Source organism: Python bivittatus, unplaced genomic scaffold, assembly GCF_059951505.1.
Source record: "Python bivittatus isolate LINGU-HERP-01145 unplaced genomic scaffold, Pbiv_v1 ctg000700_np1212, whole genome shotgun sequence".
Taxonomy (NCBI): Eukaryota; Metazoa; Chordata; class Lepidosauria; order Squamata; family Pythonidae; genus Python; species Python bivittatus.
Window position 1 is genome coordinate 37,100,550 of NW_028277098.1, and position 135,706 is coordinate 37,236,255.

The following is a 135,706-nucleotide window of genomic DNA, read 5'->3' on the forward strand; positions in this document are numbered from 1 at the left end:
TAAGAATGAGTTCCATTCCCAAGTAACCTTATATAATAGTATAATGGTAACTATATTTTTCTTTCTGATTTTAACAAGCAAACAAATACAGCAAGTCCCCAGGTTAAATAAGCCCGGGTTACAGATGACCCATAGTTAAGAACAGAGCCTATTGCAGCAAAAATCAAGTTAAATATACAATGATTTGGTTAATACACAATGGTTCGAGTTCATTACACAGTAATACAGTATTATAAAATAATACTGTTCCGGCTTACATATAAATTTGATTTAAGGACAGACCTTGGGAATGGAACTCATTCTTAAACTGGGGACTACCTATATGCAAATAATGACAAACTAGGTTAGGATTCCTTCCCATAATTTCCAACATATTGGCCTGCAATTCTTCCCTTGTATAGTAATTTTTGCATGTCAGGCAGCTGTTAAAGCATAGGAGGTGGGCCAATTAGAAAGGCAAGCAGTCCCAACCTGCAGCAATGGTTTACTACTAAGTTTTTTAAAAAATGGATGCGCCCTACAAAGAAAATTGCTAATCTCTGCCTTTAAATGAAGTGCCTAAGTCTGGATGTATGTTTTGCAATACATAAATGGAAGCAGAGCCAGAAATTTTACATTGTCTTTCTCTAGCCTGGGGATAGTAAGGGAGGAAATAATATGGATATAGCATATCTACACTTTAGGGAAATACAACTAAACATGTTGCTTTTAGTAGCTGAAGAAGTGCAGCTGCCCTGAATAATAAATAATAGAAAACTATGGAAAATCAAGCCAAGATACAGATCTGTAATTAATCTGTCTGCTTTTTAAATGCAAATAAATAATCCATGAGTAAGAATTAAAGGGAAATATGCTGTTTAGCAATAGCACTCCACTCCTACCAGCTCAGGTTAATTTGGAGGGAGTATTGTTTATGATATATAGGATCACCTGCAACATGACAAGCAGAAAATCTACAGATGTTGCTCTTCTGGTCGATACATGTGTTTTTGTGGTGGAAAAGCTGTGCCTCAAATGTTTGCCCACTTTTACAGATATTGATCATCTGTACCTTTCATTTTAATCTTTTTTGCTATATTATTTGTGGACATATCCTCACTGAGAAAGCAGACCGGCTCCTATTTCAACTGGTTCTATCTATCAATCAATCAATGAGGTTGAACTCATTTCTTCATGCTGATTGTCTTCTGGCCAGCCTTTGATTTATCTCCTTCTAAATATACTCAAACTTTCTATATGCATGCCTGTATTTGCCCACATTTATCATTCTCTGCTGTGGTTTTCCCTTCCTTCTGCTCCGTAGCCATGTTAGACCTCAAAATCTAATTTTTCTCTGTGCACCTGAGAAATGCTACATATGTTACTGATATAGAAATAATAAGTGAAGAACAAAGGGAGAGGGAAAAAAGGTCCAAAGTTCACCCTTCTCCAGCCTGGGGCCTTCCCAATGTGTCATCCCTACAACTTTCAGAATTCCCAGCCTATGTAGATAGGAAGAGGGGGTGGTTCCTAAACTTGATTGATAGTCACCCACTGTAGACATTGCAGAAGGAGAGCCATGTTAGTCTGTGGTAGCCAAAAATCAGAAGTACATCAGTTCAGCTACTCTGACAAAGTGAGCTATGGGTCACAACAGCTTATGCCTTTTAATAAAATGTCTTTATCTGGAAAGACGCTACCAGACTCCTTCTGATTTCTGATAGTCACCCAGTGAACCTTGTAGTGGATGAGTTTGGTGTTGAAGATGTTCCTAATGTGGTCACAGCAGATGGCAGCACTTAACTGACTTTGACTGAGCTCAAGCTAAGCAGGTTTAGAACTGGGATGGGAGACCTCTAGGAAATCCCATGTTTTTGAGTTAACTGGGAAGTTGAAAAATACCCTGGAAGAAGGCACTGCTGCCTTGCTGCTGAGAAAACAACACATGTTGCTTCATGAACCCTGGGAACTCAAGATAAACTCCTTAATGCAGTTTGTTACACCACACCAGCTGTGTTTGCATGACACACTGAACCACAAACTAGTCAAACACATTTTAGTCTAGTAGGTTGTGCAAGCCCTGCCCATGTTGTGAATACATTGTTCAGTGTGCTGTGAACCTAGTAAAATGGTTTCACTAAATCCTGGTTAAATTAACCATGGGTATGTCATGGGAACACAGCCCCTGTCTTTTTTCAAGCGCAGCGGTGCTTAAATGTTGTTCTAGGATCTGCCAGATTTGTTAACATTTCGTTTTAAAACGTGCATCTGGGATGGCTGCAAGAATTCAGAAGAGGAAGTATTTTAGATACCTTTTTATTATTTAAAAAGAACACTTAAAAAAAATAAGGCGGCTGCAGTTTCATTCCTGTGATTGTACTTCCGCTTTTAACAGTGAATGACCAAGCAGATAATTCAACTGGTGCAGCACTTACCAAAGTATGGCGCTGGCGCACCAGAGAAATTGCCCGCTGCACAGGGAAGGGGGGCGTCGCCTGCTGGAAGACCCCGCGTTAATTGCTTCTTTCCATCCGACCTTAGGTTTAAAAGCTCAGCCGCCGCTTCGTCCCTCCGCCACCCGAAGAACTTCAACCGAAGCAGGAATGGAATCTTCCCCGCCCGCAGACACTCTGAACGGAGAAAAGGTTCCCCACGAAGCTCTTTCTTTTTAATCTGGGTTTTGCTTTGTTTTTCATTCTCTTCTCCCCAGGTTTGGATCCTTTTAATGGTTAATTATATTGTTGCTGCTGCTGCTAATGATAATCGTTATACTCTAGCTGCATGCGAATGGGATGTTCCACTCCATGGAAAAAATGAATGAACGGGAAGGTGACACAGGGCTGATCTCTTCCCTGGCCGCCCGCTCCGCTTTCCGTACGGAGCTGGAGAAGAGGGGGCTGGCCAGCGGAGAAAAGCGAGGCTGTTGCAGCCGCCGCCGGGGTAAATAAATACCGATATTTACCTGATACCGCGCAGGGAGGGGCTGCTCCGCGAAGTTACCCTCTCCTGGGGCGTGATGGTGCTTCCCTGCCCGAGCTCCCCGGAGGAGCACATTTTCAGGGAGTGTCTCTCCTGCCAACGCCCGGTCGTGGGGAGAGCGCTTGGCCTCCCCAGCCTCTGGCAGGCGCGGAGGCGAAAACAAGCCGGACCCTGATTTCCTAGGCGCGAGACATCGCTCACCTCCTTTCTGGCTGGCCGCGAGGTTGGTGTGGGTGCGTGTGTAGGTTTTGCTGGGCTACCCGCTCCGAAGCTGCCTCGCTCTTTGGTCTACCGAGCTGTCGGCAGGCCTTCTTGACTCCCCAGGTGCTGGGATGGAAGAACACGTGTTGTTTACTCTCGGCTGGAGGATGGTGGGACAGATCTCTGCCTCCGTTGTGCGTTGCCCCCACTGGAGTCCAAGCTGACCCGGGTTAGATGTTGGGCGTTCTTCCCGCTCTCCCTTTTTGATGGCGCTAACTCCGGGTGTGAGCGAAAAACGGGGCGGGGGTGGAGGGGAGAGACACAAACACACACTATGCGGGTGTCTATAAACTCTTTGTATTTCAGCCCAGTTGCTTGGGAGGAAATTCCTCTTCGTTTCTGAGAAACTTAATTTTATGAACATTTAATATTGTGCTTGAGGATGAGGTGTTAGTATCAGAGGTTGTGGTGTCTCCTCCACCCACTTCTTTTCTGGAAGAATTGACCTGCAGTGCATTTTTATTTTTTTTAAATGTGGTTTACCAGCAAGTCATATAGCTAAACAGGGCTGGGCCTGGTTTGTAGTTGGATGGGTGGCCACCAGGGAGTGAATCCTACAGCTATAGTCTCCCAAAGGTGGGAGCCACAAATCACTTCCATCCTGTTGCTAACATGACTGCAGGGTTGTATCTATGTAGTCATCAGGAGTCAGGCTTAGCTCTAGGCCTAGGTACTGTTTACCTTTTATAAACCTAGTTTTCATGTAACCCTAAGCTGTAATGGGTAGGTTTGTATATCGAGGATTAAAATAACAAACCACATTATAGGACAGAAAACTAAGTCTTTGCTACCCCTCAGTTATATCAGTCTCTGTAGCCCAAATATGGCAGCCTTAAGAACATGTAGTAGTTCCCAGCTTTAATCTCTGGTTTGTCCAATTACAAAAAGCTGGTTATGGGAAGGAATTGTGTTTGAAACTTTGGAAACCCTTGGATAAATTGGGCTAGATTAACATATAGTCTGAACAACTATAAGGCAGTTTCCTGTGAATTTAGAGCAAACTTCCCCTACTTGATTGCCCTAAAAATGTGTGGACTTTGGCTACCAGAATCCTCTACTGTAGTTATGCTACCTGGAAATTACATTCAGCACATCAAGAAAAGGCTCGGGATAGTGAAGACTGGCTAAACTATAGACCTTTCCAGTGTGTGGAATTGCAGTCCCAGAATTCTCTCACACCAAGTCCAAATTGTGGGAGCTGCAATTCCAATATCTCTGGAGAGCATTAAGTTGGGAAAAAGTGTCTTAAAAAGCATGGTTTCCTCAATATTAATCAACATGTTCTTGGATTCAGCTAAAACTGTGTCTTCACTTGGGTGACAACCATTTTTGGTTTTTTGTTTTTGCTGTGTCTCCATAATGTTGTCTTCATGAATGAGAAAAGCTTAAGTCACCCTTAGCTATCAGCATTAAAGTAATATTTTCCCCAATTTTTCTGGCACTTTACAAGGAGAGCCTCCAGGTAGGTAAAATCTTTTAGCCTTGTCACCTATTATCTGGTGGGTGACATTGCCTAGGAATAGAAGCAGGTAGGCATTGGCAGTGGAGACACCAGATTTCATGCTGGTATTTTTTTCTGCTGATGCAGGGATGGTGGACAATGCTGTACTTCAATAGTGGGGGAAGGCCCTGAGTTAGGATTCAAATTCTGGACTTTCACATCCTACATTTTTCACTGCATTGTTCAGTTCAGCTCAATTGTCATGACAGAGTACAGTGATTTGTAAGTACAGAATTGCCAAAACTTAGCCGGGGTGGGATCATCCTGTAGAAAATATTGTATAGGAAATACAGACTAGAACTGACAAGTTTAGGAAGCAGGGTTTTTAGGCCATTGAGAGCAATGGCATTTCTCCAAATGATCATTGGATGATTATAAATGCAATCTACTGAATTTTGTCTTGGTATGAAGATGTTCAGAGCACAAGACCCCTATGAGAGGCTTCCACCCCTATACTGTACATAGCTGGCAAATCTATACTGTTGGATAAAATCCCCAACAGTTCTTTTCCTTAAGCATTAGTAGTTTCTAAGTCTAAAGCATCTCCTATTCTTTGAGCAGTATTTAAGTTTTAACTATGGGTCTCTTTTCCAAAAGATTTAACTCTTGCTAAAGCTTTAAAGCTCATCCATATAGAGTAGATGATAGCTGGGAAAAGGAAAGCTATATCAAGGGGACATTGTAGCATTAAACTTTTGCACCAGCTCATGTGTATGAGTTACTTGGAGAGAGAAGAACAATACTGTAGTGAGGAGAGCTGGCTGATCTCCATTCTGATTGGCAATTATCCTTTTTCTCCTGAAGGAGGAACGTCTAGCTGCAAGTGAGTTAGATATCCCAGTGTTTACAAAACAGTGCACCTACAAAGTGAAACTTGTGGTTTTCTAACATTCAAGAATGGTTTGAGATTTCTGTTGCCTGAACAGATGGCATAATTTCATCTAGAAAAGCTAGCTGGACTTGCAATTAAAACTGTCTCCCACAGTGATAATGGGATGGCATCTACTTTAGAAGATGTGGACTAGTAGTAGGGGGTATAGAGTGGGCTACGTGTCTCTCAGGTTTTTTTCTCTCATATTTTGGTGATTCTTCCCAGTATCTATCTGCCATTTCATTTTGCCTAATGGCAGGGTCATCCCTATACACCATATCCCTTGCTCATAATATAGAAGATGTTTAAGGTTTTAGAAGGAAGGGTGTTGTTGAATTTAATTGCAAGTTGGAACCTTAGTTGCTCATACCTAACTTGTTGTTTTCCCTTGACAGGCCTGTTCACCGAGGGGCATGTAAATTCAGGATTCTTCTTTGTTTCCCAGCTGAACAAGCAGGATGCCAGAGCAAAGTAATGATTACAGAGTTGTTGTGTTTGGAGCTGCTGGTGTTGGTAAGAGTTCTTTGGTACTTCGTTTCATAAGGGGGACCTTCCGGGAGACATACATCCCCACTGTTGAAGATACTTATCGCCAAGTGATCAGCTGTGACAAAAACATCTGTACTCTTCAGATCACAGACACCACTGGAAGCCACCAGTTTCCTGCCATGCAGAGACTCTCCATCTCTAAAGGCCATGCATTCATGTTGGTGTATTCGGTTACCAGCAGGCAGTCAGTAGAAGAGCTTCAACCAATCTATGAACAGATCTGTCAGATCAAAGGAGACATTCAGAAAGTCCCAATTATGCTGGTAGGAAACAAGAGTGATGACACCCAGAGAGAAGTGGGCACCAGTGAAGGAGAAGTCCTTGCCACTAAATGGAAATGCTCCTTCATGGAGACATCAGCTAAAATGAACTACAATGTGCAGGAGCTTTTTGAAGAGCTCCTTAATTTGGAAAAGAGAAGAAATGTAAGTCTGCAGGTAGATGGCAAGAAATCAAAGCAGCAGCGAAAGAAGGATAAACTGAGAAGCAAGTGTTCTGTGATGTGATACACAACACGTGGCACCTGTGTGGCTAAAATAAGTGTAGTCTTGATCTTGCAGAACATACTGATCTATTCAGAGAAAATCCTGAATATAGAGATTTTCAGAGGCTAAGGGTACCTTTTAAAGTGTTAGTATTAAATATGGGTTGGGTCTTATTTAATGGCAGTTGAATTTTGCATGTTTCATTTTGCACAAGCATCATCTGTGCCCCCTGCAAACCAGTGTTAGCACTGGATAATGTTCTGTGGTCAGGTGCATGATAAGAAGTGAAATAAAGCCTGCATTGTACCGCTGCATTCTTATCTTTTCTTCAACTTGCAACATATTCCCTCTTACACAAATACTAATGCAAATGAGCAAATCACAACAAGATTCTACTGAGTAAGCCAGTACAGTTAGACAGTAGTTTGTCTAATGCTTGCATATACTTTGAGCAAAAAATAAATGCTTGCAGATAGCAACTTAACCGGAGTTCTCTAGCTATTATAGATTATTTGTATTATTTATGGTGGTCCTTCAAATATGTATATTTACAGGAAAGAAACTTTGTTCTCAAATAACTATTCCACATTATATGTAAAACTTTGTATGTGGTAATTCTATACTGGCAAGGTTTTATGTGAATGATTAAAATTAAATGAGTTCTTAGTGTGTATCTGTTGACTCCCTAACTATTAATTGCCTGAGCTTGATTTTCCAGAAAGGCAGATTTAGTGGGTTTAGTTGCTGGGGGAAGAACTTGGTATTCCAGTGTCTCTTACCCTTTTCTATCTATCTCATAATGCTGCTGGCATTGAACATATGTTGTAATACAATCTGTTTTAGCTTACTGAGTAGATCCATGAGGATAGATCTAAACACGTGTTGCACTAAGCTGTAGACCACAGTTTATGGACCATGGCTCAGTTCACACAACATCCTACCAAAAACCCAACTAATTACATTATGGCTTAATATATTCTGTAGCCCCAGACATTATATGGTGTGGTCCTTGTATTGCTCCGTTTTAGGTTAGTGATAAGATTGGATTTCCATACAATGAATGAGCACTTACTCTCAATTTTGCTAGCCAAAAATCTGGAGTAACAATCTTTTTTTTTTTTTAAACATGTTCTCTAGAAAGTTGTTATATACCAATAGAATCTGAACCACAGCCACTTAAAATACTGCACAAATGCAGGGTAGCAAATTCATTTTATGCAGGCATACGAATTCATTTTACATTTTATTACCAAATGGATGCCTAATCTCTGCCAATTGGTACATATAATTTATTTATAGCTGAAAAATAAAAAGGAATCCATATTCCAAAAATCACCTGTATTATAATGAATATATAATGTACTTTTTGCATTTAACACATTACCATGGAGAACATAGTAAGCAGTAATTATAACTGCTGTCATGGATGCCTCGGTAGTGTTACCACCTCAGTTGCTTAAAGTGCTGATCCTGAAGTAATAAAACTGCTAAATATTTACAAAGCTACAGATAGCCAAATGGGATTTAAATTGGCTTTAAACCAGTTTAACTTTCTGGACTTTGCAAATGAAAGGTATGATATTAAAATAGAGAAGAAGGAATTATGACAGACTTGACTTATCAAATAAGGGTAAAAAAATCCTTTCCTTTCTGCACAGCTATTAAAGACAGTATAATTTACCTCAAATACATTTCTCTCTGTTTAGACACAGTTGTTTTTGTATTGTCGAAGGCTTTCACGGCCGGCATACGATGGCTGGTGTGGGTCTTCCGGGCTGCGTGGCCGTGTTCTGGAAGTTTTGTTTCCTAACGTTTCGCCAGCACCTGTGACCGGCATCTTCAGAGTGCAGGAGCACAGACAGGAGCAGTTCTCTCTGTGCTCAGGAGAGAGCTGGGCTTCCTGGGCACAGAGAGAACGGCCACACAGCCCGGAAGGCCCACACCAGCCATCACAGTTGTTTTTACCCATTGTGCTAAATTATGCTTTGTTTTAACCATGTTTTGTAGCACAAATAGTGGCCCACTTCATATATGCTGCATTGTAAACCAGACTTTACAAACCATTATGTAATTCTATGTTGCACTGTAATTTATTCTTTTCTTTGTTTTGGCTTAGCACAGTATTTAAACCCAGTAGCAAACTGGGTCAAATCATGGTTTACTGGTCTGAGAATAAGCTAAATATTCATATGTTCTTTTTCTTACATGTGCCTTGACTGCACATTTCTTAAGCTAAAGTTTACTGGTTCATCTGAATTCCTATGATTTAAATTTGGTTTGTAAACTAAGCTACAAAAGCAGGATCTGCTCTTGGGCATTTCACATGCAGCAGTGTTAGCTAGATGGATATGGAAGAAGGGGAGCAAGGTGCTGATATTGATGACTGTCAACTAGGAAGTGGGAAAAATCCATCCAACATGATTAATGTTTTTATAGATCTAGTATCCAGCAACTGGAAAGAAAGGATATTTCTACCGACTAGTTTTCTGCAGTCCTCACTGGTAAACTGGATGTTCTTGTTTCTTGCCTTTAGAGAATATGAATTTGTGGCTTGTAAACCACAATTTGTGCTTTAACTTGGTAAGTGACTCCAATGACTTTTTGATGCAGTATTCTGTTTCATAGCTGACCTCATGAGAATTGTACGTGGAGAGTAGGCTGTAAAGTAGGAGGAAAAGCTTTAAGAAGGATGATGTAAGTTTCAGTCTGCAGCACATCTGTGGATGTGAAAGTAGAGTTAATTATGATGCTCCCTCCATTTGTGAATTGTGAAGCAGGGTATTAAAACGTATCTTAGGTTTCTACAATCATGGCATTTCAGTGCTACAGCCTTCAGACAAAGGAGGAAATCTAAGAGGAAGAATTGGCAAGCTTCAGCCATTTCAGTTCTCGTTAAGTGATGCACAGCCCTCAGAACCATAAACTAACCAGCCCCATTTTAGCCTAGCATGTACTTTGCTATGGTTCAATGTGTTGAGCAAACTTGGACAATTGGGCTAAATAAACCATATTTAAGATAATCATAGGTAAACCTGTACTGCAAGCACCATCATAAGCTACAAAGCAGGAGTATTTGCTAATTAATCATGCTTTGTGCTTCAGCAGACTCATAGTCATTTGTTTTTATTTATTTAAAGAATCTATATAACTCACCCATCTCAATTTAGTGACTCTGTGGCTAACAAAACATAAAACAATACAATATAAAAAGCACCAGGAAACGTACAGCCAACTGAAATAGCCTTGCCCTGTATAATACCCTCCAGCATTGGCTTGCAACTCCATTTTGCAGCCACCATAAAATTTGTGGTCTAACACATTAGATTGGAAGACATCAAATTGGGGAAGATTGGTTTGAAGGTTTGTCATATTGACACTTCGTTTTGTAGTTGTAAAATGAATCCCAGAAAGCCCAGTCCATTCTTCTGTTTTATAGCAGCTTTGAGAAGTTAAAAAACAATGCTGAAGTAATGTTTCCTGTGTCTGAAGTTCAAAGCTTTCCATATCACTAGACGTTGGAGACATAATTCCTCTGGCACGTGATGGGAAGCAATGCTAACATTGCCACATGAGCACTATGATACAGAAATTCCCAGTCAACATCCACATTTCTCAAATAAATTAAGGTATAATTCTCCCAGGCCTTGCAGTGGGGTGGTTGTGGAGCCCCTTTTATTATGGCTGGCTTATAGTTGGTGCTCTCTTCTTCCTGCCAGTTATGTTCTTTCTTATATGTATTGTTTTTATTTGTAAAAATGGATAAAATAAGTAAATGGAATGAACCAATGTATATAATTCCTCAAAAAATGTTTGTTGTTAATATGTGAGTAATACTTGGAACTGTTACAGTCCTTGGATACTGGCCACAGCGTCACCCCATGTCAGTTGACCCTAGTTCCCTCTCTCTGCATTTCCCATTAGGTCTTTCAGCAGAGAAGAACTGTAACTTGGTATGCATTGCTCAGAAAAACCTTCCTGTAATTATTGTAAAAAAGATTTCAGTTTAACTATAGTTTCTGGCCATCTGCTGGTAATATTACTAATTATTTAATATTAGAACAGTTATGTGTCATTTGCAAAAAGGTAGATTATGTCCCTCTCTTTGAAAAAAAGTTTAACTGTTAATCATCATATTAATATGTTTTCCCACTTGTTTTAGCTTTACGTAACCTTAACAAATTTCCTTACCCATGTTGCAAACAGTTTGCCTCCATCTGGGCTGTTACATTTTCAAGACTTAAGGTAGTTCAATTCATTTGTAGCTTTACTGAGGAAAGTCTGTGCTTTGCATAAGGAATTTCTCGACATGCGAGAAAAACAATTATACGGGGAAATAAACCAGAAAAGATAGACATTTCTTCAACTCTACGAGAGGCATATCTTTGCATATTCTACCAAAACCTTTATATCCCATTATGATGAAAAAGGACTGCTCACACTGGATTAACTGTCACAGACCTTTCGGGGTGAGGAGCTGCATCTGAACCCTAAACTAGGTCCCATAGTAGCCAAGGATGCATTGGATTCCCTTATTTCTGATGACAAAGTCCATTCCCAGTCCTATTGATCCCACTGATATCTCAAGAGCATGAAACCCATGGTTACTAAATAATTGTATTTAAACAGAGTTCTCTCTTTCATTTGTCTTATTCTTTCACTATTTCAAAAACATCCAAACTCAGGAACTATAGAAAAAGTGTAAAGTTTACTGTAAAGTTGTTGTTGCGTATAAAAACTGATGGAGTTGACACATATTAAATACGGCTCAATTATTTCAAATGCGGCATTTAAAAATTGCATTCCGCCTAATCAGGTTGGAAAACTTTCCACTTAGGCCTATTTGTTTATTGTTTTTAAATAAATGTGCTGAACAATAAATCCATATTTCTGATAGCTTGATTTAATGATGTGGTAGCAGCTGAGTCATATTTCAGCTTTATGCATACACTTTGCTATTATTTTCACGGCCTAGTCCCTTCGATCCACTGCAATTCGTAAACATGAGTCAGATAGATTTCTCCAAAGGACCTACTTATTTCTGAAGCCTGTCAAGTTACTTCTTTGTGTAGATTCTTTCTTACTCTAACATTATCTGCCGACCTCAGTCCTGGAAATTTGTTTGAATACAGATTTCTGGCTGCAAACCTCAGTGGTGGCAATCTTTTCAGGTCAAAAATCCAGATATAACATGGGTCCACAAGAAAGTCAGAAGATTAGACCCATGGTTTGTTTTTATTTCCTGTTTTTTATTTTTAATATCTAATGTTATTGCATTTAATTACAGTTGCAGTGATTCTTCTGTACCCATGTGGTTAAGTTATTTGATTCATGCTAGCTGATGCTATAATTTGATTTCAAGTTTCTCCTTTCCATTCCCTCATTATTATATATATTTTTACTGGTAAAACTATTAACAGGCACATTTTATACAGAAAAACAACCTTAAGTTGAACAAAGTGATGTGTTTGTTGCTTTATTTGATATAGCAGAAGAACATCCACCATTTTATCATCTCTCCATTTGTCCATCATTATCCTATGCTAATATTTGTACATTAACCCTTACTTTTACATTTCTCCAGTCAGATTTATATCAGCGCTGAAGAACCCTTGGTTTTCCTGATGTTGGATTCTAACTTCAACCATTTCTGATTATTGGTCATGGTAGCTGAGGTTGATAGGAGTTGGAGTCCAGCAATATCCAGGGGAGCACAGATTCTTAATCCTTGATTCAGATGTTTAGTAATAAACACCCTGATCATTTTGCTATGATGTGCAAACAAGAATTTTTTAAAAAAAATTCCCCATGGATTATAAAGTAGTTGAGGTGATACAAAGTAAAAACAAAATAAACCTAAACAAGAAAATGGGAAGAATAGAAGGATTTACACAAAAAGAGGCAGTTTTAAACAAAAAAATGGAAGAAGGAGGAAGAAACGTGACTGCAGAGGTTACTCAATGGCAGTGTTTCTCAACCTTGGCAACTTTAAGATGAGTGGACTTCAACTCCCAGAATGCTGGCTGGGGAATTCTGGGAATTGAAGTCCATTCATCTTAAAGTTGCTAAGGTTGAAAAACATTGCTCTGTAGGATACTCTGGGAACATGGGAGATGTAATCCTATATAACATGGTAATCCATACCATGTTGAACAAAGACAATACAGGATTTTATTTTCAGGTATGCTTGGTCATTGTGTTTCACATTGCAAGCTATGGTAGGATGAAGGCAATATTGTTTTAATGCAGAGCGGCTTCCATGTACATTCATTTGTAATCCAGTATTAGGGTGGTAAGGGGGTAGGTGGGTCAATTAGAATCATCAGACTAGTCATGGAACATCAAAGTCATCAAATGAGTCAAACTCAAGGAACAAAGTATAAAACAAGACATTTTGGTATTGAAAGCTCCAGGGAAGGATTAGCATCAGTGACCTTTTTTGTAAAAGGATAATTTTTTTTTTTGAAACCAGCTAAAAAATAACTCCCTTCAAAAACAAAAACCACTGTTTCTGTCCTATGAATCATGATCCATATCAATCTTGATGTAATTTAGATTGTAGTATCCTTCCTACTATACAAGAAGAATTTTAAGAAAGAGCAATGTATTTTCACGCCCTCTGTTTGCTTTCTATACATATAAAAGGGCCATCAGAAATGGATGGAATGGCCATCTTGCTCTTTCATAATTACCGTATTTTTCCGACTATAGGACGGTACTTTTTTCTAAAATCCTTACCCTAAAAACTGAAGGGCGTCTTATTCAAGTAAGTCAGCCGAGAATCGCGCGGTTGCAAAACTGCCCATACGTTGTTTCTGCAGAGAGGCTTCCTCCTATTGCTAGCCTCCAATCACGAGTGAAATAGCTTGTCTCCCAAACAGACTTCCTCCAATCACGAGCCTGATGTAACTGACGTCAGCTGATGCTGAACAAACCAATTAGAGGAAGGCTGTTTGCAGAGACGAATTATCTGCAGTTTCACTCGTGCTTGAATGTAATCAGTTATGCAAAGGAGCCTGGAAATAGAGCTGCAGAGAGACGGTTTGGACCTCCTCCCACCAAGTGTATCAGGTAAATGTTAACTAATTACTAAATAAAAATGTGTCCTGCGCTATCTTTAAAATATTGATTTTTTAATTTTGGGTTGGAAAAGTGGGGGTCGTCTTGTACATGGGGGCATCTTATTGTCGGAAAAATACGGTAAGTTCTGTTAGTAATGTCATTTTGATACATGGTATTCCTGCCAAAAGAGAAAACATATTATATTGTCCCTCATTATCTTCTTTTACATGGAGTAACACATAGAAGGAATGACCTTCCTATAAATTTATTAACATTTATAAATCAATGTGTTCATGTCACAGTAACAAGAATACTTCCATCCTGAATGCTTCGGTATTGTCAAAGGGATCACAGAGATATAGAAAGGCAGTCACATTAGAAAGGTATTTGTTCCCATTTGGCACCTGGTATCTGATAAGCATGTACCAGTGATTTGAGTGAACCTGGTTAAACAGTTTAGAACTAAAAGGAAATAGGATTTGATTCCAACTGAATAGCAAAATTAAGGGTATACATCTTTGTGTGTATGTGATGGGTTGATTTGAGAAGAATCCAAGTAGTTATAAAAGAAATTGTTCTTTGAGTGGAAAATACTAAGTTTGGCTTATTTTTATTCATTCATAACATATCTAATATGTTCATTTTCTTTTTCATAGCCCCAAAGCAAATCATTATACAGTGGTACCTCAGGTTATGAACGCCTCTACTAACGAACATTTCGGGTTACGACCAGCTTCGGCAGGAAAAATTTACCTCGGGTTACAAACTCGCCTCGACTTACAAACCGGATCCGCGGCCATTTTCCCTGCTGGCACGTGGTCGCGGCTTCCTGTGGGCGAGGTCACGGTAGCAAGGAGACATTCGGTGAGGCTTGTGGTGTGTTTTGTGGTGTTTTGCGAAGGTTTTGGTATGCGTGTTAGCATGGCTTCAAAGAAAATGCAGAGCAGGCTTGGCAGGAGTAAGGCTCTGAAGAGAAAATTGCCTCGGGTTGCGACCAAATTCGGGCGGGGGGTGGAACGGATTAACCGGACTTACATTGAACCCTATGGGGAAATTTGCCTCGGGTTGCGACCAAATTCGGAGGGCGGAACGGATTAACCGGATTTACATTGAACCTTATGGGAAACTTTACCTCGACTTGAGACCAACTCGAGTTGCAACCAGAGTCACGGAACGGATTAAGTTCGTATCCCGAGGTACCACTGTATGTGACTTGTGTGGAAAATAAGGACAGGTCCAGGATATCTTCATTCTCCTAACACCTGATTCTGAGGAATTACCCAGCATCCTCTGAAAAATTCTCATATTTAACTTGCTAGAAATGAATTTCTTTTTCAAAGCTCTGATTTGGTAACAATTATTTTTCTCTGCTGTTTCCTTAGTTCATTCACTGCTTGATCTTTCTTCCCATTACATTTGGCCTTCAGCCAAACCTATTATGTCTGCTTCTTTTTCTAGCTCATGTCTCAGACTGCCTTTTCATTACTCAACATCACAGAGCCCTTACTTTCTGGTTGTAGGAGTTCAAGATTTGTTTTTTTTAGATCCCTTGCAACAACATTGTGATTTGGTTTTTTCCTCCAGAAAGTACATGCTTTTTGAAAGTGTGTGTGATGTATAGAGGAAAACATTTCATGCTATCTGTACATGCAGTAAATAGAACTCATGACATCATAACAAGATGAATCCTTCTATTCCAATTAGGAGACTTTAATTTTTAAATTTAAAAAAAAAAACTTTAGATCAGCTTCCTTTAATCTGGAGCCCTCCAAATATGTTGGAGTACAACTACCAGAAAATAGCATTTCTGAAGGACACCAAGTTGAAGAAAGTGATATCTTTGGAAACAAGGCATCATTCTATTCCATTTTTATCTACAGGTAGGGCTTTTTGTAGCTTTTATGAGTTATGAGTCTTGGTGGAAGTTAGTTACTAGAAAGCTAAGGAAAGGTAACTGTGAAGCACTATACTGGCTGGGAGTAGTGGAATTTACACATCTGGAGTGGATCAAAGTGAAGAAAACTATCTTGGATGCTAAGTAGAACTTTTTATCATGCTGAAGTTACCCTTTAAATTTCAAAGCTGGAGCACATAAATAAAATGTAAGAGGCATCACCAGTAAAGCTATTTCCTTCTTTCCTAAAATACCATGACAGGCTGTCAACCTATAACTGTAGGTGTATGTTTTACAGTTTGGGGGGTACACATATTTCTCCTTTCTCTGGAATATTTTTAAAATTAAAACAGATGAGATGTTGTGTTGTCAACACTGGACCTCAGCAAATACTATAAATTCTATCCCACTGACATTCCAGCTGCTCAATGCAATTCATCCCACTTGTCAATGTTATTCTCACGACAATCCTGTAAGGTAGATTAGGCTAAAAGAAAATGACTGGAGTCATGCAGTACATTAGCCTTTATATCCTACAGTCTGGGTATTCCCATCTCTAGGTAAGCCTCAACTATGACATTTATCTGACTTTCCCTAGTTTTGAAAATGAGATATTGTCAAATAACAGTTGCTACTTGGAAGACTAATATCCAAGATTTCTCAAGTAGATTACAAAATCTGATTTAAATCCATAATCTTTAAAAATTAATTTGTTACTTCTCCATAAACTCACAAGACACTAGTGAGAGGCTTAAAATATGTTTTGTTTTGAAATATAACGTATTCTTAGAAAACTGCTTTAATATTTATTTTGGTAAATCAAAACTTGTCTTTACAAAAAATACATCTAGGACTACCATGTAAATCCAAACCAAAGTACAGCTGAAGCTAGTTGTATTATTTTTTAGGTTTGTTATGCCAGTATTTTCTTTGGCTGAACTCCAGATGTTGTTTCATATGAAATAATATGGGTTCTGGGAAGACAAGTAATTGTAGAAGAACATAGAAGAGGGTGATTCAGTTCTGGAAAGCACTGAAGGGTTATTGATTCATACTAAAAACAATTGTTAGCAAGTACAAACATGAGGATATTAGAGAGATACTGTATCTGGTAATAATGGAGAGGTTTTATAGTAACTCAAGCAGAGCTGTCAACCAAACATTTAGAAATGTAGATTAAATTTAGACGTTAATTTGCTTAATTAGAAACTATTTACATAGTTATAAAAATAAGTATGGTAGCCTAAAACAGCCTGTTTATGATTATCATTCTAACTAGTGTTTCTCAACCTTGGGAACCTTAAGATGTGTGGACTTCATCCCCGTGCTGGGTGGGGAATTCTGGGAATTGAAGTCCACACATCTTAAAGTTCCCAAGGTTGAGAAACGCTGCTCTAAACTATTGCTACAGTACAGCCTTCCACAATGAAAAAATATTTCTTTTTCTTTTTCCAGAAATCCAACATACCTGGAAGATGCTGTATATTCCACAACGTGGACGTGCTTAGCTCAGCGTTGTCCAAACGTGGCCACTTTAAGATGAGTGGACTTCAACTCCCAGAATTCCCCAGCCAGAATTCTGGGAGTTGAAGTCCACTCATCTTAAAGTGGCCATGTTTGGACAAGACTGGCTTAGCTCCTAGTACAGCTCCTGAGAAATTCTGCAGGACAACTTTCTCCTACCTTAGTGCCCTCCAGCTGGCCAAGGATGGGGGCACTGGCAGGTACATATATTTGAAAAAGCAGGTTGGCAAAAGTTAACAGCTGCCTTACAGAACACCAGCCTATGGAGGCTTTTCCAAGTAGCTTTTCTGTACTTTTAATTTAATTTTTTTTGCACTTTTTATTTTTTTGTAATCTTGCTGTAAAAACAGTGTTAAAAAAATAGGAAATAATGAGGATAATACTGTGTGCCTATAATCAGGTGAGCTGTAGTCTGTGAAGAAGTCATGCCTCCATAATTCTGAATAGAATTGTTCTGAAGGAATCAGGATCCAGGATCACTCAGAGAGATATATTTGCATTCAGGTGAACATGATTCCACCTTCTTCCCTCAGTTACAAGAACAGGACAGCATATGGCAAGGAGCAGGGGAGACTAAACTGAGTCACCATAAATGGGCCCATTTTTTCGCTCTCATATATTCAGGCAAATGCCTGAGCAAGGTTTGACTCATGTATTTTATAGTCATTGAGCCTCATTGTTTACATGGTGATACGGTTTGCCTTTTCTATGTTTTTATTAAATGTAGACATTCTCTGGCTGTATTTGTACAACTGCTGCAAGTAATTTTCCTTTATTAAATAAATAAAACCAGACAGCATGATTTCAGCCAGCACAAGTCAGAAAATATTATTTTTGATCTATAACAGGAAATGATGAGTGGAGAGTGGTGGTGAGTAGAAGAGAACCTCTTACGTTCCTACCATTGAGAAAGAGTTAGTGGACCATATTTATGCTGGGCGTCTTGGTTGTGCAGATCAGCCCTCAGTCTCACTTCTCATCTGCAGATTTTAGGATTATGAGTTAGCCCCAAGGTTATCAGATGGGAGAATCACACACTGCAGTGAAAATGCTGAGAAGTGATCAGAGCTTGAGTGAGCCAGAGCAGATACAGTAGCCCTCTTCTTTCTGTTCTGGTGTATATAGGCACAAGGGGGATGAATATTGCTTCCAGGGTGTTTGATACTTTTAGACAGAGATACAAATGGGAGGAAGTTGAGGAAAAGGAAGTCCAATTTGGGGTACTGCCTGGCTGGGGTGGCTTATAGTGCAAAATAGTAGAGCCAGTTTGGGTTTGGCAACATGAATTTCAAAAACAAGGCTGCTTCAAAGGAGCTGGAAGCACATGCAGAAGTAGGGCTCGTGGTATAAACAGCACTCATGTCCATGGTCACAGATGCATCTGGGATTCAAGGACTTGGGATCTGGAACCAGGATCTTCTAGCATGCCCATAGTGAATGATGACATCCATTCTTCTGAAGTAACTATATTCCTGGATTGTCTGACCTGGCATTGAAAGTACAGATCGTGGAGAAAGGTCAATGCCTTACTATGATTTTCACAAGCTAAAGACTACTTGGTTTGCAATCTGTCTCTTTTGTCACTTATATGGGTTTCCTTTCCCTTTCCCTTCCTCCCAGCAATGCAGAAATTTGCCCAGGATGCTCTTCTCCTTTATGGCCCTGTTCAAAGCCTAGACTGTGAACCTGTCAAGAAGGCTGTCACTATGTTTCACTAGTTGCCCTTCCTTGGTCTGCTTGTTAAAGTCAACATTTGACTTGAGTCCTGAACTCATGTGCCTAGAAGGCTGTGTGGGCTCTCTGCAGCTCTGTCAGTGCTGTGCTGGATGGCATTTCCTGCTTCTCATTCGTGTGCATTATACACAGTATAAGACGGGGTACGGAAATTATATGGGTGATGATAGAGGGGTTTATGCTTGGAAGCACATTCCACCATTATAAGTTCTCTTGGTCCTTCTCAGTGGCAACAACAGAATCTAGATTTCCAGAATCTGGAAAAGATGCTCTCGGCCAGTATTTCTAGAGGTGCCTTGGGCATGCTTATTGTTTTTTACATGTTTATATTTTCTGGCTGTATGTCTTCCTTTTATTTTCTTTTATTTTAGCAGCCTGAGTGTGAACTGGATATGGTAGCTATCCTGTGTCACAGGAACAGATCTCTCATCCAGTCATAATATAAATTTAGAATAGCTCTGCCAAGAGTTGTTCAGAAATGTTTGTGCAGATCTGTTTATGCCATAATGGCAATAATCTAAGCAATGTTTTATACAGTTGTAGCCTGAAAAGAGACTCTCTCTGACATTACTGGATCTTGTTATTTGACTTCAGTTTGTCAAGTACTGGACTCAGCACTGAAATTCCATCAGGTCAAACAGATTGTTTGGAATTCTGGTCTACAGCTGTATTCCAAATATCACATGAGACCCCTTTCAAAGGCAAGCTCTACTAGTTGCACCCAAAGGAAGAAGATTCTCCAGAAATGCATTCCAAGAGACATGAGGGGCTGCCCCTCTAAGGAAAGGAGAAGGAGAAGGAGGAGGAGAAGGAGGAGGAGGAAGAGGAAGAGGAAGAAAAGAAGAGGAAGAGGGGACGGGGAGTAAGAGGAGGGAGAAGAAGAGGAAGAGGAAGAAGAAGAAGAGGGGGAGGGGGAGGAGGAAGAGGAAGAGGAAGAAGAGGGGGAGGGGGAGGAGGAAGAGGAAGAGGAAGAAGAGGGGGAGGGGGAGGAAGAGGAGGAGGAAGAGGAAGAAGTAGAAGTAGTAGTAGTAGTAGTACTGGTGGCGGCGGCTAGAAAGGCACCTAAAAACAGTGCATTATTGTTGTTTGGGGAGATTGCTCTTTTGAGATTCTTCTATTCACTGCCCAGAGTCATTGGATGGGGGCTATATATTAATACTGTTAATATATAAGAAAGAATGAATGGATTAAGATCAAGAAAGTAATGGGTGGACAAAGTTCCTGATGAGATCCTGAAAAATAGAATGGTGAGAAGTTTAAAGAACAAAAATCAATGTATGAGGTAGTATAGGTAGAGGCAAAGGTGGTTTGAAGTACAGTAGGTATGACAATTATAGTGAATGGTGGTGCTCTAAATTAGTTTTAACTAATTAAAGATAATAATTAGCACTTGAATAGGAAGTCTGCTGGTAAGTAATGCAGCAACTTCAAAGTAGGTGTTACTTGGCATTAGCATGGCTGTCCTACCAATAATCTAGCTACCACATGTTGACCTAGCTGCAGCTTCGGAATCATGATCAGAGTGTGAGTCACCATCACCAGGGCATCCTATTCCAAGTAGGGTCATAACTAAGTGAAGGACCACTCTGCTCGCAGCTTCTACATGACAAATCACCTCTTTTGGGAGGAACACAATCCTATCCAGTAGTGGGGCCAATATTGGATCACCCATTGGTAGGATTTAATCTGAGCTTGTTGTTCCCTATCTCCATCCTCAGAGTTTCCAAACACTGGTTCAGGACATCTATGACATCTCTGGCTTGGACCAGGGTGACAATGTGTAACATGATGTCATCTGTGGATGGTGGACATCCTCTTTCAGTGGTTTCATAAACAACATAGATGAGATGAATGAGCTCTGTGGAACCCCCATTAGAGTATACATGGGGTCAAGCTTCTCCTCCAAACACTGGCTGGAACTACTCGTTTAGGTAGGAACAATCTACCATTGAACAGCGTTCCCAATCCTTGTAGATATCCAGAAGTAGTTTATGTTATTAAACACCACTAAGAGGTCAAATAGGACCAACATGGGCACATTCCCCCCATATAGGTCCTGACAAAGGTCTTCTACAGAGCAACGGATGCTATTTATGTCCTATGAATGAAAAGGAATCCTGGTTGAAAATGATCCAGTTAACCCATTTCCTCTAGTATTCTCTGTAGTTGATTTCCCAACAAGAGAAGGTCAGAGTTCCTGACAAGGCAGGCTGGTGACCAGGCAAAAGTGATCAAACACAGATGAATCCAGAGACCGCCTTATCTCCTGGAGCCACCCCCTCCTGTCTTGACCAGCTGCCCTAAGAAGCCAGGTATGGATCAAGCCCACCCACTGTGGAGTCCTTGGGGTTCCCTGAGCTTGGTTGTTTTCTTGCAAACGTTTTGTTACCCGGCTAGGCAGCATCTTCAGTGCTAGGCCTACCAAATCCAGGATTTCCATTTCTCCTTCTAAAGAACAAGTGGCAGGCCTCAACCTTCCAGCGACTTGCCCAGAGAAAGAAATGAGCAGAAATTCTTCTGCTAAGCAGACTCTTAAGTCACAGCTATAAATTCTACTCTGTTTGGTTAGGGCTCATTTATTCTGTCTGAAATAAAGCGTGGCCTACATTTTTGTCCTTTTCAGGATAGTCAAAGTGGTCCTTCTACGGGCAACTTTTCATAAAGAGATGTTGCCATCTACTGGCTATATGTGATATTACAAATCAGGGGGAAAAGATCAACAGCAGTGGAGAGCATGAAACAGTTCACCTTTTGCACATATGTTCACACATCAGGCTAAACCATGGTTTGCTGTGTAAACAATATCGGCTGGCTTCACCCAAATGTAGTTTATTAACTCAAATGCCTCGATTCATACAGCACACCGACTCCAAGCATACCGTTTATCGGTAAGCATATACTTTTGATGATACATTGGCTATGGGATCAAACTTTCTTGGTTATGAGGGTGGTTGTGAGTTATTACAATGCGTTGGAAGTCACCTTGAAATTCGTCTGTACCCCAGGTGGACCTGTCTTCTAAAACCCAACAAAAATACAAGAATAACGACGTGCTTTTCGGTCAGGCTCTGGCCAATCTGAACTTTCCCCATAGAATCAAGAAAGCCCCCTTCAAGAATTGACGTTTCCTGGAAGAAACGTCCCGGGGATGCGCTATGAGGGGTAAATTCATACGTCTCTGAAGAGCAACTGGCGGGAGGACTTGCCCTCATTATGGGTCTCTATGGGGTTCCTATAGAGGTCTGTCTATGTGGTCGCTAGGAGTCGAAAACGACTTGATGGCACACGGTCTATAGGGCTCCTGGAGCCCCCGGCTCGGCTTAGCCGGACAACCGAGGATCACGATCCTTCCCGGCCTTCTTGAAACGCGAAGCGCTGCCTGGCTCCGCGGCCTCCCGTCGGGCGAATTCCCCACGCCGCGCCCGCCGGGCGCTCGGCACGGCGCTGCACGGCATCCAGCAGGGGCTGAGCCGAGCAACTGCACTCGCCCCGCCGGCCCAACCTGGGGCTCAGGCACGGGGCTTGGACGCCGCCGCCGCGGAGCCGGCCTGCCGGGCGCGGGGAAGCGAAGAGGCAGCCTCCCACGGCGCTGGCAGGGCGCCGCCGGGCGAGCGGGCGAAGGGAGCTCCGCTGCGGTCCAGGAAGCCTCGTCGCCTTCCCCGCCCGGGGCCAGGCGGAGCCAGCCGCGGGAGGAGGAGAGGAGGAGGAGCGGGTGAGAGGTCGGCCAGCTCCGGTCGCCCATAGAGACGGAGGAGTCCCGAGCTGCGAGGGCGGAGGCGCGCTGGCCGAGCGGGTTGGGGGCGCCGAGGGACGGACCCGCGGACGGTGAGCGAGGGCGCGCAGGAGCGGGGCGGCTTGGCGGAGCGGGAGGGTCTCCGCGAGAGGCAGCGCCGTCCTTCCTCCTTCCCTGTCCCGGGTTGTCTCCGCCTCTCGCCATTGCGGCGACGGCTGGCGGGTAAGGACTGCCCCTCGCTCTGCCCGCTGCTGCCCTTCCTCCCTCGCTGGCGGCGTGGTTCAGGCGGCGGCGCTGGGAACCGGGGGCCGCCGCGCACTTTCCCGCCGCTGCGGGGCGCTGGACAAGGCGTGGCCGCGGCGCGGGGACGGCGCTCGGGCCGCTAGGCCACTCTTCCCGGATCCCCCTGGCGCTGGCCCTCCTGGCTGCCCCTTGGTACCGGCCGCACTTGCGAGGGTGGGGAAGCCTGGTTCGGGTGCCCTGCTCTTTTTTTTCTCCCCGCCCCCCCGAAAGCTGTTCGTTGTCTGGATTAGCGAGGAGACGCCCGGAGGAAACATTAGAGACCCGGCGTCGTTGTGTGTCCAGGGGAGTGAGAGCTCTCTCCGCCTCGGGGCGGCCAGACAGACGCTGTTGCGAAGCCGAAGAGCAAGGCCTGGGCCTGAAAGCAGCTCCAGGTTCTGAGGCAATGAACCCTTGCCTGTCTTTCTCCTCCCTAACTGGTTTCACTGAGCGTCAGCCTGTCATTTAGTTGTCTCGGCTTACAGTTGTTTAGGAAACTACCCTTGCTTAATTTCTGTAGCCTCCTTCTCAAGCCCGGTGAGTTACTGGCTGTCCCCAGATCCATACTGGGAAGGTGGCGTCAGGTTGTCCCCGGTGTTTCCTAGGCTGCTGGACTGGCCCTTATTTCAGAAACACAGAAGATTAGTGTAGAGAAACTAGACATTGCTCTGGCCCAGGTGTTTAGTGGTCTGTATTCATGTACTGGGTTTGGTTTGCCTGTGAGAATGTATGGCAGTTTCAGCCCACTTTCATCAAAGACAATCACACAGTCCTTAGAACTTGGGCTTGAATTTTAAAAATTCTGTTGTCTTCCCTCAGTAAAAAAGAGGTGTGGTATGAATACCATAAGCAGACAAGCACAGCAAGAGAGAAAGCTTCCTTTATCTGTTCCTGATTACCTCCGACCAGGTACTATCCAGATTTCTTGGACGTTGACTATCATCAGCCTGAGCCAGCAGGGCACCAGATTGGGGAAATCAGTATATGGTAGATTGGTTTTTGGTTGATGAACAATCACTATTGTTTGGTTGGAAGACTCATCTTTGTCCTTTATGAATACCGTAAGCAGACAAGACATTATTCAAAATGTTTAGAACATCGGCTGCAGCATTTTGTAGATGGTGGCTGCTTATTTTGTACTGTGTGTCCAGTGCAGTGTGGATGCTATTTTCTCATCACCAAAATGTCATAGATAAATCATGCTAATGAGTCGATATTCACTCAGTTGCTGAACTTCATAGATCTTTGCATTTGTACCTGTACAAAAAGTCAACAGTCTGCATGGTAGCTGGAGATGGTTCTAGCTTGTAATGGTATACTCACTTTTTTTCTGGTGGCGGTATTTCAGTGATGTTCTGGGTGCCACACACATAATTTGTATTCTGTACTTTGGCAAAAATACACAAGTCTTCTATTTCTACTTTTGAAATCTTTTTCAAAAAGGCAGAATTTGTCAATGGAAAGAACAAATTCTTTTGTACAGAAGCATGAAGAGGAGAGGCAGGAGAAAATTGTTATCAAGAGGCCTTCCACTGTCTACTTTTCCTTAAGCTGCTTGTATTTTCTATAACAAAAAATCCATACAATTTGTGAAAGCGAGCCTAATAAGACTCCACCCAGTACTGAGGATGTTGTAAGAGGAGGAAAAAAGGAAGTAGTTGTTCCAATCTGAATGTTGTGTGACTATGGAGTATATGCTGCGGAACAGTAATAAGCGCTACACTTTCACCATTGCCAGTGAAATGTCTGCTGAATAATAATTGCATTTCCTCCCCAAGGTAACAGTATGATTGGCAGGAATCCACACTCTTGCTTTCTAGACTGCCATAAGTGATAGTTGTCACTGATCCTTCCCATAGTGCTCTGCATGTGCCAGAGAAATTGAGAAAGGAAGTGGGCCTCTCATATCTCACTTAGTATTAATCTGTCACCGATGGTGAGTTTCTATCTGTTCCAAAGTTTAAGACAGTTGAAATTTCGAGTTCTTAACATACTTCTCCACCTTTCTGGAGGGGATTTTTATATTCCCAGTCTACCACAAGTTCAGCACAATGTGAAGGACTCCTCCTCACATTTCCAAGTTCAGAATGGAAGAAGGATTTCTTTTTTGTCCTGATACTTGGCAAGTGGATTTGTGGAGGCCTGATGTTGGGAAGCTAGTTGCAAGAAAATGGGACAGCAGAACATTAGGGAGTTGTTGAACGTGTTCTGTCATGCTTAAAGTTGGTTTTGTTTGTTATGGAAATGAAACAAGACTTACTGCATAATGAAATCCAACAGCGTTGGATTAAGCAGCTTCTTCTATTTAATAGCTGTTTAAGACAAGCACTATTTAAATTTCTTTTAAGCTAGAATCCCTCCCTTATGTTTGCTTATATGATTATAACTGTCAGCATATTATAAGTGTTTTGGGTGACATGAAAATATTTGCTCTAAGAAAGCTTTAGCTTCAACTTCCATATTTTTTTTAAATTTTTTTAGTAGCTGCGCAAATAGAAAAAAATAATGTCATTATGATGAATTGAAGTTAGCACTGTTTTCTGTTACAGACTTTGCATTTGGCTTAGATTTTATGGAACTACTTTCATAGGTTCCATAGCATGTATGCCTAAAATATTTTACAGTATAAACTAGTTCCTTGGAGATTTAGAGTATGGCATATTTTAGGGACTACGCTACACGTATTTATTTAATTTTCATTTTAAAGACTATTGTAAATGTTAACATTTTGACAGTTTTCAGCATTTGCACATATCCATCATGCTTTTTTTAAATTTGATTTATTGCAGGGCTGGTTAGTTCTTGGATAGGAGACCTCTGGGCAAGGCTGGCTTTAAGCTAAGGCTGAGTAGACACTGGCCTAGGATGCCAGCATGGGGTCTTCCAGATCATTCTAAAATTGCAAATCTTTGTATCAGTGCGAGGTGGCACCATCAGTCAATGTGGCCTAGGGGTTCCATATACTCTTGACTTGGTACTACTTCCAGGGAATCCCAGAGTTATAGGATAAACTAAGAAGTTTTTTAAAAAATCATCCCAGTGGTAAATCACTTCCGCATTGTTGCAAAGAAAACTAAATGGATGGGTCCATGAAATTATCAGGAGTCAAGCTCAACTCCTTTGACACACACTCATGTAAATAAAATGATGTGAATGGCAATTTGAATACCAGAAATTGTTTTTCTCTTGGTTTTAGTCCTTGGTGGTGAGTTAAGATTAGAAGAATTTTGAGAGGTTGGTACTCAATTGTTCAGTTTTATCATAATTTGAAAGTGGGTTATTGTTATAATTCTGCAGTAGTCAGATAAGTCTTGTATTACAGCTTCAGGACTTGCAGAATTTTGATTATTTTGCATTATTGTGGAGATGGAATATATTTCACAGTTCATCTTTGGTTGGCTTCAGCGTTTATAGCAGTAAAAAAATAGTGTCTCACTTCACCAGCAGACAGAGTTTGTAATACAGTAGTCAGATGTTGAGCCCTACTGGCATAGACTAACTGGTTTCATGCCTTGCACTTCCCACAGTTTGTTCCATCATGATTTACTGAATTATACTAAATTATAAACTAAATTACATACTGACGTATAAACCATGATTTTTAAACCACAGTGACTGTATTCATATAGCATGCTAAGTGCCAAAGTCAAACAAGCAGTGTATGGCTATTATGTGAACCAGGCCAGTGTCTCAAAGGAACTGCATCAGTTTGCTATATTGTATAAAGATAAATTACCACATGCAAGAAGTGTTTTTCAGGCTTGGAAGGTTTCTACACAGCTGAATAAGAAATGAATGAATTATGCTATAAAACTAATACAAAATATAATGCTTCAGATACAAGTTATTGCTAAAGCATTTAGTGTTTGTATCCTTCCGTGTATTTTGTGGTCTCTGCACTATAGAAACTGCACATATCAATGAGTTTCTTAGGATCAAAGTCTATAATGGATGGTCCAAGTAAGGGTTTTATTTTTTCACTTCAGGTACATGAGATAAATGACCTTGGATTATAAGATTGGTATAACAGTCATTTGCAGACCTGAAAATGTTTGGGATCTGCAAGAGCCAGATTATATATTGGGCAAATGTTTTGCATTCTGTTTGCTTTCTCCTTCTTTAAAAAAAGGAGCAAAATTATGCTCAGTTGTCTCCTTCAGAATAAGCCAGTAATAACATTTGATCTCTCCTTTCTCCAGAGGAGGAAAACAAACTCAGACATATAGACAGGGTGAGTTCCCCAGAAAATGCCCCTAACTCCTAGTAATACTCTTTCTTATCTTTCCACTGAATGTTCTTTAGCAATCCTTGTGCATGTATCTATGTGGGAGACACTGCTGGGGACAAAGAGGTAGATGGTGTATGTATGTATGTATGTATGTATGTATGTATGTATGTATGTATGTATACATAGATGCTTATGGAGGCAAACAGGACTAAGAAAGGAACTCTGACTGACAACAGATAATGGGGAATATGAAAACAGCCCATAACTATCTGGGAGAGGGAAAATTCAGTTAAGAACTTCTTGGAGCAACAGAAGTTTGGGTGAGAAGTAATAACTATTAATTAGCTTTTTAAAAAAAACCCAACTGAAGAGATACTCAACACATTTCAGCCATTCATTTTTATTGGGTGTGTTCCCAGCCAGCTTAGAGTGAAACCTACATCTTGGGTGAATTGGAATAATTCAGGATAGATATTACTCACCTAATGCAGGCTGGACTAGTTTAATCTACCACATGCTTGAAAATGTACCAAAAAGGGCTTTGATTTATTAGAAATGATATTAGCATCTTCTTGTGTCAAACGCCTGGCTGATCAAGGAACAGAGGAAGCAGGGATCAATAGATCTGCCTTCAAATTAGAGTGACTTTTCAAATTCAATTACAGCTTTTTGAATATGGGGAGCGGGCAAGCTTATACAGGTAGTCCTTGAGTTATGACCATTCATTTAACAACTGTTCAAAGTTATGATGATGCTGAAAAAAATGACTTACTGTCGATCCTTGCACTTTTGATCATGTGACTGTCGCAGCATCCCTGCGGTCACATGATCAAAATGTGGGCACTTGGCAACCGGTATGTATTTATGACAGTTGCAGCATCCCAAGGTCATGTGATCGCCATTTGCAACCTTCCCAGGGGGCTTCCAACAGTTAAAGTCAATGGGGGAAGCTGGATTTGCTTAACAACTGTAGTGATTCACTCAACAAAAGTGAGCAAAAATGGTTGTAAAGTTAGGTGCAACTTGCTTAACGACCACATCGCTTAGCAACAGAAGTTCTGGTCTCAGTTGTGGTCGTAAGTCAAGGACTACCTGTAGTCTCTTGTACGCTAATTGTTGTATATGGGGCCTAGAAAGAGATTGTGGAAGGATAGCGTTGGGGCGAGGTCTCAGTGAAATTATGACTACAAAGGATTATTAGGAACTTGGAGAACACAGTGCAAGTATTTGAGCAAAAAATTGCTATAATAAAAAGCAATATGATGGGTCATGTTGGACTTTGAATAAGAATTGCACCCTAGTATGGGAAACATAAGGGATGCAGTCGTCTAAAGGTACTTAGTAGTTATGCAGTGGAGACAGCTTTTGTACCCATAAGCTAAATCTGTCTGTATAGTTGCTCTAGAGGGGTTCTGGGCTGTTGGCTGCATAGGAGGGGGCAGACAAAAAAGCCCCGATCATATTGTGGTGGCTGGACGCTAGTCAGTATTCATTTGTTTGTTTTTAACAGTGTTTATAATCAACCTCAATTCTGACACTCTGAGTGGGCACAATAAAGTCCAAAAAAGGATATTAAAAACAGATAAAAGTAATACACTTTTTAAAAAGCAAACAAGAAGGAAGCTGCTGTTTCAGGGATGCCATTCACTTAATCTAAATGCTAAATGTCTGCTGGAACAGTGCTTCTTGGGACTGTTTTTGAAATGTCTGTTGAGTAGGGGCCATCCATACCTCCGGGGACAGAATACAGGCCATCCAGATATAAAATGGGGGCCACTGCTGTCACCTGGCCCATGCTCCATGAACCTCACAAAGAGAGAGGACTTCCACAGGCCTACTCTAAATGGCTGGACTGGATGGGCAGATTTGATTTTAGCAAGGTACCTGATATATCTTGGTGCTGCACTATAAAAGCCTTTAAAGGTGATGGCAGTTTAATTGGTAAATTGATAATTGGTACTTTAATTTGGTCCAGAAGCCTATTGGCAATGAATGCAGATTTTTTTTCAAGAATAAAGAAGCACATACCACTAACGGGGATGGGTTTAATATCGTAGGGAAAATCCTACTAGCAAGATTGGAGGATTTGCCCTGTAGTGGTATGTTCTGGAACCAGAATTTTGCTTTGGATAGGCAGGCTATTTCGTAAGCATCTGATCTGTGATCTTTTGATCCTGCAAAAGGAGTCAGGCACTCTTTGCTCAGGCATAGATTTTATTCATCCTAGATGAGGAAAATATCTGATTGTGGAACATTTGGCCAATGTTTTTCTAGTGTCTGAAGAACAATTGGAAAAAGCATAATAAAAAGCACTTTGGTTTTTTATGGAGTTTAATTATTTTAAAATATATTTATTGTACCTTTCAGTTTAAAGATCAGCAAGGTGGCTAACAATAAGATGACACACTGACAAAGCAATAGCAACAACAACAAAAAGAGGAGTGGGTCATATGCAACTGCTTTGCATATAAACCGAAACTCAAGGATTATTGATAATTGAAAGAAGATATATGACAGTGAAATAAAACAGGATTCCACTTGGAGGGCTTTTAAGGTGCCATGTTTGAACAAGTCCCTGTTTTTTTAGCATTAGCTTTTTTTATGAGATGCATCACACTGTTGGCTTAGATTCAGCTTGTGATCAGATAAGACATTTGAACCTCTTTTATTTCATCCTAAATTCAGGATTTGACTTTTAACTTTGTTAAATGTTAGTTTTAGCTCAATGTTCTGGTTTAACAAAATTGTCTGAATGTTGATTTGACTTTTATGGTATTAGCTACCCTTTCAGTTTCACTTCATCTGAAAATATTTTTTTTAAACATTTTATTTTTTTAAATAAATCTCTGGTCAGAACTACTGGGAAGTAATGCTTCCTAGAACTACTTGGAAGAACTACTAGGAATTGTGGTGCACAAGACAGAGCTAGAAGGATCAGTGCTCTGACTCATACAAAACTGGAGAAAATAGGCTTTTTAGGAAACTGTATTTCAGACTGAGAATTTCAATAATAAGTTGTTTCCTATAGATGCAGTAGGTAAGGAACAGAAGAACAGCAGGATTTGTAAAGATATTCGACTCCAAATGATAAAACAACAGACTACGATTGCATTGTTATTCAGCAATGTTTCAATATTTACAGAATAATTTGAGAGTGGGTAATGGACCAGTTGCAGTAGCATATTCCTTGTCATGCCCATTGCCGCATTCTGGATTGCCTAAGAATCTCTATTTTTAGTGTTTATGCAGTAATCCCTATTTTTAGTGTTTATGCAGTAATTGCTTACTTGTGTTGGATACATACCTCTTCATTTATGTTAACAGTAGGAAAAGCTACCCCCTGCCCATCAAATATAATTAGGGTTATAATAAAGTGTTAGCTTTATTGCTAAGAATTAAATGCTCCTTCCTTCCTTAGGTCTGTGCCTACAACTGATACATTATCTTTCAAAGTGGATGGGAATGATCTTCATTTTTCTCTGTAGCAAAATACTGGATTTTTCCTTAATAGGCACATTGGCTTGAGAGCAAAAATTTGGATTTTACACAAGACATTAGTAACAACTGCAACTATAGTGCAGAGGAATAGTCTGTTGAGTTTTGATATTTTGAATCCCAAAACAGTTTTCTTGAATTTTTCCATACACACACATACACATATTCCATCCTCCTTGCAGAAGGCTGAAAGCCTAACTCATCATCAGCACATGCTCATCATTGTCTTTGAAATTTTTTTTATGTGCCTTCCTGATTTAGGCCCCTTCATGGATCACTGCCTTGTCGTGGCGAAGGGGCTTGCGTAACTCAGTGAAGCCATGAGCTATACCGTGCAGGGCCACCCAAGACGGACAGGTCATGACAGAGAGTTCTGACAAAATGTGGTCCACTGGAGAAGGAAATGGCAACCCACTCCAGTATCCTTGCCAAGAAAACCCCATGGACAATGTTAAAAGGCTAAAAGATATGACACCGGAAGATGAGCCCCTCAGGTCGGAAGGTGTCCAATATGCTACTGGGGAAGAGCGGAGGGCATTTCCAAGTAGCTCCAGAAAGAGTGAAGTGGCTGGGCCAAAGCCGAAAGGACGTTCAGCTGTGGATGTATCTGGAAGCGAAAAGAAGGTCCGATGCTGTAAAGAACAATATTGTATAGGTACCTGGAATGTAAGATCTATGAACCAAGGCAAGCTGGATGTGGTCAAACATGAGATGACAAGATTGAACGTCGACATCTTGGGAATCAGCGAATTGAAATGGATGGGAATGGGTGAATTTAATTCAGATGACCATTATATCTACTACTGTGGCCAAGAAACCCTTAGAAGAAATGGAGTTGCACTCATAGTCAATAAGAGAGTGGGAAAGGCAGTAATGGGGTACAACCTCAAAAACGACAGAATGATCTCAGTGCGTATCCAAGGCAAACCATTCAACATCACAGTAATCCAAGTCTATGCCCCAACCACTGATGCCGAAGAAGCTGAAGTTGACTGGTTCTGTGAAGACCTACAACACCTTCTAGAACTAGCACCAAAAAAAGATGTCCTTTTCATCATAGGGGATTGGAATGCTAAAGTAGGAAGTCAAGGAGTAATTGGAATAACAGGCAAGTTTGGCCTTGGAGCACAAAATGAAGCAGGGCAAAGGCTAATAGAATTCTGTCAAGAGAACAAGCTAGTCATAGCAAACACTCTTTTCCAACAACACAAGAGACGACTCTACACATGGACATCACCAGATGGTCAATACCGAAACCAGATTGATTACATACTTTGCAGCCAAAGATGGAGAAGCTCTATACAGATAACAAAAACAAGACCAGGAGCTGACTGTGGCTCAGATCATGAGCTTCTTACTGCAAAATTTAGGCTTAAATTGAAGAATGTAGAGAAAACCACTAGACCACTCAGGTATGACTTAGATCATATTCCTTGTGAGTACACAGTGAAGGTGATGAATAGATTTAGAGGATTAAATTTGGTAGACAGCGTGCCTGAAGAACTATGGACAGAGGTCCGTAACACGGTACAGGAGGCAGCAACTAAAACCATCCCAAAGAAAAAGAAATGCAAGAAAGCAAAATGGCTGTCTGATGAGGCTTTACAAATAGCTGTGGAAAGAAGGAATGCGAAAAGCAAGGGTGAAAGGGAAAGATATAAGCAACTGAATGCAGATTTCCAGAGAATAGCAAGGAGAGATAAGAAGGCCTTCTTAAATGAACAATGCAAAGAAATTGAGGAAAACAATAGAATGGGGAAGACTAGAGATCTCTTCAAGAAAATTGGAGATATCAAAGGAACATTTAGTGCAAAGATGGGCATGATAAAGGACAAAAAAGGCAGGGACCTAACAAGCAGAAGAGATTAAGAAGAGGTGGCAAGAATACACAGAAGAACTATACAAGAAAGATCTTAATGTCCCTGATGTCCACGCTGGTGTGGTCACTGACCTTTAGCCAGACATCCTAGAGAGTGAAGTCAAGTGGGCCTTAGGAAGCATTGCTAACAACAAAGCTAGTGGAGATGACAGTATTCCAGCTGAGTTATTTAAAATACTAAAAGATGATGGTGTTAAAGTGTTGCACTCAATATGCCAGCAAGTTTGGAAAACGCAACAGTGGCCATGGGATTGGAAAAGGTCAATTACGTTCCAATTCCAAAGAAGGGCAATGCCAAAGAATGCTCAAACTATCGCACAATTGCACTCATTTCACATGCTAGCAAGGTTATGCTCAAAATCCTACAAGCTAGGCTTCAGCAGTACATGAACCAAGAACTACCGGATGTATAAGCTGGGTTTTGAAGAGGCAGAGAAACGAGATCAAATTGCCAACATTTGCTGGATCATGGAGAAAGCACGAGAGTTCCAGAAAAACATCTACTTCTGCTTCATTGACTATGCAAAAGCCTTTGATTGTGTGGATCACAACAAACTGTGGGAAATTCTTAAAGAGATGGGGGTACCAGACCATCTTACCTGTCTCCTGAGAAATCTGTATGCGGGCCAAGAAGCAACAGTTAGAACCGGTCACGGAACAACCGATTGGTTCAATAGGGAAAGGCGTACGACAAGGCTGTATACTGTCACCCTGCTTATTTAACCTATATGCAGAGTACATCATGAGAAATGCCAGGCTGGAAGAATCACAAGCCGGAATTAAGATTGCAGGGAGAATCATCAATAACCTAAGATATGCAGACGATACCACCCTAATGGCAGAAAGTGAAGAAGAACTAAAGGGCCTCTTGATGAGGGTGAAAGAGGAGAGTGCGAAAGCTGGCTTGAAACTCAACATTAAAAAAACTAAGTTCATGGCATCTGGACCCATCAATTCCTGGCAAATAGAAGGAGTAGAAATGGAAGCAGTAACAGACTTCATTTATTTGGGCTCCAAGATCACCGCAGACGGAGATTGCAGCCATGAAATTAAAAGACACTTGCTCCTTGGGAGGAAAGCTATGGCAAATCTAGATAGCATATTAAAAAGCAAAGACGTCACCTTGCCACAAAGATCCGCATAGTCAAAGCTATGGTTTTTCCAGTAGTAATGTATGGCTGTGAGAGCTGGACCATAAAGAAGGCTGAGCGCCGAAGAATTGATGCCTTTGAACTGTGGTTCTGGAGAAGACTCTTAAGAGTCCCCTGGACTGCTAGGAGGTCAAACCAGTCAATCTTAAAGGAAATCAACCCTGATTGTTCATTGGAAGGACTGATAATGAAGCTCAAGCTCAGATACTTTGGTCACTTAATGCGAAGAGAGGACTCTTTGGAAAAGACCCTGGTGCTGGGAAAGATTGAAGGCAAAAGGAGAAGAGGATGGCAGAGGATGAGATGGTTAGATAGCATCACTGAAGCAATGAGCATGAAACTGAGCGAACTCAGGGAGGCAGTGAAGGACAGGAAGGCCTGGCACAATATGGTTCATGGGGTCACGAAGAGTCGGACACGACTTAACGACTGAACAACAACAAACCTGATTTAGGAGTGCTTATTCACACTATACTGTACATGATTGTTAAATGTAAGTCTGAATTCGTATTCAAACTTTTATACTTAATTTTGGTAAGTTTTCAAGTGTGGGGTGATAGCTGGAATTAGGCTGTTTGGCAGATTCTTGATGATTTGCCAGCCATACAGAGACAAAAATCCTTTTTACAAATAAATTTATATAGAGGGAAACTATAGAACTCCCATGAAGTGGTTAAAATTCAAGCTGGCCATTTGTTAGTGTAAAATCATGTATTTTAAAGTTAGCATTTATGAGATTTATATCCCATCTTTTGTTTGATGACCACTTAAGGCAATACATGTAGTGCTCCCTCCTCCTATTTTTTTCCATAACAATCACCTTGTGTGGAAAGTTGAACAGAGAAAGAGTGCCTGGCCTAAGGTCATCCAGTGAGTTTATCTAGCTGAGAATGGACTAGAACCTTGGTTTCCAGCTTCTAACCCAAGATTTTAACCACTACAGCACAAGGTGCAACTTCAGCACCTTTGGAGGATACCATATTGGAGAAGGCTAGATTGTTGTCTAGACATGTTAGTGGCAAACTAACTGCTGCATTTAGCATAGGAGCATTACCAACATTTTGATTTTATTGCTAGACCAATAACATTTCAGGTAATAAAATGCTTATTTATATTATATTGAAATCAACTACTTGAAGATAACTCCATTTAGAGCCTTTAATTTATTTGACTCATCTATATTTTTCACTTCATCCAGGAATGACACACTTGGGGTTATGCACATTAATTCCCAGCAGCCAGGTGTATGATGTTGGAGAGAGACAGAAATTTGAGTAGGATTGTTGTTGCCTTTTATGAATAATCAGGCTTTTAAATCTGTTCTAATATCCAATTCAGGTTTGCAGTGTACTATATTTAGATTTTAAGATATCAAGCTGTTTGCCTTTATTGTCCAATAAAATGGCTATACATAATTTTATCATCCAAGACTATGCTTGAAATATGGATTAAATTTTGGTGGTGCCTGCAGTTGCAATGTGAAGAAACACATTCCTCAGCTTTGGTGATTCAGGTTTTTTAAAAACACATCCTTACATTTCAGAATAAATATATTCACTCTCCACAATAAAAAAAAAAAACCAGCATGCTAACAGCAACACATTGCTGGAAAGGAATAGGGAATGAAGAGAAATACAGCTATAGCTGCTTTGCTTAGATTTTTTTAATGAGGTTTATAAATTGGAAAATCTTTTAACTTAGTAAAATCAGCTAAACTCCGCATAAAATACCTACCATCCTTTTAAAACTTCATATTTATCTCTACTCCTTTGTGGCAACACAAGAACATTTTACTTTTTGGAGCATATTTCACTTTTGGCTTTGGCTATGCTGATTTCAGTAGTTCCAGTTGCTATTTATCTGTGGGTTGGTGTATAGTTTCATTATATATTTTTATACGTTTAAATATGCTTAGTATGAAAACTTATGTTTTCAGTAGAGCATGAATTATCCTCTGTAAAGATTTGGAAGACATTAAGGAAAGCCTTACCTATGACTAGCAGTCAACAAAATACAGAAGTAGCTCATATAATGTTGCTTAATTTTTTTTGTCCATGATATGGAAGACATGTGGTGTCAGTTAGTGAGCTTAACCATCTTTCCATCTTTAGTTTTTTTTCTTGATAAACCAGACTTGCAGCATTAAAAAAAGACTTATGTCTGATATTGTATTTCTAATTGATTGATTGAATGGTTTTGCAGCCTAGTATATCAATCTTGTAGCTATAACTTTGTTTTTAGTTTACAAAACTTCCAAGTGCTTTTTGCTACATGAATGTCGTATGCTTCTACTGCTATCTAACCAGTTATTCTGCATTCATATCAGTGCAGCTTTATGCACATTAATGGATAAAGCCGCAATACTTTGAACTTGAACTGAATGAAGAAGCTGTTTCATGTTTGGGCTCCAAATTAGGTTAAAGATAAAGACCTAGTTCAGATTAACATTTTCAGTGTAATTTGAATTATGCAGTGTAATTTATGTTGAATCTATTACTTCTAATATTTCAGAAGTAAATACTCTGAAAAATATGTTTTAATGTTGCTGTTGCTGTATTTCTCCTTTGAAGTTTGTCTTAATAATTACATGGCTTGTATAGTTTTCATTTAGTTGTTTCAATCCTGGAAAATTTGAAACTGGAGGGTGGGATACAAAATATTTTCAATAAATAACTGGAGAGTAATAATTTGATCTATGCATCTGGAATAATAGGAATTTTAGATATTAGATATTTATTTAAATTTCAGAATCATTGCTCCAGGAACCTTCCAATGCTAATAGTATATGTTTAGGTTTCTGTATTCATTGCCAGTTTTAAGCTACAGAGAATCCTCGCTTAGTTACAGGAATAGGGATTTGAATTTCCATCATTAAGCGATGTGGTTGTAAAGTATGACATCATGTAACCGCATTGCTTAACGATGGCAATCCTGGCAGTCCCTGTTGCTGTTGTTAAGTGAGGATCGTGGGTTGTTAAATGAGGAATGTGACTGCGACTTGAAACTTCCTACCGGCTTCCAACAAGCAAAGTCAATGGGGAAGCCAGCAGAAAACTAAGCCTTTCCTTAGTTGGCTCAGAAGCAGGCCAGTGGGTGGGTGAGTACTACAGAGTGCCAGTGGGCAGGGGTGGATGCTGTGGCCCAGCACAAGCACAGCTGGGTGGGAGGATGCTGCAGCATGGTGTGAGCATGTGTGATGGAATGGAATTATGAAGACCAGGCTCAGGGAGATAAACATTTTCTTAGCTCGCTGGAGGAGCATGGGAGCAACAAGAGGATGAGACTGGCACCTCCCTGAAGAATTCACACTGTTGTGGCTGGCTGGCTTGGGAGCTGGGGTTTCAGTCTGGGAAGATTCTTGCTAGAGGTTGTAGCTAATAAACATAGCTGAACTGAATCTGCATTGTCTCTTGGAGTTCCTTGGGCTAGGCCTGACAGCATGGCCAGGTAGGGGTGTGCTGTGGCCCAATGCAAGGGCAGGTGGGGGTGTGAACACTGTGGCATGTAGGCAGGTGCACAGGTGGTGCTACTGCCTGGTGTGAGTGTGGCCGGGTGGGGGGTGCTACGGCCTGGTGCGGCCAGGTGAGTGTGTGCTACAAAGTGCAGGCAGGAGGGTGCTGTGAGTGGGTGCCTGCCATGGAGTACCAGATCCCCAGGATCTGGTACTCCATAGTGGGGCTCTTCAGAAGAAAAAGCAATGGGAGCAACTTTGCTTGTGGGAAGCTGGCAGGGAAGGTTGTAAATGGTGATCACATGACTGCGGGACACTGCAACCATCGTAAGTGCGAGCTGGTTTCCAAGCAGCTGAATCAATCATGTGACCATGGGGATGGTACAACAGCTGTAACTCATAAGTATCCCTCATTCAGCACTATCATAACTTCACAGAAAAAGCTAATTCAAACAGTTAAGAAAGGCCGTTGTAACAAAAGTTATAAATCTTTTCTCAGGAAAAAAGATGTACAACTCTGACTTACACTGCTCCATTTAGTCCAGATGTGAATACTAAATCTCTGATTGCTATGCTTAAAGAAAGAATAAGTGGCCAATGACTACAGTGGGTGGTAGTAGTGATTAATGTTATCACCAAAGAGAATTGGATTTTAATCCATTTTTTCACTGTTGGAGGGAGTACTGGGATTTTAAAAAATATTTCTAGATGTGTTGTGATTGTCTGAGGTTTAACATAGCAATTTTTCTTTTTTCTTTTTAATCTGTTTCCTGCCAGAAATTGGCAAAAAGATTGGGTTACAGTCATTCAGTAATTTCCCAGTAAATTTCAGCAGCACAATGTCAGGTTTCTTTGGAAGGTGCAAAGAAAATAGGGGCTGGGGACCGCAGATTGTTGTTCTCTGATCTAGCTTGCAACTCAGACCACATTAGCTCTCTGGAATCTTAGGTAGGTTTGTTTCAACCTAAGATCCCTGATAAAGAGTTTTCCTGCTTATGAAATGTATTCTGTTACTTAGCAACAGCTCCTCTTTCTCCTCATAATTTTTAGTATCTAAAACTAATACTAAAGTTTTCTATTAAATTCAGGGTACATTATAGTTATTTAAATAGTACTAAAAGAATCATGTACAGTGGGGCAAAACAGTATTTAGTCAGCCACCAATTGTGCAAGTTCTCCCACTTAAAAAGATGAGAGGCCTGTAATTTTCATCATAGGTATACCTCAACTATGAGAGACAAAATGGGGGGGGGGAAATCCAGAAAATCACATTGTCTGATTTTTAAAGAATTTATTTGCAAATCATGGTGGAAAATAAGTATTTGGTCAATATCTAAGTTCATCTCAATACTTTGTTATATATCCTTTGTTGGCAATGACAGAGGTCAAGCGTTTTCTGTAAGTCTTCACAAGGTTTTCACACACTGATGCTGGTATTTTGGCCCATTCCTCCATGCAGATCTCCTCTAGAGCAGTGATATTTTGGGGCTGTCGCTGGGCAACGGACTTTCAACTCCCTCCAAAGGTTTTCCATGGGGTTGAGATCTGGAGACTGGCTAGGCCACTCCAGGACCTTGAAATGCTTCTTACGAAGCCACTCCTTCGTTGCCCAGGCGGTGTGTTTGGGATCACTGTCATGCCGAAAGACTCAGCCACGTTTCATCTTCAATGCCCTTGTTGAAGGAGATGTTCACTCAAAATCTCACGATACATGGCCCCATTCATTCTTTCCTTTACACGGATCAGTTGTCCTGGTCCCTTTGCAGAAAAACAGCCCCAAAGCATGATGTTTCCACCCCCATGCTTCACAGTAGGTATGGTGTTCTTTGGATGCAACTCAGCATTCTCTCTCCTCCAAACACCACAAATTGAGTTTAGACCAAAACGTTCTACTTTGGTTTCATCTGACCATATGACATTCTCCCAATCCTCTTCTGGATCATCCAAATGCTCTCTAGCAAACTTCAGACGGGCCCGGACATGTACTGGCTTAAGCAGGGGGACACATCTGGCACTGCAGGATTTGAGTCCCTGGCAGCATAGTGTGTTACTGATGGTAGTCTTTGTTACTTTGGTCCCAGCTCTCTGCAGGTCATTCACTAGGTCCCCCTGTGTGGTTCTGGGATTTTTGCTCACCGTTCTTGTGATCATTTTGACCCACAGGGTGAAATCTTGCGTGGAGCCCCAGATTGAGGGAGATTATCAGTGGTCTTGTATGTCTTCCATTTTCTAATTATTGCTCCCACAGTTGATTTCTTCACACCAAGCTGCTTGCCTATTGCAGATTCAGTCTTCCCAGCCTGGTGCAGGTCTACAATTTTGTTTCTGGTGTCTTTCAACAGCTCTTTGGTCTCAGCCATAGTGGAGTTTGGAGTGTGACTGTTTGAGGTTGTGGACAGGTGTCTTTTATACTGATAACAAGGTCAAACAGGTGCCATTACTACAGGTAACGAGTGGAGGACAGAGGAGCCTCTTAAAGAAGTAGTTACAGGTCTGTGAGAGCCAGACATCTTGCTTGTTTGTAGGTGACCAAATACTTATTTTCCACCATGATTTGCAAATAAATTCTTTAAAAATCAGACAATGTGATTTTCTGGATTTTTTCCCCCATTTCGTCTCTCATAGTTGAGGTATACCTATGATGAAAATTACAGGCCTCTCTCATCTTTTTAAGTGAGAGAACTTGCACAATTGGTGGCTGACTAAATACTTTTTTGCCCCACTGTAAACTGACAGAAAACCAATTTAATTACAATCTAGACATTAAAAAATGACAAGTGTAAATTGTACATTGACTTTGTATATCTCATTCATATGTTAAGAATCCTATCCCTGAATGAAAGGTGGGATATAAAACTAGTAAAGGTATACATTAAGTTATAGCACATCTGTGCCATTTTTCCTAAACTCAGATATCTTCCACAATCATATAATCTCAAACCATGCTAATTGAGTTGTTGTCTGACTGTCTACAGAGGTGCAGTGTTGGGGAAAATACCTAGGCCAGGCTGTGGTTGAACACTCATATGGTAGTAGGATATTTTAAATTTGAAGCAGGTTTCTAGCTGAAGTTCTCATTACCGGTAGAGTGGGCCACACTGAAGCTTATGGTAGACCTTTTTCATTTCCTCCTGGTAATTAGTAGGTTGTGTGAGTATGGTGCTGGGAGGTGTGTGGAGAAGCTTTGTGTTACCAGTAAGGTAGCACAGTTTAGGTATCAGAAATAGTACTTTACATTAAGGACCATTTGATCTTGCTGTCAGAAGGAAATTCTCTTTTTTTGTGAAACTATTGCAGGTATGTTAAATACAACTTGGTTTTTCCTTTGTTTAAAGATTAAACATGTCTCCAATACAGCTGTGCTCATGGAATTCTGCCTGATATGCCACAGTGACACCATTGAACTGTTTATTGCATGGACTCTTCAGCAGCCCCTCAGTGCCTTCTCCTGAAGAGTATTTTCTATAGAGCCCAGACCCCTGAATAGATTGGGCACAGCACCTATTGGCAAGTTTTCCATTCCCCAAGAGAAATGCATGTGAAAGCCTACTTCCATATGCATCTGACCTTCTGATCTGGATCAGGCTGACATGTCTTTGCTCATGTACAGTGCTTTCCATTCAACTAAAATCAACATCTATTCTGTGATATATTAAATATCAGGAAGAAAATAGTCACATATCCCCTTAATGTATTACTATTTTTTGTTTCATTGACTATTACTTTGTTTTGCTGTACTGAACCGACTGTTTTGTCTCCTTATTCCACCACTTTGGATAAAATGACAATAACCATTAAGAGACCTTCTAATTTATACTATTTTCTGGCTCACTGGCCTGTGTGAATTGGGGCAATGAAGTGTTATGTATAAATAAAGTGTTAAGTGTGAGGAGATGGATTTGGCCAAGTGGCTTGATCTAGACCCTCCAGTTAACCTACTGAAGCAGAATGGCATCTGTTAATCCCTGCCTCCTTAAAGTGTTCTACTATATCCTCTGAACCAAAGGAATTGCTTCCAGTGCTCCTGCATGGAGAAATATGTTTCAACAGGCATGCTCTTTTTTCCATCAGAGAAAATGTGTGCCAGTCAAACTCACATGAACCAGGACCCATTGCACACATCCACCAGTCAGGGAGTGCAGAGAGCATCTCCTAGTAGCGCTGTCAGTTTTACCCATGCCTCACCTTTTCACAGCAAGGAGGAATAGAAAGCCAAAGTCAATCTTGCTAGTGCTCTGGTAGGAACTGCAGCAAGATCAGTTCCTACTTTACCTGTGCACCTCCCATTTCCCAGTTCTCCATAGAGAGGAAAAATAAAGACAAAGTAAAGCAGGAGTAGGAGTGCTGGGTGGGGTGGGGGGAGAGAGAGAGAGGACTTTGCTCAAGGCTCTGTGAGCTGAAAGGTCAGCCTGGCAGATGTGAGCTGGAGGTTGAAGATTCATATTTACTATGACATAAGATTTTTGTGGATCATTTTCATAGAAATGAATGCTTTGAGAAACTCTTTTTAGAAACTATTTGTCTTTGAGGTGTCACAAAACTATTTGTTGTTTTTACTTAAATAGACAACACTATTAGCCTCCTGGCAAGTTATTTAGATTACATCTCATGTCCATGAAAGAACTTGAGTAGTAAATGTCAAAGTAATCACCTACGTACTATTAAATATGTTTGAAAGTGATATTTTATCATAAGAAAAGTAGAAAGGCAGGGCTGAAATTGAATATTGACTGAATTGGCAGTAACCCCTCATTTAACTCAATGAGATTTACATCTATTTATGTGTGTGTAAAGAGAGACAGTAGAACTTTTGAACAGAATAATTTTATATCAGAGGTTTGAATAGTGCTTTTCTTCAATTGTTTTTATGTCATTCAGGCTATTTATTTTAACATAAGATTATTGTTTTTCTAGAAGAGAAAGTAGAAAAAAGCCAATGCAGGATTTGCATTCATGTTGAACATTCTGTGTACTGTCAAAGGTTGCATTTTTCTGTGTCAACAAATATGTGGTTGATGCCACTGAGAACATGCTGATTTATAAACTCTGGTTTATAAACCACAGTGGCTGAGTTCACAAAAAAATCTTATTTAAAAATTGCATTATGGCACAGCAGGGTGTATGAGCTCAGGCAGTGATCCACTTGCTTTTGGGCTTACTGTTCATTATGTTGTACTGTTGGTTATAAACACTTTAAAGAAAGCAAGTATTTTCATTAAACGATCAAATTATTAGTAACAAAATATTTTTTAAAAAAATGCTTCATAGCATTTTTATTGCTACAATAAAAAGGTATGGCTCCCTTTCCAAAGACTTTCTTTTTCTTTCATTATCCATACATTTAATCCCTGATATATCTTTTGTTTTCCAGATTTGCCAAAGCCAAGTACACTGTTTGTGGCAGAAAAAGGATTGGAAGCTAGATTACCCGATTCTTGGTGCTTTAAAAGCCAGGCTGTTCCTGTTCTTTGAAGGTATTTTTCCCCAAAATGGCATCCTTATGTTCAGGTTCAGACATTATTGGCATTTTTTATAGATCAATTTATGGAATTTTTTGTGGGCTGTCTTGTTGGGCTTGGCTTTTTGATCTGTGGATTTAGAAGTTGCCACAAACTGCCCAGGATCTCTGGACTGGGGTAATAATAATATGTTTGTGTAAATAACTTAATTAAAAGCTGACTGTTTAGAGATTAAGGTATCAACTGGAGGTTATGGATAATCCTTCCTTATAAATTTTACTATAATTCTAAATTTACATTCATGTGTTTAATGTTATCCTGGTTAAGGTCTTTCATAATATCAATGATGAAACCTTCCTAGACATTCCCACTGGTCTTCTCAGTTTTTGTATTGCTTTGCAACTGACCCTCAGGGAAACAAGTAGGCTTCTCATTCCTTTTCTCTTCACAGCTGGAGAAAGAGCAATAACATTTTGTTAGGTGTCCCAATAAAATTGAGCCAGTGGAAGGATTGCTAGAAGGATAACCAGCCAGAGATATTACGTTGATGGCAGTAGGCAGTGAGGCATAATCAAGAGCTGCTTTAATGCTTTTCAGAGTCAGAAACCCAGCAATCAGACACAGATCTTTCAGTCAGTACTTTGGATAGACCACAGAGTAGAGCTGGAAAAATGTTCTGCAGCCCGAGAAATGTTTCTTTTTTAAAACAATTTTTAGGGAACCAAGAACTGCAAGGGACATAGCAGTGATGAAATGGTGTCACTAGAGGGGGCAAGTCAGGACTTTTTTTTTTCTCTTGGAGGTTAAGGTTTTGAGGGGTTTTGAACAGTTAAAATTGGTGTAAAAAGCCTATTGGAGGCTTTAAAAATGTAACAAAAAATACAGAAAATCACGACACCATTACTCAGTTGTACAGTCTCTGGAGGCCACAAAAAAGGCTGAAGGGCAAAAGCAGCCTATGGGTGAACCAGCCTTGCTGAAAAGAGTTCATGGATTACTGTATTTCCAGTTCTAGACAAACCTTAGAAAGGAAAGCCTTAAAAAGTTGATTCTCTGCTGGAATTTTAGCACCCTTTCTCTCTCTGCTTGGATGTGTTGGCAAGTGGGCATTTGAAAGTACAAAGCTTTGGGTGAGAACATTAACCCCAAGACAGTTTACTGTCTTGAGTCCAACTTTTGTTGACTACTTTATCTTGGTGTTAGTGGTCTCAGTACTGACTCTAAGAAGTCATCACCCTTCAGGAGTTTAAACTTTTTCACTGTCAGATAAGTAATACCTTATTTATAGCTAGCAGAACGGATTGACTTTAAATCTAAAATGTGTTTTCAATATCTGTATATCCAAAACTGAGCTGAATTACTGTTACATTTGTCCACTAGAGGTCAGGCTTCTGCCAGGATTAAATATTTTGACACTTGCATAATTTTTCTACCTATGAAGTGTTCTGTTTACCAGATCTAAAAGCTAGTCATTTGTTTGAAAGCAGAATTTGTGCTTGGGGGAGAACTGCATGTTGAATTGAAAGGAGAATGGCATTTGTGTTTTATGACCTATGCTTTTCTAGTTTCAAGTCTTGGCCAAAGGATACTGGAGAAAATTAATTTTCACCATTGTAGAAAAATGGGTGTTGTTATTAATAACAACAACAACATTTAGGAAGCTCAAGGCAGTGTAGATAGGATTATTCTGTATTCTGTGTTCACAACAATCCTGTGAGGAAGGTTAGGCTGAACAATAGTACCTAGGCCTGAATCATTCAGTGAAATATATAGTCAGGTTGAACTGGAATCTAAACATTCATGGTCCCAATTAAACTCTCTAATTACTATGTAATACTGCCCCTCATTGTTTTCAGTAGTGGACATGTGGTAAACATTAACATAAATATGGAAAATATGCATTGAGATTGTTCATAGACTGCCAGTTGCCCTCAGCACACAATAAGGTATGCCATTGTATCCTTAAATGACTTATCTGGAAATGTCAGATACATAATTTAGCACAACAGGAATTAGAGGACCAGATCCATGAGTGATCCAGTGCATTCAAAAGGTCATTAGTTACAACAGCTTTTACAGGGTAGACAGACCTGTGTTTCTATTTTCCATTCATTCAGCTCCCCAGTCTTTGAAGAGATTTAGTGTCTATTCAATTTTCATTTCATTTAATATATAATTATTAATTTATGTATTTAATAAAAAAGTAAAAACAATGCAAAAAAAAAAGAATGGAAGGAAAACGGGGAGGGGATTAATTTCCCAAGATAAATTATACACTATGGGCTATGTGTAGCCTCCAGATTCCCCCCCTTTTTTATTTGCCATCCCAAGAGCTTCCTGAATTCCAGCTCATGAAATTTAGTATCAAACTGCTGTTGAATATTAGGCAAAACAAAATTGATAAGTTATCAATCAATTTTTATTTGGTCATAGACCAGCAAATAAAACAAAAGAATCATAATTAATTAGGATAAAAAAAGAGAAGCGCTCTGTTCAAAAGTGATATTTCGGTGTCTCCCTCCAATAACTGCTATTGGGAGGGTATAAATCTAGCCAAGGATAAAACTTTTCTGAATTTCAGAATCATTATACAGCTTAGGTATCTGGCTGGTCAGAGAAAATGTGCAGAATGGCTTAATAAGATGTTTCTAGGTAGGACTGATAACTCTGATTGCAGCTCTAAATTGATGGCCCGTTGTTTGAGATCAGCTAGTGCACATTCATAGCCCACGAAAGCGATGGCTGTCCATGTAAAGCCATAAGATTGCAATTTAGCATGTATTGCCTGGCACCAAGAAGACTGAAAGCTATCGGTCATAATTAAAGGGGCCAAGCCAACTGGAAAAAAAAGAGAGCTTAAGCCAATAGGAGAAAATGTAAATCCAAGCAGAAGTTTCTATTTTAAGTAGGCCAGCCTCATGACAAAGCATCACATTTGGAATGCAGTGAGGTACTTGAAAAAGAGTAGCTGGGCTCGGATCTTAGCTGAGAAGACTTTAATCACTGCAGGTGTATACTGAGCTCCTTTGAAGAAGTAGAAAGATTGTAAAGCTGATGCTGTTTTTAAGCTGACGTTATTGGCATGGGACTTACAGTTGCCCATAGCATGAAAAAAAAATCCCCAGATATTTAAAGGTCTTAACTTGCTCTATTGGGCAATTATTTAGCCACCAGATATGTGCCTTAGGGCACTTAGCAAAAACCTTGGTTTTGGAATAATTAATTTCTAGCTGTTCTTGGCAGTGCTCATTAAGTATATGAAGTGCCCGTTTCAGGCCAGTCTGTGTCTGAGAGAGAGCAACATGGCGTCATCTGCATATAAAAGAACAGAAATGTGTCTATTTCCCAATAATGGTGGATGAAGAGATGAACTATTCAGTTTATCTATGAGGGAATTGATTTATAGATTAAAGAGAAAGGGAGCTAGAATACACCCTTGTCTCACTCCTCTCTTGACTGGGATTTCCTTGGTGCAGTGTCTGTGCATACTACATTGCACCTTCATCCAGGAGTTGATAAGCTATAGGATTAGCAAAAACAGGAAAACTGAGACATTTCCATTTTTCCTCTTGGAAGCTCCTCCAATTGTCTCATAGCCAAAATATACCCCCCCCCAAAAAAAGGGAGGGAGGTTCCTTCCCTGTCTGCCAAGAGACTGCCAACCTCAATGTAAAATATAGAGTACTGTATTATGTTTTTGAAAAAGCCACATCCCATGGAGTCTAGACTTACCTTCTTGTTCTTTTGGCAAAGCCAGAGTTTGCTTCTAATCTTTTCTGCACTCCCATAGTTACTGGTAACTAAAGCAGAATCTTCATTCTGGCAGGGAAGGGGGAAGCAAACTTCCAGCAGCAGTTCCTTGTTCAGATGACAAAGATGACAAAGGGGAGTGGGTTATTGTTCCCCTTGCTTGGTGTTCATCCTAGGAAATAATAAGTGTACCTTTCCAACAGCTCTTGATCCCTGGGCCAATAGGAGAAACAAGAATGCGGACAGATTCATATTTGGCGCTAAGCCATCATATGGTTTATTTGCTTTTGACTTAGCATGACCTGCGAACCAAGTGACTATGGTGTGTTCATATGTCAACCAGGCTAATATCGTTTATTCAACAAATCATGATTAAAACAGGCCATAATTTAATGCAATATATGAACCTAGCCTATATTTATCTTCTGGTGTATTGTCCTAGGGCACTTGTAAATGAGTAGTTTGTGTGGTCAATACAGAAGAATTTATATTATTTTTTGTAATATTGACAGTATTATTGTGACACCTTTGTGCGCCTTTTAAGTCAGGGGTAGTCCCCTAAATTCTGTCTTTTCAAGGGTTTTGTGAACTAGCATAGAATATAACTGCACATTGTGCCAGAGATGTTGCTATCTTCATCTCAAAGCGCAGAAGACACAAATTATACCTTTGCAATGTTTGTTCTAGGAATGGATAAACTTCTGTGGTTTCACAGAGCTGTGCATTTAAAAAAACATACTGTAGAAAGACAAAAATGCTTCTGTTTGGGTTCTGTTGTTAACTATATCAAAGTCAAGGGAGCTTTACAAATGGTCTAACAGGAAAACTCTAGTTCATCATTTTGGAATTAGAGAATTGGAGAGCTGAAACAGCATAAAAGCACTCTAAATAAATAAATAATATTCCACAATGTTTCTTAATTTCTAGTACTGAAAAAATCATAATTACTATCAATATACCTGCCCTTCTCTTTAGTGATGGCAACAGTTTTTTTAAAAATGGGAGCCAGACAGAAGTGTTCATACATGTGCAATCCTAGGGGGTGTTTAAGTGTGGTTTGTAAGTAAGTTGTTATATCTTAGCATGCTGTACACACCTGGCCTATTGTGGTTTATTTCATAAACCAGTAAAACAAACTTAGCAAGATATGTGAATTCACACTGTGAATTGCATACAGGTAGTCCCCAGTTGAAGAACAAGTTCATTCCCAAGGTCTGTTCTTAAGTTGAATTTGTATGTAAGCCAGAACAGTATTATTGTATAATACTATATAAGTAGTATTATGTAATTAACTCAAACCATTGTGTATTTAACTTGAGTCATGTATTTAACTCAAATTTTACTACAACAGGCTCCGGTCTTAAATATGGGTAAACTGGCCATTCTTAACCCGGAGACTACCTGTACTGTATCTAGTGATTTTGATCCACAATCTAGCGATTTTGCTTTGACAATGAATTAATTTTATTATATTCTGAATGTTGGTTCCTGGTTTTTATGTGTTACTTATAATGTATGTTTTTAATTTTTAAATGTGATTACTTATCTCTCTTTTAACTCAAAATTAAGGGCTTGAGGAATTGTATGCCACTCAAGAGTTGGTTGATTGAAGTGGCCTATAAGCCCTGTTAATATAAATAAATAAATACAAATGGTTGTGGAAACCGTATTCGAATAGTTGTAAAAAAGCTTTAGCAAACAATATCCATGTAAAGTTGGCTTGAGAGCACTTAAAGAAGACATTGACCCAATGGCTCTACAAATAATTAAAAAGAAAAAAAGAAAAAGAAAAAATGACTGTTTCTTATTAGCAAAGGATAGGAGAGAAAGGGGATGGAAGGGGGAAGAAGATGACATCAGATTTGTTAGTCAACATTTTCTCCTGACCTGATCTTTTTTTGGAAAATAATTAAATTCAGCATTTCCATATCTACAGTACTGCTATCTAGAGTACCTTAAGTACTAAAAGTGCTACATTTACATAGTTTGGATAACTGTAGAACAGACTTAATTCCATACCGTTCTGTTACCGTCACTGTTTATCCATCCTTGGAATTCAGTTATGGCATTGCATAGACATCTGTGGAAAGCTACAGGCTGCCAGTGAAGAAATAAGTTGGACTGAGAAACACGGGGAAGCATGAAGGAAATTAGTCTGTCCAGTAAAGCTGATATGGTTTGCTTAATTATTTATTTTACTTTAAACTGATAACTTGTGCATGTTAGTTTATGAATAAATCATCCTGTTTTGTTGAATAAATGAACTTCATTTTTAAGAGGTATATCTGCACTGTTAAGTGAACCTGTAAACAATAGCATAACTGTCTCTGGATTCTCAAGGTGATGTGTATGTATTCATCTTTCAGGTTAAAGCATTTCAAAGAAAAAGATGCAAAGAGAGAGATAATGAGACAGTGTTTGTTTGTTTGTTTGTTTGTTTAAATGTATTGGCCCCGCAACTCCAGTGGACTCTTGGACCTTTGTTTTTGATATCTTGAGCAGCACAGCCACATTTAATAAATACTGTACTTTTTAAAAGATGGTAGGAGTAAAATACAATAATGGGAGATAGCAGTGATACATCCAGTAGAATTGACACAGATTTGCTTCCTGGAACATTTTCTACTTGAGGTGTAGCAACACTTGGTTAGCCTGCTTTCAATGGTTCATTGCACCTATTGCAATATTTTCATTTATTTACAGGGTTGTACAATATCTGTGCTCTGGACCATTAATTAGCCACTCTGAACTAAAGGCTCCGGTAACAACGGTAGTGTAGTATATTCTTGACAGCCCTAATAAGCCTCATAGCTATTGTTTCTGTAAGAATCCATACTTATACCTCCAGGAGATAGAGAGGAGGAGAGAAATTCTGCTTTTCTATTATTTATTATGGGGAGTAGGGTGAGAAGAACCTGTTTTAGTGTAAGGGCCAAAATAACACCAAGGAAGTGCATTAAGGGCTTCAAACTAACAAAGAGTGGAGCACAGTCTAGAGTAGGAGGAGCCAAGTGAATTCTCAGTGGGCATTCATGTGCCTAGAGCCACCTAAATGTTCCCCATACCGACACACAGAGCTCTTCTTTCTCCACATACATTAATTCCATGCCCTTTCACATAAATGTGATATTTTAAAGTGTAATTGTTATGTGAAGGGTGGCATTTTGAAATGGTGTCAATATCTTTGCTTAGTTGCAAAACTGAATATTGCAAAATATTTTAATTTAGACTAAAAGAGGAGGAATCCAAGGAAGAAGGAAGGTGCACCAAGTCTTTCCTATGCTTAACCAATCTGTGATTTCCTCTATGCTATCACTTTAAAAAGTAGATGGGTTTCAAACAGCTTGTTATTACTTATCAGAGCAAATAATTCAGTGTTCCAGTCAGCTTATTTCATCATCCCCGCTTTGAAAGAAAGCCTCAGAACTTCCCTTTCTTTCTCCTACATCACATTAGATAACATTCATTAATGAGGCAAGTTAATTACAATAAAATGAAAAACTTTGGAAAATAATAATATGAAAAACATTTATAATAAGCTTACATTTTTCTAGTCATTGTTTAAAAAAAAGTACAGAACAAAATAGTATCTTTTCACAGATTTACACTCTAACTACATTTGGATGGGGAGGGAAGAAGAACATCTTAAGGAAAATTCCAGGCATCTGACAGATAAAGTGATTCAGAGCCATTCCAAGTTTGACTCTGGTTGGGTAGGTCCTACTGACTTGTCTGAGGCAGGGACTTGTTTGTTACTGGGGGAGTCTCAGCTTGTGAGTCCTGAAGTGCACAGGATGTGTATTAGATCTAAGCCCTTCTTGGTTGGTTGAAGCTGCTTGGGAAGTGATGGTGGATTCATCTTTAAGTGATGAGGTCTTGAAAGAGGCAGTGGTATACCCCCTCCTCAAGAAGCCATCGCTGAACCCAGCAGCACTGGATAATTTCCAACAGGTCTCCAGCCTTCCCTTTTCAGGGAAGATTGTAGAGAATGTGGTGGAGCTGCAGCTTCAGAGGGCTCTGGAGGAAGTGGACTATAATGATTGGAGACCCTACTTACAGTCACTCATGCATTAGTCACCTTGCAGTTGAACTATTGCAATGTGGTTCACATGAGGTTACCCTTGTAGAGCACTCAGAAGCTACAGCTGATTCAGAATGTAGTAGTGCAAGTGATTATGGGTGCATCTCAGTTCACCTGGGAAATACCTGCTTTAGGAGCTGCACTACTTCCCACTTGGCTTTTGGGTGGAATTCATAGTGATGGTTATCACCTGTAAAGCCCATCATAACTCAGGGTCTTGTTATCTGCAGGACCGCCTCTGTCCAGTTACGTCTGCTTTATTTATCAAATCTAGTAGAGTAGACATATTCCATATTCCACTGTTAAAATTATGCCTTTTGTGGGACCTTAGAGACATGGCTTTGGCTGCTCCTGCCCTGTGGGATAGTATCCCCCTTGAGTTTTGGACAGCTCTGACCCTGCTGTCATTTAAGAAAACATTTAAAACTGGCTTTTTCAGCAGCACCTGAAACAGGGTGTCTTGTGGACCTGTGCTGATATTCCTTGGTTATAGATATATATTGGGGCTTTTTGTTTTTTATTACTGTTTTCTACTTGTTTTATTGTTTGAATATGCTGGCTGTTGCCTAGAGTTGTTTGGGTGATTGAGGTAGTTTATACATCGAACAAGCAGATAAATCTAACTAGAGTTCAATGTGGAAAGTAGACAAATGGCAGATCAGTTCTATCAAGCTGACAAAGTGGGTCTGGAATTTCATGCCATCAAAATATGTTTGCCGTGGCAATGATCTGAGAAGTGTCCCATTGGAACTGGGAAGCCATCTTTCTTTGGTGATGGTGGCTTAGTTCAGTGCCATTGAGTTAATCAGGAATATCTGATATAGGGTAGCTGGGTCTCATTTGTGTTCTATTTGTGGCAAATATATTCTAAATAACTGCTAAATTTATTAAAGGTCTTGTCAAAGGCAAGTACAGTCTACATTCTATAGTCTAGTCTAGATAACCTGTAGGATTTTCAAGCTCTAAGCTTCAGGGAAAGTTGCTTAAAGAAATTTATGAAGAATTCACCAGTCTATGAAAATGGCTCTGAGATGCATTCAGGAAATTATTTTATTATAGGACCCAGTTACATGTTATTTTGGCTTGAACTCTGGTTAGTCAGAGATCACGAGCTCAGCGAGAAAATCAACAACTCTTGAGAACAATAAACAGCAACTTTCTAAGTATAAACACTATTTGATCATGAATGAGACTGGTTAGCAATTAAACTTGAAGAATATACCTAAAACAATAAGCTTATGGGTGAAGTTTTTAAAGTTGTTTTTCAAGTAGAGGTTAAAAACAAAGATTTTGAAAGGTCAGTAGTTTAGCTGAGAACTTAAACAACAAAATCCTGCTGCTTACTGACCAGCCATGAATGCATATCTCTTTGGCTGTTTTTGCAAGAAAATGGCTAGAATAACCAATAATTTACCAGGGTTGTATTATCAATACAGTACCAGGATTCTACAAGTCCCAATCCATACTTTAAATTCTAGTTACAAAGTGTGGCTTTTGCAGGGAGAGCCAAATGGCAGCGATTGAGCAACTTGAACCAGCACACTGCTCATGAACAAGAAAGCAGAATTATTAGAAGTTGCAGCTTCGCATTTTGATTAAACTCAGCATTCAGCTTTGCTAGAAGACATTTGTAGAATACTGGGGCCTTATAAACAGTTTGTAAATTGGAACTACCCTTGCTCTTTTGCACAGGGAAAGACTCCTCATGGCCTGAAATCTGAAATGGAGGAAGGTGGTAATATTTCCATCCCTTGCCTATCCCTCTGTGCTACTACCTGTACAGGATTCCAGAGAATCTCTCAGGCTTCCTGAACTGCTTTAGGAAAGCCACATGGTTACAAAGAGAAAGGAAAAAAAACTTAGAGAAGTCAAAAAGAAAGAGAAGAAAAACAATTTAGCTGCCCAGAGTTGCATCTACAAGAGGAGCAGCCATATACATTGAATAAATAAAGTTAATCTTCTTCCTCTGGTAGGAGAACTTCATGAATGGTGACCCAATTAGGATCACAGGCACCAAGTACATGATTAAGAAAGAATGAAACTCCCATCTAGTTTGTACGCCTGAATTATCTTTTGTGCATCCACAGGGAATGAAAGTGAGAGCAACAAAGCTGCAGCAACGGCTTTGCTTTGTAGCTGTTCTTACACTCTGTTGTTTTCTTGGAGGACTACATTAATGGCTGTTTAACCATAAGCTCGGTGTTAGTCTGGTTTGAATGACTATCAGATTGTGGTTAAAATCAGTTAACTAGACCCAACCTATGCCTCCAGATTATAGCTAATACATTTCCACTTAACCACAATGTGACCCATGGGCCGGATTCAGAATACAAGTAAATCAAATCACAGCATAGATTATTGTATTGTGCAAACTGACTCTGTAAGTCAGCAGAGGACTTCTGGTTGCCGAGCTATGGGTAGTGGATCAGCTGTATTGGATGATTTGCAGTTATTCTTAAAGTGCAGTTTTGTAATCCGGAAATGCTGTTGATCTGTCATTGATTTTTTTTTAATGCTAACATGCTACATTTCATTAGTTCCTGCTGGTATGCCAGCTGTGTCTTGTCCATTTGTGCTTTACTAGGCTGAATTTCAGAAGTCAGTTTATATGATGCTGACCTTGAATGCATCTTGAAATTTTGGTCCAAAATTGCCTAGAGCTAATTTGGCAGAACAGGCTGTTGGTTTTTTTAAATAATCTGAAATAGTTTTCTATTTATTTCTATCTCGGTACAAAGTGCTGCCTCTTACATTTAATTCCCTAAAGTCTTGGAACCTAAGTAGCCAAAGAACTCTCCTGATTTGTTTGTAACAATACTGTTCTACCTTTCTGAACCAAAGCAGCACATATGATAGACCTGCAACTAACCTCCCCCTACCAGGCCATTAAACAAAGGATAGCTCACAGCACCCATCTCCTCTCAGTGGTATGTACTCCCCCCAATATATTTCATTTAATACCTGATGTTCTACATTCTTTATTGATCGATATTAAGCAGGAATAGCAAAGGACAGCATCTGTTTAATTGTGTTGTCAATTAAAGAGTGGAAGGCCTTTTTCCAGAAGAACTGCCTTGCTCTGCCTTTGAGATTTTTTCATGCCTTGACTTATTAATAGACCATTTAAGAAGAATAGCTTTTCTGTATAACAATTTTGACTATGGTCAGTGCTGTTCTTAAATATTTTTGTTGGTAATGTATGGTTAATTCCTTTATTAATTATGTTTATTGGTAATTTAGCAATAAACATAGCTTTTTAAAAATGGATTTCCTATTGTGTTTTTAAATATTAAAATTGTAAGCTACATATTATTTTTTTATAAAAGCAACATTCAATTTAAAATACATAGGTGATTCAGCAGATGAACAGATTACTACCTGAATTAAACCATTATGTCTCTGGTATTTGGTGCTTAAGAGGAAGAAGTTATATATTAATCTGCTAGTAAAGATACTCAGCCATAAATTAAGATTCTCTTCAATCTCTAACATTCCACTCTTGGTGAAAATTGTTTAGTTAAAATCCATTTACAAAAGAATGTGAGCTGAGCATTGCTATTGGACTATTAACTCTGGCTCAAAGGTTGGTTTGGAACCAACACTGTAGAAAGAGAGGAGTTAACGGGCAGGTCAAGTAGTGCAGAAACTTTAATGAAGTCAGAACAGCTTATAAAAATTAACAGTAAATATCATGTTTAACTGATGGAGATTCTAAATTTAAGACAATATTTCCACCTATTCCATAATGTTTTAAAATGTTCTATTCAAATTTAAAATTATGTTCATAACAGGGTGTTTATAATGTTTTCAGGTGAAATTGAAATTAGATTGCAAACCTTGTGAATTGATTGCATAAGACAAGGACTATTTCAGATTTTACACAAGGATAGTCAAGTTGGTTGCAGGTACCATCAAATTACATTGATGTTTCAGGCAATCTGGGTGGCTTCCACTCTGATGGCATTCTGGAAGGCCTTAAACCCCAGACCTTGTGCTAGGGTGGATGAAACCCCTTGTTAGATATGTTTGTCATAAATTGCATCTATTTTGATGTTAGCTGTTGCTGTACTTTTGTTTATCTTATTGTATTTGTATTTTTTATATATATTGTGAGCTGTCCAGAGTCAGTTTGAAATCATACAGAACTAAAGTAAAATTAAGTAAGTAAATAAATAAATAATATTGAGTCACAGAATGTATGAGTGAGAAGTTGTCATATAAGTTATATGGCCCAGCTTCCTGCTCAGTATAGGAATCCTCAGAACTTGCCCTGATACCATTTGAAAGCCTTCAGCAAGAAGGAATCCACCAATTACGTTTTTTAGGCAATTAATATGTTGAATTAATACAGTTTGCATAATGCATATCTATATGATATATAATACAAACAGGTTTCATTTGCAAATCACTGTTTTAGTTCCTTGTTTTAGTAATCCCTTCCAAAGTAACTTTTTTGTGAATTTAAATTATAAGGTGGTTTTCACAAAAATGAATTTTTAGAGAGATGATATGACTAACTAGATATGGAACTCCTTTCCCTGTCAAGGGAAGTAAGAGGTAAGAAAAGACATCTTGAATAGAACTTAACATTTTGGCAGGTATACATTTCTGTTTTGGAATGTAATAATTTTTTTTTTTCTTTTAAGCCTGCAGTTGCCGTGGTATGTGAACTGCATAAAATGCATAAAATTCAAGAACTCGTTTGGAGAACTGGTCACTTGCACTTCCCTTCCGTTTGTTTTTCATTTAATTCACAGTTGGGGAGGAAGGCCATCTTGTGAATTATAAACCAGAAGGGTTCAGTGGGAGTTCCCAGATTTATTCTTGACTTCAGAGGTTTCCTGTGGGATAAAATTAGTCGCTGTATTCCTTTTTAGAATGGATGGTCCTGTTTGCTTGTCATAAGCTTAGAAAAGAGTTAAGTCTGGAAAACGTTGAAAGTATTGTGGAATCCTCTTGACCAGGGTGATCTTCTTCCTGACCTAACATTTACACATGGTGGGGGGAGCCCTGACTTGAAATAATCAGAAGCAATCAGATACTAGATCCACATACTATTGTTAGTATTCTCAGCCCTTCTTAACTTCAGATCGGAACAAATGCTCTTTAAATCAGGATGCACAACCTTTTCAGACTGAAGAACGCCTCATTTTGAATAGTACAACTGGAATAGCACTCTAAACAGTGGCCAAGAGGAAGAAGTGGGTGGGCCCAGGGGAAAAACTGAAAATGATTTAACTTAAATTTAGCAATATAACTAATATTGCTCCCCACAAAACTGGCATCTTCCCCGTTCTATCATATTAAACTTTTTCAGAGAAAACTTTTAGAAGGGCTGTAGGGAACTGCAGGTTGCATATTTATTTTAGTAAGAAGTTCAAGATTTTTTTTACAGCTGAGGAGAGAAAATATATTAGCACTTTAACAGTGAACAGTAACTTACTTTCTTCGATGCCTAAGTGTGAAAGGCTGGCCCCCGATAAGTATAACTACAGGTAATAGAAAGAATGATGTAATTTTCAAAAATATACTATAAGCAGGGTTAACTTTTCTCTAGAGAAAGAATCACTTTGGCAGTGTGATTTCATTACAGTAGTCCAGTATTGCAGCAGTGAGTAAGCTTGAAATGACCAAATCATGCTGAGTAATGCAAGATGAGAAAGGACTTGTCAGTTGCCTTATATGGAAAGGCTAATGCTACAGTTATGAAAAAAGTAGTCCCAGCAATGGGTCCCATTGTTTCGGTAGGGCTTGACTGATAATCTAACACAAAGACAAAACACAAGGGTCATGATGGAGCTAAAATTAAGCACTGCTAGATTAGCTTTTGTTCAGTGAGAAGGGCATGCACTGAATTTAAAAGTGCTCAGTCTTGTTTGGATCAAGTGCAGAACTCATCATCTTGGATGTGGAAAGCCAGTCACCCATTTCCCTTCCTGCCTCCACCACACCTCCTCAAAAAAGAGAATGGAGCTAAATGTTAAACTCTATGTACAGTTAGAATCATCTGGCTCTTATGAGTATTTGTTGAACAAGTGTATTCTTGTATTGCTAAAATATTACTAGTATTTATGTTCTAAACTTATTGTTCCTCAAAAGGTTTTTTTCTTCCTTAAGCCTGTTTTTACACATAAACTTATTCAGATTTCTTGTAATTATTTACTGGGTACCTTTTCTTAAATCCCGGTGGCCTCTTGGTTTATTAACATTGGCCTGTATGTATAAGTTTGCAGTTGAATCGTCTGTGCGGTCATATGAGTTTATCCACTCAGAAGCAGTGTCATCTCCACCACATATGCAATATAGCCACTCCTCGTTTAGCAACTACTTTGGTTAGCGACCATTTGCAAATTTGACAGTAATAGTAATAAAAAATTCATTTTCCAACCAATGCATGCATTTATGACCAAATTTCATGCGCCTGACAACAACACACACTGGAGTGAGAGTAACACTGGCATAGCTGTACAAGAGAACTTTATCTGAATGAGATGGCAGCAACCAGTGATCTTCGCAATGCCTCTCACTCTCTGTCACATATTTGCTTAGTGACCATTTTGCTTAACAACCAAATCATTGGAACAGAACATGGTCGCTAAACGAGTATACAGTATAAAGTCTAAATATTGTACTGTATAATATAGATTGTTAGCCTTCTGTATTTATAAAACAAAAGGCTATATATCAGTACCTTTTCTGAATAATCAGTTCTTGGACCTTATTGGAGCATTTTTGTCATCCAATTAATTCAGCTCCAGTTAATCCAGCTGTAAGGGAATTGCATGTGTATAAATCCAATTGCTGCAGTGGCAAGACTAATGAATATGCATTGTTAGGAATGTTTCAGCATACATTAAAAATTGCTTTGACAGAGATTCTACTTGGGTCTCCTCTGTAAGCAGATCCCTAGCTGAATCTTCAAAACAGACTTGTAAAAGGTTTAAAGTTTGACTGAGTGTGACAGGTATTTTTAATATGAATAAGACAAAAGTACTTTTAAAATACAGTAACAACTGGTTTTTGGTGAGAGCCAGTATTTAAAATTCTTTGAAAATCATCTTTATAGAAGGAAATCAGTGTACCAGGTACATAAGCATATTTAAGCTTATTGACTTTAGAACCTGCAGGGTTCAGTTCAGTGACTAAAATTCTAGGTTAACTGACTCACAGGAGTTTTATTATTTCATTATTCTAACTGATCTAGGAGCAAGGATTATTTTGGAGTAATAGTATAATAACTCAAGAATAGGAATTTATCAAAATCTTCCAAATTAATATTTTAAGGAAAAAAAAACATGATTTATCAAATGCTAAACACTTTAAAGCCATACTGATTTTAAAGTGTAGTCTTATGCATACTTAATCAAAACTATGTCCTATATGAGTAGGACATTCCCAGATAAGAACGTAAGAATAAGAATCAACAGTTTAGAAATAATCCTAGGTATGGTATCACATATATTAATAAACAAAATGCATGATAAATTTGATGGAAGAGATCAGCCCTATTATACTGGAATTTTAAGGAGTTGAGGTTTGATTTGGTTGTGCTCAGTCTTTAAGACATTAATGAAGGTTATGTCTTAATTTTCTGTCCTGTAATACCAATTTCTACTTACCTTTTTAAAAAGCTGCTGTCATTGTCTGGTTATGTTGATCATGCTCATAACTAATGCAGGCCTTGTGCTGTTACTGGTAGAGCTGTAAACATGTCAGTTTAGAGGCTGCCCTTGAGGTATCAAGGAGGGTTCTGGCAGTGGGCAGTGTAAATTCTGGTAAACAGTCTTTTGAAGACCATAGTGATTACGCACACATTCTTGAATAAGGCATCCAGTAGCCAGACTTTTATTTATTTAATTTCACAATAGGAAATGTGATCTTGTTATAGGTTGTTGGGGGTTTTGTTCAGTCTGTGAACTGCGTGCAGTTCTGATTCTATGGTAATCAAAGATTTGGCATACACAGTCAATGAAGCATCTAAAACAAAGCTAAGCAATGTGATGGCCCCAGCTCCCATAATCCCTGACTGTGGTCCATGCTGCCTGGGAGTTATGAAAACTGTACTTCAATACATCTCAGATGCACGCATTTTTAATATTTCCCTCCTTTCCATGTTTTATAGAGAATATCATATATCCTTCAGTGACTGATAATTATGCTCCCAATACTGTGCTATTTCACAGAAGCTTCAAGTTGATATAAACTGTTAGTGTTAAAGACCAGGTACATAGTTAATCCTAAATAACAACAAAACAACAATAAACTGATTTACCAAACACTGAACTTTATGTAACCGAACAGCAGAATCAACACACAGAGGGAAGATATCAGGTTCAGAAAGACCCACATTTTGCAGAAGAGTGTGTGCATGTATATTATGGAAAATGCATATGAAGAAGAAAAACACCAAGAAAACCCACATATGACAGAGGAAGCACAAAATATATTCACAGATTGTTATGAGGAGAGAAATAGAGTGGTATGAAATATCTTGGAGGTAGGGTGACCAGGCTAGTTGCAATCCTGTTGCAATATACTGTGAATAGGAATACTTCCCTTTGCAACATTTTGTTATACAGGTAGTCCTCACTTAATGACCCTAATTGGGACCGGAATTTCCATTGCAAAGTGACATGGTCATTAAGTGAAACAGCACATGACCACACTGCTTATTGACAGCAGTTCTGGTGGTCTCAGTTGCAGTCATTAGGTGAGGACCACACTGTTATTAGGTGAGGACCTCATGCTTCTCCTGCCTGTGTAAACTGCTGGTTCCATCCTGCTGCGTCCTCGAGGAGGACCTGGCGAGCTCCCTTCAGCAGATAAGGGTCCACTTGCCCTGCTGCAAACAAGCCATTCAGTGCTTCATCCATTCATATTTCAGGTTTGTATTAACATGGTATCAATGCGTTAGCCTATTTTGTGTCACTTGCTGCAAATTTCAAGCAACCTGGCAAGTTTTACAAGAGTGGTTGTACTGGAATGGAGAAATAGAGGTTTAAATTCAGCATGAAGCTCCCTAAATGACTTCTGGGCAATTGCTGTTTCTCAGCCTGAAATAACTCTCAAGGTTCCTGTAAGTATAAAAATGCAGAGGTAGTTATTATATATGCTGCCTTTTGTTCCAGAAGAGACTTACTATAAATGCAACAAATGAAAAATATTTATTTATTTTATATTTATTTATATTTCAAATTTAGATACCGCCCATCTCACAAAAAGTGACTCTGGGTGGTTCACAATAAAACAGCAATAAATATTAAAATGCAATAAAAACAATAAAAATAGAATAAAAATAGAATAAAAACCAAACACATACACAAATATAAAATTAGTTAGTTTTTTAGTCACCAAATTGCTAGCAAATTACCCTTGGAAAATTCTTCTCAAGCAAATTTTCTGCTAATTATTAGCTAACCCAACTAGTGATTGGACAAAGATTTATAACCCAACTAGTGATTGGACAAAGATTTAGACATCAAATTGTTTAGCTATCTGATATTGTCACAGCTGTTGTATACTAGAATAAAAATGTATGCCACCTCTGGCCAACCATCTCCATGCATGCATAGCTGGTATTATTTACCCCAAGAAGCTTAGCTGCACTGCAAACCAGTTTTCCCATGCTTGGGAATGATACTTAACCTGCTGAGAGTTTACTGCTGAAGTCCGTGGAGTTGCTTGAAACTACCAGCATGATGAGCACCGTCCCTGGTCTGTGTCATTGTATGACGAGCATAATGCTCCTGCCAGCATTGTGGTTGCCCCAGCAGTTTCATTAAGATGTTGATTTTGTCCTTTGAGGCGAGAAGCACTTTTATTGGTTTTCTAAAGTAAGCACGTTAAGTAAATAAGATTTTATATTATGCTTCCTAACAAAAAACAGAAATTGCAACTAGGTTTTGCCCTGGAAATAAATTCCTGTCATTTGCTGCGTTTCTACTCATCTCATGTACCACCCAAGATTTATTTGCTAGACAAAGCAAGAACTGAAATGTCTGCCAGGATGCTTGACTGATGATGTAATCTGCAATTGGCACAAAGCTTTGCTGGGATCTAATTCACTGGATATGTACCTACATTGCAGAAGTTTTTGTTTGTTTGTTTGTTTTTTACTCCAGGTTTTGGGTGACTTCCGACTAGATGCTTATTTCTAATAAATTATACTGATAGTATACTTACCTGAAATATTGCTTATGAAGCCTGATTTTGTTCGCAAGTACAAAATATGTACACACTTCCAGTGAATATTATGGACGCTGTGACTTTGATATCTGCCAAATCATCGAACAGAGTTGTACAGATTGGAGCAATAAATAAGTAAATGAAGTTATTTTGGGGCCAGTGTTAATATGGCTAATATTTAGAATTCTAATCATCTCCTAAAATCTTGCTCATAGACTCAGGAATCATATAGCATTTAAAAATAAAATGTAATTTGGAACTCAAGCTTATTCAGCTCACTGATTGAAAATGGGAATTTAAGTTGTCTGGATTACTGTCTTTTTGTGTTCTGAGCTGTGAGAACTGGGAACTGTTAAAACATTAAATGGGGACTAGAACTCATAGTCTCCCAGGTTATAGCCTGGTACCTTAACCACTATACCAAACTGGTTCTCCTAGTATATTAATACATTGACTAATATAGGCACTGAATGGCTCAACAACTGTTAAGCCCAAGAGAGCGTGTGATGACTTATATCAAGGGTGAAGAAGGCAGTGATGCTTATTTAAGATGCTGGCTACTGGGTGATCAAGACCTTAGGATTAAATATAGAAGGAATTGCTTTTAATTTGCTTGCAGCGTGTATGCAGAGACATTTTTATCAGCTGTCTCCTATATTAATATTTAGTTCTGGATTCATTTTTCTTTTATTAAAAGTGATATGTTTCATAGAATGCAGATTGATTCTCAATGTGTGAATTAATATTGCTTGTATCAGCAATTTTACTAAGCCCTACATTTCAGTTTATTAAACTCAGATCATTAATGATCTTAGGTACCAGTTCTTTTGTGTCCTGAGATAGATGTAGCTTTGGAAGTCTCTATCTCTGTAGGCTGCTTTATAATATTCAGTGTAGTAGAGGGCATTATTGGACAATGTATGTCACAGTTTGCACTATTTTAAATAGTGTATCAAGGACTTTTTGTGGCAGGCTCTTTGATGTAAACTTTGGAAAGTCATTAAAATACTAGCTGGATCTGAATCTCAGACTGATGATTTATTTGTTCTGTTTTATGTTTTAGCAGCATTGTTTACAGTATTGTACTGGTGGTGGTGTTTTTATGATCAAAATCAGATTACATTACAGTTTCATTCTGTTTATCTGCTTATTTATACATAATGATCTTTAACTCCTTTACAGAATTAGGCTGCAATAATATGTCTGTGCACAGAACTATGAGTAAAGCATTTCAGTTTTGGTACTTTTCAGGCATAACCTTGAAATCTACTCAGGAGTGGTATTTTAGTGATTCACGTGGCTTCTCAGAGGTTAAAAAGCCATTCCAGCAAAGCCATTTTGTGCTATTATGGTCAGTCGTTGGCTGAACATGATGATCAGAGTCTCTGCAGATCATTGGAACACATCCAATAGTAGGATGTTAAGGCCTGTGACTCAGCTTTGAACTGTCATACTCGGATGTAGAATGCAATCAGTGCCAAACATGATAAACAATGTCATTTGGATTGGGCAAAGAAAGTGAATGTGATCTTCTTAAATACACTTTATGTTGCTTTGATTAGGTAATTTGATTTATTTAAGAAGCCAAGTGATAACCTTGCATTATTTCAGATTTTTGGAGGTGCAAATTTAGAAGAAATAAGAGAATATTTTGAACTGTATTATTGCCTATATATTTGGAGTAATGATCTCTTTTGGGAGTCCAGAAAATAAACTCCAATGAATTATCACATTAATTTAACTCTGATGAAACTGAACTGCTGAAAGTTGAATAGATGAGGAAAATTTGGAAAAAATGAGGTACAATAAGCCACCTTCATTCCAAGCATGTGAAAGGAGAACAGATGATAAGCCTGCTAAGTGTTTTAGGTCTGGAGGATACATTTGGGAGGCTGTAAATATTGTGCCCATTAGCAGATAGAGTTGCTGTTGAGCCACATGCTCTCACAGGCCAATCTGAATTAAGCCCATGATGGTTTTGATCTATTCCTCTTCCTAGTTGCCCACTCGGTATATTTAGCAGATGATCTGATGGGTATAAACCTCGAATACTTAGAACCAAAATTCTCAAGATACCAACTGCAGAAGAATAGACAAGTGCTTTGAACATCAAAGATGTTGCAGAATGTATAACATTCAGTAAGAAGATGACTTTTTGGGGTATCTTATTACTTTCATATGGTGATGAATAATAATACACTGTATGTCTTTTGAAAAATATCAATTCTATTGGTTCCATTTATAAAATGTTTGAAAAAAGAACAAGATTATTCATGGATATGAACTGGGATTCCTAGGGTGCTTTAAAATAAAAGATTTCTATGTTTATAAACTCATTGTTCCCAATATTTTACCAACTTTACTATTACAAAATTATTTTCTTCTTCTGTTGTGACAGCTTAGTTACTGTTGCATTGGAAGACGTAAAATATTCTGAACAGTTTTTCCTGTTGATTAATTATGATTTTTAGCCAGAAAAACAAACCCATTGTCTTTTTTTTAACAGTGCTTGGAAGAGTTCACTGAGAATGTCTAGCAAAACGTCTGGCACAACAAACAACATAGCTCAAGCAAGAAGAACTGTTCAGCAGTTGCGAATAGAAGCATCTATAGAAAGGATAAAGGTTAAGCATAATATATTTGCTTGTTATGTATTATGTGTTTATTATTTAAAGTGCATTCTCTGTCTTTCTCTCCTCCTAGGTTTTAATTTACTTTTTAAAAAAATCAAGTAAGAATTGCCTTGAAGGTATTGGAATATGGCCTTGTGAGTCTAATGTCTTTTAAGAAACTTCAGTGCACAATAGTTAGATACCTGCAGTAGATACACACTTGGAGAAGATTATGCTGGTCAGTCACACAGTTGGTTCATATGTCATAATGTAAGTCATAATGTAATATTGGTCCTGTTCTGTTCAGGTTTCAGAGAGTTATCCTGCTGACTTCCAGAGAAACAGACATTGTCCCAAGATTCTTTACACAATTTCTTTCCAACCTTTTGTTGGGTTGGGAAGAATAAAAAGGATAAATACAGATCCCAAATAAACAATACAGACAGTGGACTGGAACTATAGAGCTAGTGTCAGGAAAGTGAAAGCTTAGAATAAGCTGAGGTTAGCAAAGAATCCTAAGCATAACAAAAAGAGCTTATTGAGATATATTCAAAATAAAAAGAAAAGTATCAGTATATATTCAGTGTTAGCAGACTGCTAACCATGAAAAGGTGCAGTTACTCAAATTCTGTTTTCCTTCACTCTTCTCCAATTTTAAAAAAAATGTGTTGCACCTGGAATTGTGAAGAGCAGGAGGAAGTGGCAGGAGTAAACCTTGAGGTTGATAAAAACACAATCATGGAATTCATCTTTAATAAGTTTAAATCTCTAGTAACAGTTTAATTGCAGGGTTCTGAAGGAACTAGCTGATGATACAGTCAAAACGTTATGTATTATTTTTTAAAAAATCCTGAATGATTGGAGGAAAGCAAATTTGCCTCTATTTTCCAAAAGCAGAAAACAGAAGATGCAGAAAGCAAAAGATCCAGCAAACTACAGACCAATTGGTCTGACATCAGTACCTGGCAGAGATTCTAGAACAAATCATTAAGGTCTGTCAGCACCTTGAAAACAATGCGATGATCAAAAGTCAGCATGGATTTGTCAAGATGATACATCTTTTTTTGATGGGCAAATTCCTTAATAGATTGTGGGAATGCTGTAGGCTAAGGATGTGCATGAAATGGAAAATATAGTTTGTTTTAAACCTGATATAAACTCTCCCATTCTGGAAGTTTGGTCAGCCACACTTTGGCAAAAACAAAACCCAGAATACTTTGGTAGTTGGGTTTCAGCTAAGACAAAAACTGGAGGGATCCAGAGTGATTTTATAAGGCAAATCAGGGAAATTTGGTGCATTTCATCCCCTCTTTTCGCTCCTCCTCTGCATGGTTTGTGTGCTGACCTGTCTGCCTTCTGATCTTTTCAGCCCCTTTTGATCTGTATATAGATCAAAATATCTGAAACATGCATGGTTTGGTTTGGGTACAGACCATCCAGAGCTAGCTGTCCTATGCATGGAACGGTTCATGCATGGAAGATATTGCATATTCTTGCTGTAGACATACAGGTAGTCCTTGGTTAACGACCACTTGTTCAGTGACTGTTCAAAGTTACGATGACACCGAATGAGTAGTGGTTATGACTGGTCCTTGAAGTTCCGGCTGTCTCAATACCCCCGCAGTCATGTGATCATGATCTGGATGCTTGGCAACTGACTTGCACTTATGATGGTTGCAGTGTTCCATGTTCACATGATCGCAATTTGTGACTTTTCCTTCCAGTTTCCCACAAGCAAAGTCAATAGGGAAGCCAGCAGGGAAGTCATGCACCCTCCCTGGCCACTCATGCACCCTCTCTCACCCAGCAGCAGCCACTTACCTACCTGCTGGCCTGCTTGCAAGCTACCTGGGACTGGCAACTTCCTGCCCGCTTCCCCATTGTCTTTGGTTGTTGGAAGCTGGCAGGAAATTGCGAGGAGGTGCTTACTTAACAACCCACAAGCCTCACTCAATGACAGCAATGGGGACTGCAGGGATTCCCATCACTAAGCAATGGTCACATGATTTCGTGCTTTACGATGCATTGCTTAGTAACAGAGATTCTGGTCCCAACTGCCATTGTAACTTGAAGGACTACCTGTAATATATCTTGACTTCAGCAAAAGCATTTGACATGCTGATTAGCAACCTGGTTAAGTATGGGTTGGATGGCACGACAATTAAGTTGATACATAGCTGGTTCAGAAATCAGATTGCAGGCATGTTCATCAATTGCTCCTGATCAAATTAGAGGAAGGAATCAGTCCTGGATCTTCTACAGTTCAGTATTTTCAATAATGACTTGGATGAAAAAGTGAAGGGAATACTTATTAAATCTGCAGATGATACAAAATTGAGGGGGATAGTTAATACCTAGAAGACAGAAATAAAATTAAAAACCTTATTGAAAGTAATAGAATGAATGTAACAAAGACAAGTGCAAAGTTCTTAACTTAAAAGACAAGTGCAGGGTTCTTAACTTAGTAAACAAATATCAAATGCACAAATATAGGATGGGGGATACTTGGCTTAGTAAAAGTATTTGTGGAAAAAATGGAATAGCAGTTGATTACAAATTAAATACTAGTCAGCAGGCTACCGAAAAGGCAAATACAGTATTTGGTTGCATTAATAAAAGTATAATTTCCAAATTACAGAAAGTAATAATATTTATTCTGCTTTGCTCAGACCCCATTTCAAGTACTATGCCATTTTCAGTCACCATATCTTACGGATCTGGGTTCAGAGAAGGACAACAAGAATGATCAGGGGACTAGAAACCAAGTTTCCAGTCTTGGAAGAGGCTGGAAGAGAGTTTGAAGAGGCTGGGGAAGTTTAACCTTAAGAAAAAATGCTTGAGAGGGCATATGATAGCATTCTTCAAATACCTGAAAGAATGTCACATAGAAGGTCAAGGCCTGTTCTTTCCCATTCCAGAGTGCAGGACATGGAAGAATAGATTTAAATCCTAGAAAGATAGGTTCGGATTGAATGTTAAAGAAGATGTTCAAATGGTAAAAACAGTTTGACAGTGGAACAAGTTATTCAAAGAGGTGGTAGGCTCTCCTTTTTTGAATGTTGAAGCAGAAAGACAGTCATCTGCCTAGGATGCTTTAATTGGGATTCCTGCATTGAGCAGGGGGTTGATTGATGGTCTAAATAGACTCTTCCACTTCTTGTTCTGTGATTCTCTAGCCATACGTAGCAAGCTGCTCTGAAGATGTACTGGATTACATCTGTTATATCTTAATCAGCATAGTCCTGTAGAGCACCAGGGCTGTGATTTCTTTGTGGAAGATAAGAAGGCCATAGATGTCCCCAGATTTCTTAAAATGCATATGCGAAGAACATAAAATGAAAAGTAATGCATACCTATTTTGAATCTTGTATCAGGCTTCCTAGTAGTTAGTCCTGTACAACCCAGAGGGACTTGTTTCCAAATAAACAAGCATAGAAGCTCCAAGTTGACAGCAGTCTTTATTAGCTTAAAGGAGGAAATGACAGAGTCTTACTTCATTGTTGAGTTTTTACATTTATTTTCTGAGCTGTTTTTAGTTATTAAGAAGAACTGTATAAACTTTTACATTTCTGCATAAATACGGCTTCTCATTTTGCAATTTGTTTATTTATGACTGAAGCCTAATCCATAAACGAAAGCTAAAAGACAACAGAATACTTTTTGCATACTCATTCACATATTCAATGAATGTATATTCAAATGCACTTTATTACCAGTTATAGTGATCCAGGAAGCATCTTTGGAATATTTATAATTCTGCACCTTTTTTCCTCTGCAGGTGTCCAAGGCATCAGCAGATCTAATGTGCTATTGTGAGGAACATGCCAGGAAGGATCCTTTACTAATGGGTATACCTGCTTCGGAAAACCCCTTCAAGGATAAAAAAACCTGTATTATTCTATAGGCAAAGCAGCAAAATGCCTTCAAAACCTTCCCCTGCAAAACCAACCTAGCCAATTCTTAGAGAAGTAACCTGAAGGTCACCTGGTAGCCACCGCATAAAACAGCAACTTATTTTCACATTGTGTATGAATGAACTTTTAAGTTTTCTCAAAAGTTTATTTGTCCCATCCTAAATGCCAGGCACACGGTTCTAAAAGTTACTTCTTGCAAAATGGAAGGGTTCTAAAAATGTTGTTGGGCATGGATTCTGTTGGCTTTGCTGGGCTGAACTGGGCTGGGCTGGGATAGGCTTGATTTTAAAATGCAGTGAGTGTTCACAGTTCCAAGGATTGAACAATCAAGACCAAAGTTGCCTGAGCTTCATTTACAGAGTAGTGAGGTAGACCAGCATAGAGTGCTAATCAAGCTTTCTTTTGCATTTGATTTTATACCAGTGTGTACCTTGTATATGTAAATGGAGTCTATATCTAGGGTGTATGCATATGTTTGTTTAGGTGTATAGACACATTCCAAAGTGCATTCTTTAAGTGCGCTCTTCAGAGTTCATTGCTGCATTTATTGATAGGATTTCTGCAGTTCATGCTTTCACTATTAAGTATATCTTAAGCTTTTGACAATGTCTTAAAAACCTACACATTTGTACATAATATAAATTCTGGTTCTCAAAATAGTTTTGAAAAGTGATGTCTATAGCCTTTAATCTATCTTTTATTTCCACTGAAATGTAGACTACACTAAATGCAGATTGATTGTGATAATGGTGTCTAAAAATTTCTCCTCCTTTTCTTTTTGTCTTTTAAGAGGGACTCTGTCCTCTGCCTTTCCTACACAGTTTCTAATGAACTGATTTTTGGAAGCTTTCAGGCTTTTTTCAGTTTGATCCCTAAATTTACATTTCATAAATGTCAAACAATCACTAAGTAGGAGGAGAAACTCTGAGTGAAATCCATGGTGCTACTGCTTCTGCACAAGGCCTATTAAAATCAGTGGTTGTGCTAAATAAATGCTTGAAGGATTATAGCAATGCTCAGCAGCAGCAACGAATCTCTTGTAAATGTTAACATTATTAAAGAATTTGGGTACCGTTCATGTGGTAATGAGATACTGAATGAAAAGAAGCAACACTGATATGTTTTAAGCCACGGGTATGCATCTGTATTCTATTTGTTGCTGGCCCTTTAATTTTTATTTTATTATTATTATTATTGTGATCGGCCATAGCTGTGTATTTAGAGAGTGGGTTAATTGTAGCTTTTTGTTGTTGTTGTTGTTCCTCAAGAGGGATAAAAGAATTGTCCCATATATAAAGGACCTGAGATGCATGGTTAGATTTCCTTCGTAGAACCTTTAGCACAGAATGCAAAACCAACCAGTAGTGTTCATCCAGAAGCATTCATTTTCAACCAGCCAAGGGACACCCCCCACAAACATTTCTTCCTGTTAAGAAGACCTAGATTTCCATAGTGTTTGTATCTGCTTGGTGACAGCTAAACACATACTTGGTTTCACCATAACTGTACTTCTCAAGCTAGCTGCAGAGCTGGTAAGCCAAAGTCCCTGCCCGACTTACTGGTGCTCTTCATTGTATTAATCAAGCTCTTATGGAGAACTGTATTAGTGCTGCATGTCATGGTTGATATTGTACTTTTTGTCCCCTACATGCTCCCAAAAGATAAATTTATCACATTTTTAAAACTAAAATAGCTTCCTGAAAATAGTCTGGAACTGATAATAAAACAACAGTTTCACATTGGTTTTGCTTATTTTACATCAGTCTGCCTGTTGCATATTAAATGTATAATTAATTAATTAGATTAATTAATTAGATTACTTACAATTTGGTGCCATTTTATTTGCTGTTATAATTTAAAACAGTGTCTTTTCTGATATCCAGTCTTAAGATCATACTTGGGCAGCTGTTGATTTGTCAGCTACACAACTCTGCTTTATAAAGACTGATCCTTACAACTGTTATTCCATGGCAACAGCAACATGGTTTACTTGCATTTTCTGTTAATTGTGTTGAACCAGTCAGTAGTTTAGTTTGTGTTGTGATCTTAACATAGCAAGTAAAAATCAGTGGAAAAGGTCAACCTGTGTTTGACTTTGCTGAATAGAACAGTGGTTAATTCACACCAGTACATGATCCTTTGGTGAGATAAGAACGTACAGATGATGCACCTAAGCTCATACGTGGTGGCCATATTGAACCTCTCAAGCATCAGAGTTGATACTCATTGCAATAAGCCTATAAATGAGGAGAGGCTGCATGGGCAGGCCTGTCAGCTCTAAGAGAGTAGGTATAATAGTTTGGTACTGAATAAATTGGTATTGTCATTAGTACACGGGCACCTGAACATTATATTCAGCTTTTACAAGTTGATGCTGGGAATTTTCTCACCCATCACCACTACCACCTATTTCCTACAAGTCCTGTCCAAATATCAGTATTTTTTTTTTTAAACAATTAGAATATTGCTCTTTTTAGAACTATTCTACTCATCAAATGAATGCAATTAAAACAGTTCTTGATGCATTCATCAATTTTATATTTTCATATAAAATTAATATGCTATTTAAAAGACTGTGATAATTTTTAATGAATTAAATATATATAAACTGATATGCAAACAAAAGCGTTTTCCATGTTGCATACACTACACTGTCACCAGCAAATGCTGCTCTGTATGCTTTAATGTAGAATAAATTTGGACACGTTCATTTATTCTCACTAGTGAGAAATTTAAACTGGTTATGATTGCTCCCTGCCATCCATTTAGGCTCCACTTCACTTAAGATTAGAAGGTAATATCCTTAAATTTTAAAATAGGATTATTTATGACAGATGAAGTACCTGTGTAACTTACTTAAAATACCCTCAAATGATTGAGTACCAAATATATAAACTTTGACTTGTTACATTGTGTAGTCAAAGCTAAGGTTAGCACTTGGTGATCAGGCATCTGAAGAAGAGTCCAGCTTAATAGTCCTCTTTCCTGTCAGGAAAGAATACAAACTACAGTAGCTAGAGAAGGCTTTACGAGAACAGAAGGAAGTCCTTAGAAGTTGCCTTGCAGTTGACCAGTGCCATTTCTCTTTTCTAATTTCTTCCCTTCCAGCCACTTCTCAGCTCACATTTTTCCAAATTAAGTCTGGAGTTGTGACCCCTTGATATTGGGCCTGTCTTCTGGGCTTTTTGTTCTGTTTGTGTTACTAATCATGCTACTTTAGACTCCTTCAAGTTGAGCTGAGCTCCTGGTGACTTCACAGATGCATCCATGCAGCTTTTGGGCGGTAATATGGAAGTGGCTTGCCATCTTCCAGAATGTGGTCTTTTGTTGTTAAAGTCTTACAGTACTTGTATGTTTGTCATATTACAGTGTTATAGCACCAGGCCAAAATAGGTTGGATCCAAATATGCCCTTCCACGTGTGGGATAAAGAATGTTATGTTCCCAAAAGCAGTGTTTTAGCCTCACCCTAATAAGTTCCCAAGAAAAGGAAAACTAAGGATCCAAGCCAGTACATGCTTGCCAGGGAGAAAGCCCCATTGAACACAATGGGGCAGTGCTGACAAGACAGGCATAAGACTGCATTCAGAGGCTACAATCTTTCCCAGTTTATTAGGGAATAACCACTACTCATTATAATGGGGCTTATTTCTGAGTAAGCATGTATAGTGTTGCATGATATAACCAAAGATGGCTTTCTACACGTGCCAGAGGAAGCATGGGAACTGCTGTGAACTTGCCTCTTACAGCAGTCTGGAAACTGCTTTCTTTGTGTTTGCAGAGCAATGCAAGCAGCAGTTCAATTTATGCTGTGGTGCTTTGGATCCAAACCAGTATTTTCACCAGCAGTGCTTTAAATTTTTATCATTCATATGTATTTTACAAACTGAAGATAATTATTCAAAATACTGTGTTGTAAACTGCAAAAGTTTTCATTTTAACCAAGTAGAATATTGTGCCAACTTCCATTTATGAATGCATTTTGACTTCCCCTTGAAAAACTCATGGGTTGACCACCTGCCCCCTGTTCAGTTTCTCTTATTGATTGAGGTGTAGCAGTTCACAGCAACAATAAATTCAGAACCAAAATTGAACTAGCTGCTTTGGTTCATTTCTGTCCAATTTTAAGTTGCTGCTAGATGCCTCTTCACCCTCACCAGCCTTCCATGAGATTTTTTTATATTGAGAGTTGAAACATACACACGTTGCTCATATGTGGTGGTGATACGCAACAAGAAACTGAGAACATTGCCTTCATATATATTGCCTTGGATTCACTTCACTGGGACTTGCCACAGTGGTGCTTAGGTTATTGTGATTAACAGAATATGAAAAATTGAATACCTGTAATCCAAAATAATAACTCCTACACCATTGTGAAGTTTGAAAATAAGAACATGAATCTTAACAAAGAGTTTTTAGTCATTGTACCACTAACCTCTATCTTGGTGCTCTGATTGAAATGTCTCAGAAGTAAAATAATACTGTATTCTAGAAACACACTGTTCTTTCTTTATCCCTTTTAAAAATAATAACAGTAATCTACTTATTTCTTACAGATACTTCTCTGTTTTTCTTCCTTGCTTTCACAAAATTATTGTTTTGTATTATCATTGTAATCTTACATTGAAAAGAATAATACCGTGATTTGCCTTTGGAGTTTAAAAAAGCATGTGTGAAATTAATAGATTTGTTTTATCTTTCATAAACAGTCTCTAATAAGATTGCTTTCATTGTGCACCTCTATACATTGTGATCTGTCTTGGAAGATGGTTTCTTGCAGATGTTAGAAGGGTTAAAAAACTGTAATTAAGATTCCTTTTCACAGCTAATATATTTAGTATCATGGATATAAAACACTTTAATTAAATATAACTTCTTTTCATACTGTTTTCTGCTTATCATTGTAGTGCATTTGATTTAGGTGTTAGAAATAACATATCACTTTAGTTGCATTGGCTAATAATGAAATGACAAACTGATCTGAGTCAGGCATCTACCTGTGATCACATTCTACCGCTACTGATACAGTTATTGTTCTAAGGCACCAGTTGGAAAGGCTAAGGGGTGACCTCTACTTTTACAGCCTGACTTCAGAGGAACACTGAACTGTAAAGACCTCTGCACATTCTTTCTTTGCAAATGGTTTGCAAAGCATGCAGACCTTTTAACTTCAAGAATAGTGAACATATTTCACCTTTGATTCTGTGTGCCCTGTCCTGAAGAGAGTTATTGGGAATAACAAGAAGAGCATTTGCCATAGTTAGATTCTATTCAGTAGTATGGGTGATAGAATTAATCCTCATAATATCACAGAGGACTGGTATAGCAAATTTCCACTCCCTGCCCCTCTCTGCTAGGTGATGTACTTGGTAAACTGATGTTTGCTATGCTTTTTTTTTTTTTAATAAAAAAAGCAAAGGATAGGGTAAGGCCCATATAACCCACCACCATTCAGAATGACTGCTTTTCTATTAGTAATTGGTTTTGCTGCTGATCTGTGGCTGTGATAAACTGCATGTTGGATGTTCACCAGCTCTGTGGAAGTATGAGATCCTTGGATAGGTGGCATATCCAACAAGGATATGTTGGATAAAAACAGCTTTGACTAGGTGCTGCTTGAAGATTAATGAACAAGCATCAGTCTCACTTTTCATTTAAGATGCCCAATACTGTTGCTTGCTCTTGTTGGCAGCTCCTTTAATATGTATTTTGAAGCATGATAATAATACAAGGCAGTTGTTTTCCATCCAGCTAAATGTGTTTATCTGAGGTTATTGCACTCTGTGGAGTAATGTTGAAGCCGTAAGAAAAACAGGATTTATATAATTTTAGAATGAAATACCAAATAAGTTTAGAATGAAATACCAAATATTCACTAATAAAAGTTTCCATTGCCTTAACTGGTACATTTTGGAAGCTTGTTTGTGTTCAGCAATGGTCATCTTTCTGCACTGTGATATTTCTGTGTGGGTGTGCTGACATAAGCTGTTGAGTAAGAGAGTTAACATTTCCCCCACTATCCTGTTGCAGCACTGGAACGGAGTTTCCTGTTAAATATTCCTACATCAGGAAAGGTCCATAAAGTGATTATGGTAGTTGGGAATGATGGTCATGGGAAGATTGACCAAGCAAGTTCAGCTTTGAAATGTTCTGGGTAAATACTGCATGAAACACATAGACACCTGTGAATAAAGGCAAGCTTTTCTTCCTCCTAAATATCTTAATTTGTACAGAGCTGTAATGCAGGCAGTAGAAGATGGCTTGAACTGATATATTTTTCAGATTTTCATTCCAGCAGTTTCAAGTGATGACTTAGCAACCTACTTTCAAGTTCTGTTGCTGTATACACACTTTAATTGCTGATGAAACTGCAGTTAATCATAGATCTTTAATTTTGTGCAGGATACTGGCCCATCTGGTTCCAGCCATCTGGTTTTGCTACTGAACAGTCTCCATTCATTTCATTCAGTCATGTTCAAGGTTCCATAGCAACAGTCTTTAGTCAATAGTGCTCTTGCTTACTCCCATCTTTTTTTAAAAAAAAAACTTTTAAAAACTTTACATGTTTTAATAACTGCCTTCTAAGTGTTTTAAGAGGAAAGTGGAAAATATTTTTAAAGCCAAGTCAGCCTTAATTGTATATATTATTTTGTATGGCTGACCCTTAAAATTGCAGGCAAAGCAGGTATTTAAGGTTTCTAGGGACAGTGTCATATTTCAAATAATAGTATGCTTTCATTCTTTATTAACACTTTATGTTATTTGCTCCATATTTGGTGTTTTTAACTTCTTGCTTTCTATGAAAGCTGACTAGCTGATAGCAGACTTATCACTGAGGTTTGATATGTTTTTAATTCCCATTTTCTATTTTTCCCTTAATATGGCTTATTTTTGGACTCATCACAAATGCTTTATATTCACTGAATAATTAAGCTACAAATGATGGCCCGCGTCCCAATCTAGTTCATAATTATCTTCCTTTCACCCACTTCAGACATTTATGCAGCTTAGCTTTTTTGTATGGCGTAGCACTGGGATCTGTGCTAGACAAGCAATTAAGCAATTTATGAGTGAGACCTATTCTTATAGCTTGAGAATAGAACGAAACAATTCAGCTGCTTCTGGATGCACCAATCTTTCCTTACCTGGGAATCAAACTTTTGAAGTTCCTGGTCTAGCACAGCTGTTCCTAGAAATTGAGGTCCAACATGTTTTCAAAATACCAGAATCGAAAAGGCTGCTGGAAACTTACTGACCCAGGCTAAGAGGGTGATGGGCATCCTAAAACCAGGGCATGGCCTCATTATTTTGTATGTATTAAAAGGGTTTCTGTAGCACATTTCATTATGAAGAATTCCACAAAGAGGGGCTACGAGTGCCTTTTCTTATGGGAGGCATATACAGTATTACCATTAGCTGCTTAGTCATTTGGCAGAGTTTAGGTAGTCCATAGAAATAACAGATTGTGGGATACTATTCACTATGAATTGCTATCAGGAGCACTTTCTGCCTATCATTAGCTGTCTCTTATCTGATATTTAATAGAACAAGCATGCCAAATGTAGTGCCCTTAAAAGTTTTTTTTAACGATCCTAGCCATGAAGTTGTTTGAAAGCTTAACTTTCAAACTGCTCACATTTATAACATGTTTTTATCTTTTATCCAAAAGCCTGGACAGTTGTGTGAATCACAGTGCTAATCCAGGAGTCTTCACCTTCAGACCTCTTACATCACAGTATGTCCATTTACTTTCAGATTTCTGTAGACTTCTGCTTTTTCATTTTTCTGGGTTATGCATTCAGGATGGGCCTCCATTAGGGCATGTTTCTTGCATATAAAGCCTGAGACAACATGCTTGGGCCTTTTTTGACAGTCCATTAATATGAAAATAGAGATAATATGTAGTTAGGGATTTTATTTAAAATTGGCCTAACCCACAATGAGATTTAATGCTGCAAATAGTCCCATTGCTTTAATGAAATTTAGGTCTATTTTTTCAATCGCATAAGCCCAATTTTTTAAATACACCTAAGGATCTTTTTAAAAATATAGAAATTGAATCTGGAGGCATTTCAAGTACCTTCACTCTTAAGGCACTTCACTCTCAATACATTGTAATGAGACAAAGCAGGAGGCATTCACAGAACACAGGGCATTTTGTTTCGATTGCTATTCTCCAGCTGCTCTTCTAGGACCTTACTATCTTTGACACGTGCATTTGCTGCAATACTTCTTTTATCTACTGGTAGATTCACCTTTTTGTCCCAGATACTCAGGACAAAAATGTCATTTAGGAGAACCCATCATTCCTTAGGAGAGTGCATCTGTGATTTCCTGGCAGGCATGTGGGTGAGAAGAGTAGCACAGGCATGCAGTTAGTGATAACTCCTTGTGTTGCCTCTATTGTAAAAAGTGAAAACAACCATTTTCCGGTGGTTTTTAAATGTTTTATTTCAGTGAACACAGTCCAATTTCAAACAATTAAAAGGCAGCAGTTCAACCATTTTAATACAAGTGGTGCACAAAATCCCTAGTATAAATAAATCTTTCACTGCTCTCATGAAATAATTTAATATTTTTAGAATAAAAACTGAAGAAATTGGCATGTTGAAACAAAATAGAATAGTTACTAGAGTAACAAACCCTTTTTGGTCTCAAAAGTGAAAGGTATTTAAAACGGAAACTAGGAGCTTCCTTTCTTGCAACTCCAACCAAGCCCACTTGGTGGGTTCTGAAAGGAACTCTGCCACACTTGATTTCACAACTGTCTTGCAGAGCTCTTGACTTCCTCCAGGGACTTCCTATTGCTCCCTCAACATGGCTTCTGCTTCAAGTCCATCATTTGCCAACCGTGCTGTCAAACATCCTTCAGTTTCACACAATGTGCAGTTCAGCCTCAGCCTACCGACTTGACCTCAATTACTGTAATCCTTGTGTCAGGCTGGGAAATTACTTCCTGAGCAAATAACTAAAGTATCTTGAAACTTCAGTGCAATTTTTTTTCTATTCAGTTCAGCCTTATTCGTATGCTGTCACCGTTCAGGCAGGTTAATAACTGGGACCCACTGATCCATGTAGCGGCTTTCACGGCAAAAGCAGATCAGCTGACTTAGGGCTGGATCCTTCCATTGCGAAGCATGTGGATTCTGTAAGAGGAGAAGAGACAGAAAACGTTCATTGTCAGCACAAAGTAAAATGCTGCTGACAATAAAAGTACCTACATATAAAAGTCACAAAATGCTCTAGGTAAGACTGCAATGCAACACTTATTACTGGGGGAAAGTTCAGTTTAATGTTTTCAATTCTTGTATTGCAATAAAGCAAAAAGGGTTGCATTATTCATTTCTGGGAAAATTTAAACCTGTTTTGTTTAAAATATCCAGGAGTTCATCCTAACATAGCTTTTCCCCCCTCTATAACTAGTAAAAGGGGCAAAAAAGCTCTCTAACTTAAAAAAAAGTATTTGCTTTTTAAAAAACAACTGCCTGTAATAAGATTTGGATAAAAAAATAAGAAATCAATAACATTTTATTCATATGTTTAGCATTATGCATATAGTTCACAATACAGAAAATGTGTTTTTGCATGAACAGCCAAGGAATTTTTTTTTTTAGACAAAATGTATAATTAATGTTTGCAGTTCTGGTCAAATAATGGATTGACCTATTCAGAAATACTGGCTGAATTCCTTTATTGTAGTAACTTGAATGTAAAAAAAAAAATTAAATATTGTAAACCTACTTCTTGAAATATGTCTTCTGAAGTTATTAATAATTCAGCAGTTCCCAACTCACATTCAGACCACAAATTAGCACTAAATAACAGTGACCAGTTTTTTAATCACACCAAAGTAAATTATCTAATAATGACCTCTGAGCTAATTAGTAATAGGGAAAGACAAATATAGGCAGGGAGTTACTGTAGGAAGGTGACTCATGGGGTTGTACTCTCCTGTTTTCAACAGGATGAAACATGTTTGTACAGATCTTTGCTTTCATATGCTCTATAAGCAAAGAAAGGGCTGTGATACAATTCGTGCAGAGGAAAAGGTTAATTAAAGCAAACGCCATGAAAATTCTCACTTAGGACCAGATGCAGGAAGGTAAGAATGCTAGAAGTTCAGGCTCACTTAGGCTACACTTACAGCCAAGTAGGCCAGGAAGAAGCAACAGAGGAGGTTATCCTGTCCCAGTAGGACTTATGCCCTCATTTGTTAAGAAAAATCAGGACTTACTGTTACAAGCACACAGTGCAGGTCTGCAGGCTGTTCACCTCCTCCACTTGCCCCTAAAAGCAGAAGCTCTGCAAGGCGGCTTGGGTTGCTCACTCGAAGTATGTTAATGTCATTTTCACAACAAAAAGCTTGAATCAGGGTGAAGTGAATTTGTAAAGCAACATCCTGGTTGTCTTCCTCATCTGCTGCCAGTAGACAAAGCACCACATTATCTGGATCCCTGCAGGGATAAAACAATACAGATTGCATTATTCACAGCCTGACAAACAATGATAGGTGTATTTTATAATGAGGAACTAAGACAAAACAGGAACTGAAGTCATGGAGCATATTACAAACATGGGAAATAATTCTGTCTGGGTATAACTTAAAGCACGGACATTGTCTTATATGGGCTTGAACTTCAGATGACAGGAACTGAATTTTAAATGCTCAGCATCCATAGTTCCAGTTTAGAGTGGAAAAAAGATTTTTTTAAAAAATGCAGTCTGATGACATTTTAGCATCAAAGCAAAGGGCACATTAGCAAAACTGCTGATTAGCAGTTCCCATTAGATCAACTGTCACTTGGTGCTTAGAACTCTTGCATTGTGGGTAAATGGGGGAGAGAAATAAAATAACTACAAATGCGGTACTTATAGTACACACAGACCTGGGCACACCTGTATTGGCAAGAAACTCAGGGAATTTTTTTTTATGCCTGCATAATGCATGTTCAGGACTTGGACTCCCAACAGATCATTCCCACCCTGATGTTTCCTCAGGTAGATCAACCCATAAACACTGAAGTGCAGTAACACAGTGAAGACCATGAGAAGACCCGGTTGTTGTGGCTACTAGTCAAGACAGTAAGGCACCAGCACATCAATCTCCACTTACACATTGAGTAGTTTGGCAGCTTCATACACCCCAATGGTGATGCTTCTCTGAGTCAGGGCTTTGCTCAGGACTTCTTCCAGGGCATCCCCCACCTTCTCCATGCTGGCAGCCAAATGGGGGGAAAAAGAGGTTTCAAAACCCAGACTAGAGCCAAAATGTAACAATGCTAATTATAATCAAAGATCATCATTACACATTTTAGGGGCCGTTTCTCTTGGCTAGGTTTCCAGCCCCCAGGCCCTCACCCCCCACTCCATGCTGCAAAGCCAAGGACCCGGCAGCTGAGCTGAAAACTCCTCTCAACTGGACCCGATCAGCTCCTAAGGAAGCAGCGAGGGGGAGGGCATCCCGGGGGAGGGGGGAATCGTTTCTACACATTGGAGCGACCACTGGTCTAGGCTTGTTCTCCTTATTCCTGTGTCCTGTCAGGGAAAGGCCATGCCGCCTTCTCCTCACTCACTCACTCACGCACGCACGCACACTCACACACACACGCTGCCTCCCCTAGTTTCTACTCCCACACAGGCGCAGATCTCCCTTCTCCGCGCCGCCTCTTCCCAGATCGCCTTCAGGCATCTTTGCACCGCGGCTGGCCTCCCCGTCCCCTCCCCCGCCCAGCTGTGAGGTGGCAGCGACGGTCGCCGGCCGGCTGAGCAACGCGAGCCGGGCGATCCCTGCTGCAACTTCCGCGGTGCTCCGCCCGATTTCGACCGTGCAGCTGAACATCTGCAGGCGACCAGCCGCCCCTCGGAGCCCGGGCGGAGGACGGCCAAGTGGCACAGGCTCATCCCGTACCTTCCAAAAACCTGATGCTCCCCAGCCAGATCTTCCAGGGTCATGTTGCAGCTGCAGGTCCCCGCAGAGAGGGACGGGAAGAGGCAGCGGGGATCGGGCGTCTTGCCCTGTTCCTCCTTCTCCCTCTTTCTAGACGTCCTGGAGGGGTGCGCTCCTCCGGCTGCTTTCACGCAAACCGGCGGTCTCTGTGTCTCGAGCAAGCCAATCCTGAGGCTCGGTTGCCGCTCCTGCTCTGCTTGCACTTTGCTCCGAGTCCCCTTCGCCCCACGCCGCCTGCAGCCTTGCGCCTCTCGATCGAGTCCCGCACCGCCGGTAACAACCCGCCGCTCTCCACAGCCCAGCTGGAATGAGGGACAAAGGATCCCTCGGGCTGGAGTTATCCTGCCAACCCCTAGCCAACCGTCTGACGGCTCGTTTGCATACAGCCGCTCTATTGGACCATGCAAATAAGGCGGTGGCGCGCTCAACTTGACCCCCGCCCGCGATTTTCAGTAGAAAGGCAGCGGGCCGTCAGTAACTTTCTCTGCCTTTGCCAATGCTGATTGGAAGAAGGTTTCGTGTGTGGAGGGGCGGCGTTTGCTGTGGGAGAGCGGACGGCGGACGGTTCCCCTGCTTCCCGCCTGTCTGCTTCAGCTGTTTTTCTTGCTGGTGCGCATTCCCCCCCCCGCTTTGCTTTGAGGGGGAGGGATTGACGGTAAGCTTCTGTTTGCAGCCAAATGCTCTGCGGATCATCGTTTACAATAAATAATTGTTAGTAAGCAAGTTATAAAAGTCAGAGGGGAAGCTGCTCGTCAGCAGTGAAGTTTAACTCCCTCAGGGGCTGATGCTGCTGTACTGCGTCCCTCATGGTGGGATCCCTGCCCCACTAGACTAAGCGGCTGACAACAGCTGGCTGATTTTGTCTGGACTTGGAAAGCAAGCAGGACCGCAGCTGGATAATGTCTGGATGGAGGAGCGGGAAGTCAAAAAGTCCTGAAAGAAGGCGACGGCAGACGAGCCCTGCTCTATGGCTGTGTCTGCGGAGACACCAGGTGTGAGCGCAACTCTACCTGGATGTTTTTACGTGGTGGCTGAAGACCACCTGAACCACAAACGAGTCAGCGATGTTTTGGTCTACTGTGTCGTGCCAACCCAGCCCTTGCGGTTCGCCTGTGATTCATTCTGCTGTGTGAATCCAGGCTGTTGAGTGAATTCAAGCTCCCTTGTTCAGTTAGCATGTCCAAACACACCCAACTGTTTTTAACTGTTTTAAACTGTTGTTGCAGTTTATTTTGTTTATTCTTACACTTGCTGTTGAGCTCCTGAAGACACCATGGATTGGATAACACACACGCCAAGATTATTAGAGCCAATGACCAAAACAAAAACAACTTTAATATGATCTTAGGTCAGAACAAAAATAGCATTACAAATAATAAGAGTATAATAAAGTTAATAAATTTAATAAAGGCCAACCACAGTACCCTAGGCAATGTAATTAGATATCTACTCCTATGGAGGATACAGTCGTATACCAAGTTTGAGTTGCAAAAAAGCAAAATTTGCAGCAACCAAGTAAATGATTTTCTGGTCCCTGGCAGCTAGTAAAGAAATGGCTTAAACTGTTTTGCCAGCCACTGCTTGTTTACCTTTTTGGCATTACCTAACCCTGAAAATAACTCACATCCTGGAGAGAGGCCAAATGATCTCAGCTTGTTCATAATACTATTCCACCATTGCAGACTACAACTGTCAGATATTAGAAAGAAAAGCAGTGCAGTTGGAGCCAGATGGATCCTCAGCCACGCTAATAAAATAGCTTGCCAGATTGGGCTTTGATTCCAATCAGACCACTTGCTGATCTCGAGGCTGAGTTTGGAACACAACCAGGAGTCATACATCTTAGGCAACCTGATTAGACATTTTCAAGAGGTCCTAAATTTGTATAGCATTTATGCTGCTGATTTTGCAACAAATAATTTAGCAGCCGGGATGAAGTTTCCTCCCTGTCTTAAAACTGCTGCAGCATTCTTGTACCTTGGAGAAGGCATGGTTGGCTTGGGCTGAATTCCTTCTGGAGCCTTTGAAGACAACTCCTTCATATCTCAAGCAACTTGCTCCACGGTCTGTCTATATGCTAGCTGTGAATCTTAAAGCCGTTGAAGAAAAACATTGTTTTAATTTGGGGGGGGGAATCATCTGTTCCTCCTTGCCCTACTGGGCAAGAAGATTAGGGATTCTCTTGAGGCCTGCCTGGGTTCATAACAGAACAGGATGTGTAGCGCTCGCCATGATAAAAAAATAAGTGCAGCCACTTTTATAGATGCAATGGCTGGGTTTACATCATGTGCCAAGTCATGGTTAACCGAATCATGCCAGATCCTACTAACTAGTGGCCTATGGTTTTACCATACACTTAACCACAAAGTAACCACATTTTAGTCTAGCATGTTCAAACTCAACAATATATTTTCATTTAATTGCTTCCTCATTGTATTTCTCTCTCACTCTCTTTCAAGAGGCTAAGTTTAGTGCCTCTGATTCCCCCCTCCAGTTAACAACTACCTCTTTTACTTCAGATATCTTTATTTACATAAAGAAGTCTGATGCAAGTCACCTTTAACTCTGGCAAGTTGAATCCAAGGGCAAGAGCTCTGAAGAGAAGGGGTGGGTCTTTCTCACCCCTTCTGATCATCCCAGGTAATTGGATTCTTGTTTTATGTATGCACATTCCTCATTGATGAAAACAACATCAAGCAATGACTTGTAGGTATAAAAATATGTCATCCATGGCATGGATTGAGCTTTTAGATTACCTCCAATGTAATGCTAGCATGGTATGTGAACCCAGTCGATGCATACTTTCAGTTGTTGGATATTGGTTGTTTTTGTACATGAAGCCAAGTTATAGTTTGTATCACCATGATTTATTGTGTGAGCCGTGGCTTACAAAGAAGAATGGCTAAGTGCACATATCACACCAAACCAGAAGCCTAACCCTAACCCCATTAGCATCCTTGTTTATCTGCTTTTGGTTTGGGATAGTATGCACACCTTGTCATTGCATACATCAATTTTCTTCAACGGGGACTCTGTAAATGTCTTATGCAACTCCAAAAATTCCCAGTCATGAAGGCCATGCTTCTTAGGGATTCTGGAGACTAGTTTCATCACATCTTTAGTACATCACATCTTCCCAGATCAGGGAAAACTGGTGTACAATATTCAAATAATGTCACACACATTCATACAAATAACAACACTGTCAAGGTCTAGACACAGGGCAAGTGGGTCTAATGATTACCTGGCTGGAGGCAGAAAATTCTGATAAGGCTGAAGTACCTTATCCTGCCAAACAAATGTTGATATTTTTGACGCATCTCAGTATCACATACAGAATGAAAAGCAGAATAACTACTCTCTGAAGCAGAACAGAAAGCCAGCGTACTGTAGAAATATCAGGCTGTTTGTTTAGCATAAACTGTGTACTGAATGTGTTATTCAGTTATATGGAAGTTAGTTGGTAAAGATGACTGTTGTGTAGAGTCACAGTGTAGAACAAAGGAAAAAAATTATGACGTCCTATCACTTCTGGATTGGAGAAAGGAAGGAAATGGTCTATTTATGTCAAATAAATGCAGGCTAGAGGCTGGTGTAGATCTGCTGTATGAATGTGCGTCTACAGAATAGCTTATAGCAGAATAGGTAATAGCAAATTAGTTGAGCTTTTTAATCTGTTTTTATTAGCAAAAACAAAATTACAGGTTTTAGGTTTCATAATAAAATGGCATATTCTCTACCAATCCTTGCAAATCTATTGGTTTAGACCAATGTTTCTCAACTTTAGCACCTTTAAGGTGTGTGGACTCAACTCCCAGAATTCCCCAGCCAGCATGCTGGCTGGGGAATTCTGGGAGTTGAAGTCCACACACCTTAAAGTTGCTAAAGTTGAGAAACACTGGTTTAGACCAATGACAGAGAGAACTTTGAATCTGACTGACAATCCAAAACAACAATGAAGAGGCCTCCTACTCAGAGAATAGCCTATAAAGAATATGGTGCTGGGCTTCCTGTTTCTTTATAAGTGGTATTGGTTAGAAAAAAACAATAATTCAGCATGGGCAGAGAAAATGAATTCTGCAGTGTGTTTTTGGGGTCTCTCTCTCTCTCTGATACTACATGCTTGCAGCAGCCCCCATACCATTAGGTACAGCTATCATGTGGAGAGCTAACACATAGGTTGGGAGGTGGGATGGTTTTGTTTTTAGCACTTTCCTCATAGAATTTGGGGAACAAATTCTAAATCAATTGAGGATTAGAAAATTGTGCAAAGCAAGAGATAGCGCCCCCTTTGCTGTGATTGTTTCCCTCATACAAGTGGGGACCCCTACCTTAATACAAAAAGGGGCTTGGAGCTGTCTCCAGTGGTATTTCTGGGTGGGGAGTAAAAAAAAGGTCAAGATGGTGGTTGGGGCAATACAACCCAAGTCCCGCCCCTTTGTAGACATGCACATACAAAAGGGGGGGGGCTTGGATTACACTGCTGTGACTGCCATCTAGACTTTAGTGGATGCTGCTTGCTGCATCCACGGCTAGTTACTTCTCACAACCTGGTTTACATCTCGAACATGGCTCATGTGAGTCCCTTTACGATGGCATATATACCACTGCCCTTTATAAAGTCACAGGGAGGCTGAAGAGTACAACATTTTGGGCATCATTGGTTCTCCACATCTGGTGATTTCTGATGGGAAAGAATGCAAGTTCTCAGTTCCTAAGTACGCAAAAGCAAATCTGCTGATAGGTTCGTTGTTGCCTACCAAGCATTGTTTACCAAACTTTATTAATCAAAACAAAGTTAATGGGAGATAGTTTACTGCTAAGCAAAGCATCAGTCTGAAGCATAAATATATTTCCAACAATATTGCTGGGTCCTACATGGGAGCATTATTAGACGCAGAAATATGGCTGTAGGCCTGTGCTTGCAACAGGCCCATAACATCCTTTCAGTATCCAACATGTGTTCATTGATTCCAAAAGATTGAAGACCCTTCCTGTAAGGTGTTAGGACTTAAAGCAAACCAGTATATTCCCCTCCAGTTCTACTTTTCCTTCCATATCAACATTCAACAGATAAAAAACATTGCCTGTACTCACTTCTTCTTGAGTATTTTGATTTCTTTCTTAGATGTACAAACTGCATTTCTTGAGAATCCCTTGAATATCTTAAAGTCTGTATCTCATTTGAACCAGTCTGTTTTTTCCCCCAAAATTGTATGTATTCAATCATTTAAGTATGTATGTTCCCATATGTAAACTAAACTACATATTCACATCTTTTTAGGCTTATTCAAAAGTATGACTCACTATATTCAGTGGAGCTTTCTCCTAGACAGAGATGGAGATTGAAACCTTATGCAAGTTTACTCAGAAGTACTCTAAATCCTATTCAGTGGAACTTATTTCTAAGTAAATGTGGACAGTTTTGTCTGAATTACTGCAGGAAACTGATGTATCAATTTCATTTATTTTAAAAGTTGTGCTGCTATATATTTATCTACTGGTGAAATATGAGCATCATCCACATTATTCAGCATTTGTGGAAATGTCTTCTAATTAAATCCATTTCTTCCCTTTCTGAACCCCATCTGGCGTCTCAATTGTGTTTTCCCGATTCATAATTGCATTGGCAGAAGCCAAATGTTCTGCTTCTTCTAAGAACCCTGGTAAAAGAGAAGCAAGGAAAGAGGGCATGTGCGAATTTACAACAAGTTTGAGAACTGTAGAATTGTTAATGTTAAAGCTCAGAACTGTTGCAGTGAGGCCAATGTGATTATATTAAAACCTCATTAAAGGTGTGGGCTAAAAAGAATATAGTGACCAAAAAGCACTAACTTTAAAAAAGGAATAGGGTATATGTTCCTAAGAATCAATTAAGAATTATGATGGAATTGTGTATAAACTAGGGATTTTTTCTGAAACGAAGAGGGGAAAAAGATGTTGGAAGATAGGAATAGTTAGTAGATTTAAGCTTTTGTTGTTGTCAGAACTAGTGTACTACTACTGTAACAGTTTTATAACAGATCTGTTGGGTTTTAGGGTTACCATTTCAGGGATTTTTAAACTTTGGGGGGGGGTTATATTTTTTTAACCTGTAGGTGTTTAAGGACAGACTAGAGACCATGTAAACCAACCAACCAACAACCAACCAACCAACCAACCACAAAGTAAGGCTACTTCCATCTTTTAATGGCCCCTCTCTGTTTGTAAATTTAGGAAATATAGTACTTGAATACTTCTGACTATCATTTAATTTTCAGAATTAGAGATAGTGGGTAACAATTCTGCATAATCCATCACAAACTTGAGGATACATGCATTAGCGGGTAGTGATTTCCTAGGGTATTTTTGTACTAGATGTCACTTAAGGAACATTATCAACAATTTAAAATAACCTTTTCAGATTTAAGATCCCAGTGATAACAACATATATTTTGTCCAATATTTTCAATGCATGCTTATAATGACCAGAATTTTAATTTGCTTGAACCAGCATCTAAACCAAGAGTGGGCAAATTTTGATGGCAGGAACGGCACCTAACCTTTTTTTGAGTGGTGAGTGATGTAAAATAGGTCTTAGATTTTCTAGCAGAGGCTGGTTTGGGAGAGAATCATGGGGCTTGCTTTAGTTTCTGAATTATGTTAAAGCCTATTTTAAAGCTTACACTATACATTTTTATTGTTTCCCAGCTCCAACATGGCCCCAAACATCATCCATTTTTTAGCAACTTGGACCACAGACTACACAGAAGAGGTCTAAGGGTTGCACGTGGCCCTAGGGTTTCAGATGGCCCACCCCTGCTCTTTCTAACCATTGCCTTTTGTGGATATGTTCCCAGAAAAGTTGATGTTAAATACTTTTCCAGAGGGCAATATCCCCCAAAAGGAATTTGCTTCTAATAGTTGACAACCATAATTTTCAATACTTCAAATAATGCTATCTATAAGTGGATCCACTTATACATGAGTAGCTGGAATCTTTTCTCTCACAAGTACTGTATTTATCTGAAGGGACTACAACCCCCAGTTTCAAACAATATCACCTCCAGAAGAGAAATTAGACAAAATAAACTCATTTGTTTCCATTACTGTATTTTCAGTTAAGATTAGGACACTTTGTGCTCCTCCTAAATTAGTGCTATACCCCTGTCATGCACTGTGTCTCCAACAACTCTGATTTATGTTCAGCTTGGGTGCAGTCTTCAAACATTACTGTAAATCCAGGTTTCCACTTGAAATGCTGGAGCTCCATAGGGTTTGGGGAAAGGTGTTTTTCCACTGGTGGGAACCCTCCCACTCGAGAGATTCTGTCATGGTGGCATTATGCCAAGATCCTAACATTGTACCATTCGCTGTTCCTTTAAATTGTGAGCAGAAGATTGGTGCCATGGCAGTTTACCCTGTTGTAGGAACTACAATGTCTTTGTATAACTTGCCAAGCTTGTTGTTTGATATGGTTCATCAGCTGGAGGAGAAGTCCACATAGCGCATAGAGGGTTCTCCCTTTTTTGAGGACAGCAGCAGTGAAGATGCTTACCGGCTGATCTCCAAATTGCTATAGTCTACTGCTTTGTGTCTAGGTGCACACCACTGGATCTACAAGAAGGAAACAACCTGCTGGTGTAAAAACGTCTTCTACTGAGAGTTACAGGCAACAGATTCATTTCTAGGAGAAAGATCTGCAGCTGCTACACAGTGCAACTCAAAAAAAAGTTACCAGCAGATTTCCTATATCTGAATGATTTCTGTATGATTCTTTGCATATGTCAAAGGGTTTCAAGTATTTGGGGTGCTTCCAGAGAAAAGGATTTCAGCATTACCCATCAGAAGATATTGTGCAGCAATTCAATCTTTCTTCTTTTAGTGGTGAGAAAAAAGACAGAAAATGATGAGAAAACATAAGAAGATAACAGAGGAAAGATTTCATTTGCTTCTCTCTCTTCTGCTCCTCACGTATAATCAGCGAGATGCTCACCCTGACTCACTTCGAAGCTTCCTTTATTGAAGCAAGGATAAATGCAAAAGTTACAAAAAGAAATAAAATGATGAAGAGGCAGATCTCTTTGCTGAATTTCTCCAACTTTGGGTATGGGTATGGCATCCTGGCCAACTGATCCCAAATTCCTATAATTTATGCTTTGATAGCTCTACCAGAACTGGGTTGCAAAACTCCAGATGATTACCAGATAGAGAAAAAAGAATCTTCTGAACCTCTCTGGCATCATCTAATGATTGACCAGATTGTTTTTGCAGCCCAAACTCATTAGCTTTACTTTTGAGAATGGCTCAGATGATCATTAGCACCACCCCTTTTTTTTTTTTTTTTACACAGACACATCCTGAATTTCTAGTGTATATTCTCGTAAACTGATGTAAAGGCTCAGGCAAAAGATATGATGAGAAACTTTGTACTTCTGTTGAAACAGGAAGGGAGAAATCTTAGAGCTGTTGATGTCACCAAGGCCGTCTTGAGAAGCAAGGTCCGTTTTTGTGCATTGAAAAATGTCTGCTTGAGCAATGAACAGAGCGTTATTAGCCACTTGCTGATTTTGCTTATCACATTACTTTAATGAGGGGGAAAAGTAGATTACATTTCAGTTCAGTTTTTAGATATCTAAGAGTTTAATCTGAAAAGTGTGAGAGGGCATATTTTGGTTAAATTCACACATTGTACTCTGTTGTACTGTTGTTTGGTTTGGAGTGTCGTGTGATCCAAACATTGTGGGTTGTAGACCAGCATTTGTGCCCTACTGGAGGGATGGGCAACGAACAGCCCAAATGCCATATCGGGCCCTTTCATTTTCTGGGCCCTCATAGTCCTCCCTGAGTTTGAATGGTAAAAACTAATCTGCACAGTTTCTGCTAGGTGTAGATGGGGAACAGATTAAAACTACAGTGGAAGCTTTAAAATAATCATATCAGAGTTTTAAATACACACACACACACACACACTCCCAAATTCCTCACATAAAACCACTTTCACCTAAATCTGTGATGTGGCCCCATTCAGTTGGGGTCTGCCTCCTCCAAACGTTAAATGCAGCCCTTGGCCAGCAAAAGGTTGCCGACCTTAACTTTAGCACAATGTGTAAACTCAGCCAGTTGTGGTTTATTAAGTAAATCATGGCTTGGTAGAATGTCTGAACCCAGTCCCTCAATTTTATATGCAGCTTTCTTACGAGGAAGAAGTTTGTGACCTTCGTGGGTTTTTTTTACCACTTATATGTTCATCAGCTGAAATAAGTGTGAACATGCGACAACTAAACTAAACAAACAAAAAAATCATTTACGAACAGCCCTTATCTACATACAGATTTAGCTCTGGATATTTGACTGGTTACTCAACTGACATTCCAGGTGGATAGCTTATGGTACACATTTCATTGAGATACAAAGTTCTCCATAAACTCCACTATATGAGTCAGCATTTTCTCTATCAGTAAACGGCCAAGAAAGAAAGAATATTAACAGCAGATTTTTCTCCTGCAGGGTGAGGTAACTTATTTCTGTCTCAGCAAAATAAAGGACAGAAATACAGGCTGCCAGTTCAGTCAAATAAATGTGCTGTATTGCTACTTTATTTTTACAGAAATGCTGTGAAATAGTTTCCTTCGTTTAAATATACAATTATCATCTTAAAAAAAAAAAGACTTTTTTTTTTAAGTTGCAAAAATGGGTAGTTGAGAGACAGGTACACGATGACCCCAGAAAACAATGGCAAGGCATCGCGTGTGATGAATTCCTGTTTGATTTGCATTCAGGTCTGCAGGAGAAAAGCAGAGACAGGGATATTCTGTTGAACCTTCCTGAATTTTCACCTGCTTTTGATACTACAGGACCAACCATGATAATCTCCTGGATAGTCTCTGAATGGGGGTTTGCAGGCCCAGTGCAAAGGCCGGTTCCATTCCTATTTGCAGGAAGTTTCCAAAGCACAGCATTTGAGGACTCAGCTTCTGCATCCTGACAGCCACAAAACATGGTTTTGGCTCCACTGCAGTTTGTTTGCTTACTTGTGCACAGGGCATATAAGCCGCTCCAGTTAGAACTGACTCTGAGCAGCATACAGTTCCCCCTCCATAGATTGAGATAAAAACAAAACAAAAGACATTATACCAGTGTTTCTCAACCCTGACGGCTTCAAGATGTGTGGACTTCAACTCCCAGAATTCTCCAGCCAGCCATGCTGGCTGGGGAATTCTGGGAGTTGAAGTCCACACATCTTAAAGCCATCAGGGTTGAGAAACACTGCATTAGATTAACCATTCAACATAACCAATGAAATCATTTGTATAAGATCGAGGAATAAGACAGAATTGGCAAAATACACCACCTTCCCCGAGACCTTTTCAGAGGGTCTGCGAAGTCAAATAAGTAAATATTTTAACTTTTCTCAGTTCTAATTTCTAATACAGTATATACTGATAAGATATAACCCACATAAAGCATAGCTCTTTGGGGTTCTCAATCATTTTTAAGAATGCAAAGGGTTCCCAAGACCAAGATGTTTGAGAACTGCTGGTCTAGAGGAATGGTGTCCATAGCATTGGGATAGCAATAGGGAAGACATGTTTCTGCACCCCCAGGAGTTGGCAGCAAGGGGCACGGACAGCCTCCTCTACTTAGTCTTTTTGGGCAGGAAGAGGTCATTGAGAGAAAAGTGGTCCCACAGAGATCCAGGCCCTGAACCATGAAAATTATAATTGTACCTGGAAATCAACTGGTAGTATAATACAGTTTCCATCTACTGAAGCCACTAGGGATCAAGATTATCAGGGTCATGGGTGTTTGTCTTGGATAATACATTCATTTTTATTGTCACTAGAAGTCCTAGCCAGGAAAGTTTTAAGCTTTTCCACCTTTCAAGGTCTTGTTTTCTTTTTTTCCATAACTTATTGCAGTTGCTTTGAAATACGCCTATTGCAATCCATCAAGTAAAGTCCGAAATATTTCACTGGGTTTTTTGTTATCTCATAGCCAGTCCTTATGTTCACAATTTTTTCTTCCTCAGAAATTAAATGGCTTGCTATTATCTTTGTTTTCTCTTCACTGATTTTGTATTCGGAAAAGAAACCAAATTCTTCAGTTACTTGCATCAATGACCATTTCAACAACCAAGTTCTAATGATGATAATTCATCATGCTAGCCCTTCAAAATGAGCAATAGCAAAGTAGTTAATAATCAAGACATGCCAACACACTTATCACTAATTTAATAAACTGCATTTGGAAGCCCAAATGGCTTAGAACTGACTATTTCCTCTGTTCTCCCACTTCCTTAGCCAGTCATGGTGTTCCCCTTCATGTCCTACCTCTGCACATCCTAATTCACCTCTGGAATTGGCCAGCCCTCTGGACTCCCAGCCTGGATCTTGCCTAGCAGAGAACTGGATCAGCCTTGTTTCTGAGCCACAGCTGTGCACACTCCACTGGGGGCCATGGTTGTAAAGGTGGTGGCCAGAGAGGGGCACAAAGCAGGGAGAATGCAAATATGAGGAGCTTGGGTCTGCTGCTGCTGCTGCTACTATGAGGTATCTACTCAGCCTCACCCTGCTGGACCTCAGTGTCTACCTCAGAGGAAACAGAATAATTAAACACCAATTCACACAAACTGGATTAAACCACCCCTGATCAGGGTGACACCCTTGTGCTTGTTATGAAAGGTGCAGCTTGTACAGAATGTGGCAGCCAGGTGACTGAATGGGACACCTGACCATGCATGGTTGATAGTCAGCTACCAAGCCTTGTCAAGCATATAATGCCCAAAGCAACTTGGGACCAGGATATAACACATAACATTACAGACCTGGAGAGTCATTAAAATAATCAGAGGCTGTCCTGCTGCATGTGCTGTGACTACAAAATGTCATCTTGCAGTCACTCAAAATGAGCTTTCTCTGTGGGGCTGGCAGGTCTCTGGAATGCTTTGCTTTGAAACCTAGGAAGTCTCTGCTCTCCAGTCCTTTTGGTCCCCATTGAAAACTTACTTCTTCACCCAGGCCTGTCCTAGTGCAAATACAGATAGTTTTCATTTAGCAACTGCATCATTTAGTGACCATTTGTAGTTATAACAGTGATGAAAAAAATAACTTTACAGCCAATCCTCACGTTTACGACCTTCACAGGTCTGTAAAGTAAAGGAAAGCTGAAGTAAGATTGTAAGCACAGTCATGGTTTCACTTAGCGACCACATTGCTTAACAACCAAGTTGCGGTCACAATTGTGGTTGCTAAATGAGAACTACCTGTATTATGGATTAAAGTTCCACCCTTATATTTCTTTAATGCATTGGTGGTATGTTAATATTAACCATTTGCAATTTATTGGTTGCTATTGAATCATTTTTATTGGGTCTTTACACACCACTTCAAGATGACAACATGGGAAACTGTGTGTGTCTGTGTCTGTGCGTGTATACACACACACACACACAAACATCAAATAGAACAAACATGCCTTGAGTGCTAGCTTTTTTCTTTTTTCTCCACTGGATTTGTAGTCATCTTGCCTATGACTTGAATTCTTAGGAACTCAGAAACTAGCCCATTATTATGCAGACTTTCAGCTGGCTTAATAGGTATTGCCTTCCTAAGGATTTGGGATTTTCTTGTGGTTAACACAGCTGCTTTTGCTTTTAAAATGTTTTTACTATTTGCTATAATTAGTGGCTGACAGCTTTAGATTAGTCAACGGGAGGCTCGTGCACATGATCTCAACATGCTCATGATACACATACCTACATAACAACTTCCTGCTCCAAGAAGGCCCTCTCATGGAAAACACTTTTTTCGGGGGTGGGAGGTGGCTCTGGTGCCTGTCAAGCCATGTGGTTTGTGCTGGTAGGTCAGAGACCAGAAGCAGAAGCTAGAGAACTGATGACTATGGAAGCTGCAGGGTAGGGTGGAATTGGCACAGTCCTAAGGAGTCTCTCTCTCTTTGGCTTAAAGCCAGATCAGTTGCAAGAATTTGATACGCAGTGCTTCAAGAATTGGCGAAAAGGTTGCCATTTGCCAACCCCTCAGTACATGAAAGGGTATATAGGGCTTGCTTTAGCTAGAATAAAGAGGGGACAGGCAGTCCTGAATGGAAGGAATGGCTAATATTGATCAGAGCTGATTGCACGAAATGTCAGCAAACAGATAAGCAGCAAGACCTGAACTGGGCTCCAGGTTTTCTAAGGTGATGGGGAAGAGAGCTGCCTGTATACTGGCAGTGAAGGGAGGAAGTCAGAGAAACAAAGGCATAAAAATACATGGATAAAATGCCATTCAGCCAAAGAGGGGTTCAGAAAAAGGAATCCAGAGTTAAATTCAACCCCATTGTCTACACAAGTTGTTTCCTGCATATTTCCCGGATATTTATGATCCGAGCTTGTCTCATCGGATTCCAGGGATTCCATATGCTCACCGTCTGTTGCTTGTTATTGCTTCAGTTTCAGAAATGTAATGCCGTGGCGCCACCCCTGTCTGGTTAACAGGAGGATCTGAAAGCTGTCGTCATCTGTGTATGTCCCTGGCACTGAGCCCCAGATAGGATTGCACCTTACGAGAGAAAAGTTGCAATGACATTTCCCTCAACCCACAGTCAGTCTCTTGCTTTCTCATCCTTGTAAAAGCGGGATGTGGGACAATATTGGATTATGGCTTATCTATAATCCACAACATATATCAAACTAACCCACATTCCAGGTGGGTTCCCTCGCCCCCGCCTGCCACTGCCATTTTTATTCTGCTGTTTTCCCAAGAAACTCAGGGCAGCATACAAGAGTTTTCAAAGTTGTGTAAATTAACATGTTTTGGGTATGTGGTGCAGTCATTCTTATGTTTGAACTGATTCCTGCAATGTGATATTCAGGATTTCAAGATTTCCTGGGCCTTGGTAAAGAAAACTTGTCAAACTTGCACTGAAAAGCTTTTAACTTTTATAAGTAGGAGTTCATTACCACTTTCTTTCATTATACAACCAGGTGTGCCAACAAAAATGGAGTCATAAGAGAAATGCAATGGGTTTTTAGCCTGCTCGCAGAAATGCTGGGTTTGGCAAAAGCGGACATTAATTGAGGGACAGTTTTTTCTAAGAAACAGACCAAGGATGCTTGAGCAACACTCTCTAGTCGCAGAAATATGACTGAGGGTTTGGGGAAAAACAAAAACCAGAATACCAGCTGGAGGAAGAGCAGGAAAGTGTCCTGCTTGGGGAGAATGAATGGAACCCAGAATAGAAACTCTCCTGTTAGTTGATACACTGCAACATTTTGTTGCAGTTCTCACTTTCTTTAGTCTATGGCTAAGCTACACTTCACTTTAACTACAGTTTTTCAAATAGCCACAATGGCTGGATTCACACATAACATTAACCTGTAAAGTATGATTACAAAACAGAACAGCTGCATTCACACATGTTAAACTATAACCGAATAAAGCTCGTCTTGGAATGTGGAGTCAATCTAACAGAAGTCACATTTTAAAAGCAAAATTTTGGTGTCCACAGCGATGGGGTAGGTGTTGAAACATGCATCATGACATCACAATATAAACTCTGCCCCTTACAGATCTGAACATTGCAAGGTGGGTATGAAAGGTGAGACTTCTGTTGTAATGCCCCAGTGCACATTTCATCATGTCGGGATCATTGTGGCTTATTGTGGATGCCTTTGTGTTTACGTGCACTGAATCAGACTCAACATTTAAAAACTCTTGATGAGGCAATTGCATTTAAATTCCAGGCAAACCCCACCATTCCCCCCTGTGAAATAGCTGCCTGAGACAGCAGAGCTGTTATTATAAAAGGGCAGTGGATTGATAGCTATTTAATTGATTACTTTTAATGTACTCTGCCTGCCAGGGATGGGGAGAGGTACTTGTGAACTTTTAGTCTTGTGTACCAAATGATTTGGTTGCCTTGCAGTGCTCTGTGCACCTTGACATGACCACTTACTTCTCTGCCTTAGACCTAGCCGTCTTCCACTTGACTAAGGGATCATCCCAAATGGCTGAGTTTGTTCAGCCATTCTAAACCTTCCACCTGTCATTTCAAAAGCAGAATGATGTTTTATACGGAAGGACATTTAACACACTGCTTACTAGCTAACTCTTGCATTCTACACTTTCTAAAGTGGGAATAGTGTATGACTAACATACATTCATATCCTGCAACCGCAAAGGCTATTTTTTAAAATATAGATCAGAACTTGAAAAGTTATCTAATGGCATTATAAGCTGTATAATGGCAAAGTCTCAGATGTTTTTTTTCAAAAATTCTTTCTAATCTAAAACTCTTTAAACAGGAAGTATGATGATGTAATGGAAGCAGTTTTGTGATGTGTTATAATTACTACCAATACTAGAAATAAAGACTTCATCTGATTTCCATATTACAGATATCAGTAGACTTTGAAACTCCTGGAATTACTGCTTTCACCTGTCTTGTGACATTAGCCCCTTGTATAGGGTTGGTGGCAGAACATTCACCACATGTTCTGAAACTGAGATCTGTGGATTCTTGTGCAAGGGATTTATACCCCTTAACCAGGATTTTGGGAGTAGATGTTTTTAAAATAATAACTGATGAATGACCCATCTCCTTTATTTCAAACAAAAAAAGCATTAGCACTGTAACATTTTGGTTGAGGAAAAGAGAAATATATATACATATATATATAAAGGCTTCTGATTGCTAGTAATTGCATAGACATGTCATGTGCTATCCTTGGCAACAATATAGAAGTGATTCGTCTGATAGGTTTGTTTGGCTTCCCAGTCTAGCCTACAGCCCTGCTGCTATTTTGACAATTTCAACATTTGTCTCCTGTTAGAGCCTGTATTATATTTTGCAATACTTTGGTGATTAGGTATAACAGTTCCATAGACTGGCTACCTAGTGGGGATTAGGGTATCATGGCAATGCATCTCTACCATGGAAAGGAACTAAACTGGTGGAGGACTATAGCTTGCTTATAATCCTCAGTTATAATCTTCTGCAGGCATAAATCTAATATTCACCAGTGGTGTGGTACATATTCTGGGACAGAAGCAGAGGCAGCCTTGTTCCCAAGGAGCTCCAGGATCAGGTAGCACAATTATAGTTTATCCCCACTGAAAGCTGATCCTGGAGGGAAGAAAGATAAGCAACATTCTCTCATTCAGTAACAGGGAATTAATAACAGCAAATAAACTACTGTTGGGTTGGTACAAATGTTTAAGTTATATCACCAGTTGAAAATGTGAGAAAGGTTATCCCTGTAACACACCTTTATATTATGTTCCTTTTTTTAAAAAAGGGCCACAGGAACATCTTTTTACCTGTTGGGCACCCAATGTGATGCCCAGGAATATCAGTGTATCCACTGACATCTCCTACGTTAAAAGAAATGAAGTCAGTATGCTGCAAAGTGATAAAAGCGATCATCTGTCTTCCCAAGAATCCAGTGTGCTCCAAGTAGCCTCCAAAAGTTTTCCTGGGGGGGGGGGGGTGGAAAAAAAGAAAAGAACCCAGTACTTTCTTAGGAGTAGGCCCACTTGCCCAGAAAAAGGACAAAGCTTAGCTTGGTGGTCATAGGAAACGTTAGGCAGGGAAAAGGACTAGAGCAGATGGCAAATTGCAAATATTCCAAATTGGTGCTCTGTAACTGGTTGTATCTCACCATCCTTTGGGAAAAGGAAAGTCCTCCCCCGCCACCATTTTTGACGAGCACTCACATCACGCTCTCAACATTCCAAATGTGCCCACAAACCCCAAACAATTAGGAACGCCTGAGCTAAAGTGGTCAACAACACCTACCATAAAATACAGGTAGGCCTCGTTTAGTAACCATTCGCAGTTACAACGGTGATAGAAAACTAACTTTGCGACCAATGTGTGCATTTACAACCTTTGCAGGTCTGTAAAGCAATGGAAAGCTGAAGTAAGTTCATAACCACAGTCAGTTTCACTTAGTGACTGCTTTGCTTAATGACTGAGTTGTCATTCCCAATTGTGGTCATTAAATGAGGACTACCTGTAATAGAATATTTATTATAAGTTAATGTTAATACCCTTTATAATGCAGTTCTCATGTATAAGCTTCAGTGCTATGGTGTGAATTTTGTTACAGTTAACACATAGTATGCTTATTTTGGGAATGTTATGTTATTTCTTAACTTGATTTGCTCTTGGCAAAACACTGTGGGCTATCACTCTGTCTGCTTATTCCCTGGAAGGGTGCAGAGACCTCAATATAATCCAATACGTTCCCTTTGCCATGACAAATGTAAATTTCCCATCAATATCCCCACCCGATCATTTCCCATTCAGCATACAATAATCTGTTTTGTACGACTGTGTAAGTAATGCTACTGCACTTTTATTAATAAGCACATCTTGTGGCTTCCAAGTTGGCTGTAAAAAGAGATCCTCACCATTAATACCCAAAGCCACCAAGAAGGATTTATCAGTCTCCATCTTGGCCTTAAAATATCCAATAGCAAAACTGCATAAGGGAAACTTAGCCCAGGCACATTTATCTCTAAAGCAATTCCCACTGTGTGCTTGAATCATCCCTGAAAGGAGGAATGCAAATATTCACTACTCTGAAGGATTACAGGGAGCTGCTGCCTTTTGTGCCAACTGCACTTCTGAGTAGTTTTCCAAAGCAGCCCCGTGTAGGGTGCGTCACAGTAGTTCATGGTGATAACACTCTTGCCACAGTTGGGTGGGTTACTGAACTATGGTCAGCTGGGACTAGGCTACCGTTGCACATCTTAAGAAGATCTGATGTGATACAACTGAACAGCCTACTCAGGGGAAAGCTGCTGGTGCAGGCAGGTAGAAAGGGAGCAACAGATGGCAATGCAGTGGAAAAACAGGTGGAGGCATTGTTTGAAGACCAAGTGAATTAGGCTTAATTTGCTGGAGCTCTGCTTAACCTCAGCAACTGGAGTTCTTTTGCGCTGTTTCACATTTACCCATCAGGCAAATGATCAGAATTAAACCATCTGTACTCACTTACTGCACTCAAACGTCTTGCAAGCTAACCACCAGATAAATGCCTTCCTCCCTCCCCTATCCAGGTGAGAGCTGTCCCTGCCACCAGAGTATGAGAAAATACCCTCTATTGCTTGGAAAAATGTTTTTTTATCCCCCTTGGGAGTATTTTCAGCTGCAGGGTAACTCCTGTCTTTTCTCACTTGGCAAAAGTGCAAAGAAAGCTCTGTGCATCACAGACTTTGCTTTCTTTACAGGGCCTCTTCCAAACAAAATAAAAAGCAGCGTGGTATTTCCAAAACAAGGTCTCTTTGCAAGCGTTAAGGCTTCAGCCTTGATGAAGAAATCAACTCCAAATTACTCCCACATTTGACATCACATGGCTGTGGAAGAATTGTATAATGAGGGCCATAATTCTGTGAGGAGGGGGGAAGCTGAAGTGCTCTTTTCCTGATGTGGTAACGGAGACGCTGTGGTCTTTGCATCCAATGCTCAGTTTGCTGTGCCAATCTACCAGAAGTGGAGCTGAAGCTTCTTCTACCAATCCAGAGGCTGCCTGATGTGTTCTCACAGCTCAGGGTATTTCTTAGCTGGGATGCATGCATTCAGGCTGACAAAGAATCATTTTCTTCACACTCTGCAGGAGTACTTTGACCTTTGGACCTTTTAAAAAATCACAATCATTTGTTGTACCTTTAGGGATAGGCGCTCTGCACCTTGTGCTCCGACTGAAAAGTATCGTGAGAAAAAAAGGGAAGCTGATTACTCAATCAAATCTACATTAAACCCTCACACTTAGGACGGAATGAGAAAGAATGGTGGCAAATGTGGACGTGTAAACACAGATGTGTCTCAGTCACATAGAAAGCAGGTGGTGCTGGGTTTGATTACAACAGCCAAAGGGGCGAACAGACAAGGAAATTAGAGGCCTCCCCTCTCTGGAGTTTGTATCATGGCTGCATCTGTCTCCACCTCTGTCCTGTTTTCTCTCAGGGAGACCTAGGTCCAGCTTGGTAACTGTGGGAGATAAGTTGAGCATGTGGGAATAGAAGGATTGGCCTTGGTGTCCTTTTTCCTGTTTTCTGCATCCCTTCTCTCTTTTTACGTGGAACTGATGTTGGTGTAAGCCTGTAGTTTTGTTACCATCATATGAAGGTGTGTCATTGCTGCCATGAAGACTCACCTTGGCCACTACATCATCTCCCACAAAAAGGCTTAACTACACTTTGGAGAAGGAAACATCAAACTTCCTCATGTCTCTGGTAGGTTGCAAGGGCACAGGCTGTACTTTTGCATTTCTGGGTCAATTATTTTCAAGGGGGCCCTCAGATTGTGGTCAAAAAGTCAAGATGACAGCTGTAATAGTGCAATCCAAACTCTACCTTTTTTTCTGAACATACCCTGAAGACACCCCTAATTCTTCTATTACTTTGATTTGAGATAGTCCCAAAACTGTGAGCTACAGAGATGTAGTCCCCTATTTATTTTTCTTTACCTTTGTTGTGCCAAGGTCAATGATGCCACATACAGAAAACATGGCTGGATCAAATTCTCATCACATTCTGTCACATATCCCATCAGGGTCAGTCTCCTGGATAGGTACGAGATTTGAGCTAGTCCAAAGCGAATTGTATGAGCCAAGACTTTCGGTCTTTAAATAGCTATATGGAGTAATATTATTTTGTGCAACAGCCATTGCATTTATTAGAGGAAATTATTACTTATCTTGTAGTGCAGAGTATCTTGATTACTAAGATAAAAGATATAGGTTAGTTTCTATGCTTAATTTTAGATTAGGATTACTAGCATTATATAAACATTAGGTTTATATTCCTTTTACTGATTGAACTCTCTCTCTTGAAGTTTCATGTTAAAAATGTCTGGTTTGTCCCCAAGTGTAACTCTGCACTCCAGCCAGATATGATTTAAAGTGAAAAGAAAAAGTGAAAAGAAAGGATCTCAGCAGAACAGCACTTCCAAAGATAGTTCCCTGTATTATCTGTGCATATTTTGAAGAAAATCTCTTTCCCAAGGGAGATTTATAGCGCCGTGAAAAACTGCTTGAAGTTCACACAGGAGAGACTAAGCATTTCTCTTGAGAAAGAGTTTTTCCTCACAATGTGTCAGGACAATAATAAATGGAACAGGATTTCCAGCAGCTGCCTTTTGTTTTTTCACTGCAATTTGACTGACAGCTGTTTTTTCAACTGCCTCCCGTTGTTGTGAAAGGGAAGAAGTTGTCCTGTTTTAACTTTGGACTGAAAATAAAATTGAGTGGATCCTGATTACGGTATTCTAAAATAATGACTGAGGTTTGAACTTCCCTTACCAGGTGATGATTTGGAGCTTGCAAACAAGCTGGCAACCGGTTTAAACTCATAGTAACCCATTTCCCTGTCCGACAGCTATCACTAAATGGACTTCTCTTCATCTGCCTGAAAGGGTGTTTCTTCCGCATAAGGACTTCTGCACTTTAATCTCAATTTACCTAACGTGCCAAGCTCCTGCTAAGAACTTCCTTTTTACTGAGTTAGTTTGGCTCTCTTTCCAAATCTGGGTGCAGTTGGCTTCGAGCGGTCTCCCCAGAAATGGTTTCAAACTAGAAAAAATACAGAAGAGAGGCATCATAATCATCAGGGTGATGGATAATCTTTCCTATGAGGATATATTAGGCAAAATGAATCTTTATAATTGGAGGGGGGCAGGAAGGAGGCAATTAAAGGGAGGAAGAAGTTTTGTTGTTTTTGTTGAGGGCCATATTTCTTCAGGGGTGATCTTTTGGGTGGTGCATGGTAGCAGTAGGCTGAGCCAGAACCAGATGCGCCCCTCTTTTATTCTCTGTCACCCCCCATTTCTTCCTCTTTAGTGTCCCCTTTCTTTCCCCTTTCTCTTGCTGCTATTCCTCCTTGTCCTTCAGCGGTGGGGTCAGGAAGGAAGAGTGAGCAAGAGGATATTGTTAAAAGAGAAGAAAGCGAAGCGAGCAGGGGGGAATCAAGCAAGTCAAGATGGCATCTACAATCATGCAATCAAAGGTCCACCTTTTGAAATGGGGGCCATGGGGCAGGGATTCAGTTGCACAATTGTAGATGTCATTTTGACTTTTTTTTAGCCCCTCCCCCCATGGACCCCTTGCTTCTCCCTCTTTCCCTCACTGTCCGTTTACAAAAGCATGAATAGGATTGAGAAAATGAACAGAAAAACAATTGTGGTTCTCTCTTTCATGATCCTATAATATGGCTTGGTTATCAAACAGAATGGATTGGCACTACAGTTAGGACTGACAAAACCAAAACCATTTTTCATGCAAATGTATTTAACAGACTCTGGGGAAAGTATCTCACTGAGCATTATTATTTTTGCAAATTAGCAAATCATGGGGAAAATGACTTTGGAGACCTATGGATAGTTATGTCAGCAAGCAATGTACATTGCTGCAAGCAGTGTACGATTGAATCCCAGTTGCTAAAGGGTAAACTACAGAGGTGGGTTCTCGCTTAAATCCACTATGTGCTTCTAGGTTTCCAAGGAACAAGATCAGGAATAGGTTATCTTTTTAGGCCAGTGGCTCCTTAGAGCAGTGTATCTCTACCTCAGCAACTTTAAGATGTATGGACTTCAACTCCCAGAATTCCCCAGCCAGCATGTTGGGTCCTAGTTCAAGGATCATGCCATCTTTTGTACTGGAAGGGTTGCATTGCCCCAAACAGACCCAGTGCACAACCTGGGTCCTCCTGGACTCGCAACTCATGCTCAAAGAGCAGGTGGCAATCATGGGTAGGAGGGCCTTTGCATAACTTCATGTTGTGCACCAGTTGGACCCATTCCTGAATTGGGAGGCTCTCCTCACAGTCATTTAGGCCCTGGCCACCTCCTGGGTGGACTACAGTAATGCACTCTACATGGGGCTGCTCTTGAAGAATATCTGGAAGCTTCAGCTGGTACAAGATGCGGAGGCGCAGGCAGTTATGTGTGCCCCTAGAATGGCACACGTTACCTCTGCTCTGCAAGCTGCATTGGCTGCCAGTCTGTTTCTGGGTCCAATTCAAGCTGCTGGCTTTGACCTTTAAAGCCTTTCATGGCATAGGGCTGGATTATCTGAGGGGTCACCTCTGCCCAATTACAGCTGCCTATCCCATTAGGTCCTGCAAAAGAGGTATGTTGCAAGTCCTGTCTGCAAAGGAGCTAGATCTGGTGGGACCCAGGAGATGGGACTTTTCTGCCATGGCACCTGCTCTGTGGAACATCATTCCTCCTGAGGTGAGACTGGCCTTATCCTTGACATCCTTCCAGAAATCTCTCAAAATATGGTTGTGTCAATAGGCTTGGGGATCTGAAGGTAAAGGTGAACTAGTGAGGTGGCTGCATTGCCTATAACATCAAATTCTCTCTGTTCATCTGTTCATAGTAAATACTGATAGATGTTTTTTAATTGTACATTGTTTTTTTAATAGTATCTATTTTATGGTTTGTTTTTTTATTGTACACTGTTCAGAGTCACATCTTGTGAGATGGGTGGCTATATAAATACGATGAATAAATAAATAAACTTGATATTTTATGTTTATTGTTTGTAACTGTTATAGAGAGCCAGTTTGGTGTAGTGGTTAAGGCACTAGGCTCGGAACTGGGAGACTGTGAGTTTTAGTCCTGCCTAGACACAAAGTCAGTTGGATGACCTTGGGCCAGTCACACCCTCTCAGCCCTTGGAAGGAGGCAATGGCAAACCACTTCTGAAATCTTGTCAGGAAAACTGCAGGGACTAGTCCAGGCAGTTGCCAGAAGTCAAAAACTGACTCGAAGGCTATTTTTGTGTGATATAATATATCCTACAGAAAAGCCATACTTTTCTAAAATAAATAATATAAATCTTAATTTAATTTGTATGGGAGGAGAGGGAACATTCTTTTGATCCAGGTTGTAGCAGTTGTCACTCAACGCCTTCTGGTTCCTTTGGGTCTTGGGTACTAGTGAAGAGGTCATTTCTTTGCACCATCTATGCCTGTCTCCAGTTTCCAGGTGTAGCGATGTTGAAAGGTTGGATTTTCTTCAACAAAGACTCATGCCAATTTCACTCCACTGCAAATCACCCAGAACTGCAAATAGTGTAATTCTATGTGGTTTACTTGAAGAGGTCTATTTGGGCCACCACATGCTGGATATGGCAGAAGGTCCCCCTCCTGTGGACACGCCTGTGAGCTTGTAGGCCTTCATTCACTCAAAGGCCAGAGACTGTGTGGGAACCAGAAACATTCACTTTTCCTGACCAGTAAAGCCAACAAGAAGGTCTGTTCCAAACTGGATAATATCCTTTTCCTATCCAAGAGTTTGAAAAACATTGTACCTTTGCTGATGTTTCTCCAGGCTCACTTTGAATAGCAGAGGAAAGAGAACCAGTCTTTTCTGTGCTTCAGGCAGCTTCCTAGGTATCTATATAGCTTAATGAAGTATGCATGACTCTTTAGAAATGAGTCATAAACTATTCTTTAATCTTCTAGGTCAGTGTTTCTCAACCTTGGCAACTTTAGGATGTGCAGACTTCAACTCTCAGAATTGCCCAACCAGCATGCTGGCTGAGGAATTCCGGGAGTTGAAGTCCACACATCTTAAAGCTGCCAAGGCTGAGAAACACTGTTCTAGGTACTAGAAATTGGAATTGTCCATAGAGATTGACAGAACAGCAACATTAAAATCATTGTATTGCCTTTTTGTATACTGTGGTTTCCCCACTCCTTTTTCAGTAACCATTACCTTATCAAGTGTTTTAAGTTATTATGCTTGATTTCCTGCCTTATTTATTTATTGTCTTTTCTGCTCTTTGGCTGCATTTTACATCTTATTTTCAACTGGAGTTTTATTTATTTTTACAGCAGCTGCTTTGAGTACCATGCTTGGAAGTGGGAAAAAAGTGTGATCATCATTTTAAGATAAATAAATAAATAGCAGAAAGAAACATTAGCTCCATTGAAGAGAACCTAGGACTGAAAACTCCCATATAAAGATTAAGGTGTTTCTTTATGGCTTTTGCAGATTTCTCTAGGGAGAAGTACCTATATATGGATTCTTCCCTAAACCCTACAGCAATATGACAGAGCTCCATCTATAAAACTCAAACAACATATGCGCACCAAAGCATGAATATTTTTAGGAAGGGTTAAAAGTGGGGAGGGTTTTGGGGAGGGTTAAAAGTGGAGAAACAACATGGTACAATATATTTAATATTTTCCCACAGCCTATTTTTCCACTAGAATTCTCTCCCCATCTCAGCTGCTTACTTTACCTTCTTGCTGATGGAGTTCCCTAGAGGTCATTAATCTTGCAAAGATGCTTTTAACCTTCAGTGGGACTGGGGTACAAGGGTGGGAAACAACTGGGAAGTGTAAATTTCAGAACAAAAACATTAGAGGAAGTGCTAAGTTTGCTCTCCCACACATGCATGCTGTTTTTCTGCTGGAAATCTAAGGCTACCAGATCTGGGCTGCAATAATCTGGACAGCAAAGAGGGGGCAACAAGAAGCCAATTTTCTGAATCTTTTCACTGCCCTTTAGAGGTTTTTGCAGTCCTGATCTGGTATCACTTCGTGAATCAGGTTTGGCCACACTGATTTTCCTTATGACACACAGCTTTACAGTTTTGTTAGATTTATCTTTAATGTATGGTGTGCAGGGTGTTGACAGGGTATGGTCAAAAAAGTCAAGATGGTGGCCACAATGGTACAATCAAAGCTCCACCTAGGTGGCCACCATCTTGACTCTTTTGACCATGCCCTGCAGACACCCCCGGTTTCCTGAGTGTCAAGAAGGAAACCATCTACTCTAGCTTTGCAAAACAGAATCCATGAAAAGGTGTTTATCTCAAACAAGAGCAGACCACGCAGACGCCAAACATTTCTTTGTAGTTTATAACTGGGAGAAACCAAGGGAGCAAACCGAGCTGGTTTGCCAAGGTGTTTTGGAAGGCTGTTGGGTTCCACTAGGCAGGAAACAATCAAACTGCTATTTAAAATGCAAATTATAGGTTTCACATAAAACAAATATGCGCTGATAACAATTCCCATGCCATTGGAAGTTTCTGTTAATTCTAACTTAGAAAAAAATGAAAGCCTCAACAGTTTCTAGGTCATATCAAATGCACAGCCATCCTTAAATAATGTTAAAGCCCGTGTGCAGATAATTCAAATGTTGCATTAAGAAGAATAGAATGCATTTCTTCACAATAGAAATTGCTGCCATTTATTCTATTTTATCTAAATAGTCCGTCAGAGCTTTGAGTGAACCTGCAGCCCTGTTTGCTGGCTGGGCAGTTCACAAGCTTCCTTTACACAAGGGCTAATCTCTGTAACTCAGTTGGTTTTAATGCATTTACAAGCGTTGGAGAAAGTGCAAGCAAACTTGTTTGGATCTTAATACCCAAAGAAGGGGATGAATGAGATGAACTTGTTTGTAGTCCCTTGGGGCGGGGCGGGGTGGGGGTGGGAATTCTTTTCAGGTTGAAGGTTTCACTGGGGAGGGTTTTTTACTGGCATGCTGGGTGGAGGAAACAGAACTGGCAGAAAGCTGTCAGAGAGAGAAAAGCAAATCCTTTCAGTTTCAGTGTGAACTAGGCTAGTTCTTATTTTACATTTGCTCTTAGTTCTCAGAAGCATTTGAAGAATAAAAGCTTGATGCCAGGGAGTAAAAACACCATTCTAAAGATATATACGGAGCATGTTCGAAATGTATATTTCAAACCCTGACATGAAAGGTGATGAATAATGCACACACAAATAGAAACTGCAGGCAATGAGAAATGAAGAGGACAATATTATCTACCATTTCTCCAAGAAAGGGGCAATGGGTAGAGCTGATGAGGAGAGGTGGGCAGAGCTAATGTGAAAGGCTAGGATTAGCTGGCAGTGCCTATCAACAGGGCTTCCCATTTTTACCACCTTAATTGAACTGAGATTGTGATATGCAAAGTGGGGCAGGACTCCTAATTCCACACGCAGAAGAATGGAAGGATAATGAATAGTTATGGGTTGCAGGTTGTGTGTGCACCAATTTCCTCCTTCATGGCCACGGAAGGCAAGGGAAGGCCATTTCAAAGTCAATGGGGTAGGGCTTGGAAGGGAAGAGATGAAACCAGTTCTCTGCAAATATCTGTGAGGTGCCATTCTTAGGGCTGTGTTCTGCTGCCCCCCTTCAAAATGGGCCTGCTTAACCTGACTAGTTATTAAGAATGAGCTGTAACAAAAGAGGAAGGGGCGGGGAGGAAAAGACCAACTTGATAAAGACAGTTGAATGAGAGGTTGTCAAGGCTGATGGGTCTTTCCGACTATTGTTAAAGGAAGTGTTTTTAGGTTCCAAAGCAACCAGGTTGGCCAAGGACCAAACGTCCTGTCCTGTCTGCTTCCCTTTGTGTTTCAGGAGCTGCCTGCTGCTCTGTCTGAGCGGCCAGGTTGGGGTTTTTTTGCCGTGGAATATTGACAATATCCTCTTTTGTTTCGCTTCTATTGTTCCTTCCTGCTGCGTAGAGCTCGGAGTAACTGTTGTGCTGTCATTGATGCCACGGCTTGTCACCGTGGGAGATTCCCCTGGAACGCGTCACTGTGGTGAAACGCCCCACCCCTTGACTCTTGGGTAAACACTGTAGTAACACAAAAGAAAGGAAGACATTGAAAAAGAAGTTGTGGGGCAGGGTGGGGGGATGGCAGAGAGGAAAAGGGAATCAACACGAGCTTTTTCGTTTACTTGCTTTAAGGGGTAAGATCTGTAATTTCCCTTTTCTAATTAAGCAAATACAAAACATTGTTATTAGCACTCCATCCGCTTATTCTCTGCTGCCCTATTGGCTAGTAGCATTATTATCTCCCCAGGAGCATGCTAGACCCAATACCTTTTCTTAGCATCCAATCTTAGTGGAGCCCAACTCCTGCAGTTGTGATATTGCCAACATAATGATACATTGACCTGACTCTCCTGGTGCCTCACATGGGTGTATTTTGAAGGTGCTGATCCACTGATTCAGAGCCAAGGGCACACATTGCCGACTCTCTCTCCTAAGATACAAGGCATTTTCCTCTTCTCAGTATCACCTGATTATGGGCATTTGACGAAGACAATCAAGGTTGGTCTAATTATGTGGGCAGACCTGCCCAAACAAGGAGCAGAAAAAGCACTATCAATGTTTAAATCAATCTGAAAATGAGACAGAGTTCGTGCGGTGTGATTGGGGTAAAATTGGAGTTCCCAGCCTGTGCTGGTAATTCTGTAAATCACTACCGAGGAAAGGTGACAGTGTATGTAACACTGAAGCGAGTTAGTCACTGCCCAGGCCGTGCAAGCCACAAAACAGATGAGAAGAAACACTTAGGAATTACACAGCGTAGGTGAAGTTCTGGCAGAGGGGAGAGCTACAGAAGCAAGGCTTGTTTTGCATACACTTCCACTCCCTTTCCCATCCTCACATTTTCTAAATAACCCCAGCTTTGCACAGCTCCCCGAAACAGTCTATGAAGCTTCAGACAAAACGTGATACTTTGCTAAGAATTTCCAGTTTACTACAGAAAGAAGAAACAGCTGTGGGAATCTCATGCAACTCTCAAACCACATATTCTAGATTTGTCTACATGGGGTCAGAGGGATAGCTTTGAGAGCAGTGGCTTGATATGGATTTAGTGAAATGCTTCAAAGCAATATTTGTATGCTTGATGAGCCACAAGGATGCCAAGAGTTTGGCTGCCTGCCGAAAGAGAAATGTTAAAATTGGCAACCTGAGTCACACATAATATGAAGCCAGATGTAGGCACCCTGATGCTCCCCCTGGTGTTTTGGATACCAACTCAAACAGCTCAAGCCACTATAGCCAGTAGTGGAGACTGGTAGGAGTGTTAGCCCCAGACTTCATGCAGGGACAAGATTCTTTATTCATCCACTAAGCCCTGATGTGGTTTGTTTTTAACTTTTTGTGGCTTAGTATGTGTGAATCAAGGCACAGCAGCTCATTCAACAAACCATGGTTTTAGCATTATATATGGACATGTGAATGCAGCCAAAGTGTGAAGTTGGAAGCAGAAGTTAGAAAATAAGGTGCATTCAGGATGTTTTCAGGTGGATGGGAAAAACAATAAAGAGACTTGGTATGAAAGCTATGCCTCAAAGTCCCACTTCATCAGGGCTTTATATTGCTTATAGCAGAAGCTAACAAGGAGAGGTGAGCAAGTTGGATCTGAGCCCTCAAATCAATTTCATTAGTGCTCCCAGATCTGAGCTGCAAGCTACTATGCAACTCCTAGATTAATTGATTGATTAAATGTTGAGGCTGCCTGACTCCATAACGACTCTGGTTTACAAATAAACAATTGAAAGGAAAAAAATCAAGAAAAAGAAGACAATTGACTGGAAGACAGAACCAAAAAGATCAAATATCAAAAAAACAAACCAAAAGGGCTCAAATATCATCCTAGCCCAAGAACAGTCAGAGTTTTAACTGTTTGCAGAAAGACAAAATGTGCAGTATGAATCTCCAGGGGATATTGTTGCACAATAGAGGAGCCATTACCAAGACACACTTCCTAAATCATGCAAGATGACACTGCCTAATTGACGGGACCTGGAGGGTCCCCATTCTAGCTGACTTCACCAGATGGGCAGAAACATATGATGACAGGTGATTCCTCAAGTAACCAGGCCCTATGCCATGCAGGGCTTTATAGGTAATAACCAGCACCTTGAATTGCACCCAGAAGCCAAATGGCAACCAATGCAGATTGCAAAGCAGCAGGGACAGGTGCCACTGCATTCTTGACCAGCTATAGCTTCTGAGTGGTCTTCAAGGGCAGCCCCGTATAGAGTGCATTACAGTAATACAATTGAGAGGTAACCAAAGCATGAGTGACTGTCTGAAAGGTCTCTCGGTCCAGGAATGGGCACAACTGATGCACAAGTTGAATCTGCGCAAAGGCCCTCTTGGCCTCAGCTGCCACCTGATCTTTGAACAGGAGCTGTAAATCCAGGAGGACCCTTAGATTGTGCACAAGTCTTGTATGAGGAAGTGTAACACAATTAAAGACTAAAGATAGAAGGTTCCTGGAACCGAGTGTGTGTGTGTAAGAAATAAACAAAGCCACTTGGTCTTCTCAGGAATGAGCCTGTTCATCCCCATCCAGGCCCACCCAGCCTCCATGCATTGGGTCAGGACTTCAACAGTGTCACTTGGTTGGCCCAGGATCAACACATATAATTGGGTATCATCAGCATATTGATAATACCTGACCCAAAACCAATGGATGATGTCACCTAGTAGTTTCATGTAGATATTAAGCAAAAAGGGAGAAAGGGTTGAACCCTGCAGCACCCTACAAATGAGGGGCCACAGATGCAACCTCTCACCCTCTGTCAACACTGATTGGAACCAGGCACGGAGAAAAGAGAAAAACCACCATAAAACAGTGGCTCCCACTTCCAGCCCCCAAAGCTGGCCCAATAATATACCATGGTTGACAGTACTGAAAGTTGCTGAGGAATCAAGGAGCACCAGGATGGATTTACCACCCCCATCCTGGTTCTGCCACAGGTCATCAACAAATGTGACCAGTGCTGTCTCTATATTGAACCTCATACTGAACCTCAACTGAAACAGGTCTAGATAATCCACTTCGTCCAGGATCGTCTGGAGCTGAAATGCAACCAATCTCTCCAACAACTTTCCCAGAAAAGGAAAGTTGGAGATTGGATGGAAATTGCCCAAATGGGTGGGTCCAGCAATGGCTTCTTAATGAGGAGGTGGACCATAGCCTCCTTCAAGGCTGAGAGGAGAACTCTTGGACAGAAGCATATACCACTGCTTGCAGCCAACAGCAGGTCACCTCCCAGGCAGTCTTAATCATCTAGGAGAGGTCTGGATCTAAACAGATGGCCTAGCTGACAAATGAGAGGATCACATCCACTGCCTGGGGACTCTCAATCAAACTCACTCCAGGTAACCTTGGGCACTTCATCTGGACTTGTCCAGTCGGACTCCAGCTCTGAGTGAATTCAAGTGACTTTATCTGCCAAATTGCAAGAATATTCCTCACAGCAGTTAGTCCTGTGATACCTCCCTCCCCAGCAGGGACTGGGTCACCCTGACCAGGGCTGCCAGGCAGCTATCAGAAGATGAAATAAAGGCAGAGAAATACCTGATTTTGCTGCCCTTATCACTAAGATGTAAGCTCGAATATGGGTTCTTGCCCATGCTCAAATTTGCTCTTGTCTTCTTCCAATGGTGCTGTAGGTGCTTCTTCATGCATTTCATCTTCCAGAACTGTTCAGTAAACCAAGGTGCAGCCTGGGATCAGTGCAAGAGGAGAGGGCACATAAGGTTCATATGATCTAAGGCCTCCACCACTTGCCCACGGCAGGCTGGAACAAAGGCCTCAGCCAGACTGCCCACCAGATCCTTGGGGAAAACCTGAAATTCCCTGTGAAACCCAACCAGGACCATTAGATCTAACAAGCCCTCTCTCCTCACGAGGTGAGGTGACATCAGCAAGCCAAAAAGTGATCTGACCACAGCAACAGATTGATGACAATGTGTGATGGAATGTATCTACGAGGAGGAGAGTGATGTGGGAGATCAAGGCTATCAGGAAGGAGGGGCGGCATTCCAGCAGGGGAAAGGAGGCAAAAGACAACACAGACCGCAGGGGGAACGGGAAAAGAGTAAGAGATTCGGGATAGCCACTCCCTGGAATCTCGTGGGGTATATCCACTAGTTGCTGTAGTATAGATTTAGTTTGGCAAGATTCCATCTATAAGGTGTAAGCAAATAAAGGAGCTGTACTCGACTGGACTGTTTCATCGTTGTTCTTGGGCTGGGCCTGACACAATGTCTTCCAAAACCACATCACGTTGCAACTGTCCTGAGACAAAAACAAAGTCTAACATGTAGCCCCTAGTATGTACTGGGCCCATGATGACCTAGGACGTGTCCATAGTTGCCATGGAGGCCACAGATCCTTGAGCCAGCCCATACTCAACGCTACCAGGCGACCACCAGCCTTGGGGTCTCTGTTGCCAGCGCAGCAATGAAATCCAGCAGCTCAGGCAGGGACGATACTAGGCAGCAAGGAGGACAGTACAAAGCACAATCCTAACTTTCCCTAGAGACCCACTTCAACCAGAGGGCCTCACAGCTGGTTATCCGTGGAGCTTATGGGACTCTGTGACAGCCCCTCCAACACAGCATCAAACCCAGGCTCTCCCCCCAACCCCAGTAAAGGGGAGGGGGGCAGCAAAAAAGAAAGTTTCTGCATCTCTTTGGTTGCCATCTAGCTGTCATCTGGATATTTGCAGCTCAGATATGTATTGATATGCACCTAATTTCGTGCAACTTCCCAAAGAACATCAGACCAGCAAGAAAGATCTTGCAACAACATGGTGGTTTACTGTAAAAGGTGACTATCATGGGGAAGAAAGCTTGCTCTCCTAAATTAAAAATGTCCATTAACTAAACAAATGAACAAACTAACATCTGGCTGCTCTGAACTTTTGAATTGGAACAGGGGTGAGGGGCCCAATTCTGCTAAAACTGCTCTCTTTCTTCTTTAAGATGAGCTTGCATGTGGTTTCTCACTACCGAGAGTAGGTCATACTGCTGAGAAAGTGCAGTCCCCTCCGTTCATTTGGCTCTGCAGCCAAGCGGCAAATCGTAAGCATGGGCAATTGGCCAGCTGCTTTCCTCAAAGCTTGGGTCAAGGCAGTTCACAAGGGAGTCTTGTTTACTTCATGCGGCTCTTCAGCAACGGGCAGTCAGTGGCTACAGCCTGGGAAACCGTCCTGATCGCAGAGGGCTGGAGAGGGACTGACCCAGGACATTCAGTTTCATGAACTCATTTTTGTTTTTTGTTCACTTGTGCAATGCGTGGATATTACTAAGCATGACACACGATGAGCTTTTCTGCTAGATCATGTGATTTTGAATAATGCAAAGAACAATTTGTAGCAGAAGGAGCCAAGGGATAAAAGTACAACGTGTGATGAACTGTAGCCCTTTCATGTGGATCCTGGAGCTGTGGTGGCGGTGGCTGTGAAACCAAAAGGGTTTGGGTAATTTGGGCCAATGCAAGAGCTTCTGCGACTGCAACGTACAGGACAACTTGATCTCCTGTAGCATGAAACAGCATTTCTTTTCCTCCCTCAGGATATGTGGTGCAGATGGTGCAACTTGCCTGTATCTTATTTCCCTTTATTGCAACTTTGCAGGTGCTGTATTGTTTCAGTGTGGGAAAGTGGCTTCACCCTTAATGCAGAGGATATTAGGGTCCTCTCCCCCCTCCAAAAAAACCCCTCTTACCCTCCAGAGCTGCACATGAAGGAATCAAAAGATAGGACAGGTACATCAGATTTAGTAACCGCTTCCACCACATGAGTATAATACTTCAGCTCTGCAGCTTGACAACCCCACCCCCATTGATTGCATGCTGCTGGTGATGCTGGTAAATGCTTAAATGCTCCACTTCCTTGGTGCCTTTTGCAAATTTACGGGTTTTTTTGTTACCGTACTTTTTCAGGAGAAACACACATTTGTGCAAGTCTCTCATCCTTTGCTTCTGATGGAGAAACTGCCTCCCCACTCAACGTGGTAATATGGCCTGCGCATACTAAGAAAATCCTTCAGAAGAAGTGCTTGGAATTTTAGATGAGCGCGGCACCCTTCTGCTATTCATTAACACATACCTGTTGCTTTTGGGGGGTTCTGTTGCTTTAAAGATGCACTGATTTAAGGGTTCATTCATTCAAAGCTGCTGCCGCTCCCACTCCCCACCCCCTTCATGCAGAAGCCTGAAAAAAGGCCATGCTTGCTTTACCCAATAGCTGAGTGCAGCTGTGCTGGCATAAGGCAGTAAGCGTTTCATCCAAATCTTTTTTGAAACTTCACAGACATACGCTCTACTCTGAGCTAGCAGATTGCAAATTGTGGTAAGGGACAGTGGCATGTAAAATCAGTGGGCCATGTCTACCATCTGTTGGGCACAGCTTGCCTCCCCAACAGATTATAGTGTGGCCTAGCTCTACAGCTGTGCATGACTTTCAGCCCAGGCTTATTTTTATCAATAAATACGGATGACACAACATTGTAATTGTCTATGTACATTTTCTTGGGAATTGACTCTATGAAATGCAATGGTAATTTAGAATGTAGCTGATTTAGCTAATCTTGAGAACGTTATGCAGGGTTAGAACTTGGATGAGAGACTGTAGGCTAGACAGGGAAAATTAAAACAAACAGAACAAACACAACGCCCGGGGAGAATGCAACAGCACACCACTTCCACACTGTTACAGATAAGACTGCATGACTGTTTCTGTGTGGTGAGTTCTTTAAAGTCCTATGAGGTTGCCCTGCTGAAGGTGGAAAGGAATTCCCCGGGCTTATTTCCCCAGTAGTAGTGTTTTAGAGCCATGAGAAAAGGCATTGGCTGAACCTGGCCTTTCTGTGAAATTTTTGAGAGAACAAGCCATTAAAGGAAGATGATTTGGCCTAGGAATTTTAAAACAAGATAGCTGCACCCAGTCTGGGTTCTGAATCTGAGTCATATGCATCAGCAGCGCTGACCTCATTTCTGTGCAAGAGAATGAGTGAAGAGACTGCCATCCTGAGAAAAAAATTCTTCTGAAACTGGATTTGATTTGCATGGAGAAGCCCAGTTTCCCATTAATTTCCTCTTGCAAATAACGGAAGGAGCTTTCCTCTGGTTTACAGGAGGAAAAAATTGGGTTAACAATTTCCTTGCATATCTCCTGAAAATACTGATCATCATAAGCCCACCCATACTAATGTTTGTAAACTGCTTGTTCAATCTAAAGAATAAAGGTCATGCCTACTTGTGGTGACTACACTGGTATCAATCGAATAACCCCCCCCCCAATCTGTAAACAACCCCACTTTGCAAATTTCAAATGCCCCTTTAAACTTTTTCTTACAATCCACCTCTGCTCTGCAGAACAACCACAGCAGCAACCCAATAAATGTTTGTTCAGGAACTTAATGAAGCAAGACTGACTTGGCAAAAAACCGAGGCTGATTTTCCTGGAAGGGAGTGACTGAACTTGCTGTACAGCCACCTGCCACTTCCTGGTCTGTTTTCAAGGACAAAAGCAGTTGGCTATTTGGGCTGTGCATGTAGAGAAGGCAAAAAAGTTCCAAGAAGTCTTTTTTGCATTTCCTTAATTCTTGTTCCCACCCCATTATTTACCGTTAGCAAGAAAGAAATGAAAAAATGACTTGAGGGTGGAGGGAGAGAATATTTATTATGATTATAAAGGGGGGGGGCAGAGAGGTGGTGGTGATCCGAATGGCATCATTTCAGTTCTTTGCATGTCATGTTTATTCATGTATTTGAAAGGTCATCCTGTGCCATTTTTCTATTAGAATGGAGTTAGCTGTGTTGCATCCTTTAGTAGAACAATATCCTTTTAAACCTCTTCACTGGAGACATGAAATTTCTCTGGAATTAAAGACCCCACTGCTGAAAACATGCATTGCCCTGAAACCTTGTCTAAAAGAAACCTGATTTCACATAAGGCCAGTGGAATATCCTTGTCCTCTGTTGTTCCATATTTTTTCTCTGTGGTTTGAAACAAAATGTTTCTTGTGAACTGCAGCTCCCATCGTCACCATGGGACTGCCTAATTTCTTATGATTTGGTAAACTTCCATGTCCAACTAGATTATTAGTGTAAACAAAACAACATGAAATGTGTTGCTAACAGACCCACTGAGATGAGACAACAGAGTAAGGCAGTATTTTGTCTGCAAGAAATGAAGACACCTTGCAGCTTGTTACAGAATCAGGAGCATCTTCTAATGGACTGCTGGATATACATTTAAGGTTTGGAAAGAAAATGGCTCAATATTCAATATGTTAATTTGAGGGATAATAACAGGTAGCATGATCCTAATTATATACTTTTAGAAATAACCCCCCCACTGACCGGAGTAGAACTTAAACACCAGATAAATAAATATAGTTATGGAATTTGTATACTACAATATATCTGGAGGCACCAGACTGAATTCTGACTCAGGTCTTCTCTCCCTATCTGATGAGACCTCTAGAAGATGATTCTTCTGTCACTGCTGTAGACTATATGATATGAGTGGTTGATTCCAGCATTATAAGTCTGTTTTAGCTTGGGCTGTTGAATAAGCCATAGTGGTCTTGTTTACACATAATGTTAAGCTACAATCCATGACTTACAAACATCAGTTGCTGTGTTTACACTGAGCCCCAACTAAACCACATTATGGCTTGATATGAGATATGAATCTAGTCTGGTTCTTTAAGCTTTCTGAAACAGAATTTTACTTTGTGTGACATTTTCCCAGAGGCAGAATGGGTATTGTTTATTTTGCTTTGGTTTAGCCATTGATAGTGCACCTTCTTTCTCTCCTTCCTGTCTGTGAGAGAGATAATGCACAGCTGTTTATGGATTAGGGAAGATGGTTAGAAACCATGTTTCTCCTTTCTTCTCCAGAAAGCCCTGGGAAAGGTTGGCATCCAGGGTATAATTTAAGCCAGGCTGCTGGCCAAAAACTAATCCTCTCAGCTCATGGATTTCTTTTCTTGAACTTAGGAAAGAAGTACCAGCTAATATCAAACTGCTGTATGCAGAGCTCCTGTCTTGCTTCTTGAAGGGCACGTTACCTTTTTAACATATGTATATTCTTACTTGTACATACAGTGAACAGCTAACTTTGGGCCTTTGGTGTTGTGCGTTTCCAAAAGGCTGGGGAAAATGGCAGCTGAATAGGTGAACTGGCTATGTTGCGATCTCCCCTTGACAGTCTTAGTTGCTGCCTTTCATAGCTGGGTTCACACAACTTGCTAGATCATATTGACTGAATTAAGCCAATGGTGTGGGTTTGTATAGCAGTAGTTTTGTGGTCTTCTGAACCATAATTAGTTTATGGTTCATTGTGCCATTAAAACCCAGAAAATTGAGTTACAGACCTAAACCATGAATAAGTTAACCATAGGCTGTGCTGTGCAAACACAGGCAGTGAACCACAAACTAACCACACTGGCTGTGTCCACATAAGTTAAACTAGCCAAACACATTTTAGCCTGGATTGTTATAACCAAACCACAGTGTCAAGATACAAAAAAGAAATCAAATTATTAAAATACTCTGGAACACTAATGATGGTGTTCACACATGGTAATTCATAATTAACCTAATTGGCTGGGTTCAAACATCCAGCTCCATCCTGTGATATCTATATTGGGTTACATTAACACAGCACATTGGGCCATAAAACTAGCCAACCACATTTTAGCCTAAGATGCTGTGTGAACCCAGATATGATATGGTTTGTATACTGTAGGTTTAACTTGAGGTGAAAATACATCCAGTGAAGCTTATTCAGAAACCATGCCTTAGCCACAATATGCAAATTGAGCCACTGACATTTCCAAAGTAAGAATGGGTGGTAACATAATAATTGCAGTTGTAATTAATTAAAGTACTCTTTGTGTTAAACATGTAATTAATTTGGTTTCCCCAGACCAATCTGGTAAATTTCCAACTACAGTATGGTAGCACGGAAGGATCAGTAAAGCAGAAACCTTGTTCTGGCTGAGTTTACCCACTTTGCTATCACAACCACAGAAGTCCTAGAAAGGAACCATATTTGCTCTTTGGTGATAGAGATGTGACCATACAGGAAAATGTGGCTATCTTGTGTGATGGGCAAGGCATTCAGAGTAGGGTTACCACATTTTGGCTACCAAAATCTGAAAACCACCAGATGGCATCAAAACATTTTCTGCCTCTCTTTCCTGGCATCTAGTGGTTGCTCAGATATGGCATCTCTTAGACAGAATAACTTAAGAAGCCACATAAATACAATGCAAACTTCAAACTACATTAACATTTAATCCTAGTATGCCTGACTCATTTTCATATCACACAAGAAACTCTCCAACTCATGGCACCATTTTCCACTGTAGTTCATTATTATTCCCAAACAACTTTTTCTTCAGCTTTTTTAGTAACTGTAATATCAAACTGAGGAGCAGTTGTTACTAATTCTTCAGTACTACCTGAGATTATATTGAGCAGAAAGTGTTTAAAAGAAAAAAATCATAGGGAGATATTTTTAATTAAAACTTCAGGGGACTTGCTGTGTAAGATTTATTTCTGAGCAAACTTTATAGTCAGATCTGGTCCATGAAAATGGTCACTGACAGATAATATTATACAACATTATACATGCTGTGGAATAAAGACTTTGATCCTGCTTTCAGGTAATTACAGAAAAGCAGTTCTAGGATATCTCAGTAGATTGATCATAACATCAAGAGTTGCTGACTGGGGGGAATAAATAAATAAATAAATATAAATAAATATAAATAAATATATATATTTATTTATATATATATCCCAACCCCCCTCTAATAAATCTGAGCTGAAACCAGTAAGTGATTGTCATGGCACAGAATCAAACATGATTGTCTCTTCACTGATGCAGAAATTTTTGTGTTGAAGGGGTTCTGCAGGGGTCAGTTCAGAAGCTGGAACTTCTACAAGAGAAGCATGATTGCTAGGGTTAGAAAATGAGGAAGCTGCAAAAGTAAAGAGGACAGGAATAATTATATATCAGCAAACTATATACATTATGCACACTACACATGTATATGGATATGAACATTGCATAGCCTTGTTTTTAAAGCAAACATGTTTTTAAAGCAAACATGTGTATCCCACAGCTGGTCAGGCAGTTGAGCTCATGTACTTGTTAATCACTGCAGCTGCACAAGGCTCAATCAAGTGTGCAAAGAACAAGGTGTAAGAATGGCATATATGCAACCAGAGTAACTTGAACAATACACAGTAGAGCAAATATATTTGCTGTTGGTTTTGTTTTGAATATAATAGCTTGCTTGACAGTACATCTTGATGATAAGAGGTAGAACATGAAGTGAGTTGTACCTTTTAAAGGTCTGCCCGTACTCCTATTACAGAGATGGAATAAAATCATAGCGATTTTTGGAGAAGCCTCCACTACATGTAGGAATCCAAACCAAAGCATCTGCAACAATGCAACAACCCATCCTCTCCTTGAAAGCATCCATTGAAGAGGAGCACTTCCATTCCCATCTTGAACTTTTCCTGATCTTCAACTGAAATATGAGAGAAGAGGTCTTGGACGTCTTCTGTGTGATATCCCTGCAGCTATTTGAAGCATGCTATCATGGATAATCTGTCTTCATACCCAGTTCCTTCAATCTCTTTTCATAGATCTTAGTTTTGAGTCCCCTGATTATTCTTGTTGCCCTTGTTGAATCCTTTTTATTAGTGTGGTACCCAGAAGTAAACACAGTACCAAAGGTGCAGTGTGTGTCCATTGCAGAAAAGAACTTTAAAGATCTCTTCTACAACTGGATTAGTGCAATCCATCCAGAACTTGAGCTGGTGAAAGCTAATACTGGCAAGCATTGTGCAGAATGTTTTCGACAGAGGCATTCTTAGGAAATGCAGATGATAGGCACTGCAGTCCAGTGTTTCCTTTGGCAGTCTTCTCACTTGATAAATGAACATTTATTAGGCATTTATTTGGAAGTTTCTCTGCCTGATAATGCGTGTGAGTGCCCATAACATGGTCTTAACATTCCATGTGGGCCCAGTGAACCCCAAAGTGTGAGAACTGCCATATTAATAAAATTGGTGCAATTGACTGAAGCTAGAATCAGACCTTGAAACATCCCACTCAATACCTCCCTTCATTTTGATGAAGAGCCATTGATAAGCCCTCTGAGTATAATTTCCAAGTCAGTTAATTGTCATGCCATCCAGCCCACAGCTTCTAATTAGAATGATAAAGAGCCAGTTGTTGATTTACTGCTGTTACCCTTGAATACTCGGAGACAGTAAAAAAAGAGTTCTTTATAGATTTAACACATCTTTCTGCTAGTTAGGTATCAAGTTTCAGTGGCCTGTCCTATGCTCCCAGAAATGATATGGTTGCTCCAGATGTCTTGGACTTCAGCTCTCATAATCCTCAACTGCATGGTCTTTGACTGAGGTTTATAGGAATGAAGTCTAATGCATCTTGGAAACCCCAGGCTACGGAGGAGGGCTACTGAGTACACACCCAAACTTACTAGTACAGGGTTGTGCTGTAAAACCTAAATTAACATTGCAAAGAATATTTAATCTCACACAGGTGGGGTTATACCTACTGCAAAGTAGCACAGCTTAAATGCGTTGAGCAATGCTGCTTATTTGGTTTGGGGAGAATGAAAAATGAGAGTGTACATATCTATACAATAAGGAACATTAAGCAGATTTTTTTTTCCTGTAGGGAATGCAAGGCCACTGATTTTCAGGTAATGGCTAGTAGAAAAATGGATAATCCCCCGCTCACAGTAAAAGTTGCAGCATATCCTGAAAGGTAGCAATAGCATTTTAATGTTGGGGACTTCAAAAGCATATAGAGCTGGTTTGAAGATTAATATACAATCGAAACCAGAGACATTTCTTTTGGGACTGATGGATAAACAATTGGAAAAATCTCATGGACCTTTGTTTTTATATATGATAACTGCAGTGAGACTTCTGTATGCTCAAAGGTGGAAAGACTCGATATTACCTACAGTGGAAGAATGGATGGTAAAGTCAATGGAGCTAACTGAGATGGCGAAATTGACAGCTTTGATTAGAGAAAAGCCATTGGATCATTTTAATGCTAATTGGAAACCCCTTATGGACTTTTTACGGGAAACAGAAAAAAATGAAGTTATGATATATGGATTTCATGATTAGTAGAATTAATAGATTATAGAAAAAATGAAATGAATGTTAAGTTGACATCTTAAAGTAAGAGTTTAATATATGTTTTACTTATACCTGCTGTAAAAGAAGTAAAAAATCATTCTTTTTTTTTTTGTATTTCTGCTTTTTTCTTTCTTTTTTTGCATTTTTTCTTTCTTTCTCTTCTTTTTTTTCTCTTCTCTTTCTTGACTGTTAGTTCTTGTTAGTTTTTATCTTTGTTTTTAAAAAGTTAATAAAGTTATAAAAAAAAAAGCATATAGAGTCAGGGCACCCACTCTTCTGCTGTGCTCCGTAGCCTGTAGCTTGATGGTCCTTGAAGCACAAACATTAGCAGGTGTTGTTTATCATTGTGCTCTAAAAAAAACTTCCCACCAGCTGATTTTTGCCATTCAGTTCCTTGCGTGGCCCCTTTTTCTTACCAGCTAGGAACAAATATTGAACCCAGAAAAGCTTTACTGCTCATAAACCTGTTTATGAAACTCATTTCTTGAGAATTTGCATAGAAGAGCGGAGTCCACCAGGCGAAGCTGTTATATGCAGACTGCATCCATCTAATGGTATTTTCTTGAAATGCCCATGTTGTGGAACATAGTATTTTTCCAACTACTGGTTATGTTGCATTCTTATTTGGAAAAATGTCAACCTCCCTACATTGAGTACTTATTCAGATTACCTACCAGAATATATTGAAAGGGTGGAAGAAATCATCCTGCTCCTACATATTAAGTTATCCTCTGTTTGTTAAAACAATAAGATGGTTGAAAGGTATTATGAAGTAATTAGCCTGCCCTAATTAAATGACTTTCTATATATTGTAGTGCTGGACTAGCTAAACCGTAGCTGAGATTCCCTTAGGTAACCTGCTGATGTGCTTGTGGGTTTTTGCCTTTTGAACAATAATTTTGAAACTTGTTTTATATTAAGATCTACGCTGATGTAAGATTTCACAGTGAATCTGAGTACATAAGATTTAGGTAAGACTTTGTATTTTGCAGAGGGAATTTTTACAAGAGCTTTATAAGCATTCAGAGTATAACTTGTGCATTTCTCCCAACAGCATGGTGAAATATTACCACAGAAGAAACCTAGGACTGCTCATAAAGAATAGAGACTTATTTTAAAAGGTCTTCTATGTCTATAAGTCTATATGCAGTATTTTAAAAAGAGATAATCAGTTGGGTTTGCTAGATGTAGAAAAGCATTGTAAAGCTGGCCGAAATCAGTAGCACGGTTGCAAAGTTGTGTGTGCCTTCAAGTCAGTGTTGATTCCTGGTGACTGCATGGACTAGTCCCTATAGTTTTCTTTGCAAAGTTTTTCAGAAATGGTTTGCCATTGCCTCCTTCCTAGGGCTGAGAGAGTGGACTGGCCCAAGGTCATCCAGCTGGCTTTGTGCCTAAGGCAGGACTAGAATGCAGGGCCTCCAGGTTTCTAGCCTGGTGCCTTAACCACTACACCAAACTGGCTTTCTGCAAAGTTGACCTCCCTAGAACTGGACTATAAATTTGATTAACCATTCTGGGCAACAGACATCAAATTACTGACAAGGATTAATAGCCTCTAAAGTTGTTAGGTATTAGTGCTGCACTAATACAGGAGGAATATTTAGGTTTGGAACATTGGGTAGGCTTTTAAGGATTAAAAAATCCACAATAAATAACCTCTGTTTATGCCTATACAAATTCTGATCTGCTGCAACTACCACATATATTTCAATGCTTTTTTCCTTCTTCACTGCAGGATTTCTGCCAGTCGGGGATCGTGGATTAAATGTGAATGATATCTGGTGGATATCTGCCAGCAGAAGAGGAAGGGAGGTGAGCATTTTAATTCTCTCTGCAGCCTAGCAAGCATCCCCAAAGAAACTCTGGAAGGCTGAGGGACCTTCTGGAGAAGAATGGAGTATGGATGGGTGGGTGGGCTGTAGTAAGAAGGATAATTGCCAGATCACCTCTCTCCCTGTTCCACCAGCAGGTGTCTTCCTATCACTAGTGGAGTGACAATTGCCAGACATAGCATGATCATATAGTGCCAGATTTGTTCACCTTATGACATTACTGATGCAAATAAAAGTTTCTCATTATCTTCATTGTAAAAGGACACGGGGGTATAATGAGTGCTGAGGAAATAAAATGACAGTGACCCTTAGCTCATGCCCTAATGGCTGGCAGCTTAATTGCCAACGCCACATGGCAAGTTTTTAATGCAACTCTAGAGCAGAATTATGTAAAATTAATGGGGCAGAAATCAAGGAAAAAAGCACAGTATGATCAACTTCCACTGGCATAGCTAGATGTAGATGTCACCTAGCTACACTGCATTTTGTGTGTACGTGCATGCCTTTGAGTCAGTTTTTGACTCCTGGCAACTGCCTGGACAAGTCCCTGCAGTTTTCTTGGCAAGGTTTTTCGGAAGTGGTTTGCCCTTTCCTGCTTCCTGGGGCTGAGAGAGAATGACTGGCCCAAGGTCACCCAGCTGGCTTTGTGCCTAAGGTGAGACTAGAACTCACAGTCCTCCGGTTTCTAGCCTGGTGCCTTAACCACTACACCAGACTGACTCCACTATACTGCATTAGTATTAGTTATATCTTTTTTTTTTAATTTGCAGAAAAGTATGGTAAATAATGACTATCTAGGGAAAAACATCTTACCTCACTGTATTCTGATGCTTACCATGAAAAGAAAATAGTATACAGGTGACAAATATATCCCCCAAATCTCATTTTGATTGTTTAGATACAATTTTTAAAAGTTTCTGGCTGAGAAGAATTCGCCGATATGTAGATTTTTCGGTAATATTCCTGCTGAAATGAAAGCTTGACATCTGGTAGGGTTTTTTTTTTAACAGACAGGCTCCCTCTATTTCTTATGAAGAATAGTAAGCATTCTTTTAAGAATTATACTTCACTTGGCTACTGAAAATACCACATTTACAGCATAAAATATAGTCAATAAAAACACAAGTGTAACCACTAACTATTCATGTCTAGAAATAAAGAACATATGAGACTATAAACACTTCAAGATGAAGCAAAAACCCCAGTGATTCCTGCATCACCTTCAGAAATTGATGGGATCAAAATTGTCTGTGATGCAACTGTTAAAAGCACAAAAGTCCCTTTAAAGCAAGCAACGGTGGTTATCCAATTTACATTTATGTTGCCTGTATGATACGGAGGGGAATTCTTCCCATCTTCCCCAGAAAGTGGAGGAGGGGAAGAATTACAAATTAAATGGAAAATTGACGTTCTGGAAAGAAGGGGGAAAAAAAAAAATCTGCTGACTTGGATTCACTACTGCGCTATTGCCATCTTGTGGACAAATTCTTTACCTTTGATTGCTGGGCCTTGAGTCTACCAAAGGAGCCTCTGTTTAAGACAGTGTTTCTCAACCTTGGCAACTTTAAGATATGTGGACTTCAACTCCCAGAATTCCCCAGCCAGCCACTGTTGATTGTTAAGCGAGTCACCATGGTCGTTAAGCAAAACATCACGACTGCAACTCACAATTTGACCTCTGCGTTCTCCATTAACTCTGCTTGTCGCAAGCCAGTTGGGAAGCATGCAAATGGTGACCACATGACTGTAGAATGCTGCAACGATCGTAAATGTGCGCCAGTTGCAAAGTGCCCAAATGGCGATCACGTGAGCACAGGATGCTGTGATGGTTGTAAAAGCTGGTTTTTTTACACTGTCATAACTTTGAACAGTCACTGAACAAGGCTGTCAGTAAGTGAGGACTACCTGTACAACTATGCTCAGTGCCACCTATTAGTTAAACCAGTATTTCTCAACCTTGGCAACTTGAAGATGTGTGCACTTCAACTCCCAGAATTCCCCAGCCAGCAAACTATGTAATGCCGCTGTTTTTATAAGGGCAGCAAGAATCTCCTGAATAATTTTTATTTCTGATCAAGAGTTGCTGTTTCAAATGAGAGACTCAGATCTTGTGCTCTTGACACCTCTGGAGGCAACCCCTCAAAGGGAAAAAAAGCTGTTTCAGCTAAGCAACAAAACAATAGATGCATTTATAAGAGGGAGAGTTTGAAACTTCCTGCCTTTAACAACAAAGCCAGAATTTCCAACTCCAATCACCCCCTAGTAAGCTGATGATCAATTTCCTGGTAAGAGTTTTTGGCACATTAATGCCGGGAGAGATGAAACCTATACAACTGGTGGTATGCTGTGGGACGGGAGAAAGCATCTCCTCTCCTTTATATTAAGAATTATGATTGCTGGTGTAACCTTTGTTTTGCAAATTTAAAGAGGCACCAAGATTTTACTTAGGAATTCTGAAAGAGCAAATTATTATTTTTTAGAATGGAACTCTCAGGTGTGGTAAAATGAATAGTCGTTATTATAAATGTTATCAACAGGAAGCCTTCTGATTATTTTCATAGTCTCTTTCATGGAAGGATGCAAGACTTCTCAGGGGCTGAGTCTGGTTGGGAGGACATAAAAGGGAATGCTGAAGGCTCTCAATGAAGTAAGATGAGCTATGCCTGATCTTCTTCAGAATGATTCCTGAGGAACATCTGAGGTTTTTGCTGTTCTCTTTTATTATGATTCATTACCTTAAGGCAGACTTGAGCTAGATGTTCAAAGAAACAATTCCTTCACACAAGATAACAGAGGGTGCCTCTGTTAAGTAGCACACATCACAACCACAAGCTGACAGCTATATTATACCTGACTGATATGCATGTTAGGTGAGATGAAGATTACGTGGAGTGCCAGGTTAATTTAAGAGAAGTTCTTTTTAGCCCAGGATGGCTTTTGAATGATACGCTGGTGGAGTATTCTCTAAAAAATATTGAATGGGATGAAGAGAAAAACTAAATTTGATTTCATTTGCAGTCAGTAAAATTACAGTGAATACTATTTTTTTCAGTCACATATTTAAGAGTTTTCCTCTGCTGTCTCATCAAAAATTACAATTTGATAATTTTTAGAGGTCTTCAGGAAGGGCATATGGAGCCTTTTGTTGGCTCCATATGTTTCTTCCAGAAAGTAATAACATGAAGTTTTCTACTATAATTAATAGCTATAATCCTTTTATAGAAGCTATGGTCCTTTTATTTCTCTCTCCATCTGTCTTTCTGAGTCCCATCATTTTTCCTGTTGCAAATATATGTACATAGGAGCAGTCTGATGATGTTCCTTTGTACATCTACTTTGCTAATTTCAAATTCTTTCTAGGTTTGTTTCTTGAAAGAATAATGAGTAATAGATCTTTGGCTATTGGGAGAAAGATGCTCTGCACATGCACAAGAGCAAAGAGTCCTTTTCTTTCTGCCTCTCAAGTTTACAGCATCAAAATGTGAAGGCAACTAGCAATACTTCCTAAAGACTGTACACAACTACTAGAGGTCAGTGTTTTGGCAACAGGTCTGTCTCTTGAGTAAAGACAACTATTTTTACCTGCTGGTGGCTACCCAGCATGCCTTGCTAAATACATAATTTCCACTGCCAAGAACTTGAGCCATCATGAAATCACCAGAGTGCAATGTTCTGGACAGTTGTCAAGGGAACATCTCTGATGCCTGACACAATGGATTCTAGCTTTCTCTCCTCCCAAAAGCTATTTCTCTACTTTTCCCCACCTATATACTGATTTGTATGACTGCATTTCATTCCCCTCTGTTAACCAAGGAGAATTGTGACAAACAGGATATCTGAAGAACTCTGCAGGCATCTGGATTTATGCCCTGCGTTTGGCAATTGAAGGGGAAAAAGATCTGCACATATACAAATCAGAAAAAATCTGAAGAACACGTCACAAACCATAGATTTAAACCTTCAAGAGCATCTTATAATCAGATGAAAGAGAGGTTTCATATGGATAAAAGGACAATTGGAACTGAGAAGAATAAAACTGAATTTGAAATAGAATTATGTACAAATGATGATCATATAATAGCTAAAATGTACATACACATTGTTATTAAGACTAGAAACAGAGGATGAACAGGTTAAAGACTGTATGATGAAATGGGCTGCAAATTTTGGTTATGATATAAACGTGGATACATGGGAGAAAATGTGGGGAACTGGTGTTAAATTTACATTGTGTTATAATTTAAGAGAAAACCTTTATAAAATGAGGTACCAATGGTATATGATACTGGCTAAATTGTCTAAAATGTATAAAGGAATATCAAATCAATGTTGGAAGTGTGAAAAGGAAGACATAACTTTTTATCATGCATGGTGGACTTGTGAAAAAAAAAACCTGGGTACAAATTCATGCAGTGATATAAAAGATATTATGGACTAATATCATGATGAAACCAGAATTATTTTTACTGGGTTTTATGGACAAGGAATTAGAAAAAAATATGGAAATTAATGTTGTATATGGTAACTGTGGCAAGATTATTGTATGCAAAAGTTGGAAAAGCAATGAAATGCCTACAGTCCAAGAGTGGATCATAACATTAACTGAACTTGCAGAAATGGCAAAGCTGGCCAGTTTGGTCAGAGAAAAAACAATAAAGACTTTTTTTAAAAGACTGGAACCCTTATAAGGACTTTTTGCTGAAAGAAGAAAAAAATGAATTGATGGTTATGGGATTTGGGGATTAAACATCAGACAAAGAGGTTGGGGAAAAGTTTATGATAACTCAATAGAAAGAATGGTGGAAAGCACAAATGTATTTTTTTCCCTCCAATTTCTTTCTTGTTTCTCTATCTCTTATTTTCTATCTTTATTCTTGTTTGTTCTGAATGTTTTATTACATTAACATTTCTAATTAAAACAAACCTTCAAGAACAGTTGAGCACAATTAAAGATCAGAATCAAATTTATTAAGAAATGAGTTTGTGATATATGGATAAGTAGATAAATGGATGGATTGATATCATAAAGTTAATGCTGTTAGAGAATGGATGCTTTACATAGGCATAGGTATTGGTCCTGTTCAAAAGCAGTAACTATCTTGACCTGGATTCAAAATATAATTTTAAAAAAATGGACAAAAAGAAATAGTTTGATGCTTAGGGGAAAAAAAGGCATCACCTTGATTTTTATGACCCCCCTGAAGATGCCTCAGGCCATCAGCCACACAAAGCTAGAAAAAGCCCCACCTACTTTTCCCAATGGCCAGCTGATCAGCAGCAACTAATTCAGTGGTTTCTTCCTTATCATGGCAACAGGAAGCCAGTGTGGATCTTGGGGGAAAGAGTCAGAGGACTAAAAGAGATGAAATGGGTGTGTGTTCAATGGATGAACCTGTATGAGTAGCTCCTAATCCCCACATGGCCCGTGGGATCAAGAGAAGTTGTAGGCTGTGTGTTATGGCTCTCCTTGAAGTCTTAATCAGTCTTGGGGTCTAGGTTCCTAAATAAAACGATCTTGTAGATACAGCTGATCACAGGCCAGAAAAGAGAGCAAGTCTTGATTGAGGAGAGGGAGGGCTAGTCATCTAGCAGGGAAGTGGATGACAAGGCCTGCTGGTAGCTTGCCTAAGGACTGCTTTGTTCTAGTGGATGGTGTTTTGCACTGGGAACTTAAAGGCTGGTATTGTATTGCCTGATCTTGAACAAATTGCTTCGTCTTGCTCCTTTTTTTCTAAAAACCGGAATAATAGGGAATGATTTCACAGAGTTCTGAATGCAATCTAGCAAAGACTGTAAAAGGAATGGCCATATTGAGAAATTTGATAAATCATAATAGCTCTCCAGAACGTCTTGGGGTCTTATCTGTGGCATGCAGCATCTACAGATTATCTTCCAGTTCATGTTATGCAATGTTTTGGGAACCTAAGACTTCAGGATACCTATTTTGGATCTGTTCTGTCTCTGCTTCCTATCTTGAATGCCAGAGAGAACATACCAGAGTTACATTTATCCGATGCAAGACACTCTCACAAGCTATCACTCGGCAGCAGTTTTGTCAGTTGCCTGAGTCTCCATTCTTCCCTATGTAGTTGCAGAACAACAACCCCTTTCCAAGGCTCTTTAGCTCAGGGATGGTTGTAAGAGTCTCCAGGAAAGTATTCCCAACAAGGCATAAAACACAGACAATGATGGCAGAAGCCCAGAGGCTACCATGGTTGAGGTGAGCCTTGGCAAGGTGGCTTCTGGAGGACCCCATCTTTTCTGGATGATCTCTCTCTTAGTTTTTGCTCTTGCTTCCCTCTTCCCTGTTTCTTTTTTTCTGTCTGTTCTCTCTCTCTTTCCCTTATATTTATGAAGCAGTGATCTAGGCACTTTCCATTCACTTTCCTTTAACTTTAAATGTTCTGCAGAGCAAAGCTCCAATTGTATCTGACAGCTTTGTTTCTCCAAGTGGCCTCCAGAGAAGAGAAGAGAGAGAGGGCAGGAGTCTATTATTTTATTTTATTTTTTTAAGTAGAAAGAAACCAGATATGCAGGGTGCTGAATTTGGGGGCCTAGTGGGCAGTGAACATATGCCCAGTGGATATTCATGGTGGTACCATACTCAGGAATATGTTCTGCTCTTCAAACCTCAGTAAAATGAGGACATTTTCAAACAGGAGAAGTGAGGGGTTTTTTTTGTTTTTTGTTTTTGCTACAGTCTTGGAACAATTATTTATTTTGTAATCAGTATTTGCATTGGGAGAAATCCCCCATCTGGCTTTAGTGTTTGGTGATGGCCAGATGCTAGAATATAATGGACTTTCTGCATCTGTAATTAGTTCAAGAAGAGGATATCCATAAGTATTGTTTTTTGCCACTCAGTCATACTCCATACCTTAGAGTTTACATGTAGGGCAACCTTAAGGGACGGTGGATTTTGCGGGGGGGGGGGGGCTATCCTACATGGTAGGTTAGGGGTAACTAATAATGCAGCTCCAAAGTTCACCAAATTAGCTGAGGTTTTTCCACTAATGAATTGGGAATGGGGACACTACAGGTAGGTAAAGGACTGGTTGTCCATTTAGCCTGCCTATTCATGCTCCAAATAAAATCTCTCAGTGACTCATAGCTTAATCAGTTCATACAATATGCTAAGACAAGACTGGTTTAACTAGTTGGTTGAATAAATCATTGTTAGCTGGGTTCTCATGACATGTTAAATCATAAACAAGCCAATCACTTTTGTCCTAGTGTGATGTCTGAACTATGTCATGCATGCTATAAGGATATACTATATACCACCCTCATGGGTAGCAGCTGAGAAGTTGCCAGAATTCCTCATCAGATCCCTGACAACAATTTATAATTATTACTGGTTAGACTATATCTTCTTCAGCATAATATCTACCTAATTGCCTCCTCTCTTTTTAAGATCTGAAAGCTATATCCATGACTCAGTTCCACCAGGGTGCAAAATACTCTTACTTTGCAAAGCCAAAGGAGAGTGTGCCTATTGTGCACTATATTAAACACAGTTATCTCAAACTGAAAACTGTCTGGAGACAATAATTAACAGCCCATTTTTCAAGAGTCTCTTGGGGGCTACGTTTTCCTTGTTTTCCTGTGTGTTGCATCCAGTTTGCATACTTTTCTCCCAAGAAAATAATGACATCAAGTAGGACCAGGAAGACTGCACTTCCCCCTATCTGTCCTACTGGTCATCCACAAGAGCAATCCAAATGGCCTTGATTCTGAAAATTAATGTATGAAAGAATAAGTTAGTTGTGTTTGACAGGGAAAATGAATTAATTACTGCAAGTTAAACTTACATAGTGAAAAACTAAAGCAAGCAGATGAATGTATGTTGGTAGAATATTTACTTAAAATTGATAGAGATTTTAAGACATGCAAATGCTAGCTAGAAAGATAGTGGGTAGTATGTCAGAAGAAGCAAAAAAAAGCTGTATGTATGAGTTGTATAATTGAGAATTTGCTACCGTATGTTGGGAAAAACATAAAAGTAAGTTGATTGGGTTGGAATAGGGTTTCTTAATACATCTGTGTGGTAAAAAAGAAGAGGCAGGTGAAGAATGAATGGATGCTGAATGAATATGGCTTGAATACAAAAGCAAGTGATCATTATGAAAGAAATACATTAAGGTGGTTTGGATATATAGAGAAGATGAATAAAGACAGGATTACAAAATAGGAAGAATGAATAGGTTGCAGAAGAGGAAGACCAAGGAAGTTGTGGTGGAGTTGTTAGGAAAATGGAGTTGATGAGATCCTGAAAAAGAAGTGAGAAGTTTAAAGAACAAAAGCCAATATTTAAATCAATATACTGAAATCACAGAACAAGGATAGTTTGTAACAATAGATAAGTATGGAAATGTGTTTCTGTAATCTAAACAATTTCATTTCTCTTATCTTCTGCCCTTAATTTATTTGGCTTCCTACTTTTCAGTTTGGAATAACTGTTTATCTTGAAAGGATGTGTGAAAGTATGTATCAAGGTATTGAGGAAGGAGCTTGAACAGTCATAGGTTCTCTGTGAACAATTTTAATCATTCTTTTCAGGCAAATTCAATTGAATTCACTTTGATTTGGTCTCCAGTGTGGGGTCAGTTCATGGGGGGAAACCTTGGCAACTGTTTCTTTGGTTTCTATGGATTCTTTTTAACTTGCAGATCTTGTGGATGTGGGTAGGGTGTGTGGAGAGAGGAGGTCACCGCTTGCTTGCCTGACCCTTGTCCATTCTTGCTGATTAAATTGAACAGGTTCAGATTGGCCTCATGGTTAAAGAAGGTGATCAATGCCTGCATGCTTAAAGGAGGCAGTTATTAGACCTGTACTGAAAAACTCATCCCTTGACATGGTAGATTGTTCTAATTATACACCAGTCTCAAATATTCCATTCTTAGGTAAAGTGACCAAGAAAGTGGTAGCTTCCCAGCTCCCAGTGCATCTGCATGAAACTGATTTTCTCAATCATTTCAGTTGAGGTTTCATCTGGAATGTGGTACTCAGGTTGCTTTGGTTATCTTGGTAAGTGACCTGTGCCAGAAAGTAGCCAGAGGAATTACAATTCTGGTAGTTTTCTTAGACTTCTGGCAGCTTTCAGTACCATCAACCTGCTGTCCTTCTGATTCATCTAGCAGAGTCAGATCTTGAGAGCACTATTTAGCAGTGATTCCATTTCTTCCTGTTTGGACATGCCCAGGAGGTGGTGTTAAGGGACTGCTGTTTGACACCTTAGTTGGTGACATAAGATTCTGTTGGCTTTAACGGAGTTTTCTGTGCTTTTACCATCTAAATAAATACATAGAGGAAGTCATTTGGAACTTCTGCACTTAAGGAGGCAGTGGTTTGTCCCTCCTCAAAACGTAATCACTGGACCCAACTGTGCAGGATAATTTCTGGCCTATCTTCAACCTCCCCTTTCTAGGGAAGCTTATTCAGAAGATGGTTGCACTGCATTTTCAAGGAGCCATGGATGAAGTGGATTATTTGGATTCCTGTCATCAAGCCTGGGGACAATATGGAGATGGCATTGCTTGTACTTGTTAATGACCTGTGGAAGGACCAGGATGGAGGTGGTGCATGCATCCCGGTTCTCCTTGATCTCTTGGCAGTCTTCAATACCATCAATTATGATATCCTTCTGGACTGGGTTGGGAGTTGGAGGCATAGTATTGTAGCAGTTCTCCTCCCTCCTCCAGGCTGGTTCCAGCTGGTGTTGGGCTGGAGAAGATACCTAGCCCAAGGCTTTGTAGGGTTTGATTCTTTCTTTACTCCTATTTAACATCTACATGAGACTGCTGGGTGAAGTTATCTGTTGGCATGGGGTTAATATAATCAGTATGCTGATGATAATCAGTTCTACCTTTCAACCCCAGGCCATTGAAGTGATGCTGTTGAAGTTCTGTCATGTGATCTGGAGGCTGCAGGGTCTGAATGAAGAAGAACGGACACAGAGTCAAACCTCATAAGACCAAGTGACTAGGGACTGTGGAACACCCCACCACCACCTGAGTCCAGAGATTTTCCATCTTTTGTTCTGGATGGGCTAGCACTGCCCCAAACAGACTAGTTAGTGTGCAGTTTGGAGGTTTGCCCAGACTTACAGCACCTGCTTAAAGAAAGGTAGCAGCTGTGGCTCAGAGGGCCTTTGTATAGCTTTACTTTATACACCAATTACTCCTGCTTCTAAATTAGGAGGCCCTGCTCTCAGTTGTTAATGCCTTAGTCACCTGACAAGTGAATTGCTGCAATGTGCTCTACGTGGGCTTGCCCTTGGTAACCACTCAGAAGCTTCAGCTGGTCCGGAATGCAGCAGTACAGGTAGATATGAGTGTACTTCCGTACGACCACATAACGCCTATCCTTTGCAGGTTACACTGGTTACCAGTTTGCTTCCAGGTGCAGTTCAAGGTGCTGGTTCTTACTTACAAAGCCATTCGTTCACAGGACCAGGTTTCTTGCAGGATAGTAAGATCTGACAGGGTTGGTATGCTCCAGATCCCATCATTTAGGCAATGTCATCTGGCAGGATCCAGGACAGGTGTTGCTGCTCCTGTCCCTTGGAACAGCATACCCCAAGATCTGGTTCACCCTAACCCTGCCTGCCCTTCAGAAGGCTTTAAAGACCTGGGGTTTTCTTTAGGCGTTGGGTTTGGGAGTGGTATAACTTGTTGGATGAGCTTTTTCTTGGCACTTTGTGTGTCTGTATGTCTCTGTTTTGGTTTATGGTTTTAATTTTTTTTATTGTGTGGTTTTATTAAATTGTATATTGGTCTTTACTGATGTAATCAAACAAACAAACCTGCCTGTTACTTAGATGAGCAGGAGAACCCTTTTGAATATGCCCTCCCTGCCAGAAATTTGGCTACCAGCTACACTGCAGGGGTTTCTCTCTGTCTCCCAGGAAATGCAGTGTGCTCCATAAGGAGGTGTGGCTGGCTCCACTCTCCCAATATTTCTCTTTTGATGAGCTTTCAACTCTTAATAATTTCACTGACTGATGTTTATTTTGCTTTTAATTTTCATTCGATCAACTTGTATTTTTTTTTAATAAAATCTTGATTGTTGTAAGCTGCCTTGGGTTTGGAATAAACAGAAAGGCCAGGTGTAAATTGAACAGTAAGTAAGCAGGTAAATAAATAAATGATGAAAAGGGCCCAGGACTGAATCAGTCCAATTTGATCAGAACCAGCGATGAGCATTCGCAGTATGATGCTTGAGCCATCTATGTATCTCCTTAATTGTCACCCCATCCCATCCATGCATAACTAGATTGTTAATCAACCAGAATATTCTGGCTTTTAATGCTTGGCTGAAATCAAGATATTCACAGCATTTCTACCATCTGTTCAGGAACTTGAAGTAAGGTCTGCTCTCTGCTTAACTTTTCAAGATCAGCCAAGATGGGTTAAATGCTTCCACCCGCTGCGAATGCTTAGGAATCATAAGAAAGTATCAATGCAGATAAATGCCAAGGATAGTCTGGAAAAACTTGTTCTCAACAAATTCATGTTGACTTCTGTAATTACTGCATTGTTTGCAGGGTGCTATAGACTGACCTGCTCTAGAATCTTTGCAAGTCAGATTGACTGATCTGTAGTTCCCTAAATAATTCCTTTTCTTCCATTTTGAAGACAGAGATAATATTTGCTCTCTTCCTGTCATCTGGCTCAGTTCTCCACAATTTCTCAGAGATAATACCTAAAAGTATAATAGATGCAATTAATCTGGCCCTGGAGGTTTAAACTCATTCAAGGTAAATATATATTTCCTGTTCATGAATCTTGCCCTTTCATTATTTTCTGGTGGAAGGTGCATCCTCTTGCTGGAAATAATAGAGTCAGTATAGAAGTTGGGTAGCTCTGCCCTTTTTTCTGTTAACATTTTACCTTCTGCATGGAGGAGCTGCATTACTGATACATCTAGTATACTTTATTTCTGTTTGTTTTCTTGTGAAGGTATCTGAAGAAGCTGTTTTTGTTCTTAATATCCTTTGCCAACTCCAACTTATTCTGAATTTTAATTTTCATGAATACAGCATATTTAACAGCTACATAACAGGTAGGTAGCACTGAATTTGGCCACTGCTGTTGAATAAAACTTTAACCTTAACAATTGTTTGATATAAATATATCAACATTTACTGATGTATTCATAAATGGAATGGGAAGAGCATAAGGGTTTTTGTTGTTGTTAGTCAATTGTGAAAAAAATCTGGCAGATTATTCATGCCTATTTGTAACTTGAGGGGTGGGTGGCAATTGCAAGCATATGCAGGCTATGGGACTCTCCCTTCATGCCCAATTCATGGCTTAGGATGTTGTGTGAATCCATCTAAGTGTAGTTTATGCAGCAAACTATAGTTAACCAAGCAATGATATACAGTAGCGCAATGTGTGAATCCAGTTGCTACCTGAATTTGCATGATAAGCTAAGCCTAGTCATCAAGAGACCTAACAAGTTGAACTCAGAACCCTGGACAACATATGCATAGAATGGATTTTTACACTTTTTTTTAAGGTGTAAAATTGTAAATACAGAAGGAGAAGATCTACTAGCGACTGTTGGGAAGTCCTTCGTTCTCTTGAATGGTTGTCTCCAGTTGAATGGGCAAGTCATTTACCCATTACACCAGACTAGGTCAGGCCTGTTGCCCAAACACATCCACTCAGTTTTAATTCTACCTTTAATATATTAATAATCTTTAGAGTACTGGCTTGTAATTATCATACATCTGTTGAGCAATGTTGTTCGTATGTCCTGGATCTTATTTTAGTAGAGCTTGCTCCTTCAGCTTTTTCCTGATAAGTCAGTTTGTGCTTCCTTCCTCTATTGATGATAAACTATTCCACAGTGAAGGTTTTTCTGACTGAGATGATATAGTATTTTCTAACACAGCAAGATGAGATCCACTTCCAAATGAAGATGACTAGTAAGGCCAAGTTATATCAACCCTCCTAAATAAATTTGAGGGGTGACTTAGAGACCAGAGTAGGCCTACGAGGGCTAGGTTGCAAAACTCCTGACTACTGTGAGATAGCAGCAGGGTCAGAATTTTCTATAGATCAGAAGGAGGAATTTTCCTTTTTGATATAGAAGATAGATTTAAATGAATAAATGATTACGCAGCAGAGAGAGTCGGCCATCTTTTCTGTTTGAAGTGCAACACTTTGGTACTAGAAACGTGGCTCAGAACTACTTTGCTTTCTTACTATGAGACTTATATAGTGATGTAGTTCAACAGGTGTCTTGTAAACTTAAAATAAAAGCATGTAATTTACTCTCAGTCTAACTCTGCAAGTCTGACTGTGACTCAACAAGTCTGTTTGAGCCTAGCTATTTTCTAAGCTTGTTTTCCCCAGACAGGAATTGTTGTTTAGTCTCATACAATTAGGAAGTTGTTTTCTTTCAAGACTGAACTTTCTTTTTCAGTTTTAGAAGATTACATAACAATGTTTATTTGTGTGGTTGGACTGATTAATTTATAACCTGCCTTTCTACTCCAAAGATAGCTAACAAGTTGAAATTTGATTACTTCAGCAAATTTAGAAAAAGTGTAATTAAAGAAATACATTAATATTTGAAATCTTCCAGAGTTGACCTTCTGACTGAACTTAAAGGCAACCTTCTTATTTATTCTTATCTTTAGGAAGATGTGTATGCATGCAAGTTAGGCAACTTATGGAGGCAAAGTTGAAAAAGATGGGAGTATAATACTTAGTGAAGCTATAGTAGGAAGGGGCACATTTGAGACCCCATGATAACATGTGGCCCTGGAAATGCTTGACTGGCTTCTAGAGTTCTCAACATCTGTTAACTGAATTGTGATGTTTAATGTGGCAAAAGAGGGAAATTACTATACACTGGACTGGAGAACAACCGTATTAACTATAGTTTATTTGACTTAAATATACATGAGTTTAAACCAAATTTAGTTTTTGTCCTAGCCCCAAACATCACTTTTTGGGAGCCTGGCCCTTAATACATCCCTCAGAGTCATTTGGTTTAGGAGAACATAAGAAACCCAAGTGGAGGAAAATAAACCTATGAATAATTGTGCTTAAACACTGCAGCTAAAGTAGATTACCTTAACCATTTTTGACCCATGGCCTAATCTAGAAAACACATTATGTCTGCCGATAAACTATTTCAGATGTGGCTTAAGAGACGACTATTCTTCATGAAGTAGGTTGCATGGTCATCTAATTTCCCTTAGATTTTGGTTCATGTAGTACTACCTTTCTTTTCACAATTACTGCTCTCCAATTCAACCAAGACATGGAACAGTCAGCAGGGTTCTTCCCTCTGTGTTAAATGCTCCTGTTTTTGGTATGCTGTAAATACATGTAGCAGCTAGAATATTGGCATGTATTAATTGATGAAGCCAAGGAAGGAAGCAGGATTGCTCACTTTGAAAAGAATGAATGAATGACATTTATATTTTGTAATCCCACAGCACTCTCAGCAGTTTTACAGGAATTTACAACCACTAAAACATCCATAGTCAGTATTAAAACAATCAAAACCTTAAAAACATACATCTCCCCCCCACCAAATCAGTCATTGTCCTAAATGCCCTCTGGAAAAGTTCTTTTTTCAGCTGCTTTTGAAAGGCCATTAAAATTAGAGCTAACTCAAGTGCCAGTGGGAGGTCATTCCAGAGGCCTTGTGCTGCCACAGAAAAAGAGTGCCTCTAAGTCTTGCCCCCTCCAAAGCTCCCAAAAGTGAAGAACCACCAGCTGCTTCAGTTCCTTCTCCTGGCAAGATTGAATGGGTCAGCTGATTCTGGTGGGCCAATGTGGTCCCGAAGGTAATTTTCTGCCAAACTATATACATCAAAATCAGCACTTTAAACTGTATTCACAAGTCTACAGGAAGCTACTCTTCCTGGTTCAAATCTGGCTCAATCACTCTCTCTAATTGTTGCTGTTGTAGGCTTATTTATTTAAACCACCCAATAGCTGAAGTATTCTGGGCTGTTTACAATTAAAATATCACACTCCCATGATCCATTCCCACCACTCCTGCCACTGCCACCCTGGTTCCAGCCCAGGATCCTTGGATACAGCAGGTGCATCACTCTGCTGTTCCCTCAGTTTCACTGTTGCCCTG

The 135,706-nt window shown here is 39.9% G+C and overlaps 3 protein-coding genes and 1 long non-coding RNA gene across 13 annotated transcripts; 3 read left to right on the forward strand and 1 right to left on the reverse strand.

The window, feature by feature from the left end:
* Positions 1-398: 398 nt before the first annotated feature.
* Positions 399-7,269, forward strand: DIRAS3 (DIRAS family GTPase 3). Of its 7 annotated transcripts, XM_088153887.1 has the most exons (4): positions 399-2,624; positions 2,757-2,919; positions 5,987-6,104; positions 6,224-6,355. In XM_088153887.1, exons 1-3 carry the CDS (start codon positions 2,421-2,423, stop codon positions 6,064-6,066), a joined length of 447 nt encoding a protein of 148 aa, XP_088010013.1. In that variant the 5' UTR covers positions 399-2,420; the 3' UTR covers positions 6,067-6,104; positions 6,224-6,355. The 7 variants fall into 7 exon arrangements, with proteins under 7 accessions (XP_088010013.1, XP_025025864.1, XP_088010012.1 ...); XM_025170096.2 differs by having other exon boundaries at positions 409-2,624; positions 5,987-7,269; XM_088153886.1 differs by lacking the exon at positions 2,757-2,919 and having other exon boundaries at positions 409-2,418; positions 2,521-2,689; positions 5,987-7,269.
* A 15,235-nt stretch (positions 7,270-22,504) lies between these two features.
* Positions 22,505-71,937, forward strand: GNG12 (G protein subunit gamma 12). 4 transcript variants are annotated; one of them, XM_088128535.1, is made up of 4 exons: positions 22,505-22,661; positions 42,424-42,526; positions 63,034-63,151; positions 66,918-71,937. In XM_088128535.1, exons 3-4 carry the CDS (start codon positions 63,056-63,058, stop codon positions 67,041-67,043), a joined length of 222 nt encoding a protein of 73 aa, XP_087984661.1. In that variant the 5' UTR covers positions 22,505-22,661; positions 42,424-42,526; positions 63,034-63,055; the 3' UTR covers positions 67,044-71,937. The 4 variants fall into 4 exon arrangements, with proteins under 4 accessions (XP_087984661.1, XP_087984662.1, XP_087984663.1 ...); XM_088128536.1 differs by lacking the exon at positions 22,505-22,661 and adding an exon at positions 22,673-22,791; XM_088128537.1 differs by lacking the exon at positions 22,505-22,661 and adding an exon at positions 23,735-23,757.
* A 3,550-nt stretch (positions 71,938-75,487) lies between these two features.
* Positions 75,488-79,292, reverse strand: GADD45A (growth arrest and DNA damage inducible alpha). Its single transcript, XM_025171646.2, has 4 exons — positions 78,964-79,292; positions 78,169-78,270; positions 77,290-77,509; positions 75,488-76,201 (listed from the first exon to the last, which is right to left on the reverse strand). Exons 1-4 carry the CDS (start codon positions 79,005-79,007, stop codon positions 76,088-76,090), a joined length of 480 nt encoding a protein of 159 aa, XP_025027414.1. The 5' UTR covers positions 79,008-79,292; the 3' UTR covers positions 75,488-76,087.
* Positions 79,293-79,419: 127 nt separating this feature from the next.
* On the forward strand, positions 79,420-87,296 carry LOC112541576 (uncharacterized). The gene is made up of 3 exons (XR_003085576.2): positions 79,420-79,657; positions 81,522-81,642; positions 86,583-87,296. It is a non-coding gene; the product is annotated as an uncharacterized LOC112541576 (long non-coding RNA).
* The last annotated feature ends 48,410 nt before the right edge of the window (positions 87,297-135,706 follow it).

Excerpts from the sequence above, each read along its gene's own strand:
- GADD45A (XM_025171646.2), bottom strand. The coding sequence starts at position 79,007 with ATGACCCTGGAAGATCTGGCTGGGGAGCATCAGGTTTTTGGAAG. Across the intron at positions 77,510-78,168 it reads GCTGCCAAACTACTCAATGT|GGATCCAGATAATGTGGTGC; the intron begins GTAAGTGGAGAT and ends TTATCCCTGCAG. Across the intron at positions 76,202-77,289 it reads TGCACTGTGTGCTTGTAACA|AATCCACATGCTTCGCAATG; the intron begins GTAAGTCCTGAT and ends CTCCTCTTACAG.
- DIRAS3 (XM_088153885.1), top strand. The coding sequence starts at position 6,050 with ATGCCAGAGCAAAGTAATGATTACAGAGTTGTTGTGTTTGGAGCTGCT.
- GNG12 (XM_088128535.1), top strand. The coding sequence starts at position 63,056 with ATGTCTAGCAAAACGTCTGGCACAACAAACAACATAGCTCAAGCAAGA. Across the intron at positions 63,152-66,917 it reads CATCTATAGAAAGGATAAAG|GTGTCCAAGGCATCAGCAGA; the intron begins GTTAAGCATAAT and ends TTTCCTCTGCAG.